At 39.5% G+C, this 129,393-nt stretch overlaps 1 protein-coding gene and 1 non-coding gene across 2 annotated transcripts; one reads left to right on the plus strand and one right to left on the minus strand.

Moving 5' to 3' along the window:
* The first annotated feature begins 39,379 nt into the window (after positions 1 to 39,379).
* On the plus strand, positions 39,380 to 113,748 carry C7 (complement C7). Its single transcript, XM_054489647.1, has 18 exons — positions 39,380 to 40,019; positions 58,950 to 59,005; positions 61,429 to 61,504; positions 64,719 to 64,860; positions 66,732 to 66,879; positions 67,947 to 68,085; positions 75,773 to 75,943; positions 78,369 to 78,612; positions 80,670 to 80,780; positions 86,163 to 86,329; positions 88,811 to 89,039; positions 90,228 to 90,399; positions 92,886 to 92,973; positions 95,558 to 95,690; positions 103,219 to 103,410; positions 107,561 to 107,651; positions 110,536 to 110,720; positions 112,203 to 113,748. The coding sequence occupies exons 1-18, from the start codon at positions 40,014 to 40,016 to the stop codon at positions 112,382 to 112,384; spliced, it is 2,532 nt and encodes an 843-aa protein (XP_054345622.1). The 5' UTR covers positions 39,380 to 40,013; the 3' UTR covers positions 112,385 to 113,748.
* LOC129037690 (U7 small nuclear RNA) lies at positions 41,473 to 41,534 on the minus strand. Its single transcript, XR_008502919.1, has one exon. It is a non-coding gene; the product is annotated as a U7 small nuclear RNA (small nuclear RNA).
* Positions 113,749 to 129,393: the final 15,645 nt, after the last annotated feature.

A 129,393-nucleotide genomic window follows, 5' to 3' on the forward strand; every position in this document is an offset into this window, starting at 1 on the left:
ATATGAAATCCCAAGAGACCTTGTTAAAATGCAGATTAGGATTCATTAGGCAGAGAGGAGTGCAGAGCTGAGATTCAGCTGAATGTTCATGCTGATGCTGGTGGTTCACAGACGACTCTTTGAGGAACAAAGCCCTGGAGCAGTGGTCCTAACCTTGACTGCATTATGGGAATCACCTACAGAGCTTTAAAGAATACTGTTATTTGAGTGCCACTCAGAGATTCTGAGGTCTTTGACATGGGCTGTGGGCTTGGTATCAGAATTTTTTTAAAACCTCCCCAGGTTATGTAATATGTAGCCAATATTAAAAACTTCTCTAGCGGCTGGGTGCAGTGGCTCACGCCTGTAATCCCAGAACTTTGGGAAGCTGAGGTAGGCTGATCACCTGAGGTCAGGAGTTTGAGACCAGCCTAGCCAACATGGGGAAACTCCGTCTCTACTAAAAATACAAAAATTAGCCGGATGTGGTGGCTCATGCCTGTAATCCCAGCTACCCCAGAGGCTGAGGCAGGAGAATCACTTGAACTCAGAAGGCAGAGGTTGCAGTGAGCTGAGTTTGTGTCATTGCACTTCAGCCTGGGCAACAGAATGAGACTCTGTCTCAAAAAAAAAAAAAAAAAAAAAAAAAGCTCCTCCTAGCTACAGGGGCATCCTACATCATATATTTCTACAGTGTTTGAAATTTTTTCCAAATATTATGTTGCTTTGGATTTTAAGAAAAGGAAGATGAATTGGAAGAATGAGAAGGAAAAGGAAATAATTAAAGAAGAAAGGGAATGAGGAAGAAGGGAAAAGAAGAAAGGAAGAAAAACCTTTCCTGGCCCTACAGCCCTTTCCTTCTCAATCAAATTTCATAAATGTCCACTTTCACACTTCCCATTCACACCTCAGCCCTTCTCAGCCTGGCTTCTGTGTCCTTTTCTTCCTTAAATGTACTGACAATGACCACAATGCAAAGAGACACATCTGTTATTACCTTACTGATTTTTCTGACTTATTTGATACAGCTGGCTAATGTTTTTGGAGCCCCTAGGAAGCAAAAGCATTGTCCGTTATTTTTCTCTTTATATGAGAATAATACATTATAAAATGATTATTGTCACCAAGCAAAGAACAGTGTTTAATGATACGTGGGAACATAAAATGCACAATGTATGCACAAAGCTCTAGTTAAAAAAAAAAATCTTCATGTCCACAACTGTGATTGTTTTTTACTGTTCACCATTGCTACTGATAACCCAAATGAGTGACCAAGGCAAGGATCTCAATCAATCGAGGTTTATTAAGCCAGCTTTATTGTGTGCCTGAGAAAAGCACAAGCTACAGACACATCTGTGGCTGTTTTTTCCAAAGAGGTTTTCGGGAAGGTTAGTATTTCTACATTTATACAGGAGGGGAAAGCATCTAGGAAGAGGGACAGGTAGGCAGTAAGGCAAATGGCTACATTCTTGTAAGAATTTAGCTAGTGCCCAGTAAATCTACACTTTATATATGATAAGGTGAATGTCTGAATTAAAAAAAGGGAGCAAGCAAAGAACTGATTACGCAGACCAGTCTGGGTGAGTGGAGGAATGATTGATCTCTTCTTGTCTTTGTTCCACATCTGAAAAGATGGGCTTATAATTGACATTGTCAGCATACAATTGAACAGACTTTAGTTTTAGGAGCTAAACTTAGATGGCAAATCGAAAGTTACAATTGGCGTGTCCTTGTTTATGGGAGACCAGAAAAGAATTTACTTATGAATCATCTGTGGGGGCTGTCATTCCCAGATGCCTGGGGTTTTTACCTTTCTGCAGGAATCTGGCAGATGCATAGTGCTAGTAACAGCTATTCGTTTGGAAGAGGGCGTTGCATGACTCAGCCTCCAGGCTTTACTTTCCCTTTGGCATAAGGAGGTTGAATCTCCTGAGATTTTTTAATTTTCCTTTATACTGCTATTACAGCCTGACAGATTCTTCTTGCCAGCTGCCTGGAAAAAAAAAAAAAAAGCACCGAGAACAGCAGGTTTTTCAGCAAAGAAAGGTTTAATTCTCCCAGGTCCAGCCAAGCTTGAGGATGGGAGAAATTTCTCAAATCCACCTCCCCAATAATTCAGAGGCTGGGGGGTGGGATTTGGGTTTTTTGTCTGTTTTTGAGATAGGGTGTCACTCTGTCTTCCAGGCTGGAGGGCAGTCATGGTGCAATCATGGCTCACTGCAGCCTTGCTCTCTGGGGCTCAAGCTATCCTCCCACCTCAGCCTCCCGAATAGCTGGGGCTATAAGCGTGTGGCACCACACCCAGCTAAGTTTTGTATTTTTGTATACAGGTGGAGTTTCACCTTGTTTCCCAGGCTGGTCTCAAACTCCTGGGCTCAAGCTATCCACCCACCTTGGCCTCCCAAAGTACTGGGGTTACAGGTGTGAGCCACCACACCTGGCAGAGGCTAGGGTGTTTAAGGGTACTTTGGTGGGCGAGGGGCTGGGGAACTGAAACAATTGATTGCTGGGGATGAAATCACAGACAATCTAAATTGTCTTCACGCCACTGATTCAGGTCTTGGGAGGGGGTCTGAAGGCCTGTTGATGTCTTCTTGGTCTGCCAAAATGCTAAATTCGAAAAATATCTCAAAGACCATTTCTTTAGGTTTTATAATAGTGATGTTATCTATAGGAGTAGTGGGGGAAGTTATAAATATTGCAGTCTCTGGTTACATGACTCTGGGGCAGTAAGCAACTTATAGAAGAGCAAGCTAGAGGCCGGGCACAGAGGCTCATGCCTGTAATCCCAGCATTTTGGGAGGCTGAGGTGAGAGAAGAGAGATAGACCCTCTCATATTGTTTTATATTGTTTTATACTCAGAAAAGGAAAGAGAAGCGAAACTAAAGGCAGGTAACCTGGCGCCTAGGAACCAGACCCGAAACCAAGGAACCAGACCCGAAACCAGGCCTGAGCCTGCCTGACCTAAACCTGATAGTTAAAATTCGACCTCTGACCTAGCAACTGATGTTATCTATAAAATCCAGACATTGTATGGAAGGACATTGTGAAACCTCCCGTTCTTTTCTGTTTCACTCTGACCACCGGTGCATGCAGCCCCGTCACGTACCCCTTGCTTGCTCAAATCGATCATGACCCTCTCATGCGGACCCCCTTAAAAGCCCTTAAAAGGAACAGGAATTGCTCACTCAGGGAGCTCGGCTATTGAGAGAGGAGTCCTGCTGATGCTCCCGGCCGAATAAACCTCTTCCTTCTTTAACTCGGTGTCTGAGGAGTTTTGTCTGTGGCTTGTCCTGCTACAGAGGCGGGAGGATCACCTGAGTTCAGGAGTTTGAGACCAGTTTGGCCAACATGGTGAAACCCCGTCTCTACTAAAAATACAAAAATTAGCTGGGCGTGGTGGTGGGTGCCTGCAATCCCAGCTATCACGGAGGCTGAGGCAGGAGAATGGTGTGAACCCAGGAGGTAGAGGCTGCAGTGAGCTGAGATGGTGCTACTGCATTCCAGCCTGGCGACAGAGCGAGACTCTGTCTCAAAAAAAAAAGCAAGCTTGGCAGTGGCAGGTCATTTAACTATGCTTATTCTTTAGCAAAGGTCAGGCCCCTTCCATAATTCTAACCTGAGACCTATTGTTAGTTTTCACAAATATGGTTGCAATTTTTGAAAACGATGGGGATCAGTTCAAAGAAAGGACTGTTATGGCCTCAGCACAAGAATGAGCAAAAGTGGCTGGGCATAGTGGCTCACACCTGTAATCCCAGCACCTTGGGAGGCTGAGACAGGCAGATTGCTTGAGGCCAGGAGTTCGAGACCAGCCTGGGCAACATGGTGAAATCCCGTCTCTACCAAAAAATTAGCCGGACGTGGTGGCACATGCCTGCAATCCCAGCTACTCGCAAGGCTGAGGCATGAGAATCACTTGAATCCTGAGGGTAGAGGTTGCAGTGAGTCAAGATCACCCTACCGCACTCAAGCCTGGGTGACAAAGTCAGTCCCTGTCTCAAACAAAAACGAGAACAAAAACAAAAAAACAAGAAGATAGAATGAAGTCAAATATTTATAGGCTGAAAGGAAGAAGCTAGAAAGGGAGAGGAAGGGAAGTGTAAGACAGAATGTCATAATTGGTACGGCAACATCTCAGAAGAGGTGGGAGGAATCGAATTGACAGCCTGTTGAAAAAAATGAACTTAGAAAAGGAAAGGGAATTTGTCTTCTGATACTGAAAGGAGGAGGAGATGGATGATAGACTTACAAGTGAGTTTGAGGGTTGGGGAGAAGGAAAGTGATGGAGATGCCTCCTGCAGGTCTTTGCTTCCTGTTTTTCTCAGGGAAGTAAGAGGAGAGGTTATTTGCTAAAAATGAATGGGTCAAAGATGAATAATGGCTATAGAACATTTACTATGTGCCACAGAGGGCTTTGCATACAAAATCATGCACAATTCTTTTGATAGCCCTATTACAATTCTGCTATACAGATGGGCACATTGATGCTCCACTGGATTCTCCTGTGCTCAGTCTCTAGCATCTATTCTGAGGTTCCTTCTCTATTTCTCCACTTCTTCAGTGATATCCCTCAGTCGCCTGACTGTAAATATTATCTGCAAGACTCACCTCCAGATCTACATTTCTAGTCCTGACTTGTGCTGCAAATTCCACCCAATAGTTTATCTTGCATTTCCAAAAAAGGCTTGTGATAGGAATTTCAAAACTACCATGGACAAAATAGAACTCTTCCTAACCCTGCACCCCAGCCTCCCCACAACCTGTCAAAATAATGCTAAAAATTCAGAAATTATCTTGAAAGTGCATCTTCCCTTTCCTTTCCAACTACTTCAACCCCATCCCAAATCATCAAGAAGTCTTGTCAATTTGATTTCCCTAGTATTTTGAGACCATCCAATTCTTTAATATCTCCACCACCACCACTAGTCTAGTCCACCAGCTCTTCGTACATGGACCACTGCAACAGTATTCTAACTGCCATCCCTGCTTTCACTATTGCCTCCCTGCAACCCATTCTCTGCATTTCAACCAGAGTGAGATATGTGTGTATATATGGGGAAATTTAAAAACATATACATAATATAAAAAATTAGCCAGAAGTTGTGGCATGTACTTGGGAGGTTGAGGTGGGAGGATTGCTTGAACCTAGGAGTTTGAGGCTGCTGTGAGCTATGATTGCACCACTGCATTCCAGTCAGGGCAACAGTGAGATCCTGTCTTAGAAAAACAAAACAGAGGCTGGGTGAGGTGGCTCACGTCTGTAATCCCAGCACTTTGGGAGGCCAAAGCTGGCAGATCATGAGGTCAAGAGATTGAGACTATCCTGGCTAACATGGTGAAATCCCGTCTCTACTAAAAATACAAAAATTAGCTGGGCATGGTGGCACGTGCCTGTAGTCCCAGCTACTTGGGAGGCTGAGGCAAGAGAATCACTTGAACCAGGGAGGCGGTGGTTGCAGTGAGACGAGATCACGCCACTGCACTCCAGCCTGGTGACAGAGTGAGACTCCGTCTCAAACAAAAAAAAAAAAAAAAAAAAAAAAAAGAAAAACAAAACAGAACAGAACAAAACCAACAACTACCACCACCACTACCACCAACAAAAACACAAAAAACCCCACACACATAAATAGGATAGTATACCACATTTCTTTATCCTACCACAGCAGCTCCAAAAGTTATCAATAATTTCCCCATCTTTATCTATTTTCCCACTAACACATTTTCTTTTTTTTCTTTTAGGTATTTTAAAGCAAATCCAAGATATATCATTTCAACCATAAATGTTTCAGTAGATATCTCCAATAGGTACGAATTTTAAAGAGTAAAACCAGTATGGAATAATTACACCTAAAAATGATCAATTATTTCTCAATATATGCTTTGTTATTTAATTATTATTAAATTAAACACATTGCATTTGGTTGGTATGTCTCTCTAGCTTTTTTTTGTTGTTGTGTTTTGTAAGACTATACTAGTATACCTATTTTATCCATTTGTTTTTGGAAAATAAAATGTTATTTATCCTGTAGAATACTCCACTTTCTGTATCTAGCTAATTGATTCCTTGTAGTGTTGTTAAACATGTTCTTCTAACCTCCAAATTTCCTGTAAACTGGTAGGTAGAGCTTGAGGCTTAATTAGATCTGGGTTCAATTCATTTGGCAAGAATACCTCATAGGTTGTACTGGGCTTTTCCTATTGCATGACATCAGGTGGCACAAGCCATGTTAAGATAGATTAGTATTTTCAAGTCAAAATAATTTCTAAAAAGTTTTAAATCATATCACTTATATCCTTGATTAAAACTATCTAGTGGCAACTAATTGCACTTAGAATGAAATCCAAATTCTATAATTTAATTTGCTAAACATTAAACGGGTTGAGTGCAGTGGCTCATGCCTGTAATCCCAGCACTTTGGGAGACCTGGGACGGTGGACGGCTTGAGCCCAAGAGTTTGAGACAAGCCTTGGCAACGTGGCAAAACCCCATCTCTACAGAAAGTAAAAAAAATTAGCTGGGCATGATGGCATGCACCTGTAGTCCCAGCTACTTGGGAGGCTGAGATGGGAAGATCGCTTGAGCTCAGGAGGTCAAGGCTGCTGTGAGTCATGATTGCACCACTGCACTCCAGCCTGGGTGACAGAGCAAGACCCTGTCTCAAAAAAAAAAAAAAAAAAAAAAAACAAAAAAACAAAACAAAAAACAGCCCCCACCCACCAAACCAAAAACAAAGCCCTACATGACCTGGACTGAATGTGTCTCCGAGCAGCATCTCATACCACTCATCCCTTTATTCATAAAATCTAGCCACATTGCATTCACTGTCTTCCCAAAACAACACTTCCATCTAAAATGTTCTCCCTGCTGGGTGTGGTGGCACATGCCTGTAATTCCAGCACTTTGGGAGGCCAAGGCGGGTGGATCACTTGAGGTCAGGAGTTTGAGACCAGCCTGGCCAACATAGTTAAACCCCATCTCTACTAAAAATACAGAATTAGCTGGGCATGGTGGCACGAGCCTGTAATCCCAGCTACTCGGGAGGCTGAGGCAGGAGAATTGCTTGAACCTGGGAGGCAGAGGTTACAGTGAGCTGAGGTGATGCCACTGCACTCCAGCCTGAACAACAAGAGTGAAACTCCATCTCTGTAATCCCAGCACTTTGGGAGGCGGAGGCACGTGGATCATGAGGTCAGGAGTTTGAGACCAGCCTGACCAACATGGTGAAACCCCGTCTCTACTAAAAATACAAAAATTAGCCAAGTGTGGTGGCATGTGCCTATAATCCCAGCTACTCAGGAGGCTGAGGCAGGAGAATCACTTGAACCTACGAGGCAGAGGTTGCAGTGAGCCAAGAGGGCGCCACTGCACCCCAGCCTGGGCCACAGAGCTTGTTTTGTTTTCAAAAAACAAACAAACAAGCAAAAACTCCATCTCAAAAAAAATAAATAAATAAAAAAAATGCTCTTCTGCTCCTATTTTGGCATGATCTGCTCCTCCTTGTCATTAATATTCAGATAACATATTTCAGATTCATTTTTCTTGTCATTCAGATTTCCCTGACCTCTCCCTTTAGAGTATCTACCCTGTCATTCTCTATTACATCACCTTATGCTACTTCTCTGCATATAAATTTCTACATTTGCCTTTTTTTTTGGTTTATTTATATGCTTGCAGTTTTCTTCTCCCAACATCTCAAATTATAAGTTTCATGGGTCCTTTAGTACCCAACATGAAAACATTTATATCGTGTTTTACTCCATGTTCGTTATTTCAATCAAACCTGAATCTTGTCTCTAGATGAATTGTCACCACATTCAGATTCTTTTATAACTTGTTCAAATGTTTAGGGTCTTTTCATTTATAGTCTCACTACTCAAAATGCGGTTCTCAGATCAGCAGCATTGACGTCACCTGGGAGCTTTTTAGAAACATAGACTCTGTTATAAATAAAGTTTTGGTGCCACAAAATAAATAGCACTCAAATATAAAATTTTCTTTTTTTCTTCTCAGCAAGGCAATTTACTCCTATAGAAGGGTGTGCCCTCACAGATGGAGCAATGGTGAGTGCACAGCTGGACAAGGGAGGGGAAGGAGTTCTTATTCCTGAGGCATGTGGCCCCTGCTGCTGTGTTGTTCCCCTGTTGGCTAGGGTTAGACCGCACTGGCTAAACTAATTCTGATTGGCTAATTTAAAGAGTGACAGGGTGAGTGGTTTGGTGGGAAAAATGGTTATGGCAGAGCCAGAAATAGGAATGAGTCAGGGTGGGGAATGAGTCAGGGCAGAGCAGGTAATCAGAATGAGTCAGGGTGGAGCAGGTAATCAGAATGAATCAGGGTGGAGCAGGTAATCGAAAAATATTGCTTTACGAGGAAATTAAGTTTAAAAGTAGAAGGCAAAGAATTGAACATACTGACATACTGATTCTTTGAAGGGAAATTCAGAACTCATATCTAACAACTCTCAGGCTACATCCCAGATTATGATTTAAATAATAATCTCCATGTGAATGATGCCTGGAGGTAACTTGTTCACCTAAAGTTTGAGAAGCACTGGCATGTAGTCAGTAACTATCAGCCCTAATCTGTGCCTCTCTGTAATGCAACTCTAATTTATCTTATTTACCTAATTTCTTTGTTTTTTTTTTTGAGACGGAGTCTCGCACTGTCGCCTGGGCTGGAGTGCAGTGGCGTGATCTTGGCTCACTGCAATCTCTGCCTTCTGGGTTGGCGCCATTCTCCTGCCTCAGCCTCCCGAGTAGCTGGGACTACAGGCACTCACCACCACGCCCGGCTAATTTTTTGTATTTTTTAGTAGAGACGGGGTTTCACCATGTTAGCCAGGATGGTCTCGATCTCCTGACTTCGTGATCTGCCCGCCTCAGCCTCCCAAAGTGCTGGGATTACAGGTGTGAGCCACCGCACCTGGCCTATTTACCTAATTTCTAGAGAAGTCAAATTATTCACTGATGGCCTTCCAAACACACCCAGAGCTGTACCACTCTTACCTCTGAAATACCTTTTCTCTTCTTCAAATATCAAATTATTTCCTTTTATTTTAGGTGAAGACTTTTCAGACCATCATACCCACTGGAGACCTTTTTTTCTCTTCACTGCCTTGCACTGTTACCTGTTTAGATAATTATTTCCCCACCCCTTGAGGAGGGAGGACATTCTCCTGTGTGTCTTATTACCCCTTTTCAAGATGTAGGCCTTTAACATAATAGGTTTTTATTATATATGTATGAGGCTTTTATTTCATTGTTTCCTAAACAATAATTTTATTCTAAGTCTTGGAGTAGTTCCCTACAGAACTGCATAAAATAATATTGATTGGGCCAGGTGCGGTAGCTAATGCCTGTAATCCTAGCACTTTGGGAAGCTGAGGCACGTGGATTACGGTCCACTGAGGTCGGGAGTTGAGACCAGCCTGGCCAACACTGTGAAAACCCCCTCTCTACTAAAAATACAAAAATTAGCCGGGTGTGGTGGCGCATGCCTGTAATCCCAGCTACTCGGGAAGCTGAGGCAGGAGAATCGCTTGAACCCGGGAGGTGGAGTTTGCAGTGAGCCAAGATTGTGCCACTGTACTGCAGCATGGGCAACAGAGGGAGACGCCGTCTCAAAAAAAAAAAAAAAAATGATTGAATGCTTGTTACATTCTTATGTTCCAGTGTGCTGCATACATTTAAATAATTTATCTCATTTAGTCTTCACAGTGGTCTTGTGGGTGGACATTGCCATATGATTTCACCTACAAGGAAACGTAGACTTCAAGATTAAGGGACTTGCCCAAGGAGCTGAAACTTGTAGCGAGTTCTCTAATTCCCTACCTGAGCACATTCCATCCCCTCACGGTTTCTGTAAGTGTGTGGAGGTTTCCTCCTCTTGTTCCTTAGTGCCTTGCATTTTATGATCATGCATCACTTTAAGAAAAGAGAAAATAAAAGTGGGAACAATCTATATATTTTCAGATAATCTGGGTCCAAAATTTAGGAAAACATTATTATACTGCCACCTTCTGGATCTTTTGAATACTTACACATTAATAAAGGATATCTGAAAGCAGGTCTGTCCAACTCTTTCAGATCTGGTGCTGACATATTACATTTTGTTTATAATTATTTTTCTTTAAAGACAGAGACAGTAAAAATGTTTCTTTAGTGAATTGAGAGAGTTCTTCTCAACTTAATACATATCAAATATGGAGGATAAAATTAAATATATTCAGAGGTTGGTTATTATTTTTGTTTGTAGAGGATGGAGAAAAACGTGTACAGTTAAACTTTACTGGTAATTCAACAGCCCCCTTTTTTTTTTTCGGAGACCAGAGTTTTATTATTACTCAAACCAGTCTCCCTGAGCATTCGGTGAGCAGAGTTTATTTATTTTTATTTATTTTTTTATTTTTCAGACCGAGTCTTTCTCTATCGCTCAGGCTGGAGTGCAATAGTGCTATCTCAGCTCACTGCAACCTTTGCCTCCCAGGTTCAAGCGATTCTCTGCCTCAGCCTCCTGAGTAGCTGGGCTTACAGGAGCCCACCACCACTCCCAGCTAATTTTTGTATTTTTAGTAGAGACGGGGTTTCACCGTGTTGGCCAGGCTGGTCTAGAACTCCTGACCTCAAGTAATCTGCCCGCCTTGGTCTCCCAAAGTGCTGGGATTGCTGGTGTGAGCCATTGCGCCTGGCCCGGAGCAGAGTTTTTAAGGATTACTTGGTGGGTGTGGGGAAGCCAGTGAGCTAGGAGTGCTCATTGTCCGGAGGTGAAATCATAGGGAGTGGAAGTTGTCTTCTTGGGCTGAATCAGTTCCTGGTTGGGTGCCACAAGATCGGTTGAGTCAGTTTATTGATCTGGGTGGTGCCAGCTGATCCATCAAGTGCAGGGTCTGCAAAATATCTCAAGCACTGATCTTAGGAGCAGTTTAGAGAGGGTCAGAATCTTGTAGCCTCCAGCTGCATGACTCCTAAATCATAATTTCTAATCTTGTGGCCAATGTTAGTCCTATAAAGGCAATCTAGTCCCCAGGCAAGAAGGAGGTCTGCTTTGGGAAAGGGCTGTTACCGTCTTTGCTTAAACTATAAACTACAAAATTTCACCTCAAGTTAGTTCAGCCTATGCCAGGAATGATCAAGGACAGCTTGGAGGTTAGAAGCAAGATGGAGTCGGTTAAGTTAGATCTCTTTCACTGTCTCAGTCATAATTTTGCAAAGGAGGTTTCAATCCCTCCCTTTGGGTTTTATAACACCTTAATCTTCAGGTCAACAGCCACCTTTTGGCCATTAGGTTCAACCTCTTCCAATTACAGTTTTTAAGATTAATGTTAATAAAGGTGTGGGTATAAAAGCACATTCACTGCATGTGAGGGTATAAAGTATTATTGGCTTTGGGGAAGGCAATTGTATTTCATTAATAAAAAATAAAAATAAAAGCCAGGCATGGTGGTTCACCCCTGTAATTCCAGCACTTTGGGAGGCTGAGGCAGGTGGATCACTTGAAGTCAGGAGTTTGAGACCAGCCTGGCCAACATGGTGAAACCCCGTCTCTACTAAAAATACAAAAATTAACTGGGTTTGGTGGCTCATGCCTGCAGTCCCAGTTCCTTGGGAGGCTGTGGCAGAAGAATTGCTTGAACCCAGGAGGCAGAGGTTGCAGTGAGCTGAGATCATGCCACTGCACTCCAGCCTGGGCAACAGAACAAGACTTCATCTCAAACAAACAAACAACAAACAAAACCATGGAAATTTTGACCAAGAAAATTTACTTTATGAATTCAACTTACGTATATTCTTTTTAATGTCTGTAAAAATGTATATATGTAAAAGATATAAATTTTACATTGTTTATGAAAGATTAGGAAAACCCAGAATACTTAAGAAAATGATGATACTATGCTTATGCAATGTCATTCTATGCAAGTGATATGGTTTTGCTGTGTCCCCATCCAAATCTCAACTTGAATTATATCTCCCAGAATTCCCATGTGTTGTGGGATTGACCCAGGGGAGGTAATTGAATCATGGGGATTGGTCTTTCCTGTGCTATTCTAGTGATAGCGAATAAGTTTCACAAGATCTGATGGTTTTATCAGGGGTTTCCGCTTTTGCTTTTTCTCATTTTCTCTTGTTGCCACCATGTAAGAAGTGCCTTTTACCTCCTGCCATGTGGAACTGTAAGTCTAATTAAACCTCTTTTTCTTCCCAGTCTCTAGTATGTCTTTATCAGCAGCATGAAAACAGACTAATACAGTAAATTGGTACTAGGAGTGGGGTGTTGCTGAAAAGATATCTGAAAGTGTAGAAGCAACCTTGGAAGTGGGTAACAGGCAGAGATTGGAACAGGTTGGAGGGCTCAGAAGAAGACAGGAAAATATGGGAAAGTTTGGAACTTCCTAGAGACTTGTTGAATGGCTTTGCCCAAAATGCTGACAGTGATATGGACAATAAAATCCAAGCTGAGGTGGTCTCAGATGGAGATGAGGAACTTGTTGGGAACTGGAGCAAAGGTGACTCTTGTTATGTTTTAGCAAAGAGACTGGTGGCATTTTGCCCCTGCCCTAGAGATCAGTGCAACTTTGAACTTGAAAGAGATGATTTAGGCTATCTGGTGGAAGAAATTTCTAAGCAGCAAAGCATTCAAGAGGTGACTTGGGTGTTGTTCAAGACATTCAGTTTTATAAGGGAAGCAGAGCATAAAAATTTGGAAAATTTGCAGGCTTTGTGATAGAAAAGAAAAACCCATTTTCTGGGGAGAAATTCAGGCCAGCTGCAGAAATTTGCATAAGTAACAAGGAGCCTAATGTTAATCCCCAAGACCATGGGGAAAATTTCTCCAGGCCATGTTAGAGATCTTCACAGCAGTCCCTCCCATCACAGGCCTGGAGGCCCAGGAGGAAAAAGTGGTTTTGTGGGCCAGGCCCAGGGTCCCCATGCTGTGTGCAGCCTTGGGACTTGGTGCCCTATGACCCAGCTGCTCCAGCTGTGGCTGAAAGAGGTCAACGTACAGCTTGGGCTGTGGCTTCAGAGGGTGGAAGCCCTAAGCCTAGGCAGCTTCCATGTGGTGTTAAGCCTGTGGGTGCACAGAAGTCAAGAATTGAGGTTTGAGAACCTCTGCCTAGATTTCAGAAGACGTATGGAAATGCCTGGATGCCCAGGAAAAAGTTTTCTGCTGCGGTGGGGCCCTCATGGAGAACCTCTGCTAGGGTAGTGCAGAAGGGAAATGTAGGGTTGGAACCCCCACACAGAGTCCCTACTGGGGCACGGCCTAGTAGAGCTATGAAAAGAGGGCCACCATCCTCCAGACCCCAGAATGTTAGATCCACCAACAGCTTGCACTGTGCACCTGGAAAAGCCACAGACACTCAACGCCAGCCCATGAAAGCAGCTGGGAGGGAGGCTGTATCCTGCAAAACCACAGGGGCAGAGCTGCCCAAGACTATGGGAACCCACCTCTTGCATCAGTGTAAGCTGGATATGAGACCTGGAGTCAAAGGAGATAATTTTGGAGCTTTCAAATTTGACTGCCCCACTGGATTTTGGACTTCCATGGGCCCTGTAACTCCTTTGTTTTGGCCAATTTCTCCCATTTGGAACTGCTGTATTTACCCAATACCTGTACCCCCATTGTATCTTGGAAGTAATTAGCTTGCTTTACAGGCCCCTAGGCAGAAGGGACTTGCTTTGTCTCAGATGAGACTTTGAACTGTGGACTTTTGGGTTAATACTGAAATGAGTTAAGACTTTGGGGAACTGTTGGAAAGGCGTGATTGGATTTGAAACGTGAGGACATGAGATTTGGAGGGCTAGGGGTGGAATGATATGGTTTGGCTCTGTCCACACCCAAATTTCAACTTGAATTGTATCTCCTAGAATTCCCACATGTTGTGGGATTGACCCAGGGGAGGTAATTGAATCATGGGGGTTGGTCTTTCCTGTGCTATTCTTGTGATAGTGAATAAGTCTCACAAGATCTGATGGTTTTATCAGGGGTTTCCACTTTTGCTTTTTCCTCATTTTCTCTTGTTGCTGCCGTGGAAAAAGTGCCTTTCACCTCCTGCCATGTGGAACTGTAAGTCCAGTTAAACCTCTTTTTCTTCCCAGTCTTTGGGGTGTCTTTATCAGCAGCATGAAAACAGATTAATACAACAAGTGACTTAAAAAATGGTATAAGCATGCTGGCAATAATAACTGATATTATAAGAGCTTTGTAATGTGTTTTAAATATTGGCCTGAAACTGGGAAATATTATACAAAATAAGTCCATTTTCATATTTCTTACTAGCAGATATTTATGCAGTAAAAACTGCATTTTGGTTTCTGCTGCTAGAAGAGAGATGCACTCAGATTTTTAAAAATGGAATATGAGGCAGTAAAATATAATCTTAGCTTTATAATCTATGATACAATAAATAAGATAAAAATAATTTGAGTATAAGTTGTACTATGTAGTTTCTACTTAATACAAATATGAACTAACAAAAAGAAAAATTTAGTGCTCCGTGAAACGCATGCCATAAGGCTGAATCTACTGTACAATATCTTTTTACTTATATTCATTTCTCTATGAATAAAATTTTAAATAGTTATGATAATGATGACTGATCTAATTTATTAAGTCTTTTCTACATGCCAAGTGTTGTCCTAAGTGCTTAACAGGTAATGTCACTTGATCCTCTCTATGATTCTGGAAAGACTTGTAAAGGTAATATTCCTATGTAATAAAATTGAGAGTAAGGAAAGTTAAGTGAGTTGCTAAAGATCACACAGCCAGCCAGTGGTCAACTCAGGACTTGAGCCCAAATATTCTGAATTCATATGAAACGTTTTTTCTGTTATACCAAAATGGGTCAAAAGGGAAAAAAATAGTGCAAATACCTGTATTAGAATGTTTGGTAATGTATATGAAGTACTTAACTCACTGTCTGGCATGCAGTAAGTACTGAGTAAATGTTGACTCTTTTTCCTTCTTCCTTCTTCCTTTCTCCTTCTCCTTCTCCTCCTTCTCCTTCTCCTTCTCCTTCTCCTTCATCTTTTTGAGACAGAGTCTTGCTCTGTTGCTCAGGCTGGAATGCAGTGGCATGATCTCAGCTCACTGCAACCTCTGCCTCCTGGGTTCACGCAATTCTCTTGCCTCAGCCTCCCTAGTAGCTCAGGTTACAGGCGCCCACCACCACACCTGGCTAATTCTGTATTTTTAGCAGACGGGGTTTCACCATGTTGCCCAGGCTGATCTCGAACTCCTGACCTCAGATGATCCACCTACCTTGGCCCCCCAAATTGCTGGGATTACAGATGTGAGCCACCATGCCTGGCCCTCTTCTTCTTCTTATGTTGAAAGAGAATAAGGGTAGGTCTTTTTCTAGTAATGTCAACAAGCATCTTTTCCACTCAGCCCTTTCACTGAAAATCCTGAAGGGCATTTTCATGTTTCACACGAATAAACAGTGTAAGCCCCAAGAGAGCAGGAGCTTTGTCTGTTCTGTTCACTGCTATATTCCTGAGGCCTAGACGAGAGCCTTGCTCACATTAGGTGCTCAGTAAACATTTGACAACTAGATTGAGAAACCATAACATTTTCCTGTTTCTTTTTTCATCTTTTTGACTGTGACATTATTGACCTATTCTAGGTCTGCTATCTTGCAAACTTTGTGTGCTTTAGAGTAGTACTTTTCAAGTTGTAGTGGTGAAAGAAATCTCCTCGGCACTTGGATGGAGTACACAATGCCTTATGCCTCTGTTTTAATTATTTCTTTATTACTAAAAAAATTTTTGGCCAGGTGCAGTGGCTCACTCCTGTAATTCCAGCACTCTGGGAGGCTGAGGTGGGTGGATCACTTGAGGCCAGGAGTTCAAGATGAGCCTGGTCAACACGGTGAAACCCCATTTTTACTAAAAATGCAAAGATTAGCCCAGTGTGGTGGTGGGTGCCTGTAATCCCAGCTACTTGGGAGGCTGAGGTGGGAGGATCACTTGGACCCAGGAGATGGAGGCTGCAGTGAGCCGAGATTGCACCACTGCACTCCAACCTGGGTGACAGAGCAAGGCTCTGTCAAAAAATTTTTTTGGGGGTGGTTTTTCTATCAAGTTCTGTTTTTTTTTTTTTGAGATGGAGTTTCACTCTTGTTGCCCAGGCTGGAGTGCAGTGGTGCGATCTCGGCTCACTGCAACTTCTGTCTCCTGGGTTCAAGTGCTTCTCCTGCCTCAGCCTCCTGAGTAGCTGGGATTACAGGTGTATGCCACCATGCCCCGCTAATTCTGTATTTTTAGCAGACGGGGTTTCACCATGTTGTCCAGGCTGATCTTGAACTCCTGACCTCAGGTGATCCACCCACCTTGGCATCTCAAAGTGCTGGGATTACAGGTGTGAGCCACCACACCCAGCCAAGTTTTTAAGTTTTTTTTTGTTTTGTTTTGTTTTTTTGAGACGAAGTCTCGCTTTTATTGCCCAGGATGGGGTGCAATGGCGTGATCTTGGCTCACTGCAGCCTCCGCCCCCCGGGTTCAAGCAATTCTCCTGCCTCAGCCTCCTGAGTAGCTGGGATTACAGGCACCTGCCGCCATGCCTGGCTAATTTTTGTATTTTAAGTAGAGACAGGGTTTCACCACGTTGGCCAGGCTGGTCTTGAACTCCTGACCTCAGTTGATCCCCCTGCCTCGGCCTCCCAAAGTGCTGAGATTACAGGCATGAGCTACCGTGCCTGGCCTTTTTTTTTTTTTTTTTTTTTTTTAAGACAAGGTCTCACTCTGTCACTCAGGCTGGAGTGCAGTGGCATGACGATCAGGGATCACTGCAGCCTCAAACTTCCAGGCTCAAGTCATCCTCCTGCCTAAGCCTTCTATGACTTGGGACCACAGGCACATACCACCATGCCTAGCTAATTTTTTTAAATTTTTTGCAGAGATGGGTTCTCCCTATGTTGTCCAGGCTGGTCTCTAACTCCTGGGCTCAACCAATCCTCCTGCCTCTGCCTCTCAAAGTTTTGAGATTACAAGCATGAGCCACCACACCTGGCGTTGCCTTATGCCTTTGGACAGGAGTCAGCAGCAATCTGTTTGCTCATAGCAATCGGTTGCAAATGACAGAGCAGCTTAACCCATTTGATTGAACCACTGGAGTCTTGGAGATAGCAGTGGTGGTGATGTTGCAGCCAAGAAACCCTTTGCAAAGTAGATGACCAGTTCAGTCATGGCAGCAGAGTGGACTGTAGGAGAAGGTGAGGTCAGAGTGGAAGCTTTGAGAGCCAGAGGTGCTGGCATTACTTGCTTAGCCCTGCCACAGCTGAGACTGAAAGACTGATACACTGCTTAATTGCTTTCCTGTCTTTCCCTTACCCCCTAATATAGTATGGATGTTTGTCCCTTTCAATTCTCAGGTTGAAATGTGATCACCATTGTTGGAGGTGGGGGGCCTAGTAGGGGGTATTTTGGCCATGGGGGCAGATCCCTCATAAATGGCTTGGTGCCCTTCTTGTAGTAATAAGTGAGTTTTCACACTGTCAGTTCACACGAGAACTGGTTGTTAAACAAAAGAGCATGGCACCTCACCTCTCTCTCTTGCTCCCTCTCTTGCCATGTGACATACTGGCTCCCCTTGACTTCCCCCATGAGTAAAAGTTTTCTAAGTCTTCACCAGAAGAGCAGATGCTGGCACCATGCTTCTTGTACAGCTTGCAGAACCATGAGCCAAATAAACCTCTTTTCTTAAATAAATGACTCAGCCTCAGGTATTCCCTTACAGCAACACAAAACAGATGAACACACCCCTCTTTTCTCTTTTCTTCCTCATGATCAGTACTCTTTTCTAGTATAATACTTCTAAGTTGCTCAGACTGGAGATGAATTGTTTGAAGCAAAGAATAAATTGTTAAGGCTATAATGTCAAGCCTCATGAAAGAGAATACTTAGGTCAGGGTTATCTGGAAAATATCCCTGAAAGTGCATGAACATTTACATGGAAGAATTTTTTTGGTTGAAAGAGAAGTAAAAAAAGGGAGGGCAGAGGACAGAGACTGCGTCACAGTTAAGTCTTTTCAATGAACTCGTATTACCGATAACTCATGAGAAACACTGCTTTAATGTATTCCAAAATAATCAGGCTCAATAGCACCTTTCATTGCCTAGGAGCTTAATTCATCAGTGGCATTCCTCCCATGATTTTTTTGAAGGTTTCTCTCAGATAAAATATAAAATGGTTAAGAAACCCAATTTTAGTTATAGGCAGTGTCATATTTTTTATGTTCTTGCTGAAGGGACTTAGGGTGAATAGAGGGTCAATTTTATCTTTTTGCACTAGAAGGGAACACAGGCAATTACTCAGCAGAGTATTTACTAGTTATGAGAGTGAAAAAAGTTCCCTTGGCATAAGGTATGAGGAATTTATTGGATTAGATTATATAATAAGTTTTCTTGGAATGGGTCGCATCAATATACTTTATAGCACTTTACTAGGGTCATTCATCAATAATGGATCAAGCACTAGGTAAAACCTTTCCTAGTTAGAAACTCTCTGGCTGAAGTTGCAGCCCTGAGATCTGGGATTGTGTCTATGAATGTTAGTCAGTGTGCAAAATGCTATGAGCACCTACTATGGGCCCAAAGGCAGAGCATCATCGAGTCTTAAAATGCAGCTTGTTTGGAGGAATGCTTACAAATGTTTGCCAGAAGAAGGGCCACATAATTTCCCTGCCATGCAAAGTGAATTGTAAAGGGAGTAGGGATGCAATCTCATGTGGTGCAGGGTTGTTCCTGAGCAGAGGTTTTAAGATGGATGAAGGCTGGCTTTTCAGGCTCTAATTGTGAGTAGACAAGATGGGATCTGGTATACAAGTGCAGGAATTTGCCTCAGCAAGGAGCATGTGGAGTTCACCTATGGTGACAAAAGGTAAGGCAGAGTATTTTGGGCACAGATGTTGGTGGGTGGATGGATAGACAATAAGAATGTGTGTAAATACTCTTGCAATGGATTCCATTTTATCAATGACATAAGAAAATTATTGGCTAAGAATGAATATGAGACAGTAGATATTGGAGGTGTGAGGGAAAAATGAAGTGTGAAATAGTTATCCACAGTCTTTCAGTGTAAGAATTCTTAGATTCTTTCAGTCTGAGCTATACTCATCAACTTTCCCCATCACACACACTCACCTATCCCTGGCATCCAAATTATCAACATTATATAGAAACCAGTGAAGAAAGATTCACGGTGATGAACAAGAGAAGAATATCACAGGGCACAGACATGCAATGGTTAAGCTCAGTACTGATTCTACCAAGCCCCATGGGGCTGAGAGGTAGCTCTGTTCCTGTCACCTAAAGTCTTGGTAGCATCAACTCACCCATCTTCATGCCCATCCCAGTGCCCCCCAAAGACATCAGCTTGATTACATGGGTAGGAGTAGGGGCAGAGGCATTTTCCTCTCTGGAATGCCTGCACAAGAGTATTCTTTTTTTTGTCGACAGGGTCTCACTCTGTCATCCGGGCTGGAGTGCAGTGGTGCAATCTCAGTTCACTGCAACCTCTGCCTCCCAAGTTCAAGCAATTTTTGTGCCTCAGTTTCCTGAGTAGCTGGGACCACTGGCATGCGCTACCACAGATAGCTAATTTTTGTATTTTTAGTACAGACAGGGTTTCACCTTGTTGGCCAGGCTGGTCTCGAACTCCTGACCTCAAGTGATCTGCCCGCCTTGGCCTCCCGAAATGCTGGGATTACGGCATGAGCCACCGTGTCTGACCCTGCCCAACAGTATTCTTAACCAATTTGCTCTGATAAGTACCCCAGGAATTCTGAAGATGGAAAAGACACAGTTTGAGTCCAGACTTACCTTCCTTCCATTCAGGGCCTCTTGAGGAGAAACATGAAACAGAATTTCTAGCTACTGAGTTAGGAACATAGAGAAGCAATTCACTGTAACAGGAAGAAAGGCAGAGTGTATTGATTCAGTGGGAGCAGGTTTAAGTTTTTTCAGTTTGTTTTGCTCAATGAAGTAGGAAAAAAGATTATTACCAGAAAGTGAGTTTATGGGAATAGGTTTAGAGAAGAAAGTGTGAAATAATCGTAGTGAATTACTTGGTGGACTAGGCAAAGTGGTGTGATTGCCACTTGAAGGTCCACTTGAAGTTCATAATCATGAATTTAAAGTAAGACCAATCACAGAGTATAGTCAGCGAACAGGTGGACTGTATTTAAATAGGGTTGTGATTTTGACATACTACATTTTGACATGTTAGTTAGCATGGTAGAGATAAATGAGGGGGTGGAATGAGGATAATTAACAAGGGTAGGTTAGACTGAAAGAATCCAAGGATGCTTAGACTGAAAAACTTATGGCTATTTCATGATTTTTTTTCTCTTCTCATAACTTCAAACTCTCTGTCTCTCTCTCTCGCTCGCTCTCTCTCTCTCACACACACACACAAACATAAACACATACATACAGGGAGTTTGCGTATACAAATTACGTACATGTAAGAGGAGAAATAAAAGCATATATTTGTATTTTCTTTTCTTTTGTTTTTTTTTGAGATGGAGTTTCACTCTTGTTGCCCAGGCTGGAGTACAATGGCGCAATCTCGGCTCACTGCAACCTCCGTCTCCTGGGTTCAAGTGATTCTCCTGCCTCAGCCTCCCGAGTAACTGGGATTACAGGCATGTACCACCGTGTCTGGCTAATTTTGTATTTTTAGTAGAGACGGGGTTTCACCATATTGGTTGAGCTGGTCGTGAACTCCTGACCTCGTGATCTGCCCTCCTTGTCCTCCCAAAGTGCTGGGATTACAGGCGTGAGCCACTGTGCCTGGCCTTGTATTTTCTTATATTTGTATGAAAAGAACTCTGAAAGGGTGCCCCAAAACTAACACAAGTGGTTACTAATGAGAAGATAGGGAGGAGGATAGAGATGGGCAGAAATGGAGTCCTTCCAATCCTTTGCAAACCCTTCCAAAAAATAGAAGAGGAAAGAACATGTTCCAACTCATTCTACGAGGCCCCATATTACCTTGAAGCCAAAAGCAGAAAAATATATCAGAAGAAAAGAGAACTACAGACCAATATTCCATATTAGTATAGACATAACATGCCTCAAAATACTAGCAAACAGAATCAAACAGTGTATAAAAAAGGATTATACACCATGGCCAAATGAGGATTTATTTTAGGAATGTAATGTTGTTTCAACATGAACACCAATCAATGTAATGCACCATATTGAGAATAAGGGACAAAAAACACATGATCATCTGAATAGATGCATACAAAATTTTGACAAAATCCAACAGCCTTTCATGACACAAACATTCAACAAAATAGAAATAGAAGGGAACTTTTTCAACATTATAAAGGGTGTCTATGAAGAACTCATATCTAAAATTATACTTAATGGCCGGGTGCGGTGGCTCACACCTGTAATCCCAGCACTTTGGGAGGCCGAGGTGGGCGGATCACGAGGTCAGGAGATCGAGACTATCCTGGCTAACATGGTGAAAATCCGTCTCTACTAAAAATACAAACAATTAGCCAGATGTAGTGGCGGGTGCCTGTAGTCCCAGCTACTCAGGAGACTGAGGCAGGAGAATGGCATGAACCTGGGAGGCGGAGCTTGCAGTGAGCCAAGATTGTGCCACTGCACTCCAGCCTGGGTGACAGAGCCAGACTCTGTCACCAAAAAAAAAAAAAAATTATACTTAATGGCGAAGACCTTAAAGCTTTCCTTCTAAGATGAAGACCAAGACAAAGATGTTCTCTTTCAATTTCTGTCTTCTATATAACATTGTACTGTAGTTTCTAAACAAGGTTATTAGGCCAGAGAGAGAGAGAGAGAGAGACATCCAGATTGGAGAGGAAGAAGTAAAATTATTTCTACTTGCAGATAACATAGTTTTAGATACAAAATTATAAGGAACTGACACACAAAATACTATTACATCTAACAAACCAGTTCACCTAGGTTGTGAGATACAATGTCCACATACAAAAATCAACTTTATTTCTATACACTATCAACTAACAATCTGAATTTTTTTTTTTTTTTTTTTTTTTTTTTTGAGATGGAGTCTTGCTCTGTAGCCCATGCTGGAATGCAGTGTTGCAATCTCGGCTTACTGCAACTTCCACCTCCTGGGCTCAAGCAATTCTCATGCCTCGGCCTCCCGAGTAGCTGGGATTACAGGCACCTGCCACCATGCCCAGCTAATTTTTGTTTTTTTAGTAGAGATGGGGTTTCACCATGTTGGCCAGGCTGGTCTCAAACTCCTGAACTCAAGTGATTTGCCCGTCTTGGCCTCTAAAAGTGCTGGGATTACAGGCATGAGCCACTGTGCCTGGCCAGAAAAAAATTTAAATTCCATCTATAATAGCATAAAACAGAATAGAATAAAATGCTTGGGAATAAATTTAGCCAAACATCTCAAAATTTATACATTACAAACTTTAAAACATTGCTGAAAGAAATTAAAGAAGTCTTAAATAAGTAAAAAGTAATATCATGTTCATGGATTGAAAGACTTATTATTGTTACGATGGTAATACTACCCAATGCAACCTAAAGATTCAATGCAATTCCTATCAAAATCAAAATGGTGTTTGTTGTAGAAATGAAATAATTGATCCTAAAATTCACATGGAATTGTAAGTAACCCCAAATAGCTAAAACAAACTTTAAAAAGAATTATGAGTTAGAAGATTCATACTTCTTGATTTCAAACTTTATTACATGGTTGAAGTAATTGAAATACTGTGGTATTAGCATAAGGATAGACATTTAGATAAATGGAATAAAAAGGGTCTAGGAATAAACCCATATACTTATAGTCAATCGATTTTTGATAAAAGTGCCAAGAATATTCGATGGGTAAATAAAAGTCTTTTCAACAGATGGTGCTGGGATAACTGGAGATCCATCTGCAAAAGAATGAAGTTAGACCCCTATCTCACAACCTATGCAAAATAAACTCAAAACGGATGAAAGACCAAAAAAGAGCTATAAAACTCTTTGGAAAAGAAGGATTAAATCTTCATGACTTTTAATTTGTCAATACATTCTTAGATATGACAACAAAAGCATAAGCACCCAAAGACAAATTAGATAAATTGGACTTCATCAAAATTAAAAGCTTTAGTCCATCGAAAGTCTATTAAAACTTTTCTCACCAGAAAGTGAAAAAAGAACCTACAGAATGAGAGAAAATACAAGCATATTTCATTTTATTGTGCTTTGCTTTATTGCGCTTTACAGATATTGCATTTTTTAAAATAAATGGAAGGTTTTTGTGCTAAACTCTGTGTTAAGCAAATCTATCAGTACTGATTTTCCAATGGCACATATTCACTTTAGTAGCATTTTTTATCATTAAAGTATTATTATTATTATTATTATTGAGATGGGGTCTCACTCTGTCACCCAGGCTGGAGTGCAGTGGTATGATCTTGGCTCAGTGCAACCTCTACCTCCTGGGTTCAAGAGATTCCCATATCTCAGCCTCCCAAGTAGCTGGGATTACAGGCGTATGCCAGCATGCCCACCTAATTTTTGTATTTTTAGTAGAGATGGGGTTTTGCCATGTTGCCCAGGGTGGTCTTGAACCCTTGGCCTCAAGTGATCTGCTCACCTCGGCCTCCCAAAGTGCTGGGATTACAGGCATGAGCCACTGTGTGTGGCTGAGAGTTTGATTGTTATATGCTTTGGGATAGTCCTATTTAAGTTGAATCTGTTTGATGTTCTCAGATCTTCTTGTGCCCAGATATTTATATCTTCCTCAAGCTTTGGAAAGTTTTCTGTTATTATTTCTTTGCATAAGATTTCTATCCCTTGTTCTTGTTGAGCTCTGGATTTGTTCTTTTAAGGTAATTCTCTATGTCTTGTAGGTGCTCTTTGTTCCTTTTTGTTCTTTTTTCTTTTTCTTCTCTGACTGTATATTTTCAAATAGCTAGTCTTCAAGCTCATTAATTTTTTTTCCTCTGCTTAATCCATTCAGTTCTTGAAAGTCTGTAATGAGTTCTTCAGTTCAGCAAATGTATTTCTCAGTTCCAAGATTTCTGTTGGATTTTTTTTATTACTTCAATATCTTTGTTAAATTTCTCTGATAAATTTCTGAAGTGCTTTTCTGTATTATTTTGGAGATCACTGAGTTTCCTTAAAAGTGCTGTCGAATTCTTGGTCAGGGAGCTCACAAATTGCCATCTCGTTAGGGTCAATCACTGGATTTTTGCTTTGTCCTTTTGAGGGAGGTTGTCATTCCCTGTTTACTGTTGTTTCTCATCGGTATAAATTTCTGTCTTTGCATTGAAGAATTTATTTATTCCAGTGTTCTCTCTCTGGCTTGTTTTGGTTTTTATTGGATATATTTTCTTAGCAAGTCATTACTGCTAGGTCACTGCCTTTTTTCAGCTTTGGGTGGCACCTTAAGTCCAGGTTCTCCTTGGCTCGACAAAATGACTGCAGTGTTACATATCCCAAAGGAATTATCTTGGCCATGTGGGTAAGCTTACTAGGGGTGTGCACAAGGGGACCTATGAAACATACTTCCTATAGTGTGCTGCTGCTGAATACCCACTCTAATTTGGCATTTCCTTTGGCCAAGTTATAGAGCAGAGTTTCCAGGGCTGGAGATGCTAATCTTGCCTCTACCTTTTGTCGCTGCCCATTCTTAGGTATATTTCTCCCTTCAGACAGCTACAATGCTTCTCATGGGTTAAAGCAAGGACAGGTCTCCTGCCGGAAAATCCAAGATGTTGGAAAAGCTGGTTGGCCACTTCAATCTCAGTTTTTCTAGTATAGAAACGGTGCTTTGGGGGGAGATTTTTTTAATGCACTTGTTGCTGGGCAGAATGGGGTGGGCCTTGCAGATGAAGAAGAATCATCTCCTACGATCTGCTCAGAGTTTTTTTTTTTTCTTTTTTCGTTTCTCTGCGGCCCCAGGATCTGTCTCATTCTCATATTTGAGTTCTCGGTTGTTGCTGGTGAAAATCTTAGTGCCGTATATTTGTTTTAGGTTTTCTGTGGGGAGTAGTGAAGCCAGTTTACTTCTACACCGCTATTTTAAAACCTTCTTCCTGACTTATTCACAAATGAGGTAGCCTCTTCTTCATCCTGCATTGGACTACATGTTTTGAGATTTTTTTTTTTGATAACAAAGCATTATTAACATAATTTGTTTCATCTTTTGATTAATCAAAGTTATAATATATGCAAATGTTAACTGGACCTTCTGATTAATGTGAGCCATACCATCACTATCACAATGCTAGTTGATATAATCTTCAATCCAAAGAAAAGAGTTTTGATACTTTAATAGGCTGCTGCACTCTCATTTTGGATCACGTAAATTTAAAAATAGCCCTAGGTACACATTGACTATCTTCACAAACTCATAAGAATCTAATTTCATATAGTTGGCAATTACCCTGGTAGTAATTACAGTTGGGTTCTTTCTGGACTCCTGGACTGAGTGTTTGTAGGTTGACTTAGTTGCGTATTATGGAAGGCATATCTTTGGATAAACTGTTTTTTTTCAGAGACAAAGTCTTGCTCTGTAAACCAGGCTGGTGTACAGTGGCATGATCATAGCTCACTGCAGCCTCAAACTCCTGGACTCAAGCTATCCTCCCATCACAGTTCCCAAGTAACTAGGACTATAGGCATGCAACACCACCATATCTGGCTTTTTAATTTTTTTTTACTTTTTGTAGAGATGAGGTCTCACTATGCTGTGCAGGCTGGTCTCAAACTCCTGGTCTTAAGCTATCCTCCTGTCTGGGTTTCCCAAAGTGCTGGCATTATAATCATGAGCCACTGTGTTTGACTAATAAACTGTTTTGAGACGGAATGAGTGAAGATGGCTGAATAGGAGCAGCTCCAGTCTGCAGCTCCCAGCATGATCTCTGCATTTCCAATGGAGGTACCTGGTGATTTCTGCATTTCCAACGGAGGTACCTGGTTCATATCACTGGGATTGGTTGGACAGTGGGTGCAGCCCACAGAGGGTGAGCAGAAGCAGGGTGGGGTGTCGCCTCACCTGGGAAGTGCAAGGGGTTGGGGGATTTCCCTTTCCTAGCCAAAGGAAGCCGTGACAGACTACCTGGAAAAATGGGACTCTCCCACCCAAATACTGCACTTTTCCCAAGGTCTTAGCAACTGGCAGACAAGGAGATTCTCTCCCGTGCCTGGCTCAGCCAGTCCCATGCCCACAGATCCTTGCTCACTGCTAGTGCAGCAGTCTGAGATCGAACTGCGAGGTGGCAGCCTGGCTGGGGGAAGGGCGTTCGCCATTGCTGAGGCTTGAGTAGGTAAACAAAGTGGCCGGGAAGCTCAAACTGGGTGGAGCCCACCGCAGCTCAACAAGGCCTACTGCCTCTAGACTCCACCTCTGTGGGCAGGGCATAACTGCACAAAAGGCAGCAGACAACTTCTGCAGACAAATGTCCCTGTCTGACAGCTCTGAAGAGAGCAGTGGTTCTCCCAGCACAGCGTTTGAGCTCTGAGAACGGACAGACTACCTCCTCAAGTGGGTGCCTGACCCCTGTGTAGCCTAACTGGGAAACACCTCCCAGTAGGGGCTGACAGACACCTCATATAGGCAGCTGCCCCTCTGGGACAAAGTTTCCAGAGAAAGGACTGGGCAGCAATATTTGCTGTTCTGCAATATTTGCTGTTCTACAGCCTCTGCTGGTGATACCCAGGCAAACATAGTCTGGCAAACTCCAACAGACCTGCAGCTGAGGGACCCATTAGAAGGAAAACTAACTAACAGAAAGGAATAGCATCTACATCAACAAAAAGATCATCTACACCAAAACCCCATCTGTAGGTCACCAACATCAAAGACAAAAGGTAGATAAAACCACAAAGATGGGGAGAAACCAGAGCAAAAAAGCTGAAAAATTCTAAAAATCAGAATGCCTCTTCTCCTCCAGAGGATCACAGCTCCTCACCAGCAACAGAACAAAGCTGGATGGAGAATGACTTTGATGAGTTGACAGAAGTAGGCTTCAGAAGGTTAGTAATAACAAATTTCTCTGAGCTAAAGGAGGATGTTTGAACCCATTGCAAGGAAGCTAAAAACCTTGAAAAAAGGTTAGACGAATGGGTAACTAGAATAAACAGTGTAGAGAAGACCTTAAATGATGTGATGGAGCTGAAAACCATGGCACGAGAACTTTGTGACACATGCACAAGCTTCAATAGCCGATTCGATCAAGTGGAAGAAAGAGTATCAGTGATTGAAGATCAAATTAATGAAATAAAGTGAGATGACAAGGTTAGAGAAAAAACAGTAAAAAGAAATGAACAAAGCCTCCAAGAAATATGGGACTATTTGAAATGACCAAATCTACATTTGATTGGCATACCTGAAAGTGATGGGGAGAATGCAACCAAGTTGAAAAACACTCTTCAGGATATTATCCAGGAGAACTTCCCCAACCTAGCAAGGGAGGCCAACATTCAAATTCAGGAAATACAGAGAACACCACAAAGATACTCCTCGAGAAGAGGAACCCCAAGACACAATTGTCAGATTCACCAAGGTTGAAATGAAGGAAAAAGCATTAAGGGCAGCCAGAGAGAAAGGTCAAGATACCCACAAAGGGAAGCCCATTAGACTAACAGTGGATCTCTTGGCAGAAACCCAACAAGCCAGAAGAGAGTGGGGGCCAATATTCAACATTCTTCAAGAAAAGAATTTTCAACCCAGAATTTCATAGCCAGCCAAACTAAGCTTCATAAGTGAAGGAGAAATAAAATATCTCACAGACAAGCAAATGCTGAGAGATTTTGTCACCCCCAGGCCTGCCTTACAAGAGCTCCTGAAGGAAGCACTAAACATGGAAAGAAACAACTGGTACCAGCCACTGCGAAAACATGCCAAATTGTAAAGACCATTGATGCTATGAAGAAACTACCTCAATTAACAGGCAAAATAACCAGCTCAAATCATAATGACATGATCAAATTCACACATAACAATATTAACCTTAAATGTAACGGGCTAAATGCCCCAATTAAAAGACACAGACTGGCAAATTGGATAAAGAACCAAGACCCATCAGTGTGCTGTATTCAGGAGACCCATCTCACATGCAGAGACTCACATAGGCTCAAAATAAAGGGATGGAGGAAGATCTACCAAGCAAATGGAAAGCAAAAAAAAAAAAAAACAGGGGTTGCAATCCTAGTCTCTGATAAAACAGACTTTAAACCAACAAAGATCAAAAGAGACAAAGAAGGCCATTACATAATAGTAAAGGGATCAATTCAACAAGAAGAGCTAACTATCCTAAATATATATGCACCCAATACAGGAGCACCCAGATTCATAAAGCAAGTCCTTACAGACCTACAAACTTGGACTCCCACACAATAATAATGGGAGACTTTAACGCCCCACTGTCAATATTAGATCAACGCGACAGAATGTCAACAAGAATATCCAGGACTTGAACTCAGCTCTGCAACAAGCAGACCTAATAGACATCTACAGAACTCTCCACCCCAAATCAACAGAATATACATTCTTCTTAGCACCACATTGCACTTATTCTAAAATTGACCACATAATTGGAAGTAAAGCACTCCTCAGCAAATGTAAAAGAACAGAAATCACAACAAACTGTCTCTCAGACCACAGTGCCATCAAATTAGATCTCAGGATTAAGAAACTCACTCAAATGCAAAAATTGGAAGCATTCCCTTTGAAAACTGGCACAAGACAAGGATGCCCTTTCTCACCACTCCTATTCAACATACTGTTGGAAGTTCTGGCCAGGGCAATCAGGCAAGGGAAAGAAATGAAGAGTATTCAATTAGGAAATGAGGAAGTCAAATTGTCCCTGTTTGTAGATGACATGATTGTAATGGGTGCAGCACACCAACATGGCACATGTATACATATGTAACAAACCTGTATGTTGTGCACATGTACCCTAGAACTTAAAGTGTAATAAAAAAAATTTATATGTATATAAAAAAGAAAACCCCATCACCTCAGCCCAAAATCTCCTTAAGCTGATAAGCAACTTCAACAAAGTCTCAGATACAAAATCAATGGGCAAAAATCACAAGCATTCCTATACACCATTAACAGACAGAGAGCCAAATCATGAGTGAACTCCCATTCACAATTGCTGCACAGAGAACAAAATACCTAGGAATCCAACTTACAAGGGATGTGAAGGATCTCTTCAAGGAGAACTACAAACCACTGCTCAATGAAATAAAAGAGGACACAAACAAATGGAAGAATATGCCATGCTCATGGATAGGAAGAATCAATATCATGAAAGTGGCCATACTGCTCAAAGTAATTTATAGATTCAATGCCATCCCCATCAAGCTACCAATGACTTTCTTTACAGAATTGGAAAAAAATACTTTAAAGTTCATATGGAACCAAAAAAGAGCCCACATTGCCAAGACAATCCTAAGCCAAAAGAACAAAGCTGGAGGCATCACACTACCTGACTTCAAACTATACTACAAGGCTACAGTGACCAAAACAGCATGGTACTGGTACCAAAACAGAGATATAGACCAATGGAACAGAACACAGGCCTCAGAAATAACACCACACATCTACAACTATCTGATCTTTGACAAACCTGACAAAAACAAGAAATGGGGAAAGGATTCCCTATTTAATAAATGATGCTGGGAAAACTGGCTAGCCATATGTAGAAAGCTGAAACTGGATCCCTTCCTTACACCTTATTCAAAAATTAATTCAAGATGGATTAAAGACTGAAATGTTGGACTTAAAACCATAAAAACCCTAGAAGAAAACCTAGGCAATACCATTCAGGACATAGGCATAGGCAAGGACATGATGACTAAAACACCAAAAGCAATGGCAACAAAAGTGAAAATTGACAAATGGGATCTTATTAAACTAAAGAGCTTCTGCACAGCAAAAGAAACTACCATCAGAGTGAACAGGCAACCTACAGAGTGGGAGAAAATTTTTGCTATCTACCCATCTGACAAAGGGCTAATATCCAGAATCTACAAAGAACTCAAACAAATTTACAGGAAAAAAACAAACAACCCCATCAAAAAGCGGGCGAAGGATATGAACAGACACTTCTCAAAAGAAGGTATTTATGCAGCCAACAGACACATGAAAAAATGCTCATCATCACTGGCCATCAGAGAAATGCAAATCAAAACTACAACGTGATACCATCTCACTCCAGTTAGAATGGCAATCATTAAAGTCAGGAAACAACAGATGCTGGAGAGGCTGTGGAGAAATAGGAACACTTTTACACTGTTGGTAACAGTGTAAATTAGTTCAACCATTGTGGAAGACAATGTGGTGATTCCTCAAGGATCTAGAACTAGAATTACCATTTGACCCAGCCATCCCATTACTGGGTAGATACCCAAAGGATTATAAATCATGCTCCTATAAAGACACATGCACACGTATGTTTATTGAGGCACTATTCACAATAGCAAAGACTTGGAACCAACCCAAATGTCCATCAATGATAGACTGGATTAAGAAAATGTGCACATATACACCATGGAATACTAAGCAGCCATAAAAAAGGATGAGTTAGTGTCCTTTGCAGGGACATGGATGAAGCTGGAAACCATCATTCTGAGAAAACTATCACAAGGACAGAAAACAAAACACTGTATGTTCTCTCTAATAGGTGGGCATTGAACAATGAGATCACTTGGACACAGAGCAGGGAACATCCACACACCAGGGCCTGTTGGGGGCTGGGGAGCTGGGGGAGGGATAGCAGTAGGAGAAATATCTAATGTAAATGATGAGTTCATGGGTGCAGCAAACCAACATGGCACATGTTTACCTGTGAAATCAAACCTGAATGTTGTGCACATGTACCCTAGAACTTAAAGTATAATAAGAAAAAAATAAACTGTTTTGATAAAAATTTCTCTTTGGCTCACATTTACTTACGCATATTTAAAAGAAACTCATTTATTGTTCATGAGTGTGAAGCTTATATGTGCTCAGGATGATGTAGTATGTTTTTTATATATCTTGAATCTCATCAATCCTATAAAAAGTTTCATTACCCTTTTTTATGTAAGAAAATTGAGGCCTATGAGGATAATACAGATAGCAGATTGTGAACTCTAAATTTGGGACAAGATTTGTTTGATGCCTTTTTTGGCAAGACACATTTTCTTTCCAGAAACAGGCCCACATCAGTAGAAGATGAAAAGGAGCAAGAAGAGAATGAAACCAATTTTTTTGTGAGTCTGGGTAATTTATTACATTTCATGTATATTTAATTACATAGGAGCAGCGATGTTTACTCATATGCTCACTTTGAAAGCTTGCATTTGGAAACTTGGTCACATAAATATCAAAGAAATAGATTGGTGGTGCACTAAAGTGAAGATCTATGAATCACAATATCTACCTTCCAGACCATCCTTTTGGCCCTGGTGACCATGAAGCATTTTAGTAAGATTGCTGTTTCTTTTAGTGCTGTGTGTATCCCTACAGTATCCCATAATTCATTCAAAGAAACAAATGAACAAACAAGCAAACAAACAAAGAACAAATAATATATTAGGATGCTTATTCTTTTTTTTTTTTTTTTTTGAGGTGGAGTCTCACTTTGTCGCTCAGGCTGGAGTGTAGTGGTGTGATCTTGTCTCACTTCAACCTCCACCTCCTGGGTTTAAGCGATTCTCCTGCGTCAGCCTCCCAAGTCGCTGGGACTAAAAGTGCGCACCACCATGCCTGCCTAATTTTTTTTTTTTTTGTATTTTTAGTGGAAATGGGGTTTCATCATGTCAGCTAGGCTAGTCTCAAACTCCTGACCTCAAGTGATCCACCTGCCTTGGCCTCCCAAAGTGCTGGGTTTACAGGCATGAGCCACCACATCCAGCCAGGATGCTTATTGTTTTGTACTTTGAATTATAAAATAATAAAAGCTAACAAAATAAAATTAAGTAATTATATTTTTAAAAAATCAGAAATACATTCATTAATGTATTAAAACTATAAAGCTAGTGGAAAGTAAAATTCTTAGTCCCACCTTTTTCTATTCATTCTGTTTCCATCTCTTCACCTAGTTTCCTTCCCACATTAATCTTCAGATAAGAATTTTTATTAGTTTCTTTGTGCATCCTATGAGAGTTTTTTCATGCAAATGCAAACAAATAGAATATATACTCTTATTGTCCTCCCTTCTTTTAACCCAAAATGCCATACTCTTCTGCACCTTTTTTTTTCACCTCTAGAGTATATTTTGTAGATCTTTCCATATCAGTGCACAGAGTGTTTCTTCCATTTATTTAGCTGAATAATATTCCATTTAATGTGTGTACATACTGTGGTTGGGCGCAGTGGCTCACGCTTGTAATCCTAGCACTTTGGGAGGCCCAGGCAGGTGGATTGCCTGAGCTCAGGAGTGCAAGACCAGCCTGGGTGACATGGTGAAACCCTGTCTCTCCTAAAAATACAAAAAAAAAATTAGCTGGGCATGGTAGCCCATGCCTGTAGTCCCAAATTACTCAGGAGGCTGAGGCACAAGAATAGCTTGAACCCAGGATGTGGAAGTTACAGTGAGCCAAGATGGCACCACTATACTCCAACCTCGGCAACAAAGCAAGTCTCACACACACAAAAAAATAAAGTGTGTATATGCTATACATTATTTAACCAATCCATCATTGATGACTATTTGGATTGTTTCACTGTTTTTTGTTTGTTTGTTTGTTTTTGAGACGGAGTCTCACTTTGTCGCCCAGGCTGGAGTGCAGTGGTGCAATCTCAGCTCACTGCAACCTCCACCTCCCAGGTTCAAGCGATTCTACTGCCTCAGCCTCTCAAGTAGCTGGAACTATGGTGCATACCACCATGCCTGACTAATATTTGTATTTTTAGTAGAGACAGGGTTTCACTATGTTGGTCAGGCTGGTCTCGAACTCCTGACCTCAGGTGATCCACCAACCTTGGCCTCCCAAAGTGGAGGGATTACCGGTGTGAGTCACTGTGCTCGGCCCAATTTTTTTTTTTTTTTTGAGCCATGTTCTTGCTTTGTTGCCTAGGCTGGAATGCAGTGGCACGATCATGGCTTACTGATGCCTCAATCTCTTGGGCTCATGTGACCCTCCCACCTCAGCCTCCTGAGTAGCTGGGACCAGAGGCATGCACCACCATGCATGGATAATTTTTTAAATTTTCTTGTAGATATGGGGTCTTGCCATGTTGCTCAGGGTGGTCTTGAATTCCTGGCCTCAAGCAATCCTGCTGCCTTGGCCTCCCAAAGTGCTGGGATTATAGGAGCAAGCCACTGTGCCCAGCTGAATTGTTTATGATAATTTGCATACTAGTTCATATTTATTGGAGTAAGCTTACTATATTCTGGGCATGATGCTAATTGTCATATTTGGATTATCTCATTTAATATAATAACCCTAGGGGTTAGACAATATGATTTCCACCTTTCAGACAAGAAAACAGCAAGTTAGAGAGATGAACAAATCTGCCCAAGATTTGAACCCAGATTATCTGTTTTCAGAGCACATATTTGTGTAAATGAAACACAAATTAGAGGCCCACAGCACTTTGGAAGGCCAAGGCAAGAGGTTCACTTGAACTCAGCAGTGTGAGACCAACCTGGGCAACATGATGAAACCTTAGCTCTACAAAACATACAAAAAATAGCTGAACATGGTGGCATGTGCCTGTGGTCCCTGCTACTCAAGAGATGGCTCAGGTGGGAGGATCACCTGAGCTCAGGAGGTTGAGGCTGCAGTGAGCTGTGGTCACACCACTGCACTCCAGCCTGGGTGACAGAGTGAGACCCTGTCTCAAAAAAATAAAAAAACAAACAAAAGAAATACAAATTAGTACTCGTTTTGCTTTTCGAAAAATTTTCCTTCTAAGAAGTTTCTAGTTAGGTATTTGTGACTATTCTTCCCTGGTTACTAAGATTTTTTTTCACAAACATTTTAAGAGGTTGCACAATTCAGGATTTTACTTCTTTGTGTTTTTTTTTTTTTTTTTTTTTTGAGACGGAGTCCCTCTCTGTCACCCAGGCTGGAGTGCGGTGGCACGATTTCAGCTCACTGCAGCCTCTGCCTCCAGGGTTCAAGCAGTTCTCTGGCCTCAGCCTGCTGAGTAGCTGGGACTACAGGCATGTGCCACCACACCTACTTAATTTTTGTATTTTTAGTAGAGATGGGGTTTTGCCATGTTGGCCAGGATGGTCTCGAACTCCTGACCTTGTGATCCACCCACCTAGGATTTTACTTTTTTTAACCACATTGTTTATTCTTTCTTGGCCTGTGGAATATTTAATGATGAGTCTGATATGAAAACATATCTGTTTAAAGATTGTTTAAAGAGTTAAAGCTTAAAATTATGGGGTGGCCTGACATTTTCTGAGTGATTGATTTTTATTTTAGGTCTATTGCATGCTGAGCTCTTGGTATGAAAACAAAAACAACTTTCTGTTTAGGCACCACAAGTTTGAAGTGTAGATCAAATAAATGACCTTGTCCTTTTTTACCCTTCCTCCACAGGACTTTACATAAGGCGGTTACAGAACCACTGAAATCTTTGTATTTTATGTCTTCCTTCTCAGAGCTGTTTGACTTAATTCAAATTTAAACCAAATGAAATGTATCTTGTACTTGCAGGCTACTGCTACAATGTGCATTGCAATAACTGAAAAACCCAGATGCCATTCAGAAACCCAAACAAATCTGGGCCTTCTCCTAAATTTAGCAAATGCCTGTCGCTATTAAAAACCATAACGACAAAACTTCTTATCTCCTCGTGATTGTAATTTGATTCTTGCCATCTGCAGCCATCAGGGTCACCAGGGCAAAGTCTTGTCCAGTGTGGAAAAGTACAATGGCACCTGTCCAGAAGTCTGTCCAGAAGTGAAGTGTGAAACCTTGTATTTCCTAATCTATTTAAACCTTAAACAACTTTCTTATGAAGAACTGGATGGCAACAGAGAGTATTAATCTAGTGGCCTCACTTCAAATTAATGCACAAATCAGAGCATTTAATGCAGTGCTTCCAGCAGAGATGGGCAGCATCTTAAGTGTAATGATAAAGCATTTAATAATCATCATTTTACTGAAATCTTCTTTGAATAAGGCATTGCTTGGCAGCCATTTTTCATTCTCAAACTGTTCACAGTGTGACACTTTAAATGGAAAAAGCAATACCACCTGGAGTACTTATTAGCTTAACAAGCACTTGCCTGGGAGCCTAGGAAGATTGACTGTGTTTCACTCCCTCCTGAGTGGTTTAACTCCAGAGCTTAATGATATTCTTTGACTCTAGGGCCTGGAGCAGTCTGCCACTAGGGGATGCTCTTGCTTCTTCTCTCCAACTCCCGGCCGGTTCAATTCTGACCTTATCAGCCTCAACACAAGAGAGGAGGAAAAAGGAGCTTTTACTCTTCCCCAGTGAGTTTGTTCCTCTGAAACCCCCAGAGTCAGCTAAATCTGTTGGAACAATTCAGAGCAAAATGAAATGACTAGTAAATGAAACAGCTTCGTTAAAATGTTTTCAAATATCTCCCTGTGGTGGACCAGAATTGCTTCCTGATACCATCGGTGGCGTAATAGTTTCATTAGGGTTCGGGGATGTTAACAGTGTTTGAGGAGCTGCCAAGGGAGGTGAGGGCAAATGGAGAAGAGCTGGTGTCACAGGAGATGAGGAGAGGGCTGTGCTCTTATTGACCCTTCCCCAGTCTGGCAGAAATCTGCTTCATCCCTCTACCGATTTAGCTTTGGCTCAGACACCATTTATTTGCCAAAGCATGCCCATATACCAGTTTTGGGGTTTGTTAGAAATAAAAGTCCAGGAGGTCACATGAACTTGAGAAATTCTGGGTTGAAAAAGTTAAAAAAGTTTTACTTGTTACGGAACTTTCAGAACATTTAATTTACAATGCACTAGGCTTTGCAAATCCAAGGCTGGGCATTTGCTGGGAGTAATTGTTGACTGGGTTCTTCATCTTGAAATTCTCCTGAATTGGCTTGATGTTGCATTGTTTTGGTTTTTCTTCTTTTTCTGTAACCTCTCCTTTTTGGGATTTTTTTTCTTCTTACTCCTGAACAGGGGCAGTTCTTGTGGTTTTATGGTTCATTATGTTCAGTCTCTAGAAGATTCATTGAAGTCCATGATTTTAGTTATGTACCTCCATGCTAGCGGCTCCACCCATGTCCCCCTCCAAGAGACATAGGTGAAGCCTGTCTCTTCCCAAAGAGACCTACATTTTCAGTTATATGTTGGATGCTTTCCCCAAAGTAAAAATGTCCCCTTTCCAAAACCATCTCTTCCTTTTTGGCTTCTAATTTTCTTCCTCCTTTAAATTTTTCTTAAATTCTTTCAATTCTCTGAGTCAATCAGACTGGAAACCATATTTAATCACTAAACCCTGTGAATTCTTCTGGCTCTTTTGTCTATCTTTCTTCTTTTTTTTTTTTTTTCTGAGACAGCGTCTCGCTCTGTTGCTCAGGCTGGAGTGCAGCGGCGCCATCTTGGCTCACTGCGACCTCTGCCTCCCAGGTTCAAGTGATTCTCCTACCTCAGCCTCCCAAGTAGCTGGAATTACTGTTGCCCACCACCACGTCTGGCTAATTTTTGTAGTTTTAGTAGAGATGGAGTTGTCACCATGTTGGCCAGGCTGGTCTTGAAATCCTGACCTCCAGTGATTCACCTGTCTCGGCCTCCCAAAGTGCTGAGATTACAGGTGTAAGCCATCGTGCCCAGCCCCTTCTTTTTTTGTTGTTTCTGTTTCTGTTTTTGTTTTTGAGACAAGGCCTTGCTGTGTCACCCAGGCTGGAGTGCAGTGACCTGATCACAGCTCACTGCAGCCTCAACCTTCTGGGCCACCTCAGCTTTCTGAGTAGTTGAGACAATAGGCATGTGCCATCACGCCCAGCTAATTTTTGTGTCTTTTGTAGAGACAGCTGTGTCTATCCCTTTTTAAATGAGGCCATGATCCCCTTGTCTAAACTACTGAAATAAATTCCAAGTCACGCTTCCTACTTCTTTTCCTTACCTATTCTATGTAGGCTGCACACAGCTACTGTTTCAATCTAAAACACTGCTCTGATTCTTTCTTAAAAACTTCCAGTGGGTGAATTCTCAGTGACTCATTGTGTGAATAAAGTCCGTACAACTTATGCCAGCAGTAAAACTTCCCACAGTATTGCTCCCACCTGCATTTAAAGCCTTTGTGCTAATGGTTCCTCCATTAAAATTGCAGACAGAAGAAATGCTCTTGTGATGTTACAGATATGAAGGTAGGAGTGTGCAAGGCAACTGGGAAAAGGAAGTTTCTGTAACCCTTTTAGAATTGAATAATGTATGGGATACCTGAGATGAACAACTCAAGTTCTAAATTACTATAAATATATCCAAATCATCCTCTAGATAAAGGATATTCTGTAAATGGGCTAATATGGTCCTTTATAGCATGTAAAGAATAAAAATAAGGAAGGATATAGCTTAAGGCTTCTACCTGTCAAAGCTGATAGCCTATCATATTACACATTTTAGAAAATATTGATCAAATTCAGAATGAAAAAATTAATACATGCATGTGTATATAAATAAAAAGCTACTGTAGCAGATGCTGTTGGTACCCTACCCATATTCCTTCATCGCTTGCCTCTAAATGACAAAGGTGAACACCTGCAAATATTGCAAATGCTACAATTCCCTGCTTGAAAACCTTTACTTATGGCTGCAGGTGTGTGCTTAGCTTGCCCCCAGGGCAAGCTGGTAGTGCCAGAGAGCCAATGGGTTCAGAAGCTACCTTCATCATCAGCAATGGGTTTCCTTACTCCTTAATAGGACTGACTCTTTTTATTATTATTTTTTTTTGGGACAGGCTCTCGCTCTGTCACCCAGGCTGAAGAGCAGTGGTGCAATCTCACTTCACTGCAGCCTCTGCCTGCTGGGTTCCGGTGATTCTTGTGCCTCAGCCTCCCGAGTAGTTGGGATTACAGGCATGAACCACCATGACCGGCTATTTTTTTTTTTTTTTTTTGTATTTTTAGTAGAGATGGGGCTTCACCATCGTGGCTAGGCTGGTCTTGAACTCCTGACCTCAAGTGATCCACCCACCTTAGCCTCCCAAAGTGCTGGGATCACAGGTGTGAACCACCACACCCGGCTGGACTAACTCTTAATTGCAGAGTTGGTGTGCAATGTCTTTCAGAGTTCCTCATTAGAACTGAACTCAAATTGCCCACTGGAGTCTCTTGCTTGATAAAACACCCTTTATTGACTTTCTTTTCTCCCCAATCTCACTTTTCCACTTTCAGCGGTGCTTTCTAAGATTATCTCTTAAAACAAAAACAGCTTGCAATTGAATTCTTGTCTCTGAATCTACTTCTGGGGGAACCCAAACTAAGAGAGCCACTGAAATGGAATTGCATATTGAGAATTTAAGATGAGTCTATGGCATCTGGAATTTATGCAGTTGGAGCTGAATAAAAAATATTTCTTTCAGGAGTCAGGATCTTTGTCTCTGTGACAAAATTTCTTCCACATAAATCACTAAAGCTTTGAACAAAAGATGAGGAAGCTTTGTCTCTGGAAACCACCATTAATTCATGAGGGGAGGATAGGGGTTGTCTTTATTATTCCAGTGCTTTGGATATAGGAAGAAAAATTCATTAAAGCTAGAAAATCTTCACTAATGGAATGTTTACTTATAAAATTATTCTTAACTCAAATTTTCTTTCCCGCTTAACATTTATTCTACCTCACTCATAATGCACTAGCAGCTAGTGTTAGAATATTTGATCCAACAATACAAATAAAACTGTAGCTCAATTTTTTCTTGTTTTTTTTTTTTTTTTTTTTTTTGAGATGGAATCTCACTCTGTCTCCCAGGCTGGAGTGCAGTGGTGCGATCTCGGCTCACTGCAACCTCTGCCTCCCAGGTTCAAGAGATTATTCTCTCTCAGCCTCCTGAGTAGCTGGGACTACAAGTGCATGCCACCATGCCTGGCTAATTTTTTTGTGTTTTTAGTAGAGACGGGGTTTCACCATATTGGCCAGGCTGGTCTTGAACTCCTGACCTCGTGATCCGCCCGCCTCGGCCTCCCAAAGTGCTGGGATTACAGGCATGAGCCAGCGTGCCTGGCCAACTGTAGCTCAGTTTCAGTAGGAAATCTAAAATCTTGCAAAATAAGCAGCATTTTAGCAAATGTATGAAGGTGATGTTGGGGACTTGCTAGAATCAATGCAAAGCTATGGACAAATGAAGACCTGGTAGAATAAGACAAAATAAAAAGCAAAGGAGAGAAAATGGATGTGGATAATGACCCTGAGAAGAACTTCCCAACACAGTGATCTGATTATCAAAGGATTAAGTGAAGTTCTTGAGAAAATTAGTGATGTCCTCAAATATGTTTGCAAAAATTGATGTTCTTTGTGATTATTCTGTGAAAGTTAAGCATGAAGGGATGACTATTGAGTTGTGTTAGGCTATACTTTGGGGAAAAATTCTACTCGAGAACATTCCATTTACATTTTGAGTGACAGAACTGCATTTAAATATTTTCTTTCACTAAATATTTAATCTCAAAGTCTGGTGTATAACACCTTTTAAGAGAATCACGGAAACATCCACTTAGTTTAGTAGATTGAAACAAGAAGGAGGCTCATCCCTTGCCTTACAGAGTCTCCTTTGGTTGAAAATCACTTAAACATTGAACTGAGAACATTTGCTGTGTTTCCTGATTTATAGATATGTTTCTAAGAAACATATCTATAACTTCCAAACAATACCAGCTGGCTGTAGCTAAGGCTGTGTAATTGATAAGATGCATCTGGTTTCAAGGCACAGATTAAGTACAAGGTCAGGCTCTTGCTGTTGCTGGAGAATCCGGTTGGGGTAGGAGCTAAATCTCAGGACCACTTGCTCTATATATGAGTGCCAAGATAATCTAGAGCAGGGAGAGGCAGAGAGGCAGGCAGCCTGCTGGGCTCTTCCTGCTGTTGAAAACTTACCCGGCCCTTACAGAGAAAATTTTCCTCCTCTCTTCTGCCCTGAATGTTTTCCCAAACATGAAGGTAAGACAATAATTTCATTACTTTTGTAATTTCATTACTATCTTTTCAAATGAATGGGGGTAATATAAATGTAATTTAAATGAAGAGGTGTAATACTTAACTGAAAGACATCAAATAAGTAGAAGGCCAGAGGAAAATACAGAAGAAAAAGACCTGGGGGTGATTTTTAGAAATCCTTATTTAAACGTATTTAACAGTTCAGCCAAAGTGAATTCCTTTTTCTTATCTTGTGGTGAAATTATAGGTCTAGAGGTCTGGGAAGCAGGAATTGGAGACAATGTTTATGGAAGTCCCGATAAAGTCATAAAGAAATACAATAGTACTATTGTTATTTCTTGGGAAAAACTTTCCTCTGGTGTATTTATTTTTTTTTTTTGCTTGTTTGGATTTGGAGCCATGCAATAGGGTCCTGTGATTTATCTAAGAGCTAATAGAAAAGCAAATTTGCAGACTTGGAACTTGAGAATTTGAAATCCTGGATGAAAGAGTCAGCATTGTGAGAATAGAAGATACGAGTAGATGGAATAAAACTAAAGGTCTACCAAGTATACATGTTAGCCCAATGCAAAAAGGCCAAATATTAAAAAACAAAACAAAACACAACCAAAAAACTATTCAACTAAAGATAAGACCAAAGATAGAAATCACTATCATAGACTAAATCTCTGGAATGCAAAAATAAGTTGAGATTGCTATTCAAATTTTATTATTGTAAATTTTGGTATTTAAACTTTAAAAATGTTGCATTGTAAGACTGTAGGAATAATTTCACAGATCTGTCAGTGGCTAGATTGCTTCCATAGTCACTGTATTGTCCACTGGGGCACCGAATCCAAGCTCGCTCATTATTGGGGTTAGCGGAGGAGCAAAATATGGGTCTTGATTAGCCCATGCCTTCTGTGAAATTAAATAATTAAAAATTAAACACAAATAACAAAGTTAATTTGTTTAAAGTTATGATGGGCCGTCATAAAAAAGAATGAAATCATGTCCTTTGCAGCAACATGGATGCAGCTAGACGTCATTGTCCTAAGAAAATTAACACAGGAACAGACAACCAAATACCCCATGTCCTTAACTTTAAGTGGGAGTTGAATATTGGGTACTCATGGACATAAAGATGGCAACACTAGACACTGCACTCCAGCCTGGGCAATAGGGTGAGACTCTGTCTCAAAAAAAAAAAAACAAAAAAAAAACAAGAAAAGAATATGATGCTCTTCTGAAAGTCATCTAGCCAAAATGTTTTTTCCTAATATTTGTGTTAACTATTAATCTTTTACTTTATTTTACAATGAGAACTCTTAATAATTGCTTTGTGCTTAAAAACATGTTTACAATCATTGATTATTATAATATTTTACTGCTGTAATAATAAATATACTTCTATCCTTTAATTAGTTGACAAAATATCAACAAATATAGCAATTAATTTTTTAAAAATTTTACATATAGGGGCTTTCCAGCAAAGATTGGGAAGCCTGATAGGCAAGTTCTAAAACAGCTGTAACACTAAAGCAATTATTTCACTCCAAGTCGCATGTAGAGTTCTTACCTGTATTTGAAAGTGGACATTCATATTTTTACAGTAAACCTGAAGGACATGCTTTGGTGATATGTGACAAAGAAGGGACACTTGTGAAAGCTTTGGGCTATCAAGAAGCTAGAAATGGTTTCTATGTCAGACCTTTTAAGAGGAAGCAATATTTTGGCACCACAGCCCCCATGTGAACTAAATTCAGAGAGACAGTCACAGGATTCCCTTTGGTTCTCTCTGTGTTCTTGGATAGGAAATAACTTGGGTCTGAGGTGTTTGAGAAGGATGTCAGGGCCAAGGGACTTCCCTTGAAGCTGGCTGTGGGCCAGCCATTTGTTCTGTCCATCCAGGACAGAGCTGAGCCTGGAGCCTGTGAACCTAGGGAATGGTCGTCACAGTGCCCAAGCACAGTGATGGTCAAGCACAGTAATGTCTCAAATCAGGATTGTAGCTGGGACATACTGGAAGAAGGAGGTGGAGCTAATGCTCATTCAGTGATGATAAAGAGGAGAAGATAATTCAGGGGAATGTAGTTCCAGCTTAGCTACATTGGCACAGAACAAAAATACCACACAGCTTTTCTTTTCTTTTCTTTTCTTTTGAGACAAAGTCTCACTCTGTCGCCCAGGCTGGAGTGCAGATACGATCTCTGCTCACTCCAACTTCCGCCTCCCGGGTTCAAGCGATTCTCCTGCCTCAGCCTCCTGAGTAGCTGGGACTACAGGCGTGTGCCACCACGCCTGGCTAATTTTTGTATTTTTTTTTTTTTTAAGTAGAAATGGGGTTTCACCATATTGGCCAGGCTGATCTTGAACTCCTGACCTCATGATCCGCCTGCCTCGGCCTCCCAAAGTGCTGGGATTACAGGCGTGAACCACCACGCCCGGGCCCATATACTTTTTCAACCAAGCAATTCTTTTATAGAGTCAGTTCAGATGTATGTCTATCACTGTCATTCATGTGATTTATTTGTGTTTGTTCTATCTCTCTTGTTCATTTATAAGGTATTTTTTCCAAAGGTAATTATCCTAAGGCTAGCAAAATTCCAAAAAATGCTTTTGGTTAGTAGATTCACTTTGTATAACTCATGAACAGAACTGGTCTTGTAATAAGCAGACCTTGATGGGTTATAATGAGTATGTATGAAGAAGGTGATGACAAAGGCATCCATGATGATAAAAAGTATATTTCCTAAAATTTCATTGAAATTCTTTATTTTAAAAAATACTTTTAAATTTGAGACAAGATCTTGCTCTGTTGCCTGGCTGGAGTGTAGTGGTGCAATTATGGCTCACTGCAGCCACTACATCCTGGGCTCAAGTGATCCTCCCACCTTAGTCTTCTGAGTAGCTGGGACTTCAGGTGCCCGCCACCATGCCTGACTAATTTTTTAATTTTTTTTAGAGACGAGGTCTCACTATGTTGCCCAGGCTGGCCTCAAACTCCCGGGCTCAAGTGATCCTACCACCTCATCCTCCCCAAATGCCAGGATTACAGGCATAAGCCACCAAACCTGGCTGAAATTATTTTAAAACACCTGTGACAGAATGTTAGAAATAATTGTTTTCAGTATCCACATTTTGGCTGAGAGTCAAAGGCCAAGAACAAGTACTCAAGATTTTTTGAAATTTTATGGTTTTTTTGGAAATTTTATTCATTTATTTATTTTATTTGTATACATTTAAGGGGTACGAGTGCAATTTCGTTACATGGATATGTTGGGTAGTGTTGAAGTCTGGGCTTTCAGTGTATCTATCTCCAAATAATGTACACTGTACCCATTAAGTAATTTCTCATCACTCTTCCCCTTTCTATCCCCAACTCTTCTGAGTCTCCAATGTCTATTATTCCATACTTTTTGTCCATGTGTACACATTATTTAGCTCCTACTTGTAAGTGAGAATATGAGGTCCTTGATTTGATGTTTCTAAGTTGTTTCACTTAATATAATGGCCTCCAGTTCCATCCATGCTGCTGCAAAAGACATGGTTTCATTCTTTTTTAAAAAATTGAACAGTATTTCATTGTGTATATACTGCATTTTCTTTATCTGATCATCTGTTGATAGACACTTAGGTTGCTTCTATATCTTTGCTATTGTGAATAGTGTTGAGATAAACATACGAGTACAGGTATCTTTCTGATATAATGATTTCTTTTCCTTTGGGTAGATACCCAGTAGTGGGATTAATGGATCTGATGGTAGTTCAATTTTTAGTTCTTTGAGAAATCTCCATACTGTTTTTTATGGAAGTTGTACTAATTTACATTCCCACCAATAGTATATATTGGTGGTAATATATACTATTCCCTATTCTCACTTATCTCTGCATTCCTACAAACATCTGTTATTTTTGACATTTTTAAAGAGAGATGGGGTCTTGCTCTGTTATCCAGGCTGGAGAGTAATGGTGCAATCATAGCTCACTGCACCTTTGAATTCCTGGGCTCAAGTGATCCTCCTGCCTCAGCCTCCTGAGTAGCTGGTACTATTTGGGCATGTGCCACCATGTGCAAATATATATATATATATATATATATATGTATGTATGTATATTTATATATTTTGAGATGGAGTTTTGCTCTGTCACCCAGGCTGGAGTTCAGCGGCGTGATCTCAGCTCACTGTAATCTCCACCTCCTGGGTTCAAGTGATTCTCCTGTCTCAGCCTCCCAAGTAGCTGAGACTACAGGTGTGTGCCAACATGCCTGGTGAATTTTTTGTATTTTTAGTAGAGATGGGGTTTCACCATGTTAGCCAGTATGGTCTTGGTCTCCTGACCTCATAAATTACGTGCCTCAGCCTCCCAAAGTGCTGGGATTACAGGTGTGAGTCACTGCATCTGACCGCCCCAGATAATTTTTTAAGAATTATTTTTTGTAGAGACAGAGTCTTACTATGTTGCCTAGGCTTCTGGCTTCAAGCAATCCTCCTGCCTAGTCGTCTCGAAGTGTTGGGATTACAGGTGTGAGCCATCACATTCAGACCGTTTTTTCACTTTTTAATAGTAGCCATTCTGACTGTGTAAGATGATATCTCCTTGTGGTTTTAATTTAATTCTCTGATGATTAGTGATATTGAGCACATTTTCATAGGCTTGTGAGCCATTTGTGTGTCTTTGAAAAATGTCTATTCATGTCTGTTGCCCACTTTTTAATGTTTTTGTTGTTGTTGTTGTTATCATTGTTTGAGTTTCTTGTAGATTCTGGATATTAGTTCTCTGTCAGATGCATGATTTGCAGATATTTTCTCCCATTTTGTAGGTTGTCTGTTCACGCTGTAGATTATTTCTTTTGTTGTAGAGAAACTTTTAATTTTAATTAAGTTCCATTTGTCTAATCTTGTTTTTGTTGCTTGTGCTTTTGAGGTCTTAGTTATGAATTCTTGGCCTAGACCAATGTCCAGAAGAGTTTTCCCTAGGTTTTCTTCTAGTGTTTTTATAGTTTCAGGTCTTACATTTAAGTTTTCAATCCATGTTGAGTTGATTTTTATATAAGGTGAGAGACAGGAGGACCTTCACATTTTAAAGTGAGATGCTAGACATTCTATGCAATATTACAAAGAGAGTATTCCCAAATCTGCTTGGTAACCCTTAGGCCGTCCCCATTCTCAAGAGAATACAAGATTGTGCATAGGAGATATAGGAAATGCTACCCTTTGCACATTTAAGAAAATGTAAAGGTACAGACCTCCTTTAGCAGAATAAGTAAGCCCAGCAGTATTAGTTACAGCGTGGACATTCAGAGTTTGGCAGGACACGGATGTGTGCAGGGATCCCATGGCCCGCATATGGATGGTTAAAAGGGAGCCAGATTTGGATTGTCTGAGACACTGCCTGAGAGAGTGCTTGACTGCAGGATGAATCAACCCCAAGAAATGGCATCAGTTTGGAAAGGACTCCCAGGAAGCAGGCATGGGTGAGAATCGAAAGTGATTAACAAAGGGATGAATCATTTGTGCCAGAGTACAGTGGCTACAGAGTAGTAGGAAGATGTCCAAAGAACCACAAAAACACTGCGAGAGATAAAGAATCAGCAGTCAAACGTCTAACACATTGATTTGCCATCACCATACTCCAACTGGATCAGTAAAGTAAGATTCTGTTTTACTCTTGTCTCTTTCATTCCTGTTGCTCTGATTTTGGAGAGGAAAGAGGCAGCTTGGGGAGGTGGGGAAGAGGAGTCAGGTGGCGCAATTTTGAAGTGGACCCCACTCCTCCCTCATTACAAGCACCCAGAAACTGAAAGTAAGAGAGAGAGAGATTTAAAATTGGAGGATAAATTGAAGTTTGAATATTATAATAGATTGTTATCTGAAAATGTGACTAGCGGTTAATGCCTAAAAATGACTAGGAAAGCTGTGAGATAGGCTTTCCCAGGGACAAGAAAAAATGAGCTGACACAGCACAGAGGAAAGCCACATTGTTGGAAAAGAAAAAAAACACACCCCACATAGCTTATAATTTAAAACAAAAACATCTTAAAAATTATATGATCCACGTGTTTGTTGAAGTCAGAAAAGTATTCATAATCTCCCCCAAATAACCTCCCCCAACATTGTTCATGGTTTCCCAACTCCTTGGCACCTTTTCACCCTTTCGGATATGCTAATCAGCACAATAGGCTTAAACATTTTTAGAACTCTAACAGCCAGAAGCAGGCAGGCAGAATTTTACAACTGAAAAAAAGATACCTAATAAGAGAATGGGTTATCTAAGAAGGATAGTGGAAAGATCCAGAAAATAATGTTAAGAAGACTTTTCATAGGTACATTGAGAAAAAGAGTTTTGGGGAGTTCAGGAAGAAGAGAGAAAATATTGGACTATTAAAATGTGAGATGATTTTAAAGTCCTTTATCCAGAGTTATAAATTGGATGCATTTGATATTCTTAGAGAATCAGTAAAGATTTGAATTGTATCTTCTCCATCACCTTCAGCTGTCAGTTAAAGTAGGAAAATACATACAGTTAAAGTAGGAAAATATATAATAGCAACTACCTATAATTTGACAACCAGAAATAAACTATTATGCTTTATTATATTTCTTTCTAGATTTTGTTTTTCAATGCACATTTGATTTTTCAAACAAAATGTAATCATATTTTACGTACAATTTTGTAACCTATCAGATCCTCAATATTTCGGCTTGTGCTATCACATAAAGATGATTATAAAAGGCCTCAGGAGTGTTTTAAACACCAAAAGGACCACCCACAGTGCTAAAGAATAAGATGAGAGTCACCGCCCCCTGCCTACTGCTGTGCTTCAACCTTGATTACCAATTTAGGAAGCTTGGTTTCTTTTTAAAATCAGCCATTTGCATTGCTACTTCATTCAGGTTTTCTCTCCTCTTGGTATCCCTCCGGAGTGCTGTAGTCAGAACCGGAGTGGAATAAGGGATTAAAAGATGATGGGACCTTAAGGAAATGCTTGAAACCATTTAAGTCTACTGAGTATTTTCAATTTGTGTGTCCACGGCATCACCCAACCCTTACTTATCTTTACAGAATTCAACGGTAGGAGATAGGGTTTGACAGGATTGTACCAAATTTTAATTTTTTAAAAAAAGCATTTATTTATCTTTGTAATTTCTTTTAACTGACAAATAAAAATTGTATCTATTTATTGTGCACAACATGATGTTATAAAATATGTATATATTGTAGAATGGCTCAGTTGAGCTAATTAGCCATATGCATTACCTCCCATATTTTTGTAAGGAGAATACTTAAAACCTACTCACTTAGGAGTTTTTCAGAATATAATACATTGTTCTAGAGCAGCCTGGCCAACATAATGAAACCCCATCTCTACTAAAAATTCAAAAATTAGCCAGGCATGGTGGTGCTCACCTGTAATCCCAGCTACTTGGGAGGCTGAGGCAAGAGAATCACTTGAATCTGGGAGGCAGAGGTTGCAGTGAGCCGAGACTGCGCCAATGCACTCCAGCCTGAGTGACAGAGCGAGACTCCATCTCAAAAAAAAAAAAAAAGAAAAAGAATATAATATATTGGTATTAAGTAAGTCACCGTTTTGTATGATAGATCTCTTGAACTTATTCCTTCTATGTAACTGAAGTTTTGTATCCTTTGACCAACATCTTCTTCAACAATCCCCACCCTGCCTCCACGGCATTTGGTAACCATTTTACTCTTTACTTATTAGACTTCAACATTTTTAGATTCCAAATATAAGTATTTTTCTGGAAAGAAAAATACTGAATGTTTTATTTCTGCGTGTTTTATTTCACTTAACATAATGTTATCTGGGTTAATCCATGTTGTCACAAATGACAGAATTTTCTTCTTTTTTTAAGGCCAAGTACTATTTCATTGTGTCTCTTTACCACATTTTCTTTATCCCCTTATCCTCTGATGGACACTTAGGTTGGTTCTGTATCTTGGCTATTGTGAATAATGCAGCAATGAACATGGGAGTGCACATTTCTCTTTGATATGATGATTTCATTTACTTTGGCTATATACCTTGTAGGGGATTGCTGAATCATATGCTAGTTCTATTTTTAATTTTTTGAAGATCCTTCAAACTTCTATTTAAAATAGAAACTTAAAAAGATAAGCAGACTCACTTAGCCTTTTCCATGGTTCTTTCACTTTTTATACTGCCAAGTCACAAATCTTGACTTGTACAAATGTAATAGTTTTCAAATCGTTTAAGAAATGTAAGCTAAAACTATTAATGACAACTACAGTAGCACTAAAATAACTTATCAAAGGATACACATGATGTAAATTCTGACATCAAAAAAATATAAACTGTTTGACGGGAGAGTAAAAATGTAGAGTTGTGTGCAAAGTTAAGTTGTAATCACCTTGAAATAGTCTGTTGTGATTATAAGATGTTCTCTGGAAGCCTCATAATAAGCACAAAGCAAAAATCTTTAGTAGAAGCACAAAACAGAAATAGTATTCAAAGAATACCACTGTTGAAAACCGTGAAACCACAAAGACAGCAAGACAGAAAGAAAGAAAAATGTATCTTCCAGCCTGGGCAACATAGTGTGGCCCTATCTCTACAATAACTTAAAAAAAATTAGCTGGATGTGGTGGCACGTGCCTGTGGTCCCAGCTACTCACAAAGGCTGAGGTGGGAGCATCGTTTGAGCCTGGGAGGTCGAGGGTGCAGTGAGCTGTGATCACACTACTGCACTCCAGCCTGGGCAACAAAGGCCCTATCTCCAAAAAAAAAGTATCTACAATACAACAACAACAACAACAACAAGAACAACAACAACAACATAACAAAATGGCAGTAGTAAGTCCTTATCTATCAATAATTACCTTGAATGTAAATGAATTAAGTTCTCCAATAAAAAGATATAGAGTAAGTGAATGAATAAAAAAACAAGACCCAACTATATGTTACCTGCAGGAAACTCACCTCACTTTTAAGGGCACACAGATTGAAAATTAGGCAGTGGAAGAAAGATATTCTACATCAATAGAAACCAAAAGAAAGCAGGGATAAATATATAAGACAAAATAGACTTAAAGTCAAAAACTGTAAAAAAAAAAAATAAGGACATTATATGATGATAAAGGAGTCAACTCATCAAGAGGGTATAATAATTGTAAATATATATGCACCCAACTTCAGAGAACCTAAATATATAAAATAAATATTAAGGATATGATGGAAGAGACAGATTGCAATACAATTATAGTAGGGTATTTCAGTATCCCACTTTCAACAATGAAAGATAATCCAGAAAATTAGTAAGAAAACATTGGAATTGAATATCACTTTAGACCTAATGAATCTAACAGACACACACACACACACACACAGAACATTCCAACCAACAGCAACAAAATACACATTCTTCTCAAGTGCACACAGAACTTTCTCCAGGACAGATAACATGTTAGGGGAAAAAGCAAGCTTCAGCAAATTTAAGAAGATTGAAATTATATCAAGTATCTTTTTTTTTTTTTTTGAGTTGGAGTCTTGCTCTGTCACCCAGGCTGTAGTGCAGTGGTCTGATCTCAGCTCACTACAACCTCCGCCTCCCAGGCTCAAGTGATTCTCCCACCTCATCCCTCCCCAGTAGCTGGGACTACAGGCGTGCACCACCACATCCAGTTAATTTTTGTATTTTTAGTAGAGACGGGGTTTCGCCATGTTGGCCAGTCTGGACTCAAACTCCTGACCTCAAGTGATCTGCCCACCTTGGCCTCCCAAAGTGCTGGGATTACAGGTGTGAGCCACCACACCTGGCCTCAAGTATCTTTTCTGACCACAGTGATATGACACTAGAAATCAATTATGGGAGGAAGCTAGGTGTCATGTTATGTGCCTGTAGTCCCAGATAATTGGAAAGCTGAGGTGGGAGGATTGCATAAGTCCAGGAGTTCAAGGCTGCAGTAGCTATGACTGTGCCAGTGCACTCCAGCCTGGGTGACAGAAAAAGACCCTGTCTCTAAAAATAAATAAATAAAAATAAATGAATGAATATAGGGGGAATTTTGAAGAATCCACAAATATATGGAAATTAGCATGCTCCTCAACAACCAATAGGTCAATGAAATTAAAAGGGAAATTAAAAATTTTTAGATAACAAGATTTTTATCTTGTTATCTTGTTATCTTAAGATAAACAAAAATGGAAACACAACATAGGAAACATATGGGATACAGCAAAAACAGTTCAAAGAGGAACGTTTATAACAGTAAATGCCTACATCAAAGAGAAGGAAGATTTAAAATAAATAAGCTAATGTCATACCTCAAGGAAACAAAAAGAAGAATAAACTAAGCCAAAGTTAGCATAAGACAGAAAATAATAAAAATCAGAGCAGAAATAAATGAAATAGGGACTAGAAAAACAATACAAAAGATAGACAAAATAAGTTCTTTTTTGAAAAGATGAACAAATTTGACAAACTAGATTAATTTAAAAAAAAGAGAAGATTCATAATACCACAAAAATACAAAAGATCATCAGGGACTATCATCAACAATTATACACCAACAAATTGGATAACTAAGAAGAAGTGGTTAAATTCTTCTGTCCATTTAGGTCCTGAAAAGTGTTTCTGTAAAGTGTTGTTCAAGTTTAATGTTTTCTTATTAATTTTCTGTCTGGATGATCTTCCAGCATTGAAAGTGAGGTATGGAAGTTTTCTACTGTTATATTGCAATCCATCAGATCCCATGGATCTGAAGAAAGAGATGGGTTGCAATACAATATTTACATATTGTATAAATATAAATATCTGTTTTATATGTTTAGGTGCTCCAAAGCATACAACATACAAAGACTGAATCATAAAGAAATAGAAAATCTGAACAGACCAATAATGAGTAAAAAGATTGAATCTGTAATAAAATGAGTAAAAAGATTGAATCTGTAATAAAAGTTCTCCCATTAAAAAAAAAAAAAGCAGAGGACTTGATGGCTTCATGGCTGAATTCTACCAAACATTTATTTTTTATTTTTCCTCACTGTCACCATTTTTATTCAACATAATACTGAAAGTCCTAACCATAGCAATTAGGCAAGACAACAAAATAAATGGCATTCAAATTTAAAGGGAAGAGGTCAAGTTATTCTTGCTTTTAAGCAACAGGAACTTATATTTAGAAAAAAACGTAGGCTGGGCATGGTGGCTCATGCCCATAATCCCAGCACTTTGGGAGGCCAAGGTGGGTGGATCACCTGAGGTTAGGAGTTTGAGACCAGCCTGTCCAACATGGGGAAACGCCGTCTCTACTGAAAATACAAAACTTCACTGGAGGTGGTGGTGCACGCCTATAATCTCAGCTACTCAGGAGGCTGAGGCAGGAGAATTGCTTGAGCTTGGGAGGCCGAGGTTGCAGTGAGCCAAAATCATGCCACTGCACTCCAGCCTGGGCGACAGAGCAAGACTCTGTCTCCAAAAAAAAAAAAAAAAAAGGTAAAGACTACACTAAATAAATCTTAGCAGTGATGAATGAATTCAGTAAATTTGCAGGCTACCAAATCAACATGCAAAAATGAGCAGCATTTCTACATGCTAACAGAGATGATTCTGAAAAGAAAATCAAAAAATAAATTCCATTTATAAAAGCTATAAAATAAAATACCAAGGAATAAATTTAATCAAAGAAGTTAAAGATTCTACAAAAAATACTATAAAACACTGATGAAAGTAATTTAAGAGAACACAAAAAAGGAAAGATATCCCATGCTCATGGATTGGAAAAATTAATACCATTAAAATATCTATACTCCCCAAAGTGATCTACAGATTCAATGTAATCTCTATCAAGATACCAATGAAATTATTCACAGACATAGGAAAAATTCTAAAAATTTATGAAACAGCAAAAGACTCCAAGTAGCTAAAGAAATTCTGAATAATAACAGTGCTGGAGGCATCACACTACCTGCTTTTAAATTATACTACAAAGCTACAACAAAAGTAGTTTATTAAAAAAAAACAAAAATAGTTTATACAAAAAAAAAGTAGTATGCTAACAAAAATAGCATACTACTGTCCTAAAAACAGACACATAGATGTCTGAACAGGATAGAGAACCAAGAAATAAATTCATGTATTTACAGCCAACTCATTTCTGACAAAAGCAGTAAGAACATACATTGGGCTGGGCATGGTGGCTTATGCCTGTAATCCCAGCACTTTGGAAGGCCGAGGTGGGCGGATCACGAGGTTAGGAGTTCGAGACCAGCCTGACCAACATGGTGAAACCCCGTCTCTACTAAAAAAAATACAAAAATCAGCCAGGCATTGTGGTGCGCACCTGTAATCCCAGCTACTCAGGAGACTGAGGCAGGAGAATGGCTTGAACCTGTGAGGTGGAAGTTGCAGTGAGCTGAGGACATGCCATTGCACTACAGCCTGGGTGACAGAGCAAGACTCTGTCTCAAAAACAAACAAACAAAAACAAAACAAAAAAAATACATTGGAGTCCACGCGCCTGGCTCATTCCTGTAATCCCAGCACTTTGGGAGGCCGAGGTGGGTAGATCACAAGGTCAGGAGTTCAAGACCAGCCTGGCCAACATAGTGAAACCCCATCTCTACTAAAAATACGAAAATTAGCCAGGTATGGTGGCACATGCCTTTATTCCCATCTACTTGGGAGGCTGAGGCAGGAGAATTGCTTGAACCCAGGAGGTGGAGGTTGCAGTGAGCTGAGACCGTACCACTGCACTACAGCCTGGGCAACAGAGTGAGACTCTGTCTCAAAAAAAAAAAAAAAAGGAAGAACATACACTCGGGGCTGGGCGCAGTGGCTCAGAGCTGTAATCCCCGCACTTTGGGAGGCTGAGGTGGGCGGATCATGAAGTTAGGAGTTTGAGACCAGCCTGACCAACATGATGAAACCCCGTCTCTACTAAAAATACAGAAGTTTTGCTGGGCGTGGTGGCATGTGCCTGTAATTTCAGCTACTCAGGAGGCTGAGGCCGGAGAATCGCTTGAACCCAGGAAGTGGAGGTTGCAGTGAGCCGAGATTGCACTACTGCACTCCAGCCTGGGTGACAGAGTGATACTCTGTCAAAAAAAGGAAAAAAAAAAAAAAAAGAAGAACATACATTGGGGAAAGGACAATCTCTTTAAGAAATGGTTTTGGGAAAACTGGGCATCCATATTTATAAGAATAAAACTAGATTCCTATCTTCTGCCATATACAAAAATAACTCAAAATGAATTAGACTTAAATGTAAAATGTGAAATTATGAGACAACTAGAAGAAAACATAGGGAAACAGCATAGCTCAATGGTCTAGGCAACTTTTTTTGGGGTAAGATCTCAAAAACACAGAAAACAAAAGTAAAAATGGGCAAATGGGATTATATCAAGCTAAAATGCTTCTACAAAGCAAACAATCAAAAGAGTAAAGAGAGACAACCTATGGAATTAGAGAAAATATTTGCAAGCTGTTCATCTGACAAGGGATTAAGAATCAAAATATATAGGGAAGTAACTCAGTAACATATATTAATAATAATATTAATCTGATTAACAATGGGCAAATGCTCTGAATAGACATTTTTCAAAAGAAGACGTACAAATGGCTAACAGGTATATGAAAAAATGCTCAATATCACTAATTGTATTAGGCCATTATTTGTGTTGCTATAAAGAAATATCTGAGACTGGGTAATTTATAAATAAAAGAGGTTTAATTGCCTCGTGGTTCTGCAGGCTGCATAAACATGGCATCAACATCAGCTCAGCTTCTGGTGACGCCTTCAGGGAGATTTTACTCATGGTGGAAGGTGAAGCAAGAGCAGACATGTCACATGGCAATAGTGAGAACAAGAATGAGTGAGGGGGCCAGGTGTGGTGGCTCACGCCTGTAATCCCGACATTTTGGGAGGCTAAGGCAGGCAGATCACCTGAGGTCAGGAGTTAAAGACCAGCCTGGCCAACATGGTGAAACCCTGTCTCTACTAAAAATACAAAATTTAGCCAGGCATGGTAGCAGGTGCCTGTAATCATAGCTACTCAGAAGGCTGAGGCAGGAGAATCACTTGAACCCAGGGGGTGGGGTTGCAGTGAGCCGAGATTGTGCCATTGCACCCCAGCTTGGGTGATAGAGCGAGACTCTGTCTGGAAAAAAAAAAAAAAAAGAATGAGAGAGGGGGAAAATGTCATGCACTTTAATGAGACTCACTATTGCAAGGATGACACTGAGGGGATGGTGCTAAACAATTTATGAGAAATCCACCCCTTCCAACAGGCCCCCACCACCAACATGGGGATTACGTTTCAACATGAGATTTGAAAGGGACATCTAAACTATACCATTCCACCCCTGGCCCCCTGAATCTCATGGTCTTCTCACACTATAAAAGACAATGATACCTGCCCAATAGTCACCCAAAGTCTTAACTCATTCCAGCATTAACTGAAAAGTCTCAAGTCTCAAGGACAAGGTCCAATCTGGAGATAAGTTTCTTCTACATATGAGTTTGTAAAATCAAAACAAATTACTTACTTCCAAGATAGAATTGGGGTACAGGCATTGGGTAAACTCTCCTTTCCCAAAGAAGAGAAATCAGCTAATAGAAGGAGGCTACAGGCCCCATGGAAGTCTGAAACACAGCAGGGCAGTCATTAAATCCTAAAGCTTCAAAATAATCTCCTTTGGCTCCAGGTTCCACATCCAGGACACACTGCTGCGAGGGGTGGGCTCCACTCCACCTCTTGGGCAGCTTTACTTCTTTGGCTTTGCAGGGTTCAGCCACCACAGTTGCTCTCATGGGTTGGAGTTGAGTGCCTAAAGCTTTTCCAAGCTCAATATGCAAGCTACTGGTGGATCTGCCATTCTGGAGTCTGAAGGACAGTGATCCCCTTTCCACTAATTCACTAGGTAGTACTTCAGTGGGGAATGTGTGGGGGGGTTCCAACCCTGCATTTCCCCTCTTTACTGCCCTTGTAGAGGTTCCCTGTGAGGGCTCCACCTCTACAGCCGGCTTCTGCCTGGGCAACCAGGCTTTCTCATACATCCTCTGAAATCTAGGTGGAGGCTGCCAAGCCTCCTTCACTCTTGCACTATGTGTGCCTATGAGCTTAACACCACATGGAAGCTGCCAAGGCTTACAGTTTGCACTCGCTGAAGCAGCAGCCCAAGCTGTATCTGGGGCTCACTGAGCCAAGGCTGGAGCTGGAGAGTGGCCTGCATGCAGGGAGCAGTGTCTTAAGGCTGTGCAGGGCAGCAAGACCCTGGGCCTGGCCCGTGAAACCATTCTTTCCTCCCAAACCTCCTGAACTGTGATGGGAGGGGCTGCCTCAAAGATCTCTAAAGTGCCTTCAAGGCCTTTTCTCCATTGTCTTGGCTATTAACACTTGGCTTCCTTTTAGTCATGCAAATCTCTCTAGCAAGTGGTTGCTCCACAGCCCTCCTTGAATTCTTCTCCTGATGATGCTTTTTCTTTCTCTGCTGTGTGGCCAGGCTGCAGATTTTTCAAACTTTTATACTCTGCTTCCCTTTCATGTATAAATTCCAACTTTAAGTCTTTTCTTTGCTCCTAAATCTGAGTGTAGGCTGTTAGAAGCAGCCAGACCGCATCTTGAAATTTGCTGCTTAGAAGTTTGTTCTACTAGATACCCTAAGTTATCACTCTTAAGTTCAAACTTCTACAGATCCTTAGGGCATAAACAATGCAGCCAAGTTCTTTGCTAAGACAAAACCAAGTGACTTTTGCTCTAATTCCCAATAAGTTTCTCATTTCCAGCTGAGACTTCATCAGCCTGGACTTCACTGTGCCTATCACTATCAGCATTTTGGTCACAATCATTTAACCAGTCTGTAAGAAATTTCAAGCTTTCTTTCATTTTTCTGTCTTCTTTGGGGCCCTCCAAACTCTTCAAACCTCTGCTCATTAACCAGTTCCAAAGCTGCTTTCACACTGTTAGGTATCTTTATAGCAATGCCCCAATTCTCAATTTTCTGTGTTAGCCTGTTCTTTGTGTTGCTATAGAGAAATATCTGAGGCTGGGTAATTTATAAAGGAAAGAGGTTTAATTGGGTCATGGTTCTGTAGGCTGTACAAGCATGGCATCAACATTTGCTCAGTTTCTGGTGAAGCCTGCAGGGAGATTTTACTCACGACAGAAGGCAAAGTGGGAACAGGCATGTCACATGGCAATGGTGGGTGCAAGAGGTAACCAAAACATTTAAAGTAGAGCTAATACTACTCATTCTCAAACCCTTCCAAAAAATTGAAAAGGAGGGAATACTTTCAAATTTTTTTATAAGGCCAGTGTTATCCTGATATCAAAGCCAAAGAAGCACATTACAAAAAAAGAAAACTACATGCCAACATTCTTGATGAACATAGTGAACATAGATACAAAAATCTCAACAAAATAGTTGCAAACTGAACAACACATTAAAAGTATCATCTACCATTATCAAATGGGATTTATTCCTGAAATGCAAGGATGGTTCAACACAAATCAATAAATATGTTGTATGAGATTAACAGAATGAATGACAAAAACTATATGATCATCTTGTTAGATGCAGAAAAACATTTGACAAAGTTTGACAACATTTCAAGATAAAGACTCTCACCAAGTTAGGTACAGGAGAAAAGTACCTTGACACAATAAATGCCACATATGAGAAGCCCACAGCTAACATTATACCCACCAGTGAAAAATTGAAAGCCTTTTATTTAAGCTCTGGATCAAGACAAAAATGCCCACTTTTGCCACTTTTATCCAACATAGTATTGGAAATTCTTGCCAGAGCAATTAGGCAAGAAAAAGAAATGAAAGGCATCAAAATAGAAAGGGAAGAAGTGAAAATGCCTATGTTTGCTGGTGACACAATCTTATATGTAGAAAACCCTACAGAATCCACCAGAAAACTGTTAGAACTAATAAATGAATACAGTAAAATTGTAGAATATAAAATAAACACTAAAAAGTACATTTCTATAAATTAACAACAAACTATATGAGAAAGACATTAAGAAAACAATCCCATTTTCAATAACTACAAAAATATTTAGGAATAAATTTAACCAAGAAAGTTAAAGACCTGTACATTGCAAATTATGAAACATTGATGAGAAATTGAAGAAGACATAAACAAATGGAAAGATATCCCTTGTTCATGGATTGGAAGAAAATATTGCTAAAATGTCCATACTACCACAGTGATCTAGAGTTTTAATGCAATCTTTATCAAAATTCTAACATCATTTTTCAAAGAAATAGAAAAAAATCTTAAAGTTCATATGGAATCACAAAAAACCCCAAATGGCTAAGGCAATCATGGGCAAAAAGAACAAAGCTGGAGGTGTTACTCTGCCTGATTTTAAACTATACTACAAAGCTATAGTAATTAAAACATCATGATCCTGGCAAAACAATAGAGCCATCAACCAGTGGAACAGAATAGAGATCCCAGAAATGCACCCCACATATATGGTCGATTGATTGTTTTTGCAAAGGTGCCAAGAATACACAATGGGGAAAGGATAGCCTCTTTAATAAATAGTATTGGGAAAACTGGATATCCACATGCAAAAGAATTAAATTGTACCCTTATCTAGCATTGTATATAAAAATCTACTCAGAATGGGATAAAGCCTTAAGCAGAAGACCAGAAACTGAAAAATTACTTGAAAAAAATCTAAGGGAAAAACTATATTGTTCTAGGTAGGGATTTTTTGGATCTGACTCCAAAAGTACAGGCAACTAATGCAAAAATAGACAAATAGGATTACAACAAACTAAAAAGTTTCTGCATGGCAAAGGAGACAATTATCAGTTTTCAGAGATGACCTACAGATTGGGAGAAAATATTTATAAGTCATACATTCAAGAAGATGCTAATATCAAAAATATATATGGAGCTCAAACAACTCAATAGCAAGAAGACAAAAAACCCAATAAAAAATTGGCAAAATACCAGGGAAGGGAGATGGAAGGAAAATAAAAATAAAAAATGGGCAAGAGACCTGAGTAAACATTTCTGAAGAGAAGACATGCAAATGGCCAACAGATACATAAAAAAAGTGCTCAACGTTGCTAATCATTAGAGAAATGCAAATTAAAATCACATTGAGTTATCGTCTCACACCTGTCAGAATGGCTATTATCAAAAAGACAAAAGGTAACAAGCGTTGGTATGGATGTGGAGAAAAGGGAATCCCTGTACACTTGTACACTTGGTAGGAATGTAAATTAGTACAGCTCTTATGGAAAACTGCATGGAGGTTTCTCATAAAACTTAAAAAAAATTATCATATGATCTAGCAATCCTACTTTTGGGTATTTACAAAAGTAAATGTTCATTGCAGCACTATTCACAATAGCCAAGTTATAGAATCAACCTAAGTGTCCCTCAACAGATGAATGGATAAAGAAAATGTGGTGTGTGTACACAATGGAATAGTATTTAGCCTTAAAAAGGAAGAAATTCTGTCATTTATGACAACATAGATGGAATTGGAAAACATTATGTTAAGTTAAATAAGCCAGGCACAGGAAGACAAATAGCACGTGTTCTCACTTATATGATGTAAAACAATGGAACTCGTAGAAGCAAAGTAGAATGGTGGTTACAGAGACTGGGGTAATAGGGAAATAAAGGTCAAAGGGTACACAATCTCAGTTAGCAGAAATATATTTTGAATTCTGTTGTACAGTGTGGTGAATATAGTTAAATTGGGGTATCATACATTCCAAAATTGCCAAGAGTAAATTTCAAATTTCTTTGCCACAAAAAATGTTAAATATTTTAGGTGATAGATATGTTAGCTAGCTTGATTAAATTATTTCACGTTGTATTGAGAAATCATAACATCACTTTGTACCCCATAAATTTATACAATTATAAATTGTCAATTTATAGTTATAAAAAGAAATACAAGCTAAAATAATACTTTATTGTTTTTCTTCTCCAGGTGATAAGCTTATTCATTTTGGTGGGATTTATAGGAGAGTCCCAAATTTTTTCAAGGTGAGGACTTTTTGGGTTGTGTGTAAAAATCATTAAATTTAAAAAATGTTTTAGAAATTCTTTAGTCTAATTTTGACATTGCACTTTGAATCTGTGTATCCCTCCAACATATTTTCTCTTTCCATATTTTTATAAAAGACAATGATAATAAAAGTGTGTGTTTTTAATTATTCTTCTTTTACTTAAAGAAGAATAATTCTCTTGTAAAATTATTTTTAAAAATTGAAGACTAAAAGTATAAGTTTTTTGTCTCAGTGCTGTGGTTTTATCTATAATGCAGATAATCACAGTGGACTTATATATCTTAGAGCAATATTTGGTCTTTAAATGTAATCCTTGCAAAGCATCCTCTGGATTTTAAAGGTTGAGAGTTTTTTAAGAAAATAGTCTTACCAGTTCTTGAGGCCTGGAAAAAAGCCAGCATCGTTTATCCAAGGCTTTGTTATGCTCTCACTGTGTCAGATTGACGAGACAGAGATGGGTCAGTTCATTTTATGGAACTATCAGAAAATGTGTCAGGGGCTGTGCTAGGTACTGGGGATACCACAAGGAGCAAGAAGGCACTGGGAGCATGCTGGGTGATTCATATCTTGAGCCAGTTCATTGCAATATGATGTGTTAAGGGCTCTGAGAGAAGCCTGCTCAGGGTGATGTGGAAGCACAGTAGGAAGGTCAAGCAAACTTCCTCTCCTAAGCTTCCATGTTTGGGGAAGCCCTCTGCACTTCCCCAGGACAGAGGCTAGAAAAATAACAGTAAGTTCAGATTGTTCAAGGGTCAAAAGTATTCAGGTATTTTGATCATTGGTACCATACGAAAACCACAGGTTGGCAAGATTGGCCCTGTAAAAGCAGCCGAGGCACACACTACAGAATGAGAGTCATTACTTTCAGAGTAACCTGACCCTCTTAAGACATGGAAGAATCATCTTGACTCAAGATATCGCCCAGCCGAGGAATGTGCTGGGAATCCAGAAATCAGGAATACTAGTTCTTTTATCCTTCATAGAGCATCATTTTATGCAAGGCTTCCTTAGTCTCTTAAAGCTGACTCAGGTAGTCTTTTCCATATGACACGGCCAGAATGTGAGCATTGTATGGGAGTCAACTCTCCATTTTCACATGTACTTTATTTTAGTGGAGCTGTTTAAGCTCAGATTGCCCTCCTTGGTTGTGTGCTTGAAAAGTGGCCTAAATGAACAGGGGATGCATTTAAATAAATTCCTGTCCATTCAGCCTCTGCCAATTTTTAGTTTTCCACTTCTCATGGGGACTTTTTATAGTTTCTTGTCTCTCAGTTAAGTGTTTCTGGATAACTTTTCAACTCATCATTCAGAATCCCTTCAAAGGCCATAAAACCTTCCTCCTTTCAAAGGCCGTAAAACATATTCATATATGTTTTCACCTACCCTCTTAAGTGAAACTCTCCCTTATCTATATTCCCATAACACATTATATTGAATGCATTTCTGTTCTGAAATTCATCAAATGAGATATATTGTACTATGATTATTTGTTTATACATCTGTGTCTCTGTCCTTCCTTCTATCAATAGTCAATGACTTACCTCTTTTTTATTTTTTTGAGATGGAGTCGCCCTCTGTTACCCAGGCTGGAGTGCAGTGGTGCAATCTCAGCTCACTGCAACCTCTGCCTCCCGGGTTCAAGCAATTCTTCTGTCTCAGCCTCCCAAGTAGCCAGGATTATAGGCATGCACCACCATGCCTGGCTAATTTTTGTATTTTTAGTAGAGACGGGGTTTCACCATGATGGCCCTGTTGGTCTTGAACTTCTGACCTCAAGTGATCTGCACGCCTCGGCCTCCCAAAGTGCTGGGATTACAGGCATAAGCAACCATGCCCGGCCAATGACCTACCTCTTTTATTATTTCTACAATTCTAGTGTCTTTAGAACCTGGTACGTAATAGATTTTTTTTTTTTTTTGAGACGGAGCCTCCCTCTGTCGCCCAGGCTAGAGTGCAGTGGTGCAATCTCCAGTAACTGCAGCCTCCATCTCCTGGGTTCCAGTGATTCTCCTGCCTCAGCCTCCCGGGTAGCTGATATTACAGGCACGCACCACCCTGCCTGGCTAATTTTTTTGTATTTTTAGTACAGACGGGGTTTCACCATGCAGGCCAGCCTAGTCTTGAACTCCTGACCTCAGGTGATCTGCCTGCCTCAGCCTCCCAAAGTGCTACGATTATAGGGTTGAGCCACTATGCCAGCATAAGAGATGTTTATTAAGTGTTAATCTCTAAGAAAGTGGGGCTCCCTCCATTTTTATATATTTTAGGATACTTTTAGTGTCTCTTAGGAAAAAATATTTGAGGCAACATTGAACTATTTTTGACTGTTTTCACTGTTCTTTGTGTTCCCTTGCATATCTTTCTACCTGCTTTATGATGGACAATTTGACACTGTGGCAGTGCCTCCTCTCCAGTCAACTGCCAGTGGGACTCCTATACCCCTTGGTCAGAATGCAACGGCTGTACCAAGACTCAGGTAGGACCATGCAAAATTTAGTATTTGATTATTTATTGCAGAAATACTTAGGCATGGCCAAAATGGTATTAACTTTTGAATGTTCATAAATAGTGTCAATGTTTTTTGAAAACTATGTTAGTAATTTTGAGGGGAGAAAAGTATGACTTGTTTAATAATTAATATTGTAATAAAGTAACTTGTAATATTGTAATAAAGTAACTTGAATGTTCATTTTTCTGGATCTTATCTTGGAGCTAGAGATGTATATAGGCTAAAAGTTCAAGGCAATTTACTAACTCTTTAACTATGAGAGAAATAGGAATAACATAGAATGAAATTTTTAGATAATTTAAAATGTTTTATATTCACTGAGTTCAACTTTTCTTCTCATCTCAAACAAATAGCAAAATGGCTGCTTGATTTTATTTCACAAATAGCGAACAACCATGAAAAAAAAATGTTTCAAAATGTCTTAAAGTTTAATTGCTAAGTAATACAAAAACAATGTTGGACTTAATCTGGATATTATAAAAAGCTTCTAAAAATGTTTGTATTCCTTATTATAAAATGTTCATTGGAGAAAATACAGAAAGTTATAAAGAAATAAAGCATTATTCACAATTCTGCCTTTTTCTTTTTTTTTGAGTCGGAGTCTCCCTCTGTCGCCAGGCTGGAGTGCAGTGGCACGATCTCGGCTCACTGTAACCTCCGCCTCCCTGGTTCAAGTGATTCTCCTGCCTCAGCCTCCCAAGTAGCTGGGACTACAGGCATGTGCCACTACACCCAGCATGTGCCACTACACCCAGCTAATTTTTTGTATTTTTAGTAGAGATGGGGTTTCACCATCTTGGCCAGGATGGTCTCAATCTCTTGACCTCGTGATCTGCCCACTTCGGCCTCCCAAAGTGCTGGGAGTACAGGTGTGAGCCACTGCACCTGGCCAATTCTACTATTTAGAAGAAACAAATTGTATAACAGCATTTGGTATTTATTCCCTCAGCTCTGTCTACTTTTTCTCTGTGTGTGCTTATAATTTAAAAAAATGAGATTATCATAGTTTTGTATTCTATTTTAATCTAACATTATACTATCAGCAAAATAATTTATAACAGCAGTATTATATTCCATGATATGAATATAGCCTTCTTGTTTTTCCACTTTTTTATTGTTTGATATTTAAGTTGTTTCCATTTCTGTTATAAAGAAAACTTTAATAAACATTTTTGAATGCAGATATCTGTCCTATTTTCCCATAATTTTCTGAGGATAATCCTAGAAATAAAATGTTTGTCTTAAAGTTTCTGAACATTTCAAGAGTTAAATATTCTAGAAATAGCCCAGTTTGGGTAAAAATATATATTTAAAAATCACTTTTAATTATTAAAATAACAGAATCATACCATAGAAGATAATTATTATTTTGAAGCATCATCATTAAGATCAGGTATTTATTTAGTACCTACATGAGTAGTATTTTCAAAACAAATTACACAAATAGAGAATTTGGTTCTAGCAAGTATAATAAATAACAGCTCTGATTACAGGCAAACAGGTACATGAATAACAAGCAAAGGTCAAAGAAACATCAAACACGTTAAATATTTTTATCATTTAAAAAGAAGAAAGAACACTAAATAGAAGCAGAGAGATAGAGGGTGTTTTTTATACAAGCAATTTTTTTCTTTGAGTGAAGGTCATTATGCAATGGATACATCCTAGATTATAAAAACAAAATTTTCATTCAGAAAGAGACAAGTGAAAATGAGAAAGGGGTTGTAGGGTCAGACTTTGACAAGTGAGAATGAGACCGTGGAGAATGGCTGCCATCAAGGGCTCCCTGGTAATATGGAGAAGAAAAACACTTTCTTATGCAAACAACACCATCTGGGCTCTGGAACTTCACAAAAGGACACTGTTAAGTCACACATGAGCGGCATCTTCATCACTTACAAAGGGACTAAAAATGGTATCAAGAAACCTTACCGAGTTCCATTCCCCGCTCGTATTCCTCTGTGGCTCCTTTGCTTAAACACAATGAAAGGCACCAGAGCCATGCTCGGGCTGGTACGTACCTGCTCAGAGTTCAAATTAAGCTACTGTGACCCCTCATGCCAAGGAATTCCCACTTCTAACCCAATTTAGGATGGATGAATAAGTTCGACATTGATATGTACAGCAACTCTTCCCTGTTGATCTTCACTCAAGGTTTAAATCCTCAGGACGCTCAGTTTTGGTTCCGTTTTGTTTTGTTTTGTTTTTTAATGGAGAAGAGGTGAGTACAGGAAGAGGCCTGGAAGATGCTCACTGATTGCCAGGGGTAGATCTTTGTGTTTAAATTTTCGATACATGTCTTCGTAGTGAATGAGGATTAAATAAAGTTTAGTATGAATTAGTTGTAAGTTTCTCATTTAGTTTGATAATTTCTTCAGTTTTCCTGTATTATTTTCCCTCAAGAAGTTTGTATTTTACATATTCCTTTGTAGATGTAGCTTCACCTTTGGATTACTTAGGCTTCTGTTTTGTAAATTTGACTTCCGTATTCATGTATTTCTCTGTGAATTGTTTTTGCTTGCCTTTCTTCCTGAAGAAGGCTTACAGTTTAGCTGAAAGTAATCGCCATCACTCTTCTGAAGGTTTCCCTAACTCTGCTTCATCTTAACCCCTTTCCCAGTACCTTATCCTCTCTTCAGAAAAAGTCATTTCACTTTCTCTAATGAGCTCTTGGAACACAGATTTGGTAAATATATTAATCATTCTATGCTCTAATCTATTTGCTTATGTGTCTACCCTCTAAGCTTTACTCAGGTTACTTTTTTTTATCTTTCCTTTTCTTTTCTTTTTTTTTTTTTTTGAGACAGTGTCTCACTTTATTGCCCAGGCTGGAGTGCAGTGGCATGATCTCAGCTCACTGCAATCAGGTTACTTTCTTAAAGATTCACTAACATCTGTTGTTTTTTTTTTTTTTTTTTTGCATTTAATCCTGAAAGTCAATATATGCCTGGGATCTCTCTATAAATAATAGCCGAAATGTTGCTTAACTCAAGGACAAGTAGGTCTGTGGATTCATTGATTTTGAGGTTTTATTTCTGTAGAACACCAGAACAATTTTCCAGATGTTGTTTTTCTAATTGTATTACTTTCTCTCAGATTTTATTACTCAGATAAAGGAAACTAGAGATTTCTTTGAAAACAAACAACTAAACAAACAAACCACTGCCTGCTTTGTGTTTAGACTCGCAGGCGGTCAGTTGCTGTGTATGGGCAGTATGGGGGCCAACCTTGTGTTGGAAATGCTTTTGAAACACAGTCCTGTGAACCTACAAGAGGATGTCCAACAGAGGAGGGATGTGGAGAGCGTTTCAGGTGCTTTTCAGGTAATTTGTTTTCCATAGGCTCAGCATGCAGATTGTAAATTCAAATGTTATTTGGTGAACTTGCTCATTATATATTTGTTAAATTTTACTGAATTTATATTGGCCTAAAGTTAATTCCACCAAATATCATCGGGATTTTTGTTGGTATGTTAATCACACACTCAGCTATCATTTTTTTCAAATGCAAGGGGATGCATCTGGTAATAAACATAGGAATGCTCTTTGTCCCTTTGAATGGAACTCTGGTTACTGACAGACCCAAATAGTTCTTGACAGTGTATTTTGAGTAAAGATGCAGAGTGAGTCTTGTACATATATTGAGATTAGACGAAAGCAATGTTACTGCCTAAATTATTATATCTACAAGAAAAGCAACCCTAATGAGCTGATTAAGGAGCAATACAGTTCTCTCCTATGCATGGGGTGATTGAAACATAGTTTTGGCATTGAGTATTATTTGACCAATACTCTATGTGGCATTTATGCAGTCAGATTAATGTAACAACATTTAGTAAACACTTATGATTCTTGTTTCAAATAGTGTTGAAAATTGTATACACAAGTGAAACACATGCCTCTTCTCTCACAAATATTAAAGTTTTATGGGCAGAATAGTACATAAATAATCCCTGTGTTAGAAGTGCTCCTCAGTGATACTTGTCGAATGCTTATTTTACTTTCAAAATCCAAATTAGATAACAACTCCTTCAGGAAGCCTGCCCTAAATCCCCAACTGATAGAAGTAGTTAACCAATCACTTCCATATGTTCCTTATGCATATTGTACCATCTGTCATTTGGATTATTCGTTGGCCTGAACGTCTCTCTTGGTGAACTGTGAACTCCTTGAAGACATGAATTATATTTCTTACATGTTGGCTTCTGGAGTCCCTGGTACATAATACGTTCTCAACAAATGTTTGCTGCATTGGATTGAGTGGCAGTATAGCAGGGTACATGTCCTATAAGGACAGCTGTGCACCAAACATCCTATGAGGACATAGAGGAAGAACATGCATCAGAGCCTGTGAGGCAGCGATGGCTTTCAAGAGGAGATAATGTTTAATTTGATTCTTGAAGGACAAGTAAGAGATAGGTAAAGAAAACCCTTCTAGGCAGAGATAACTAACTAAGTGCAAGATCATTGGAGATGACAGAAGGCTTGGCCTTTTATTCATGCAGGTAGTCTGGTATGACTAGGGTATAAGAAGCTAGTAGGAGAATGGCTGGAGATGATGCTGGGGAGATAGGCAGGAACCAGATCATCTGGTACTCTCCAGTGCTTCGTTGGTACTCTAGATTTATGGCTATCATAACAATTATGATCTATGTCTTTGTAGTATTTCCTATTAGATTGTAAAGTATATGAAAAGCTGGCAAAGGCCATTTTTATTCATATTTGTATCCCAGCCCCTATTGTGCTACAGAAATGTTGAATTTTAACCTTTTGATAAAATTGTCCAGCTCTTAAAGCTTACAAATTTAAATTACCAAAAAAAAGCTCAACTTTGTCATCTTAGAATGACAGAAAAAAGTGAAAGTTGAAGGGCAGGAAGTCAGTCTATTTTCCCAGTAGTTGGAATTATATAATTTAGACAAGTTGCTTGATGATTATGGGTGAGATCCTGAAATTCTGAATTCAGATCCTATTTTCAGTTTTGTGTCTAATTGAGTTAAGAAGCATTTCCATGTGCCACAAAATGGAGACAAAATACTCACTAGTCCTTTTGCAGACACTCTGAGGATTTATCTCCCATTTACATCGGCGTATCAGTGCAGTGTCGCAGGTGGCAGGAAAACCCTTTTTGGTCCTGGGTAGTGTTTCCCCTCTTCCCTCTTTTACATTTGCACGTGGATTTTTCTTGTGTTCAGGTCAATGCATTAGCAAATCGTTGGTTTGCAATGGGGATTCTGACTGTGATGAAGACAGTGCTGATGAAGACAGATGTGAGGACTCAGAAAGGAGACCTTCCTGTGATATTGATAAACCTCCTCCTAACATAGAACTTACTGGAAATGGGTAAGGTGCTGGGTAGCCTCCTAAGTACATCAGTGAATTGTAGTTTTAAATTTTATTTTATTTTATGGTTTGGTAAGTCTAAGAACAAGTCTCGTAATAGGCAAGAATCTTCATTGGCTCAGAGCTCTTTGCCACATCCTGAGACAGTATTTTTGTTCACACATGTATACCTGTAACACATGTGGTGAGATGCAGAGTGACCCCTTGTCCTGGGATGGTCCTAGTTTTAGCACTGAAATTCTAATTCCAAGAAACCCCTCAGGCCCAGGGAAACCTGGACAGTTGGTCACTTCATGGGGGTTGGAAGGGAGGGAGAGGGAGAGAAAAAAGACTAATTCAATAATGTGGGGCTATTCAAGAGAACGAAGAGACAACAGAATGAGAACAGGATGAGAAGAGAGACAGAAGCAAGTGTGTTGTAATATCCAGGCTGAACAGCAATTGTCTAAACTAGCCAAGAAACTTCGTTTCCAAGTGAAGGTTGGAAAATACTGTGTTTACCTTATCAAAGAGAATTCTGAAGAATTTTTAAGGGTCATATGACTTGTTAAGGTTTCAAGACCTAAAAATAACCTATTTTAGAGTGAAAGAAGTAATTTTTCTGAAATATTTTAAAATTTATTAACAGAGAAATAGGGTAAAATTATTTGAAAGAGTACACCATTCAGCATGCTAAGAGGCAATTAGTTAAAATTTATTATAGAGAGCTCTCTTTCCTCAAGAGTAACCTTAATTGTATTGGTTTTATCTACAGATTCAATTCAAAACCAGCTGTTGCCATAGATACAAAAGAGCCATGTGTTTCCCAAATATGTTCTTAGACGGAAAGAATGTTGGATTTTCCAAGCCATTAGTTTTAGCGATTATACCAAGCAGGGGAAGCTGGATAATGTATGGTGTGCATTAGGATGCTGTGCTCTTCATTTGAGCTCTCTCAAAGAAATGTTTAACTGTAATGCATTTTAAGAATTTCTAGAGTTCTCTAATAAATTTTTTTCCCACCAAGTGCTATTTCTGGTTTTTAATGGCTTTTTATTTCCTCCTTCTCTTCCTCCTCCTTTTAACAGTTACAATGAACTCACTGGCCAGTTTAGGAACAGAGTCATCAATACCAAAAGTTTTGGTGGTCAATGTAGAAAGGTGTTTAGTGGGGATGGAAAACGTTTCTACAGGCTGAGTGGAAATGTCCTCTCCTATACATTCCAGGTACTTACGATGTTATTGATTTCTAATCTGGAATTGTCAGACAGCATTATTTATATGATATTGACTTTTAGGTATTTGTTGAGAATTTACTTATGGCCTAACGTGTGGTCAATTTTTATAAATGTTTTATGTTGACTTAAAAAGTATACACAGTGTTTTTGCTTTGGGGTACAGGGCAATGATACTTTTAACATGTGTCATTCAAGCTGACATATCCTTATACCTCATTTGCAACTTCATGTTCTATATGGGCCCAAGACCTTATTGTCTGTGCCAGTACAGGCATTAAAACTTAAGGCCCTGTCCATGACTGATAATGATAGTCTCCTGACACTGCTACAGTGTCAGCTCACTTAAAATGCTTTTATTTTAAAATAGTGAACTATTTCATATATACAAAAGAGTGTGGATAACATGTATGTGTAATTTGAAGAAAACTGCCCTTATATGCTCACCATATGCCTTAAGAAATAGAATATCGCCAGTGACTTAAAGGCTCCTCTATGCCCCTCTCTGATCACATCCCTCACACTCCTCAGGCAACCACTATCTTATATTTTGTATTAATTATCCTTGTTTTTTCTATAAATGCTTGTTCTTTATATGTCTTTGTCCCTAAATATAAATTTGTGATTTAATTTTGCCTATTTTTCCATTTGTATAAATAGAATCATATCTACTCTTCTGTTACTTTTTTCACTAAAAGTTATGGATTTGAGATTTACTCATGCTGCGGCAGGTGGCATTTTTATTGGTGTTTCCAATTTTTTCTTATGAAAATGCCTTGAACATTCTTGTGCCTGAGTCCCATACAAATGAACTAGAGCTTCTCCAGGGCATACACCTGGAACTCAAATTGCTACCTCACAGGATATGTATGTACTAAATTTTACTAGGTAAAGTATCCAAAATGGCTTGATCATTTCATACCCCAGCAGTGGGGATGAGTGGCCTCCACTTCACATTCTTGCCAACATTCATATTGCTTAACTTTTTAATTTTGCTTATGATCTCAGATTTCCTCTGGCTCCAGGCTTCTGTTTCTCAAAAGCTATTTCTGTCATGCACACCTAAACTCACCTATGAGTAGGTTTTGATCAATGCAAAACGTACTCATGCAAAACAGTTACGGCTTTAGGAAACTTTATGGAAGATTTAGAAGGAAGATAGAGGAGAGATTTTCTGTTGCAGTAATGCAAACATGTTGAAGCAATAGCAGTTGGCATCTTCTATCTTAAAACATTCTTCCACAGCCTCAACACAATGAAATTTCTGGTCTCATCAGGTGTTAGCTTCTTTCTTGATCTTGTCTTTCAAGATCCCCTCTCTCACTCCTTTTCCTCCCTTTGTCCCCAAACTCCAAAAATGTCTAATTCAGCTTTTAATATTGATTACTTCTAAATTTGTAAACCCAAACTACTGAAATGTTCAGACAAAGGGGCCTTTTGCTTACCTGAATTAACCTTCTCCAGAAAGCAGCTTTGATTACAAATAGCAAACATACCATCTTCCAATTTACCATAGAATAAGTTAGTTGCATTTAAGAGTTATTGAGTAATATAAATGAGAAGTAAAACAGATCTGAAAAATAATTGTAGCTACCAGTTTTTGAATACCTACTGTGGCATCTACACTATTTTAGGTGATTAGCATAGGTTTAATTCTCACAGCAGCTTTGGAAAGTAAGCAATATTTTACTATTTTATATATGTAGAAATTGAGGCTCAAGAGGACTTCAGCTGACATACTCAAAGTCACCAAATTAAAAAGTAGTAGAGCTTAGATCTGGTCTGTGAGATTTCACAGCCTTTTATTTTTCCATTATATTTTACTCTCCCCATGTGTTTCATTTAATTTGTTTTTCAATTCTAAATTCAACATGGCGAATAACATGTATTACAATTTAACCTTTGGCCAGAAAGGAGAATGTAAGATAGGCATATACAGATAATTTTTTTCTCTCTCTATACCTTAGAGAATGTGTTTCTAATTCTTTCATAATTATAATGTGGAGACTTACATGTATATTTTTGAAAGGGTCAAATTTAGAAAGTTACAGAGCAGAGAAAATAATAAGAAAGAGCGTTTCTGACTTCGTTGGAAGGTAGACAGGCAGGAAGTCTGCATTTCTGAAGAAGAGGGATAATTTATTAACAACGTGATCCTGACATTCATTTTCCACAGCAGGGCTTGGTCTTTAGATTGACATCTGAAATGCCTTCCCCATCACCGAATGTGAAGGTGTTTGTCAGAGTAGAGGGAAATTATAGCCTGCTATAGAATGAGGAACAGAGATGTTTTGAGGAGCCAGTCTGAGGGAAGTGAAGTGGAAGCAACAGGCAGTGAGTCAGCCATGCAAATGCTAAACCCAGGTGTGGACGCAGAGGTGGTGAATGTCCTCCATGGTTCAAATAAATTCATCTCGGGCCCACTGGGTATTCAGCTTTCTTTGAAGTGGAAAGTGACTTTTGGCTTATTGGAACATAAATATTAGTAATAAACATAAAACAGAATTGGCCAGTCTCTCTTATAATCCCTGTTTCGGTTTCTAGCATCATGGTTTATCCAGGGCAAACCCAATTTCTTGTCGAGTAAGCTACTTAACTTTGATGCTGTGCACAGTCTCTGTCTACTTATACTTTTTATACGACAAGGAAGGCATTTGTGGCTTGGGAAGGTGCCCCTCTGCCTTGTTCAGCCTGAGAGATGGCAGAGGACTATTGTGTTTATTCTCAGTGTGTGATGAATTGCAGAAGGGAATGAATTATGATCAAGGTGGAAAAACTTCATGGCTTCTTCTGTGTTTGGTCTTGAATATACTTCATTATATATTTTGAAGAGAAATCCTAAATGCATATCAAATGAAAAACAAAAACAAATTCTAAAGGCAATTTTAATGAATGCTACATTATCTAAGCCTTTGCTTCCTCTGTTGGTATGAGGACTAGATACCTGAGATTTCTAAATCTACCTTGTTAGCTAGGAATAATTTAAATGATGGTTAAAAATATCTCACATATAAGAACCCTTTATATACTAAGCACTGTTCCAAGAGCTTTACATGGATCTATTTTCCTTATAATAACCTAAGGAGGTAGGTACTGGCATCTCATTTTACAAATGAGAAAACAGAGGCAAAAAAGCTAAATAGCTTATCCACAGCATAGAAGATGACAAAGGTGGGATTTGAACTTTAGAAGTCTGGCTCCAAACCCCGTCGTAGCAGACACTATACTTACAAGCATTTTATATAGTATATATGTATGTATATACAGTGAATATCTCTATATCCATATGTATATCGTGTCTCATTCTATATGTGGGTGGGAGTGGGAAAGAGAGAGAAAATGGAAAAACAAGAGTGCAAGAGGAACACTTCTTTTTTTTTTTTTTTTTTTTGAGAGGGAGTCTCATTCACCCATTTGCCCAGGCTGGAGTGCAGTCGTGTGATCTTGGCTCACTGCAACCTCTGCCTCTTGTGTTCAAGTGATTCTCATGCCTCAGCCTTCCGAGTAGCTGGGACTACAGGCGTGTACCACCATGCCTGGCTAATTTTTGTATTTTTAGTAGATACAGGGTTTCACCACGTCGGTCAGGCTGGTCTCGAACTCCTGTCCTCAAGTGATCCACCCGTCTCGGCCTCCCAAAGTGCTGGGATTACAAGCGTGAGCCACTGACCCTGGCCTGAGGAGCACTTTTGAATAACTGAATGAAGTTCAAGCTGGCTGGATTATAGAGTGAAGTGTGAACAGTTGTAAGAAATGAGGTTATGAGTGATTGGGAAAGTAAATAAAAAAGACTTTTTTTCTGGTTAGTTAAGGAGTTTGGATTATAAAAAGAGTCGTTAGAGAGTTTAAGAAGGGTTGCTACTCTTATGAACGGTGGAGAATAGATTGGAGGGTGGCCAACTGGGGGAAAGAATCTTGGTTAGAAAACTGTTGTAATAATCCCTGAGGGACGTAATAGTGGCCTGAGAAAACTTGGTGAGCGGCTGAATGCGGGGTATGATGGAGAGCAAGCAGTCTGGGATATGAATGGGTTTCTGACTTGGACCATTGGCCAGATGAAAATACAACCCTCTGAGATGGGCAAAGACCCATTTGCAGGGAGAAGACAAATCCAGTTTAGGTATCTGAAGTATGTCCAAGTGCTCAGGAGAAAGTGTTTGAGCTGGAAATATACATTTGGTGATTATTAGTATAGGAATGGTAATTGAAGCCACAGAGTAGAGAACACTGTTCCTCTTGGAATTAGCATAAAGGAGTAATAGAAGGAGATGCGTAAAGGAGTCTTAGAAGGAACAGCCAGAGAGAAAAAAAGAAAACTAGAAAGCCAAGAGAAGAGAATATTTCCAGTAGGAGAGAGTGGTCAACAGTGCCGAATGATGTTGAGAGAAGTGTTCACTGTCTGGTGAAATAAGGAAGGTGCCGGCAGCATTGCTGGAAGTCAGACCATTGTAGGCGGAAGAGTGAAAAGGAGGTGAGGAATTTAAGATAATTAATTATAGTCGACTCATTTAAGATGGTGAGATGGGAAAGTAGGAAAGAAGGAATATATAGTAACAGGTAAAGCCTTTCTTATTTTAGTTGGTTGTGTTAGAACATGTATGTTTTGATAGAAAGGAGCCAGTAGAGCAAGAAAAATGGAAGCTGTAGGAGAGGGAACAATCAATCCATCTAATCCACCCTTTGAAGAGGTCAGAGAGAACGCAACACAGAGAAGAGAGAGAAAATTTGTCCTAAGACAAGGGGAGGGACACCTATGGAGAAAAAGAAGGAAAGAAAAGTTAATAAGTTTGTAGATTTGTTAGCTAGCAGTTTAAGAAGTCTCTGAAGATGGGAGTTTTTGTAAAGAAAGAGGTAAGATCATCTTCTGAGAGTGAAGGAAGTGGCTGTAGAATCGAGGAATTGAATTTTGAAAAATTTTCAAAACTTTGCAGAATTTAAAAATAGGTACTGTAGAGAATGGGAGAAGGAGAGAACTGACTAGAGAAATAAAGTATTGTTGGATGGCTTTGAGGATTCTACTGAAGTTGAAAAGCACGAATGGATTTGTAGTGGCATCAGTCTGTACAGTTGTGCGATTTTCTTTCTTTCTTTTTTTTTTTTTTTGAGACAGAGTCTTGCTATGTCACCAGGCTGAAGTGCAGTGGTGCGATCTCGGCTCCCTGCAACCTCTGCCTCCTGGGTTCAAGCGATTCTCCTGCTTCAGCCTCCCGAGTAGCTGGGATTACAGGCACGTACCACCATGCCCAGCTAATTTTTGTATTTTTAGTAGAGATGGGGTTTCATCATATTGGCCAGGATGGTTTGCATCTCCTGACCTTGTGACCCGCCCGCCTCGGCCTCCCAAAGTGCTGGGATTACAGGCATGAGCCGCTGCGCCCAGCCAGTTGTGCGATTTTCTGGAGTAGTGCTAAGCGGCCTGGCCTAGCAAGCCCGGGCTGGGTTTTTTGCCAGGAAAACATGATAGCAGGTCACCTAGGCAAGGAAGTTAAATCCGTTGGCAAGAGAATGGTTGAAGTCATGAGCCAAGAAGCCTCAACTGAAACAGGAAGGAAGTGAAAAAACTGAAAGTATTGATAGGGAGAAAGAGGGAGAATAAGTGGAAGAACATGTTTCTGTAATGTTAAATAATAGATGTGGCAATAATAAAATGAGAGTTAAAAGAATAAGAGATGTTAGAATATAGGATGGTTGAATTTGGGATTTCAGAGGAAGAATCAGTCTTGGAGAATCCAGGATCTAAGCTGGAAGAAGGAAGGTATTAATTAAAGAAAATTTAATAAGACCACACCACTTTGAGAAAGATATTCCTGCAGCTATGTGTAGGTAGATAGGAGTGAGAAGATGCTGAACTAAAGCAGCTGAGAGGCTTATTTGTATTTGAATTGTGGATATAAAGACAGGGGGAAATAGGCTAATTTTTTTTTTTTGCATTGAAAGGGATGTGTATAACTTTTCTTTCTCCAAAGAGATAATAAACTAAATATTTTTTAAATCAATAATATATATGTATGTGTATATATGTATATACATATGTGTGTGTGTGTATATATATACACATATGTATATATATGTATATATGTATATATACGTATATGTATATATACATATATACATATATATACATATATACTATATATACATATATACATATACACACACACACACACACACACACACATATATATTGTCCCAACCCAAGCTGAATTTTTGCATCTGACTTTTAAACAAACCAATTTCATAATGTAATGGAAATAATGCTCTAATAAAAGATTTGCTTAAATCCATCTTCTTATTTTTCTTATCTTTTTAGCATGCATATCTAATACTCAATGGGGATAGTGATAACAGTCATATTGTATTTTCTGGCATTTTGGTATATTTCTTTCTTGTATTTTTTGACTGGGCATATACTTGCATGATTGTAGTTAATAGCATTTTCACACTTATACCTGTCTTCTTATTTAATGTGACAACATGAATATTTTGCTTTCACAAGCATCATTTAGTATGACTGTGTAATATTGTCATTTTCTTTCCTTTTAGTTTTCAAAAAAGTATATGATTTCCATCAGTTCAATTTTCTCTGTCCTTATGCTTGGATCTCAAACGCAGATGTGTATGTATATATAATAAAAACACAAATGCTTGTGGAAGGAGAATTCCCAATTTGAATATTTATATAGAACAAACACAGTGAGAGGGAGTCTTCTTGCCTGATTTGTTTTATTCCCACAGGGACTGACATTTTTAGCAAATTAGTTGTCTATAATTTTAACAAATCAAGAGGTTTTTACATGAAGAGTCAGATTTATCCCTTGGAAAAAATCAGACAATTTGTCAATACCAGAACCTGTAGTTATATCTAGTGACTGTCTAGTGGATTTGAGTGTTGTGTGTCCCTTTTAGACAGGGTATGTGTTCACTTTTTCATCACCATGCTGTCCACTGGAGGTTTCCAACATTGATATTACTTGCCAGTTCCCTGTGGGCATTTCATTTTGACACTTGATCTAAAGTAAAATAAAGGATAAATGAATGATTGTCTCTTCAATAAAAGCTGAAGCTGCCACTCCTCATTTAGCTACATGTGACTAACCTATTGTCTACTTTAAAATTCTTTTGGGGTGACCCTTTCTTCTATCTAGCAAAGAAAAAAATGCAATTTTAGCATTTATCCAAGTGAAACAGAATTAGAAAATTCAATCCACTATTGGATCACATAGAACATTCCAAAAGAAAGTCCAAAAGAGCTAATTGTTTCATATCACCTATTTGCATCTCTGTTCCCCTTTATTAGATGAAAAATCAAGAACCAAGTTCTTTCTAGTTCTCTGTCAGTGTAGCTTTTGTTAATTTGCTCACTTCTGGGCCAAATGCTGACATTAAAGGAACATAGAAGTTGTTTGTACCTAAATGCATTTTGTGAATCACTTGGGATTGCCATTGTTGGTACCATGTGTCCTGCTTAATAAAAAATAATCATAGAATGAACTCTTTCCTTATAATCATACAGGCCTGGTCTTAATGAGAGTCACAGTTGCTTTGTGCCAATGAAGAGCTTTTCTCTTTGGGAAGATTGCATGAAGAAAGTATGCATGATAAAAGATCCATGACAAAAGTATCTTGGGTATCTCCAAGCATTAATTTAGTCATAGCAAAATTTTTCATTTTCTTTGTAGGTGAAAATAAATAATGATTTTAATTATGAATTTTACAATAGTACTTGGTCTTATGTAAAACATACGTCAACAGAACATACATCATCTAGTCGGAAGCGCTCCTTTTTTAGATCTTCATCATCTTCTTCACGCAGTTATACTTCACATACCAATGAAATCCATAAAGGAAAGGTTAGTATAAAATATCAGTTAACTTTTCCATGTTTTACTCTTTTTAAGTATTGCTCATATTAATAAACTTGTATTTATCAAAAGGATCAGCTTTCATATTAAAATTAGTAATAGTAATAGTATTTCCTTTAAGAGTCAATGCAATGTCTTTCTCTAAAAGGTACAATATTGTCTCATTAAATCTCTTTGATAATATATTTATTTATAGCGGCCAGGCACAGTGGTTCAAGCCTATAATCCCAGGACTTTGGGAGGCCAAGGTGAGTGGATTTCTTGAGCTTGAGCTCAGGAATTTGGGACCAGCTTGGGCAACATAGCAAGACCCTGTCTCTATAAAAATACAAAAATTAGCTGAGCATGGTTGTGCATGCCTGTAGTCCCAGCTACTTAGGAGGCTGAGGTGGAAGGATCACTTGAGCCTTGGAAGGAGGGGATGCAGTGAGCCATTATCACGTCACTGCACTTCAGCCTGGGCAACAGAGACCCTGTCTCAAAAAAAAATACATATATATATATGTATATTTAGTTATAGTTTTAAACTTCTCATTAAAAATATTTGCTTTTATTTGAAGATGTTTACAAAGCCCTTATAACCTTGAAATCTTCTATTTTAAATGATTTTAAATTTCTTGAATTTGTGATTACTGGTGATACTATTTTAAGTGTCATATACAATTTTAAAAAATCTAATTAATGCTTATATATGCTTCTTAAATGCAAATGCTAGAGGCTTTTTAGAAGGTGCATGAAGAAAAAATACTTTAAAAACACTTTATTACTTTTGAGATACCAACATTTTTATCTAAGGAAGTTAAAAGATTTATTTTTAAATACTTCATTGTTTTGAAATACGAAAACTTTCCTCTTGAGAAACCTGAACAGTAGAGATGGATTGTACTAATTGATATACAGTTATGGCTGAATAATTTTTTTAGGCTAATTATTATTCACAATCTGCACATTTTATCACATTCTTAAAGTTAGTAACTTGATTAATAAATCACTTAGGAAAATATAAGGAATATTGATTTTATTTGTTTTATGACTAACAAACTGACTATGGAGATATGAGTTGTAAAAACATTTATTGTCTCCACATTATATATATATATATATTTTTGGTGGATTTTTATTTATTGTTGTTGTAATTTTATTGACTAAAATCCATGCTAAGAGTTCCCATTTTACAGTTTTTCCTAGTTTGTGTCCTTATGCAGAGAAATTTTTTTTTTGTTTTTTGTTTTTTAACTAATTAATTAATTAATTTATTATTATTATACTTTAGGTTTTATGGTACATGTGCGCAATGGTCTCCACATTATATTGTTCACATAGTGGGGATTTGGCAAAGGTAGACCTGTGTTCTGTCTTGGATGTCATTAGAAGATGCTTAGGAAGTGTTTAAAAGACCTCATTATAAAGTAGCTTCACCTACAAATACCCTAGCATGGGAGATAAATGATACCTACAAGTCATTGTCAAGATATGGACCATAGGGACACATTATTTTATATACTTATATTTATCAGTTGATGGATTAATTCTCTTTTTCTAGTTGAAGATGGCATAGCAACTTGGTCTTGGGGTTTTGGAGTTTATATAAGAAATTATCATATAATTTCTTCACCTGTAATCTCAGCACTTTGGGAGGCTGAGGCAAGCAGACCACTTGAGGTCAGAAGTTCAAGACCAGCCTGGCCAACATAATGTAACCCTACCTCTACTAAAAATACAAAAATTATGCGGGCATGGTGGCGCATGCCTGTAATCCCAGCTACTCAAGTGGCTGAGGCAGGACAAAGCTGAATTTTCCTGAATTAATCCTGAACCCTGAATTAATGCTTTGTTGATTTCATATTGAGAGAAGGGTCCTCACTATCTGTCCAGATGTGGGAGGGGATGGTGGCTTAACATAGCATTACTCAGATTTTTTTTTTTTTTTGATATGGGTTCTCACTCTGTTACCCAGGCTGGAGTGCAGTGGTGTGATCACGGCTCACTTCAATCACTGCCTCCTGGGTTCAAGTGATTCTTCTACCTCAGCCACTTGAGTAGCTGGGATTACAGGCATGTACCACCATGGCAGGATAATTTTTGTATTTTTAGTAGAGACAGGGTTTCATCATGTTGGCCAGGCTGGTCTCAAGTGCTCTGCCTGCCTCAGCCTCCCAAAGTGCTGAGATTATAGGAGTGAGCCACTTTGCCTGGCCATTACTCAGGTATTATTACTATTTGAGACTTCAAATATTCCTGATTGCATCCAGTAAGTGGGCCCATAGGAGTGCTCATCATACGTCTAAAATAAAAATTCATGTAGTCTTGGTTGATTGGAGATGAGAATTGATGAAGGTATTGAACAGAGAACTATTTCCATTGCCTTTTTATCTTCCACCGAAAATCCTTGTACTCTTTCTTCTTTCCATAGAGTTACCAACTGCTAGTTGTTGAGAACACTGTTGAAGTGGCTCAGTTCATTAATAACAATCCAGAATTTTTACAACTTGCTGAGCCATTCTGGAAGGAGCTTTCCCACCTCCCCTCTCTGTATGACTACAGTGCCTACCGAAGATTAATCGACCAGTACGGGACACATTATCTGCAATCTGGGTCGTTAGGAGGAGAATACAGAGTTCTATTTTATGTGGACTCAGAAAAATTAAAACAAAATGGTACAGTATTAAAAAATTTGCTATCTAAAAGCATTTCTGGGATTTTAATGGGGAAATAACATGTAGTTAATGTAAGATTTTGAGCTTTAAAATTTGACAAACAGGGATTTAAATTGCAAAGGAATCCAAAATTGCAAGAATTTATTATTCTCTACTTAAAATCTTATATGGTTTAAGAAAAGCCTATCTACTCTTTTGCATAGTACCTTGAGCTAAGTCATTATCATTATTGGCTATCTCTAGAAGGTATTGGCTGGGTTTTTAGAATGCTTTTTAAACTTTCCACTTTCTCAAGAAACACTAAACAGCATTTCTCAAGAAAAACTAAATGAGGAATTTAGTAATATTTCAGAAATCAAAATGTTTAAATAAGTATTTCATTTACCTTTGTTTTTTACCCTCACATTCTTTTAAAAAAAATCCGCTCTGAATATCATAAGTTTGTGTACTACTTAATACTTGTAACAATAGCTTCAATTGATAGGATACCTTCCTCATGACAAGTGAGTTACATGTATTAGTAATAATCCTTACTACTACCCAATGAGATGGGCATTATAATCTCTGTCCCACAGTGAGAAATAGAGACTCAGTGCTATTATGAGACTTACTCAAGGCCATGAAGATTGCAAGGAGGGTATTTAAGGCTGGGTCTAACTGGCCTCAAAGTCAGTTTAGCTTATTCCTTATGCTATGTCACTGCTAAAATTGCCTGATTTTGGTTAGAATCAGGACATGCCCCTGAATTAATGCTTTGTTGATTTCATATTGAGAGAAGGATCCTCACTATCTGTCTAGATATGGGCAGGGATGGTGGTGGCTTAACATCCACTCCTCCTCTTCAGAGACTAGCCTTGGCTTACTAATGTTCCAAGTCAAACCTTTTTTTTTCCTAACTTTGTCTTTTAGCTGATGCCCACATTTCCGTCTTTATTCCAAATCCCCTCTTCAAGGTCTTTCTCTTCAGAAAAGATTCTGTTACAACCTTGGAGAAGAATAAGATATCTTACATAAGATTCAGAGGAAGTCTTTTAGCTTTTTAAATGGGTAAACTATAATATTTTTTCATTTCCATTGAGCTATTTTTTTTGAAGATCTCTACCACATAAAATTTAACTAGAATTTGATCTTTTCAAATCTTATAGGTTGGAAATGAGTGCACAAGTACAGGTTTTTGTAGCAAAGACAAGGACACTATTTCTTTGGAGAATTAATCCAGCAAGTAGTTTGATCTAAATTCAGTTTTACTTCTTTTTATTGCACTTAAAAGAAATGGAGAGGATTAAAAAAATTCCAAGCTGGTAAAATTATATTTTTCGGTAAAAATTTTACTCTTGAGCAGTTTATGTTTTTCCTAAAATTTTTATTTAAATATAATCATAACCTCTGGGATATAGTGTATGCCCCAAATAATTGTTCTTTAAGAAACATTAAGGTTATTGTAATATAGTTAGTAAAATGAGAAAATATATTTGCACATTTTAGTATTTTCTATCCTACTTTCAAAAAATGCATTGGCAAAAAAAAAAAAAAAACCTCCCCTTGATAATGAGTAGAAATGATCACATTCTAAGGGTATAAGTCATGGGAAGGAGATGTTGGAAGTCACAGATGTTAAAGATGGAGAGATTGAACCAGCACAACTTGAATTTTAGGAGTTAATTCCTGTGGAAACAGAAGCCAGCTTTGGGAGCCTTAAGTAGATTTGCTGGAAGAAGCTGTCATGCTCCTACTTTTATTGATTTATCTTATGCCTAAGAAGCTGACCGTAAATGGGTGAAAGATATCACTTTTTGGGGTGTTCAGTTTCTACTCCCTGCACCTTTTTATGTAGAAATCCCTTCTGCCTCCCCTCTGAAGCTGATAGAAGGAAAATAACAAAAGTCAATTTTTTCTGATCTTTGACTCTTCTAGAGCACTTGAAAATGTTCATATCATGTCACTCTTGATTAGATGGCCATAGTAGCAGCAAACAACCTCTTATCCCTACTCTCATATCTGAAGATCTTCAAGGAATGCAGAAATTAAACATGTCTCTTTTACATTTTTTCCCCCAGGTTTTACTTCAGTCGAAGAAAAGAAATGTAAATCCTCAGGTTGGCATTTTGTCGTTAAATTTTCAAGTCATGGATGCAAGGAACTGGAAAACGCTTTAAAAGCTGCTTCAGGTAAATGAAAAAAGAGCAATTTGCATTGCAAGCTTAACTTCTTTTTTTTTTTGACTTTTAAGTTCAGGGGTACACGTGAAGTTATGTAGGTAAACTTGTGTCATGGGGCTTTGTTGTACAGATTATTTTATCACCCAGATATTAAGCCTAGTACCCACTAGTTATTTTTTCCTGGTCTTCTCCCTCCTCCCACTCTCCACTCTCCAAAAGGCCCCAGTGTGTGTTGTTCCCCTGTCTATTTCCATGTATTCTCATCATTTAGCTCCTGCATATATGTGAAAACACTCAATGTTTAGTTTTCTTTTCTTGCTTTAGTTTGCTAAGAATAATGGCTTCCAGCTCCTTCCATGTCCCTGCAAAGGACGTGACCTTATTCTTTTTTTATGGCTCCATAGTATTCTATGGTGTATATGCACCACACTTTCTTTATCCAGTCTATCATTGATGGGCATTTAGGCTGATTCCATGTCTTCGCTATTGTGAATAATTACAAGCCTAACCTCTACTCCATTCTTCTATTGTTAATTCTTGATCTCCAAAGGCTTTTGAGGCTTTATCAGGTGTTCTACTTTGTGTTTTAAAAAATCTATTTGGTAATTTTTGTCTCTGCTCTCTCTTTCATGTGTCATGGTAGTGAGACATCACACAGGATAGGGAGTTCACCAGGTTATCTCCTCTGTATTATAAATATGTTATCAGTGTGCAGCACTTTTCTCCCTTATGATGATTGGCAAACAAGCCTAGACAAGTGGCAATATCAAGAGATGGTTCAGTTTCACTTGCTGACATGGCTACTCCGTGGAGGTCAGGTTTTTGGTGCATGCTGGTTGGCAGTGGAGATGGGGGGAAGGTGGTATGCTAGTCTTTGGGTGATTGAAGAAGGACTGAAAGGGTAAACTGATCTAGACTATGAAGGTACCATGTTAAGGAGTTTGGATTTCATTCTGATGGCTATTGGTTTCCATTAAAAGATTTAATACATGGAGTGATGAGATAAAAGATTAACTAAGTAAAGTTGTAGAGAATAAAGAAGAATGGAGAAGGAAACATTTGGCAGAATTAAAAAACAAGAGATGGAAAGTAAAGGAGGAGTGAGGTCAACAGAGTGAAGATAAGGACCAAAAAATGTTCACTGGATTTGGTGATTAAGACTTAGTTGCTGCTTTTGAGAAGTGTCTGTTCATGTCTTTTGTCCATTTTTAATGGGGTTATTTATTTTTTACTTAAGTTGTTTAAGTTCCTTATAGATTCTGAATATTAGACTTTTATCAGATGCATAGTTTGCAAATATTTTTTCCCATTTTGTGGGTTGTCTGTTACACATTGATAGTTTCCTTTGTTGTGCAGAAGCAGGAACAGGAAACCTAATACTGCATGTTCTTACTTTTAAGTGGGAGTTAAACATTGGGTACTTACGGACATAAAAATGGCAACAATAGTCACTGGGGACTGCTAGAGAGGGGAGGAAGGGAGGAATCAAGGGTTGAAAAACTGACTATTGGGTACTTACGCTCACTACCTGGGTGTTGGGATCAATCATACTCCAAAACTCAGTATCACATAATCCACCCAGGTAACAAACCTGAACATATACCCCATGAATCTAGAATAAAGGTTGAAGAGAAAGTTGCTTTTAAAGGAAGAGATTCCATAGTATGGCAGGGATGGAAGTGAGACTGCAATGCATTGTGTGAGGCCATAGACTGAGCAGTATCAGAGCTTAAATCCTCTTGGGGTAATGGCAAAGGTGGACACTGACCCATGTGTCATGGTTCTCAGTGAAGAAGCAGGGATTCCTGGGATATTGGTAGATGAGTGCAAGAAGGAGGAAGATGAGTAGTAAAACCAGGTTTATGTACTCATTCACTTGCTTCATTCATCAACTATTTATGGAGTCTGTGGTATGTGGCAGGAATTGTTTTAGACACTCAAAATATAGCCATGAATATGCCAGAGAAAGTGCTTGTCTTTGTGAAGTTGACATGTCAGAGGAGGAAAAGTTTTTGAATGAAGTGGAAAAAGAATGATCTGAACATAGAAATGGAAGTGAGAGCTTTGAGAAGATGTTGACATCAGTCCTCAGCTGGGCTGGCAGTTGGAAGCTGCTTACCAATTTTATTTTATTTCACATTTAACAAACACAGGGCACCTACTATGTGCCAGCACAATTTTAAGTGATGTGTAAAAATTAACCAGTGTACTCCTCCTACCTACGTGTTAAGTATTATTCATATTCACATTTTAAAGACAGGGACACTGAGGCCCAGAAATGTTGCCCAAGATTATAGTTAATAAGAATTAGATATGAAATGCAAATGCATAAAATCTGGCTTAACAGTCTGGGGTCTTGACTGTTGCATTGGGCTGCCTTTTCTAGGGGAAAAGAGTTAGCTGGAACAGAGAGCTCACTGGGGTATGGAAAGGGAGGCTAAAGCCTTAAAAAAACATCATAATGGTAGAATCTGTAATTCTTTTTATATATTTATTATTATTATTATTTTTATTATACTTTAAGTTCTAGGGTACATGTGCACAATGTGCAGGTTTGTTACATATGTATACTTGTGCCATGGTGGTGTGCTGCACCCATTAACTCGTCATTTACATTAGATATGTCTCCTAATGCTATCCCTCCCCCCTCTCCCCACCCCACTACAGGCCCCAGTGTGTGATGTTCCCCTTCCTGTGTCCAAGTGTTCTCATTGTTCAATTCCCACCTATGAGTGAGAACATGCGGTGTTTGGTTTTTTGTCCTTGCGAACTGGATTAAGAAAATGTGGCACATATACACCATGGAATACTATGCAGCCATAAAAAATGATGAGCTCATGCCCTTTGTAGGGACATGGATGAAGCTGGAAACCATCATTCTTAGCAAAGAATCTGTAATTCTTAAATAGGTGTGCTGGCTAAGGCAGTGATTCTCAAACTTTAGTATGCATGATGCTTACCTGGGGGATTCTCTTAAAATGCTGATTCCAAAGGTTATTCATTCTCTCAGATATTCTCCTGTAGGTCTTTGTGGGGACTAAAAATCTGCAGTTCCCTCGGATGATTGTGATTCAGTAATACAGGGATGGGATGTGATTCACTGCATTAAAAAGGGCAACTGTATATATTGAAAACACAGCTAACAATGAAGATGAGGAAGCATCAGGTGATTTGTTAAAACTATTAAGATTTATAGTCACAGAAAGTAAAATATTTCACGTTCTCATATGTGAGAGCTAAAAAAATTGATCTCATGGAGATAAGAGTAGAATGATAATTATCAGAAGCTGGGGAGGAGGAGGGGTCAATGAAGAGAGGTTGCTTAATGGGTATAAACCTGTAGTTAGGTAAAAGGAATAAATTTGACTAGGTGTAGTGGCTCAGGCCTGTAATCCCAGCACTTTGGCAGGCTAAGGCGGGTGGATCATGAGGTCAAGAGCTCAAGACCATCCTGGCCAACAAGGTGAAACCCTGTCTCTACTATAAATACAAAAATTAGCTGGGTGTGGTGGTGCACGCCTGTAGTCCCAGCTACTCGGGAGGCTGAGGCAGGAGAATTGCTTGAACCTGAGAGGCAGAGGTTGCAGTGAGCTGAGATAGTGCCACTGCACTGCAGCCTAGTGACAGAGTGAGACTCTGTCTCAAAAAAAAAAAAAAAAAAGGAATAAATTCTAGTGTTTGATAGCACAGTCAGGTGGCTATAGTTAACAATAATTTATTGTATATTTTAAAATAGCTAGAAGACAAGATTTGAAATGTTCCCAACACAAACAAATGTTAAGGTGATGGATATCCTAAATATCCTGATTTGATCATTACACATTCTATGCATGTATCAAAATATCACATGCACCCCATAAATATGTACCATTATTTTGTATAAATAAAAAACAAAAAAGCAAAAAAAAAACTGTCAGGCTTTAATGATTTCTGAATATGAGTACAATATGCTTATTTTATGAAATTGCAAAATTTGGACAGTTACAAGGAAATGAAAACCACTCAAAATCCGATCTGCAAGGTTGGAAATTTCTTGTCATGACCATTACAAATGGAGATAAAGTATTTCCAAAATTATGAGGCACATAAATGGAAAAGAAGCTTCCATTAGCATTTCACACTTTTCAGAACACTTTTCATGTGTTAAGTAATAGATTTCTGTTAATTAATAGCTTATTTTATTCATTGTTAGTATACCAGATGCAATAAACTGTTTTCCTTCCAATATTTTATAATGAAAATTTTAAAACATATAGACAAGAATGTTGTAATAAATACCCATATACCCATTTCCTATATACAGTTAGTATTTTGTAATTTTACTACATATATGTACATATAATATTTATAATATTGACTGATTCTTTGAAATATATATTATGTATTTAAAGTGTTTATAATATTTGCTGAACTATTTGGAAGTAAGTTTCAGATATCATAATACTTCATCACTAAATATATGCATGTATCATCTAAGAAGAACATTCTCTTGCAAAATGTGACACTCACACTAAAAACATAAAGAACATGAACAATAATTCCCTAATATCATCTACTCTCGGGCAAGAGTTGTTTTTCTTTTTTAAAAAATATACCTTAGTTTTGACTAGGTGCAGTGGCTCACGCCTGTAATCCCAACACTTTGGGAAGCTGAGGCAGGCAGATGACTTGAGGCCAGGAGATTGAGACCAGTCTGGCCAACATGGTGAAACCCCATCTCTACTAAAAATACAAAAATTAGCCAGGTGTGGTGGCATACACCTGTAGGCCCAGCTACTCAGGAGGCTGAGGCATGAGAATTGCTTGAACCCGGGGGGACAGAGGTTGCAATGAGTATGCCACTGCACTCCAGCCTGGGCTACAGAGTCAGACTCTGTCTCAAAAAAAAAAAAAAAAAAAAAAGAAAAAGAAAACCACCAAAAATAAAATAAATATAGCTTAGTTTTTAGAGCAGTTTTAGGTTCACAGCACAATTGAGTGCAAAATACAAAGAGTTCCTGTATATCCCCTGCTCCCACACAGGCAAAGCCTTCCCCACTATCAACATCTCCTATCAGAGTGGAACATTTGTTACAATGGATGAACCTACATTGACACATTGTCATCCAAAGTCCATAATTTACATTAGGGTTCACTCTTGATGTTGAGCATTTAATGACTTTTGACAAATGTATAATGACATGTGCCCACCATTGTAGTATTATACAGAACAGTGTCACTGCCCTAAATATCCTTTGTGCTCTGCCTATTCATCCCTCCCTTCTTTCTGACCACAATTTATCTTTTGACTGTTTCCATAGTTTGGCTTTTTCCAGGATGTTATACAGTTTGATAGATTTTTTTTTAATACTTGATAGACTTTTCACTTTTCATTTGCTTTCTTCTGTATAGGAACCCAGAACAATGTGTTGCGAGGAAACCCGTTCATCAGAGGGGGAGGTGCAGGCTTCATATCCAGCCTTAGTTACCTAGAGCTGGACAATCCTGCTGGAAACAAAAGGCGATATTCTGCCTGGGCAAAATCTGTGACTGATCTTCCTGAAGTCATAAAACAAAAGGTATGTCATGCTTTGTTTAAAGCAATAGGAAGCAGTCATGTTTATTTGCATGAGGAAAATGAAGGTGGTTAAATCAAGACGGTTAAACATACATGGCTGTAATTAGCATTTTCTGTATCCCAATTATATTTTGTAGAGTAAAATGAATGCACACATAATAATAAGAAACAGAAGGTGTGTTATATTCATATTTTATTTGCAAATGTTAAATGTCTTGCAATTACCAAGAGAAATTAATGACAACATTCGCATTTTTAACTTTTGATCTAAGTTTGATTATGTCTTCCTTGGTCCCTAATTCAGAGGAGTTATAGATTCTAGCAAGGGGAAGGCATGTAGGTTCGCCTTCTGTTATGTTCGTATCACCTTTCTTTGTGTGGCCATGGCTCATGGGCTCCTGAAGTCATACAAATTAGGATAGTAACAAGTTGGCTGGCAGAATTTTAAGATGTTTTATTGTTGTCATCAATTCTTTTATAATGCAACATATGTGTTTCTAAAAATCATTGAGCTATGCAAAATTGCACAATAAAGGGCTTATGGAAAAAAAATCAGGTTAGAGATGCAGCACTCAAATTTATCATCTGTGACACTCGTATGAAAAAGATAGGTGCCAATAAAAATAGTTGCATGGTTTTATACATGTTAAATTATTAAAAACGTATCTATACTACAATAAGTGTGGTGCATTACCTAGAAAAAGACCTGAAGCTTTCTGGGTGCTGGAAGGGTTATGGCTTGTGAGTTACCGTGAAGTGGTAGAAGGACAGCAGTCAGAAACCCGACAGACATTTGTAACAGCAGATGTGAACAGTGTAGTTTATAATGCAGGAAATGAACTGACATAGATGTTGAGGCGCGTGTGAGTGTGTGTGTGTGTGCATGCACATACGTATGCATGAGTTTTGAATATTCCTATGTGGCTTGTTTCAGCTGTGTGAAGCATTTTATGTTCACCCTGTGTTTCATGTGGACATAGTTGTACATCAGAAAATCTCAAATCTGTGCTATACTCAAAATTTTCAGTATATCAGTCTCAATGGAACAAATTCACCTTATCAAAACAAACACTATAGCAGAACTGATTCTATGATCTATTCCCTGCATGAAAGTCAATGTCCCAGGCAAAGCCTGATTTTCAGAGACACATTTTATAAACTCAAAAATTGCAATAGGTCCTCAAGTTCCCTCCTAACACCCATGAAGTGCCCATTGGCTTCCAAATACGGGTGAGGGAGGGAGGGTGAAGTTTTCCTAGAAAGTCTTATCTTAAAGGACCATCTGTTAATATTCAAAATGGCCTGTATTCATTGTCAGCATCCCATACAAATCTTTAGAAACCCTTGATTAGATTAAATTATTGATTAGAGAAAGACACATGTTCTTTAACAGTCTCCATGTATTTTTCCACATAGGACTATAAATTATCATATTTGTGCTAACTTTTTAGCAGGGCAAAAAAGGAACACGGAAAGAAAAGGCGCTATGAAGGTACAGGTATACGACTATGCAAAGCCATTGTGTTCGCAAGAGCTTGGGCTCTCAGGAACCGATGGTGCATATCTCTTCCCAGTTCAGGCATCATGGTGGCAGCCTGAAATTGGCTATGGTGAGAGTAGCTACAATGCAGAAACTGGCAAATGCTACAAAGCTGAGATGTTTCTGTTCCTGGGAGAGCAGATGGTTAAAGTTGAGTCAGCACATCTGTGATTTCAAAGTTGCTTTTTCTTCTGAAATAGCCAACGCAGAGTAATAATGTTTACCTGTTTTAAATTTCTCCATGAGGAAAGAATCCATGAGTTCCACTAAGAGATATGTTAAATCTCTCAGTCAGGAAATTTAATTCTAAATTTGATTTCACTTGCTTCTTTGCTGTAACTAGAGAATGAATGTCCTGTTTTATTTTATTTTATTTTATATTTTATTTTGAGATGGAGTTTCACTCTTGTTGCTCAGGCTGGAGTGCAATGGCATGATCTCAGCTCACTGCAACCTCCGCCTCCTGGGTTCAAGTGATTCTCCTGTCTCAGCCTCCTGAGTAGCTGGGATTACAGGCATGCGCCACCACACCCGGCTAATTTTGTATTTTTAGTAGAGACGGGGTTTCTCCATGGTCAGGCTGGTCTCGAACTCCCGACCTCAGGTGATACCCCCTGCCGCAGCCTCCCAAAGTGCTGGCATTACAGGTGTGAGTCATCGCACCTGGCCTGTTTTTTTTTTTTTTTTTTTTTAAATCTTATGCATGCACAAAAGATATATAAAAAATTCCTCCCCCATCTGACCCTAATTTTCCCTAAGTTTGTCTTGATTTTGTTGCAAAGAGAGTGCACTGTTTTCTTTTGTATTTGCATAAGAAACAATTATAACAAACTTACCAGTGGCTTTTGATTTTGTTTTAATGAGAGTCATGCCTAAACATGAAAAGCAAAATATTCTTGCCTAAATCCCAGATTACTGACTATGATGTCTTTATCTCTATAGCTGACACCTTTATATGAGCTGGTAAAGGAAGTACCTTGTGCCTCTGTGAAAAAATTATACCTGAAACGGGCTCTTGAAGAGTATCTGGATGAATTTGACCCCTGTCATTGCCGACCTTGTCAAAATGGTGGTTTGGCTACTGTTGAGGGGACCCATTGTCTGTGCCATTGCAAACCATACACATTTGGTGCGGCGTGTGAGCAAGGAGTCCTCGTAGGGAATCAAGCAGGTCAGTGGGGTGAATTTTCTCTAGTCACCCTGTACACATTGAAAGGGAATTACCCTGTTTCTCTGCTCCTTGAGATGCTTCTTTGTGTATGAAGAGATGAAGTCTCAGATGAATTTAGAATCCTCCTTCCCTTTCCTTCTTCCAGATTATAGCTACTGTGGTTAAGGCTCTTTGCTGTTATCTCTATTTATCCAACTGAATTAACAGCCCTACTGTACCCTCCACTTCCCATTCTCTATTAGAATAGAGTTATGATTAAAACACCTTTATCGTCTGTAATTATCTCAATAAAGTTTTGCTGTAGCAAAGGTCTGTGGAGCTTGTATATTTGCATTGCCTAATCTTTCTGATGGCATGCTCTTTGAAACATTTCTATTTCTATTCTGTATGATGTACTATCAATCACTCACAAATATTTGTTGAACATCTGCTGTGTGCTCTACAGTGTATATGGTGCTTCAAGCGCTTAGTACAGGGCTATGTGAAATTGACTTTATGAGTAGTCAAAGTATGACTACAATCTATATACTTTTGTTTCTATATTTATTTACATGTCTGTCTCTTCTAGAACGCTCATTACTTAAGGTCAGGGCTGTTTGATTCCTCTCTTTATTCCCAGAGCTTGACAAAAGGCTTGATTCATGGAAGTCACTAAATGAACAATAAACGAATAAATATAAGACTAAACTATAGAGGCTTATATACAAGCATTACAAAGGCATCCTTTTCCCCAAATGTCTCTCCAAGTGGCTTGTTCTGGTAATTAAAATTCTATGACTGTGATTCATTCCTTTGTGGCTTGGATTTCCCCTTATCTGTTAAAATGGAAGCACCCTCTCCTGCTGTCTAATTAAATAGAATGGTAACATTTCCTGCCCACCTCCATTCACTGTTGTGAGAAGTAAATAAATGATACAATGTACGTAAAAGTGCTTTGAAACAGTTGTAAAATAATCAACAAATTAAGGATATTATTGCAAGAGGTTCACTAATGCAACCTTAATATGGACATTCCTAGTCTGCATGCAGAACCATTCTGAACATTGTAGAAAAACCTCAATGAAGAGTGAAGGTAATCAATATCCAGAATGATCTCTTCCTCCAATTAACTTGTTAGCAGGAAGCATAGCACTAAGTTCCCAAGCCCTCTTTAAGAACTTATTGATCAACCTCTTTCTCATCTTGCAGGAGGGGTTGATGGAGGTTGGAGTTGCTGGTCCTCTTGGAGCTCCTGTGTCCAAGGGAAGAAAACAAGGAGCCGAGAATGCAATAACCCACCTCCCAGTGGGGGTGGGAGATCCTGCATTGGAGAAACAACAGAAAGCACACAATGCGAAGATGAGGAGCTGGAGCACTTGAGGTAATGGAGACCCGACCCCCTGGCAGTCGCGTAGAACACAGTGCCCTCTGCAGTTAGCGTGGAACACATGATCACTGCTGTAGAGATTTAGAAGTTAAATGGCTATTTTTACCAGGGACTGCTTTGTCCCTTAGCACTAGGGTGAGTTGAAGGAGCTTGCTCTGTGTGCTTCAGGTTTTCCTGAAACAAGTGTTACAAAAGACTGGGTAATTGGGAGTAGTCCTGCTGAGTGGATACGATCATTTTCATTTGTTTTGGCCACCTACTTGCTATGTGACCTTGGGCAAGTTACTGGCCACATCTCTAAAATTAGCATGATAATAGCAGGAAAACTGATACTAAGATTATCTGTTTATTGTTATTGTCAGAATTAAATGAGATTAAGCACCCAAAGTGATTACTAAGCATTCATTAAAGTTTGTATTACTTTTCAGATATACCATTCTTACTCATTTATTTTTTGGATTAAGCATAGAGCCAGTTGCCTGAGATGGAGAATATCTTGGTGGGTGAACCCAGTAGCCTGGCACTAACTTCCTATTTGTCAGGACTCTGCAAAAGCCGTCTCAAAAATGCTCAGTTGATGAATCATAGCCCTGGGTCAGAATTCTTTATGCCACACTACTGTTTTACATTGTCCTTAGAAATTTTTGCTGACTGGACTTGGCAAAATGTTCTAGTAAGATAATTTGAAGGTCATGTGACTTGAAGAAAGAGATGAGGTGCTTGGGTATCTGGTAGAAGCATAGGATGAATAAAGGAAAAAGAATAAGGTGGGAAGCCTTATTCCTAAATCTTTGGTGCCTTGTAATCTGGCATTAATCAGTATCTCTTGACTGAGGAAGCTGGCAAGCATGTGAATTATGGTGGGAAGAGGATGCTGGCTGCTGTGCACATGTTTCTGGGAGGATGAGGGTCTGGGAGGAGATCTCTGAGAGGTTGCATTTTTCCTGCTTTTTGACATAAAGCTAGGAGGAGAGGTACATCCTAAGAAAGGCATTGAAGAGGTTTTTCACTCTTGGTGCTCAGGGGAGGGGAAGTATCATCTTTCTCAGTACGAATAGGAAAATTAAACTTGCCACAGTTTCCTCAAAGTATGGCAAGGTTATAAGGAACTCAGATGAGAAGGAGGCCACACTCCCAGGCTATTTGTACTGCTTTCTCTCAGATTTTGTGTCTCTGGAGTGGAGATAATATTAGTGTTATTTTGACCTTAGAGGCAGTCTTGAAAACCATTGTTTAATGACGGATGTCATCATTATCATTATCTTTATTACGGGCTCCCCCAGGAGATGCTCATAGTAATGGTAAAGTGTCAGGATTGGCACTTGTGGGATGATATTAGGACTTCTGTTCTCTCATCTTCCTTTTAGGTTTAAGATTCTTACTCCAAGCCTTACTTAAACTTGCTTTCACCAAATAATGTGCTTTCAGTTATACACGTTCAGAAAAAAATGTAGACACTAAGATTTCCTATTTCTCTATTGCCTTGTGAGAGGTAGAAGGTGCACAATTGTAGGAGCCTGACTGACTAGATGTAAATCCAGCTCTGGTATTTATTAGTTCATAATCTTGGACAAGTTATTTGAACTTTCTGTGCCATTGTTTTTTCCATGTATCTCATGGTGTTGCTGTATGAATTGAGATAATGCACATATGCAGAGCAACTGCCATGGTGCCTGACACATAGTAAATGCTTAGTAAAAGGTAGTTATAATTTTGTGTTACCTCTCTTTTGGGGTCACTAACCTAATTACCTTCTTTTTTTTTTTTTTTTTTTTTTTTTTGAGATGGAGTCTCACTCTGTCACCCAGGCGGGAGTACACTGGTGGGATCTCAGCTCACTGCAATCTCCGCCTCCCAAGCTCAGGAGATTCTCCTGCCTCAGCCTCCTAAGTAGCTGGGATTACAGATGTGCACCACTGTGCCCAGCTAATTTTTGTAGTTTTAGTAGAGATGGAGTTTCACCTTGTTGGCCAGGCTGGTCTGGGAACTCCCGACCTCAGGCTATCTGCCTGCCCTGTCCTCCCAAAGTGCTGGGATTACAGGTGTGAGCTGTCACGTCTTGCCCAATACAGAATTATTTTCAATACAGAATTTTTTCAATACAGAATTAATTCTGTATTAAATGAATTTCAGAACCAAATGGCAAGAGGAAAAGTAGGTTTTGAAACAGGTGACCTCTAGAAAGCACAAAGTAGTATGTTGGCCAAAGACTTTCTTTTTCTTTTCATTCTGTTTGTTTTTCATACTACTGACCTAGAAGCTATTTAAATCACTGTCTTTTGTTAGCTTGAGTTTATGTTTGAGTTTTCTACCACAGGATGTAAGCAGATATTTGGTTCTAAGAAAGACAAAAATATTACACCAATGTACTTAAATGAATGGAGTTCCTTCTGATACAAAGGAGAAATCCAGTGTAATGCAAAATAATTATTATACTGTGCAAATCAATCACATTAATTACATTTTTTTTTTCCTTCCAGGTTGCTTGAACCACATTGCTTTCCTTTGTCTTTGGTTCCAACAGAATTCTGTCCATCACCTCCTGCCTTGAAAGATGGATTTGTTCAAGTTGGTTATAAAAGATATTTTTTTCCTTTATAATGCTCTAACTTCTCTCTCTCTGCTGAGCCCATAACCTATTTTCTTCCTCCATGGTGAAGCCATGCCAAAAATATTTTATATGTGCATTTTAGTTTTAGCGGTGAGGGTTTTAGTGTGTGACTTTTTTTCTTTGGCCCAAGGTGATTTGAATTCTGCAGAAGGCAGTGTATCTTCTATGGTGTGGGAAATCAATACTGCCACCCAGTGAATCAAAAATGTCATCATGCCAGAGGGCTACTAAACATTGCCACCCTAAACACTGCCACCCTAAACACCAAACTCAAATCTACAAGCTTGCTCTTTAACTCACAGAACTTCTCTTATTTTTGCCACTGACTTTTTTTTTTCCCCTCATAACTGTAGGCCCTGGGATGAAGTATTAGGTTTATTCCAGGAGTCAATAAGATAGTTAGCTAGTGTCTAGTGAGATATGGATCATTCTACTTGGAGCAATTGAACTTTCCTGTTCAGGAAAGAAGAGTAGTCATCTGCCATTTGTCATTCTAGGGACTTTTGTTGTTCTTGGCTTTTGGGGCATTTTAGTTAATGCTGCTCTCAGTCTTTATGACGAGGCTTTGGCCTGAAGCCCCAGTGGTGCCTCTTCATGGCTCACACAGGATGTTGTTCATGAGGACTCTCTCCATGTTACCAGCGCTGCTTTCCTCACAAGGGATTTTACTTTTCAAACCCCAGGCCCTTGAACATGCATTCACTGAAAATTTACTGAGGTTTCCCCAAACGTAGGCACTCTTGGGAGATGAAAGTTGTGTGTTCACGCACGTGTGTGTGTGTTTGTGGAGAGAGAGAGAAAAAAAAAATCAACCTAGCATCTCTACCACCCATTCTGTCCTACCACAGTCACCATAATTCATGGAGTTCCTGAATGGAACATATGCTCAGAGAATAGGCCAAGCAAACTCATGCATGTTAGCAAAGCATGAGGCTGCTGTCCCCAACTGCAGTGCGTGTGGTGTTGTTTTAGGGGCCAGGAGTCCCAAATATTGCTCTATGGACTGGCTGCATTCGAATTACTCAGGGAACTTACAACTAGAGATGGCTCTTTCTCCCTTGTCCTCCACGTTTTCTGATTTGATAGGTTGGGAGTACAGCCTAAGAGTCTAGTTTGTAATTTCTACAAGTGATTATGATATACAGCCGCGTTTGTGCACTGTTGAATCAGACTTCCTCATATGAAAGTTTTTGTTTTGTTTTGTTTTTGCAAGGTGGAGGAAGGAATAGGATCATGAGTCGAAACAGAACATGTGCTCCTCCCCATTTCCCTCAAACCTCAGCATCAGCCTGGCCCATTCTGTTTCCTACTAACTTCCATGATAGAGCCAGAGTGGGCCAGGAAGCACATACTGACAATGGGAAGGAGATACCAGGAAATCTTGTTCTAATCCCTAGAGCAGAGCTGGTCAAGGCCTGAACTCCAAGCCCTCTCCCAGGCTTGAGTTTTTCACCATCCCCTTGGGTGGAAGAGAATGAGAAGGGTAAGGAAAGAGAGACCCTGAGTGAGTGTGATTACCCTTCATCCACCCCCAGGCTCAGACTTCAAATTCCTCCTTGCTTCACCATGAAAGCTCGCTTCCTGCCATTATAGGTTAGTGAAATGTTCTTGAATCTGACCCAGCCCCAGCAGCATTCCATACATATGGTGTGGAGTAGGGGGTAAGATGGGAGAAGATCAACATTATGCTTCCCCTAAAAGTTATCAGCAAGAAACTTAAACTTTCATGAACATACTAATAGGATTGGAAAATTTCTGGGTGTTCATGCTGACATTTTGTAGGCAGTATGGCAGTATTGCCAATGAACAGCTCATAATACCTTTTTTTTTTTTTTTTTTTTTTTTTTTTTTTTTTTTTAGAGAGAGAGAGACAGAGTCTTGCTCTGTCACACAGGCTGGCATGCAGTGGCACTATCTCGCCTCACTGCAACCTCCGTCCCCCAGGTTCAAGTGATTCTCATGTCTCAGCCTCCTGAGTAGCTGGGACTACAGGCATGTACCACCATGCCCTGCTAATTTTTGTATTTTTATTAGATACAGGGTTTCACTATGTTGGCCAGGCTGGTCTGGAACTCCTGACCTCAGCTGATCCACCTGCCTTGGCCTCCCAAAGGGCTAGAATTACAGGCGTGAGACACCATGCCCGGCCTGGTAATACCTTAATATGAAGAGTTGACTGACAAAGATGTTCTCCAAATCTAATAAAGAACTGATTTTTCCTAAAAGTTAAAGGAAAAGAAATTATTTGGACAGAGTCTAAATAATTTTAATAGAATGTAATTTTAGTAGAATGCTTAGTATAGTCCTTGGTATTTTGGGAGCAATCAATACATTATAGACAGTGGTATAAATAGTTTTATTTCAATTATAGTGTTATTGACTATATAGGGGAAAATGTTTTTATAGATACTTTTCTGAATCAGTTAATTAAATGTAGCTTGCCTGATGATTATGATTTATAGACCAAATATATGTAAAGAAACCTTTTGTTAATGCAAAATAGACAAACTCTTTCCTTTTCCATCTTTTGCTTTTGTTTAGGATGAAGGTACAATGTTTCCTGTGGGGAAAAATGTAGTGTACACTTGCAATGAAGGATACTCTCTTATTGGAAACCCAGTGGCCAGATGTGGAGAAGATTTACAGTGGCTTGTTGGGGAAATGCATTGTCAGAGTGAGTGGCGTCAGTTGTATACAATTTAAGATAAGAAAATTACGTGGAAGAGAATGAATCAAGATAAATGACACTCACCATATGGCCCATGTGTTGGCCTTCCTTTCCTGTAAGACTGATATGATCCTGTTCAAGTTTTAGGAGCGACTTGAATAAGCCCTCCACCTTCTCTAGTTGGTAATGTTCCCATTCAGTGAGGTCAATTTCATTGCAATTTAAAACTGTCTGGTGCAAATTAGAATAGGCCAGGGAATTCTCTTTAGATGAAGACCATTAGGATATTCTTTAGAGTTCAGTTACTTAGGATGTACCACAATCAATCAACTTTTTTAAATGCTTTGCATCCTATTCTGTTCGGATAGAGGCATCTGAATAATAGCTTCTGCATGCCGCACCACCCTGAAACTACTCTGGCTTCCATCTCTCTTGCAATATAAGTTTGTTCAGCAAATGAATAGGCCGAGCTGCAGGGATACATTTTTCCTAAATCAGTTGCTCTGTGCTATATGAGGAAAGTCCTAGTGTACACACACACACACACACACACACACACACACACACACACACACACATATATATTTCTCCCTTTGGGAATATACCTATTGTGAAATTTCTGAGTAATTGGGTATTCATACTTTGGGTATACATACATTTAGATTTGGTGGAGGCTGCCAGCCTTCCAAGTGGTTGTACTGATTTACACCTCTAGCATATCTGATAAGTCAAGATTGCTTTATGTCCTTACTAACACTTGATAGCATCAGACATAGTGGTGAGCGTATAGTGATATATATACATATATATTTTTGGAGACAGAGTCTCACTCTGTTGCCCAGGCTGGAGTGCAGTGGTGCCATCTTGGCTCACTGCAACCTCCACATCCCAGGTTCATGTGATTCTTGTGCCTCAGCCTCCTGAGTAGATGGGACTACAGGTGTGTGCCAACACACCCTGCTAATTTTTTGTATTTTTAGTAGAGACAGGGTTTCACCATGTTGGCCAGGCTGGTCTCGAAGTCCTGAACTCAGGCAGTCCACCCATCTTGGCCTCCCAGAGTGCTAGGATTATAGGTGCGAGCCACTGTGCCCGGCCTATTTTTATATTTTTTCTAATGACTAATAATGTTAAGCTTGTTTTCATATGTTTGTTGGCCATTGGTTATATTCTTTGGAGAAACGGCTGTCCATGTCTTTTGTCCATTAAAAATAATTGGGTTGTCTGTCTTTTTCTTATTTTTTAATTTAATTTAATTTTTTATTTTAATTTTTTTTAATTTCCATAGGTTTTTGGGGAACAGATGGTGTTTGGTTACAGAGTAAGTTCTTTAGTGGTGATTGTGAGATTTTGGTACACCCATCACTCAAGCAGTATACACTGCACCCAATTTGTAGTCTTTTATCCCTTACCCCCTTCCCACCCTTTCTCTCTGAGTCCCCAAAGTCCATTGCATCAGTCTTATGCCTTTGCATCCTCATAGCTTAGCTCCCACTTGTGAGTGAGAACATGCAATGTTTGGTTTTCTTTCTTTCTTTTTTTGTTTTTTGAGATGGAGTCTCTCTCTGTTGCCCAAGCTGGAGTGCAGTGGCACGATCTCAGCTCACTGCAACCTCTGCCTCCTGGGTTCAAGCATTCAAGCAATTCTCCTGCCTCAGCCTCCTGAGTAGCTGGGACTACAGGTGCACACCGCCACGACCGGCTAACTTTTGTATTTTTAGTAGAGATGGGGTTTCATTATGTTGGCCAGGATGATCTTGAACTCCTGACCTCATGATCTGCCTGCCTCGGCCTCCCAAAGTGCTGGGATTACAGGTATGAGCTACCGCGCCTGGCACAATATTTGGTTTTCAATTCCTGAGTTACTTCACTTAGAATAATAGTCTCCAGTCTCATCCAGGTTGCTGAGAATGCCATTAATTAATTCCTTTTTATGGCTGAGTAGTAATCTGTCGTATATATATACCACAGTTTCTTTATCCACTTGTTCATTGACTGATGGGCATTGTCTTTTACTTATTAATCTCTCTCTCTCTTTTTCTCTTGGAATCCTTAAGCAGAAACAAATGAAATAGAATATGACTATGAATATTTGCTAGATGGGAGTAATAAAGCCAAAAGTTTGTTCTTTGAAAAGATTAATAAGAAACTTCTACTTGAAGGACTTCTTTTCCTTTATTGTGAATCTACTGATGAAATGTCTGTCTTTTACCTTGACTTTTCAAACAATTTTTTTTTTTTTTTGAGACAGAGTCTTGCTTATCGCCAGGCTGGAGTGCAGTGGCGTGATCTCGCCTCACTACAACCTCCGCCTCTTGGGTTCAAGCGATTCTCCTGCCTCAGCCTCCTGAGTAGCTGGGTCAACAGGCGTGCACCACCATGCCCAGCTAATTTTTGTATTTTTAGTAGAGACGGGGTTTCACCATGTTGGCCAGGATGGTCTCCATCTCTTGACTTTGTGATCTGTCCGCCTTGGCCTCCCAAAGTGTTGAGATTACAGGCATGAACCACCGCACCTGGCCAGGATATTTTTATTAGGTAACATATTCTAAGCTAGCAATTATTTTTTATTTTATTTATTTATTTATTTATTTGAGACGGAGTTTCATTCTTGTCTCCCAGGCTGGATTGCAATGGCACGATCTTGGCTCCAATCTTCACACCGTATTTTGGCAGTTCATGTGCATACACTGCACAGACTATCACGTTCCCTTCTATACAGGGCTAAGTAATCTGACAAATGATAACTCTGTTTGTTACACAAAGTATCATCCTGTATTTGGGTGTGCTGTATTTATTTTTATCGTGTATCACCAAGCATTTCCAAACATAGTGATCAGTTTTACCCTCATGTCATCTTCTAAATTTCACTTAGTATCTTTTAAAATAGGCCTTCTTATTAACAACTTTAACAAACCCCATCCTGTGGAACAGAGACCTGCGTTTGTGGCTTGACAGCGACCTGCAGGCCCAGTAGTGCTGGGGTGGGAAAAGGGTATTATTAATTATTTTTTGCTTCTGGTTTTCTCCGGCAACTTTACTCTGATGTCTAGGTATAATTTTCTTTACATTTTTCTGGGCTTTTATTGAACCTGTGCTTTAAGTCTTTTGTCAGTTTTAGACCATTTCTTGACCATTATGTCCTAAAACATTGCTTCTGTCCCATTCTTGCTCACTTGTCCTTATGGGACACAAATTATACATTTTTTTGGACCATTATATTTTTTAACATCCTTTTTTTGTTTGTTTGTTTTCCATCTTTTCCCCCTCTGTTTCATTCTAAATATTTTCGTTTTCTTTTTATTTTTCTTTTTCTTTTTTTTTATTTGAGATGGTTTGTTGTCCAGGCTGGAGTGCAGTGGTGTGATCTTGGCTCACTGCAACCTCCGCTTCCCAGGTTCAAACAATTCTCCTGGCTCAGCCTCCTGAGTAGCTAGAACTACAGGCATGCAGCACTGCATCTGGCTAATTTTTGTATTTTTAGTAAAGATGGGGTTTTGCCATGTTGTCCAGGCTGGTCTTGAACTCCTGACCTCAAGTGATCTGCCTGCCTGGGCCTCCCAAAGTGCTGGGACTACAGGCATGAGCCACCGCACCTGGCCTCATTCTAAATATTTTCAATTGACCTATCTTCCAATTTATTAATTATCTGTATATTTCTGTATAATCTCCTTTTAAGAACTCTATTATAGAGTTTTAAATTTTATCAAATTTATTTTTAAACTTAAAACAATTCTATATATATTTTATATATATATATTTTTTTTTGAGACAGGTTTTACTCCTGTCACCCATGCTGAAGGCAGTGGTGCGATCTTGGCTCACTGTAATCTCTGCCTCCTGGGCTCAAGCAATTCTCCTGTCTCAGCCTCCTGAGTAGCTGGGATTATAGACGCTTGCCACAGTGCCCAGCTAATTTTTGTACTTTTTAGTAGAGACGGGGTTTCACCGTGTTGCCCCGGCTGTTCTCAAACTCCTGAGCTCAAGTGATCCGCCTGCCTCAGTCTCCCAAAGTGCTGGGATTATAGGTGTGAGCCATAGTGCCTGGCTATTTTTCAACTTTAGAGGTTTCACTTGTCTACTTTTTTACGGCATAGTGAATTTTTAAATTAATAACTTCATTTTTAGAGCAGTTTTATACAAAAAACTGAGTAGAAAGTACAGAGAGCTCCCATCTACTTCCTTACTTCCCGCCCAGTTTCCCCATTAAGTATTAACATCTTCCGTTAATGTGGTATGTTTATTATAATGAATGAGCCTATATTCTTACATTATTATATTTAAAAATATTAAAAATTTTTATTTAAAAATATAGTTGTTAAGTGATATTTTGATATGTGTAAACAGTGTGTAATAAGCAAATCAGAGTAAATAACATCAATTACTTCAAACATTTGTGTTTACTGTTTTATATTTTCTAATTCTCTGTTGTAATTCTCCATCTTGTCATTTAAAAAAATATTAATTTCAGTTGTTTCAGGGCCTGTATCTCTTAATTTCATTCTTTAGATAAGTCTGTTACTGTATGTTTCCATTGTTTTTTTTTGGTTGGAATTTGGTCAATTCTTGTCTTATTGAATGTTAAATTAGTTTTAATTGAATATCAGACTTTACGTATGAAAATTTAAAAATTGGATGATACTATCTTCCTCTAGAGAAGACTAACTTTTGTTTATGGCAACCAGTGAGGCTGGCTTATGTCTGGGTTATCTCTATTCCAAGGATGTGGCCATTAAGGGATTCCAACTGAAGGTATGGGCTTTCTATCTGGCCCCTTCTTTTTGACAGGACTAGACTCTAGTTTTTAAAACCCTGGTCCTGTGAGACTGCTAAAAGCTGTTTATCTTTTTAGCTTCTGAGCTACAGTTTTCTCCTCAGTTTAGCAGCCTTTCAGCATATTTTCTTTTCTTTTTTTTATTTACAAATACCTCAAGGAAAAATGTGTTACCAAATGTAAATGTAATCACCACATTAGACTTCCCTTCTCTCTGAAATCTTGGACTTTCAAACTTGCACTACCTTGTTAGTGCTCTGATTCTTTCAGAAATAGTTTTCCTTCTAATTTTGTACAGTCTTTCTATTTTTCTGTCTTGGTAGGAGATTTATTGTCAAAACAGCAAACTCATTAGAAACAAGCAAATTTAATACTAGATTATGAAGTTTTGGAAGGCATAAGATGTGACTTGTACCTTGCTGTGTCCCAAGCAGTACACAACATATTTGGCAAAATACAGGCACTCAAAAAATGCTGTGGATTTTTGTATGTATTCATGGAGTATTAGCTCAATTTTGCTACACTGATATATCTCATTGTGGTGAAGTCAAAGCCTTCAGTGCATCCATCAAATGCTGTTTTTGAATGAATAAATGAATGAATGGATTTTCTGATGACAATGCTGTAAAGATACAGCAATAGTTTGTAGAATATTGTCCAAAGTCCATTAGGGATATTAGCAAGATTTTTTTTTAATCATGAATTCTGACTTGCTGTTTATACGATGCGTGTTTTTTCTTTTTCTCTGTTCTTCTTTGAAGTAAGCTATTTGAGCTAATGAATATAACTGAGTAAGAAAGAATACAGATGAAAAGTCAGGGAACACTGAACACTTTTATGTCTGCAAGTTTAAAGGTGGTGCTTTAGCTGGGTGTAGTGGCATGTGCCTGCGATCCCAATTACTCAGGAGGTTGAGTCAGGAGGATTGCTTGAGCCTAGGAGTTTTTAATTTTTTTTTAAATTTTACTTTAAGTTCTAGGATACATGTGCTGAATATGCAGGTTTGTTACATAGGTATACATGTGCTATGGTAGTTTGCGGCATCTATCAGCCCAACTTCTAGGTTTTAAGCCCAGCATGCATTAGGTATTTTTCCTAATGCTTTCCCTCCCGTTGCCCCCCATCCCCCGACAGGCCCCAGTGTATGATGTTCCACTCCCTGTGTCCATGTGTTCTCATTGTTCAGCTCCCACTTATGAGTGAGAACATGCATTTTCTGTTCCTGTGTTAGTTTGCTGAGGATGATGGTTTCCAGCTTCATCCATGTCTCTGCAAAGGACATTAACCCATTATAGCATTCCATGGTGTATATGTGCCATATTTTCTTTATCCAGTCTATCATTGATGGGCATTTGGGTTGGTTCCAAGTCTTTGCTATTGTAAGTAGTGCTGCAAGAAACATACATGTGCATGTGTCTTTACAGTAGAATGATTTATAATCCTTTGGGTATATACCCAGTAATGGGATTGCTGGGTCAAATGGTATTTCTGGTTCTAGATCCTTGAGGAATTGCCATACCGTCTTCCACAATGATTGAACTAGTTTACACTCCCACCAACAGTGTAAAAGCGTTCCTATTTCTCCACATCCTTGCCAGCATCTGTTCTTTCCAGACTTTTTAATGATCACCATTCTAACTGGCGTGAGATGGTATCTCATTGTGGTTTTGATTTGCATTTCTCTGGTGACCAGTGATGATGAGCATTTTTTCATGTGTTTGCTGGCTGCATAAATGTCTTCTTTTGAGAAATGTCTGTTCATATCCTTTGCCCACTTTTTGATGGGGTTGCTTGTTTTTTTCTTGTAAATTTGTTTAAGTTCCCTGTAGATTCTGGATATTAGCCCTTTGTCAGATAAATAGATTACAAACATCTTCTCCCATTCTGTAGGTTGCCTGTTTACTCTGATGATAGTTTCTTTTGCTGAGCAGAAGCTCTTTAGTTTAATTAGATCTCATTTGTCAATTTTGGCTTTTGTTGCAATTGCTTTTGGTGTTTTAGTCATGAAGTCTTTGCCCATGCCTATGTCCTGAATGGTATCGCATAGGTTTTCTTCTAGGATTTTTATGGTTTTAGGTTTTACATTTAAGTCTTTAATCCATCTTGAGTTAATTTTTGTATAAGGTATAAGGAAGGGGTCCAGTTTCTGTTTTCTGCGTATGGCTTGCCAGTTTTCCCAGCACCATTTATTAAATAGGAAATCCTTTACCCATTGCTTGTTTGAGCCCAGGAATTTGAAGCTGTAGTAGACACTGACTAGACCTATGAATAGTCACTGCTCTCCAGCCTGGGCAACAAGAGAGACCCCTGTCCCTAAAAAATAAAAATAAATAAATAAATAAAAGTGGTGTTTTAATAATTTCAGATGGCAAAATATCTAACTGGATGAAAGTTAATGAAACTCTCCTGGTGGAACATCACTAGAGCACATAAATAAGTGACAGTTGTGAAAAGTTTCGTTTCAACAGTAGGCTGGGCATTAGGACTCTATTGGGGTTGTTCATTTTAAGTTGTCACATCGTTTTGAGGGGAGGGGTGGGAGAGGGGGAGCTGTTTTGGTTTTTAGTTATTCATGGGTCAATTACATGCCAGGCTCTGTGTGACATGTCTTTCAGTCCACACTAACAGTGAACTCATGTCTTCCTCCTTGTCCTCTAATATGAAAAAGCAGAACAAGTGTATCCGCATCACATAAGACTGTTTTAAAAAGATGGTTTAGGAGAGCAATGACCCTTATATTTTGCTCTCTTTTATCTTTAGAAATTGCCTGTGTTCTACCTGTACTGATGGATGGCATACAGAGTCACCCCCAAAAACCTTTCTACACAGTTGGTGAGAAGGTGACTGTTTCCTGTTCAGGTGGCATGTCCTTAGAAGGTCCTTCAGCATTTCTCTGTGGCTCCAGCCTTAAGTGGAGTCCTGAGATGAAGAATGCCCGCTGTGTACAAAAAGGTGAGTGGCTCCCATGTCTATCCAAGGACACTTGTACCCAGGGAAGTGAGAGTCCTTGTGGCGACCTTCATGGTACTGCATCACCATAGCTGTGAGTCATTCCCTCCATTCTTGCTCCCTAAGATGGGGTCAGTTTGTAGACTGAGTAACAGATTTTCTTCACATGGCACAGAAAGACTCATGAAAGCAAGGAAAGGCAAGGATAGCCTGGTGATTCTGAAACTTTTAACTTAAATCCTCCTTGTGAAAGATTAGCTTTATATCTGTTACGGTGCCAAGACAATAAAGGATTTTTAAAACCTGTTTTTTTTTGTTTGTTTGTTTCCTCTTGATTTTTTCCCCTGCATTTTTCCTAAGTACAGAGTTGAGATCATAATTTATTTAAAGTTCTGTATGTTTCATTTTTGGGCTTTCAAAGAGTTTATCAGTATTTCTGAAATTGAAAATTTAGAAAGCATTTTCATTTAACACTTTAAAGCAGACATTATTGAAGGAAAAGTGTTGTGATTTATGAAATTGTTCTTAATGTGGAAACCCAAAAATCCAGTATTTTAACACCAAGAAAATTAAAATGGTCTTTTAAGAACCTAAGGTAGAAAGGATTTAGAAAGCCAAATTATTTCTTTTTAGAGGTAATTTTAGATGAGATAGATTTGTTTGAAAATAACCTCTTATTTATTCTTTGTTTACATTTTTCAAATAAATGGAAAATATTGTATTTGTAACAAAAATAAGAATGAAGAAAAACTCACTTGCATACTATTTTATGTGGTATTATCTCTCTAGTATGTGATTTTTAATTAAACGCTGAAATTTATTTTTAATAGTGAGGATGAGGTACCAGATTTCATAGGTGATGGTGTGAGGTAAATTAGATGTTTCTAACTAAGTTCTCCATGCAACAGTATGGAGCACTCAGATACTGATGGTAGATATGGGCTGTGATGTTAAGTGGATGAGAGGCAGAACAATGAGCAAGACGCATGTCCTTGGAGTGCCCTCCCTGCCTGTCCTGATGTGCTCTTAAGTTATCAAAGCTCCATCTCAGAGGACAGTTGTTTTGTGTTCTGTAAACACTGAAGTATAAACATGAGTTTGCTTGGAATATTTAAAGTAATGGACCGGTACTTATAATTCTAAAAATGAAAGAGAACAATATACAGTTGGTGAGGTTGCACTTTTGTTCCAAATGAGATTGTAGACTAGTCTGTCTAAAATGCTACTTCAGCTATTTTACAGCACAGTTTGGTATGAAGTTTCATTTACCCAGTAGAAAATTCTATTAAAGTGGGTTTTAATTAAGGATGTTTTTCAGATCTGTGTGTTTTTCTGAAGATGTGAATAACAGTAACTACTCCTAAGCTTATAACAAACAAAAAAATCCAAGACTTACCAGCTTCCAAAGTTGATGTTTTAAAATGTTGGCTGTTCTAGTATTTAGTCTTTTTTTTATTGTAGTAAAACATACATAACATAACACTTACCATTTTATCCATTTTTAAATGTATGGTTCAGTGGCATTAAGTAATTCTCATTGTTGTGCAACCATCACCACATTTTTTTTCATCTTTCCAAACTGAAGCTCTATATCCATTAAACATTAATTCCTCACTTTCCCCTACTGTCCCTGTAGTTAGTCTTGATGGGAATAAATTTGCTTTTAAAATAGCAAAAGCACATACTTTCGGTGGGCCTTAAGAGTGTGTTTATTGGGTTAACCAAGCTGTAAAGGCAACAAAGCTACGTTTTTCCTAAATGCAAAAATTCGTTGGGCTAGTTAATTCTATCTTTTTTTTTTTTCACAAAGACATTATAATAATTTTTTTTTTTTTTTTTTTTTTGAGACGGAGTCGCGTTCTGTCGCCCAGGCTGGAGTGCAGTGGCACAATCTCGGTTCACTGCAAGTTCTGCCTCCTGGGTTCACACCATTCTCCTGCCTCAGCCTCCTGAGTAGCTGGGACTACAGGCGCTCGCCACCATGCCCAACTAATTTTTTTTGTATTTTTAGTAGAGACGGGGTTTCACCATGTTAGTCAGGATGGTCTCGATCTCCTGACCTCGTGATTGCCCGCCTCGGCCTCCCAAAGTGCTGGGATTACAGGCATGAGCCACTGCGCCCGGCTTGACATTATAATAATTTAAGCAAACTTTTAAAATCTAAAATTTCAGGGTTTGTCCTAAAGTAAATTTTTAACCACAGTGCAGAACTAATTTACATGGCTTGATCATTGACCTTAAGTTTTGGTACATCTAGATTAAGGCTTCTCAACCTCAACTCTATTGGAATTTTACGTCTGATAATTCTTTGCTATGGGAGCCTCTTCTGTGCATTGCAGGGTGTTTAGCAGCATCCCTGGTCTCTACCCAACAGTAGCATCCTCCTATGCTAATAACATTCTGCAGCTGTAAAAACCAAAGATGTCTCTAGTGATTTCCAGATGTCTCCTGGGGGACAAAACTGCCCCGGTTAAGAAGCACTGATGTAGATAATACCATTTTTTAAAAATTTCATTTTGGAATAATTTTAGATTTCAGCAAAGTCACAGATATAATTTCTACACACCCTTCAACCATCTTCCTTAATATTAACATCTTACATAACACAACTTGGTTAAAACTAAAAAATTAATATTAGTACAATGCTATTGACTAAACTATACACTTTATTCAAATATCTCCTGTTTTACCACTAATGTCTCTTTTATGTTCTAGGGTCCAGTTCAGGGTACTACGTTGCATTTAGGATAATACCATTTTAAAGAGAAGTGTTTTTTTTTTTCTTTTTGAGACAAGGTCTCGCTTGCCCAGGCTGGCTGGAGTGCAACGGCGCAATCTTGGTTCACTGCAACGTCCACCTCCTGGGCTCAAGCGATTCTCCTGCCTCAGCCTCCTGAGTAGCTGAGATTACAGGCACGTGCCACCACGCCCGGCTAATTTTTGTATTTTTAGTAGAGACAGGGCTTCACCATGTTGGCCAGGCTTGTCGCGAACTCCTGACCTCAAGTGATCCGCCTGCCTCGGCCTCCCAAAGTGCTGAGATTACAGGCGTGAGCCACCGCGCCCAGTCAAGAGAAGTGTTTTAATAATGAATCTTGTTATTGAGACTGCTGACCATGGCAGGCATACTTCACATTGCTACCATTTTTACAGGTTTATGAATGTTCACAAGATTGTAATGTCATGTCCAAGGTTCTTGAATTTTCCAAAGTAAGGAAGTATTCCATAGTTTGTGTATTCGTAAAAACATACTCTTCAGATAAACTACCTTTATAGATGTAGTAAATGACTATCTAGTTTTATGATGCAAAAGTGTATGGCAATGAAGTTCATTGTAATAAAGCTGTTAGGAGGTGAAAAAAGTCAGGATGTTTTTAGATCATTCCCATTACAATCAGGGATAGCTGAGGGGATGGCAGTCACATTATGCTCTTGTAAGCTGGACCACGGTGTTTACCTGACAAAATCGAAATGATGACTGAATTGTCAGTTTTTGTAAAACACAAAGTTATAGAAAGAATTTTATTAATGTAAGGACCTCCAGACATTTATTCACTGTTGAGGGAGACCACTTAGACATTCATATGTAAGATGTTATTGTAGATCTAGGCATACCAGGGAGTTCGCCATGTATAAGTCAAGTGATGTTGCTGCTTTCTGCCTCATTATGGGCACAGCAGGCAGAATGCAGTTCAAACAACAAACAGTTTATAAGCACCAGCTTCTTGAAAGGGAGCCACTTTATTGTCCTTGGATTCAGACCAATGTAGAATTAAATGCTGCCTGGGCCAGTTTGTTAAATGTATGAAGCAGCACCAACTTCCTAACTTTTTTTACTCTTAATTTTCTGATTTCTTAGGTGGGCATTTGTTAGGGAGGCATAAATATCACAATGTATAAAAAGTGCATGACAAATATAAATGTTCACGAGATGGTAGCTATTACTACCAATGCAGTTATTTGTAATGTGGCTCTAGAAACTCTCTATAGCTTGTAAAATGTATCACAGCTTGATTATTATTCCTATTGTTACTGTGCAAACGCATTGCAGTTTGAGAATACTACAATTCTGGTCCAGCAATTCAAATAATACCTTGTTTACTATGAAGAAGCTTTTCTCCTAACGACCACATCTCCCTTATCCTTTTTTTAGAAAATCCATTAACACAGGCAGTGCCTAAATGTCAGCGCTGGGAGAAACTGCAGAATTCAAGATGTGTTTGTAAAATGCCCTACGAATGTGGGTAAGTGCCGCCTTTGCTCACTTCTCCGTTTTATTTTATTAATGATATGCGATAATTTCTTAGATGCTAGTGTCTGTTGGATGGAAGGTGTAGCTTACCAAGAGTTAAGGGTCTTTGTCTGCATTTTGATGTGGTCCATCTGCTGCCTGTTATTTGCCTGGGTCACTAGGGCTGACAGCCATGGCATTGAGCAGTGTTCTAATCTGGCTAGTGGAGAAGGCTGCAGGACTACTCGAGCTCTGCTTGTTTTATATATAAAATGGAGCAAAATGGCAAAACTGTCAGCTGAGGATTTAGAACTTTAGAGGATTAGAGGATTAAAACTGAATTCCTTTGGCACATAAACTCTTAAAGCAATACTGATGGGGAAACAGCAGCTGCTTTTGATTCTTGAAGCATCTCCTCTAGATTTGCATGGTTAAGAATGCCACCAACTTGAAATCATTCCATTGTAGAAGGAGATCTCTGAAGTAGTTAATAGATGTCTGTGTCATGGTCCTAGTAGGATAGAGATGGCACAACTAAATTAGGACAAGAAAAGTTTTATTAGTAGGAATATTTACAAAAATGTGAACAGAGGAAAGGAAACTACAAGTCCCATGGCAGTATTCCTAGACTGCTAACAGCTTGACCAATATAGCCATACCCAGGTCCAAGGAGTAAGGAGAGGGGCATTCAGGAAAAACTGGAGACAGAGAGGGCTGTGTGGAGATGGCCCTGAGGAGGAGCTGACACTCTCATTTTAGGGACCTCAGAGATCCCACAGGCGTGAGCCGGGGGCATAAACACCTCAACTGCACTCTCTTTTCTGCCTTGAGTCTCCTGCTAGTCAGTGCTCACCATTGATCAAACCAACTGAAGCTAGAGGCCGAGGAAGTCCACGATGTGGCCCATACATGTCAGCCTCCCAGGCAGGTGGAGAAGAGTGGAAAGTGGATCTGGGGAGGAAATAAGAAATATCCAGCCCCTAGACTTAGTGGCCATTTTTTAAATTAAGAACCAACACATGACCCGGTGCAGTGGCTCACGCCTGCACTCCCAGCACTTTGGGAGGCCAAGGTGGGCCAATTGCTTGAGCTCAGGAGTTCAAGACCAGCCTGGGCAACATGGTGAAACCCCTTCTGTACAAAAAATACAAAAATTAGCTGGGTGTGGTGGCGCACTCCTGCAGTCCCAGCTACTCAGGAGACTGAGGTGGGAGGATTGCTTGAGGCCAGGGAGGTTGAGGCTTCAGTGAGCCATACTCATGCCACTGCACTCCAGCTTGGGTGACAGAGCCAGACCCTATCTCAAAAAGAAAAAAAAAAAAGAACCAAAACATTAATTACTTGGTTTTCAATGATTTTGGTTATCAAAACCGATATCCAACTTCTTGAAGCTACAATGGGTAATTGTTATTGTATATAGTAATTTCTGGTGTGAAGAAGAATATAAATAACTAAATGGCATGATGGAAATGGTGGTCAGTCTAGATACGTTCTGATTCTAATATTCTGACTTTGCTGCTAATCTTTAATAATTATTGTTTATTTTGAGTCATTTTCATCCTCTTTCCAACTTCCCCACTTCATTTAGTTTATCTGCAGCTCGTTGTTAATAGTTACGGTATAAATTTCCATGTCATTCCATGGTCTCAGATACTGGCAACAAAGTGGTATTGTAAGGTCTTTACCCTTTCAGCTGTTCTAAGTAGTTCTATTTAAAGTTTCAATAAACAGATGAAAAGATAGATTCAAAACAACAGGATTTGTTTCTGTTTTATAAATAACTCCAAGTAAATTTAGCTTTTGGTAGAAAAGAAAATATTAGAACTAAATAAAGTGTGTGAATATAGACTCTTTCTGACTCCATCTGGTATACAAAAATTCTCTGTTGTCTAAGGTTTCAGTGACAGTATTGCCCTCCTTGTCTATCAGCGTTCAGAAATGTGGAGTTTTTTGACAGTGACATTTCTAAATAGCTATTTTTTTCCCACTATTTTAGCACCAATGCTTATGAAAAAGGTAACACATTTTATGGAAATATTTCTTTTTTTTTTTTGGGACACAGTTTCATTCAGTCATCCAGGCTGGAGTGCAGTAGTGCAGTCTCGGCTCACTGCAACCTCTGCCTCCTGGGTTCAAGTGATTCTCGTGCTTCAGCCTCCGGAGTAGCTGGGATTACAGGTGTGTGCCACCACGCCAACTAATTTTTATATGCTTAGTAGAGATGGGGTTTCGCCATGTTGGCCATCCTGGTCTTGAACTCCTGACCTCAAATGATACACCTGTGTCAGCCTCCCAAAGCACTGGGATTACAGGCGCCCAATCTTATGGAAATATTTTAAAACTATTTTGTAAACATAGATACTTTTAAAAGTAGCATTGAAAAATACAGTTTCATCTTCCCGTGATGATTTAGGGTCATCCATTTTTGGACGATGCAGTTTTATGGACATGAACTCTTGGCTGTTGGGCTGGCTGGGATGAGCTCATTTCTCCTGCAGTTAATGGTCCCATTTGACTATGATCACATTGAATGCTTGGTCTCCACCGGCTTTCTGTCTCCTTCTTTGTCAGCTGTTGTTAGCAGACCTTGCCTTCTCATCTAATTTGCTGTACCTGATCTGTTCTAGATGGAACTAGATCAACACTAGATATCTACACTTAGAAAAATTGTGAGCAAATAAAAAGTAAATACAAATATGTTCATTTTGAAGACCTAAGTGAGTTGGACCTAGGAATGAAGGGGATTTGAGTTTCCATCTTTTTTTTTTTTTTTTTTTTTTTTTGCTGTGGGTGATAACATCTGGGGGCACTAAGCTCAGAGCATCTCTTTTCATTTCTCCTTCTCAGCTTTTACGAACAAAAATCTTGTAAATAATGTCATTAAAAATTCTTTTCAGACCTTCCTTGGATGTATGCGCTCGAGATGAGAGAAGCAAAAGGATACTGCCTCTGACAGTTTGCAAGATGCATGTTCTCCACTGTCAGGGTAGAAATTACACCCTTACTGGTAGGGACAGCTGCACTCTGCCTGCCTCAGCTGAGAAAGCTTGTGGTGCCTGCCCACTGTGGGGAAAATGTGATGGTAAGGGGCCTTTCATATTTGTAAGTATAAGAATGCTAAAGTCACAGTACTGAGGATTTTAAAAATGTGGTTTCTAGTTTAGCAGTAGGCTGAAGCAGACGCTTGAGGATATTAAAGACTCAGACTGATTTGACAGTGCACTGACCTCTCCTATACCCCTCACTGGAGAGGGGCACAGATCACAGACCTCAGAGGATAAGATTCCCACATTCCTGATGTGGAAATGTTCTCCTAAACAGGGGTGATTCCATGCCACCTTCATGAGTTTTACTCTGTCCTTGTATTATCCGTATTGTGTACTCGTTTTTTAAAAGTCTGACATAAAAATAAGTTTAAAATGAAAACTTTATATCATGTCCTTAAAAGGAGGTATCACTTGCCATAAAAACTAGGTAACTATAAAAGTTCTATGTAATGGAACTAAATAAAGTTGTGGACTCTAGCCAGATAGGGTCCAACATTGACTATGCTGTTTCTCTGTGAGTTTAGCAAGTGTTAGAGGGGTGTTAAAAACATACTGTCACCAAGCTGACACTTTCTTCTAGAAGTAATCAGACGGATTTGAAGAGAATAGAAGAAGAAGTTACTTTCTCACGTTGTGATTCAATATTTGCTAACACCATGTTTAAGTAGCACTTACAGTGATCTTGAACTCCCCCAAGAGCACGGCAAACCTCCCATGATTTGGGCAGTACTATGAAAGGGGAATGGCTGGGTCTCCAGAGCCAAGTCATTGTCTGGGCTTCCCTATCTGTAAATTTGGGAGCTGGACTCTATGACTTGTAAGGTCTCTGTTGGCTCTTCACTCTCTGCCCTCTTGGCCTGTACCTGCTGGCACCTGTCCCCTTACTCCCTCAAGGTTTGCAGCACAGACTGATGACATACATATGTGACTCTAGCCATGTCTGGGTCACTTTTGGTTAGGCAGTCACCACTGTCTGCTGGCTGACCTTGTTACTCATCTTTGGAAGACTCCTGGCTGGTGTATTCCAACCATGGACTTTCCATGCACAGACTCCTTGCCTCCCTAACTCATTTCTGGTTTGTTTTTTGGGATTTGTAGCCTTTTGCATGTCATGCTCTCTCTCAAAGCAAGTTAAGTTCTCTTTTTTCTCTCTCTCTTTGTTTGAGTCTTGACTTGGTTCTTTGTTGAGGGCTTCTTATTTGACCTCAATTGCTGGCTCATATGGACAGCAGCATGTATGTAGGAGATAGTTGAAGAGCTCTTGACTTGGATAAAACCACCCCATGTGGGTCTAACCAATATAAAGCCTGCTACCAACCTCAAAACCTATTTCTTTGGAGTGGAGCAAAATGCCCCAACTTCCTGGTCCTACTGCTTTTCCAGGGGATAATTTATTATATCATTCCAGGCAGGAGCTTCTGTAGCTCTTATCCCCACATTATTACTTTGGAGGTGATGTGCTTTGACTCCCCCACCTCCACAATGTACCATTAAGCCTCTTTCACTTACTTTTCCAGCTGAGAGCAGCAAATGTGTCTGCCGAGAAGCATCGGAGTGCGAGGAAGAAGGATTTAGCATTTGTGTGGAAGTGAACGGCAAGGAGCAGACGATGTCTGAGTGTGAGGCGGGCTCTCTGAGATGCAGAGGGCAGAGCATCTCCGTCACCAGCATAAGGCCTTGTGCTGCGGAAACCCAGTAGGCTCCTGGAGGCCCTGGTCGGCTTGCTTGGAATCCAGCAGGCAGCTGGGGCTGAGTGAAAACATCTGCACAACTGGGCACTGGACAGCTTTTCCTTCTCCTCCAGTGTCTACCTTCCTCCTCAACTCCCAGTCATCTGTATAAACACAATCTTTTGTTCTCCCAAATCTGAATCGAATTAGTCTTTTGCCTCCTTTTTAATGTCAGTAAGGATATGAACTTTTGCACAGGCTGGCTGCGTGTTCTTGAAATACGTGTTACCTTCTCTGGGCCTTGGTTTTTTAAAATCTGTAAAATTAGAGGATTGCGCTAGAGAAACCTGAATGCTTCATTCAGGCCTATCATTTATTAAGTATGATTGACACAGCCCATAGGCCAGAACACACTCTACAAAATGACTAGGATAACAGGAAGAATGTGATCTCCTGATTAGAGAGGTTGGTTTTCCTCAGTGGAACCAAATACAAAGAGGACTTGAACAAAAATGACAGATACAAACTATTTCTATCCTGAGTAGTAATCTCACACTTCATCCTGTAGAGTCAACCACTACAGATAGGAATTCCTTATTCTTCTTTTTCTTTTTTTTAAGACAGAGTCTCACTTTGTTGCCCAGGCTGGAGCGCAGTTGTGCGATCTCATCTCTCTGCAACCTCCGCTTCCTGGGTTCAAGCAATTCTTGTGCTTCAGCCTCCCAAGTAGCTGGGATTACAGGTGCCCGCCACCACGCCCAGCTAATTTTTGCATTTTTAGTAGATATGGGGTTTCACCACGTTGGCCACGCTTGTCTCCAACTCCTGACCTCAGGTAATCCGCCCGCCTTGGCCTCCCAAAGTTCTGGGATTACAGACGTGAACCACCACGCCTGGCTGGAATACTTACTCTTGTCAGGAGATTGAACCACTAAAATGTCAGAGCAGAATTCATTATGCTGTGGTCACAGGGGCGTCTTGTCTGAGAACAAATACAATTCAGTCTTCTCTTTGGGGTTTTAGTATGTGTCAAGCATAGGACTGGAAGTTTGCCCCTCTTCTTTTTTCTTTTGAAAGAACATCAGTTCATGCCTGAGGCATGAGTGATTGTGCATTTGAGAATAGTTTTCCCTAATGTGGATACAGTCCCAGAGTTTTCAGGGAGTACACAGGTAGATTAGTTTGAAGCATTGACCTTTTATTTATTCCTTATTTCTCTTTCATCAAAACAAAACAGCAGCTGTGGGAGGAGAAATGAGAGGGCTTAAATGAAATTTAAAATATGCTTTATTATACAAATACTATTTCTGTATTGTTCTGGCCCTGGTAAATATATTTCAAAACTTCAGATGGCAAGGATTAGAAAACTCATTAAAGATGCTATTCTTCAGAATTGTTTCATTTGTATGATGTTTCATTTTAGAGAAGATTTTCATGATGAATGGTTGATGTGTTCTTGCCTGAAGTTTTATGTCTGATCCAGATCTAGCTTTTTGTGTCAAAGTGTGCCCTAAGGGAAGATGCAGATATAATATATTGAAGTTACAAGGAGGCAGGTTTCAATTGGTTAAAAACAATGACATTCAGACATTGCAACTGCATTTGTTAGAGGTTATTACAGAGTTAATTTCTACCCTGGATGGGAGGACACATTTGAACATGCTAGGCCTGGATGCAGACCCTGAGACAAAAGGTTGAACAAGTAATTCATTTGGAAGGAAATACCTCAGTATCCTTCCAATAATTTCTCCTCTTAGCTTAAGCTAGTATGGAGTTAGATTCCTACCGCTTATGTTATCAGCATGCCCCCTTCCTAAATAATACAGAGGATATGGTCAGCATTATCAAATATCATCAGAGATTGAGGTCTGAAAAAAAGGAAATGAGTAGATGTAACTAAGAGGTTTGAGAAAGGAATTTCAGCAGAGTTATTGAAGGAGAAATCAAGGAGAGGAGAAGGAGAGGAGCAGTGAATGTTGTCGTGAAGAGGTGTTGTCTTGAAATACTGTAGTTTTTTCCTCCTTTTCTTTTCTGAACATTCTTGTGCTGACCTTTCCTCTAGTCCAACAGAGGCATTCACAATTGCCTGTGGAGAATTAGGATTGTCACAGCAGGTCAGCAAGGAGAAAGTCATTTTTAAGATTAAATTTTAAAAAATGTTTTGAAACTTCCAAAATAAGTTCTTGAACACCTATGGAGAGGCTTTGAGGAAAGCTAAGGGAATGATTTTATACCACAAAAATAAATGGAAAAAGAATAAAGAGTGTGAGAATTCCATCTTCCTGCCCTTCCCTGTGCCTCAGATCAGGTGAGGGTCATCTGGGTTAGAAGGTGATAGAGCCTTGGAGGAGGCAGAGGGCAGAAAGCATTGCTGAGATTAGAGTCATTTGGCCCTCAGAAGGAACAGACAGAGAGAAGGAAATTGGCTGGTGCGTTAATTATCACTAGCTTCAGGGAGCTATGTGGAGGCCAAGGCACATTCTACAGATCATCGCTTACCACTCATGAGGACGCTACAAGTTACCTGGGCAGAGAAGGTGCCTGAGAATGTTTCCTAATCATTTTGAGAAGTGCCTTCCTGTGACATGTTATGTATTTCCTAATTGATCAAAAGTAATGCTACTTCTTTAAGCCCTGAGATTTAATGAGCCCCATTCAAACTGTTATTAATGTAACCTTCCTTCCCAGTGCAGGATGACTTGTAATCACCTTGAAAGAGAAGGAAGTTTCTTGGTATTCATGTAGGCCATGGTAGGGATGTGGAGTGCGAAGCAGGAAATCTGACAAGTGATCCCCGGAACTTTGGATTACCTAGCAACTAGCCAGGTAACTGGCTAATCTGATTGAGGATTGCCCTCTTTGCTGGGAAGATCATGGCTAATCTCAGCTTCACATGAGTCTTGTGAATCATCTAGTTGTTTTGTAACTGCTAAGAGCTGCAAGTGCTGAGCAGCTGGTTTATACAGCATTCCCTGAAACAGCCTAGTATGTGTCCATTTATGTGCCTGGCTTATTATGTGTCCACTTATGTGTCCAATTATTAATCACGTTTTCTTTTGGTCAAGGTATGTGTATTAATCAATATTTTTTGAACCCGTCCTGTCTCAGTCTGTTTTATGCTGTTATAACGGAATATCACCAACTGGGTAATTTATAATGAGCATAAATTTATTTGGCTGCTGGTTCTGAAGGCTGAGAAGTCCACGAGCATGGTGCTGGCATCTGGCAGGGCCTTCATGCTGCATCATCCTATGGCAAAACGTGGAAGGGCAAGAGAGAGCAAGAGGGAGCAGGGGCTGAACTCGTTTTTATAACAAAAGCACCCTTGTGATAACTAACCCATTCCTGTATAACAACACAATCCATTCATAGCAGCAGAGCCCTCATGTCCTAATCACTTCTTCTTTTTTTTTTTTTTTAAGAGTAAATGTCAGTTTTATTTAGAATCACTTCTTATGAAGCCTTGCCTCCCAACACATGCATTGGAGGTTAAGTTTCCAACACATGAACTTTGGGAAACACATGCGAACCATGGCACCATGGTTTATCATTTCTCTATATTTTCTTTATGTTCCTATTCACATTTCTTATACACACATACTCACCCACCACAGGCATTTGGATTATTTGGAGATAATACACACATACTCACACATAATACACACAAACTTACTCACTTATACACACATACTCACCCACCACAGGCATTTGGATTATTTTCACAGAATAATAGCTAGTGGAAGTGGTCATCATCATAAACTCGAAGATAAGCTAAGATATTGCACTTATGTGTCCAATTATTAATCACGTTTTCTTTTGGTCAAGCTAAGATGAAGTGGGTGTTCAGGGGTATCCAATACTTCTCTTTCTCTTCTCTGAAGTAGAGCGGATAGACAAAGAAGAGAAGAGAAAAGAAAAGGGGAGGCAGGAGAGATAGAAAGAGAGAGATAAATTGGGCCATTCTTAGTATGGGATTGGCAGAACTGAGTAGCCATACCAGTCCACTGAGATTTTTCTTCCCTGATGGACTAGTTAAAGCGTACTCAATACTTGTGTTAGAAACAGAATGGCCTGTTTCTTTCTCAGAACACTAAGCCAGAAAAGCGACCTCAGTAGGAGGCAATTTCCGTTAATGTCTGAGAAAACAGGTTTATGCCTGCCTTTCAATTACCTTGGACTTTCAGGCCATTCACACATTTGTGGATGAGAAAGCTGATGCCATGATAGGAGCCCCTGCTGTGACAACCAAAGCACCTACAATTTGTCTTTTTATTTATTCCTGTCAGGCTGTGAAGGCAAAGCTCTAGATTTACATTCAAGATATCAATCACATAGGAAAATTTGCTTCCTCAGCCAAGGGTTAACAAGACCAGATGGAAAGACTGCCGTTGTTTGAGAAGGGGTGGGCTGGAGGTGAGAAGGTGGGCAAAAGAAGAAAATGTGAAAATGTTCTTTTCGATTCATAGGCTGAGGACAATTTCCTGTGAAAAGACAAACATAGGAACTGCTGTGTTATCACTGTTATTTCCATGCATCTCTAGGACAGGAGACTTGCACCGAATTCCGGGGAAGGGGACTTAGGTATATGGCAGATCAATGATGTCCAAGACAAAGAAACATTGACTGAAAAACGAAGCACATGCGGTGTCGGCTTGAGGGTCTATTACAAAATAATCAGCTGCCCAAGTCAACTGGGAACACAGAGAGGTCAAGGAATTTTCAGGGACAGTAAAATATAATTTTCTTATTAAAGAAAAAGTTTTGCCTGGCATCCCTAAGAGAAAATGGATTAACATGAAAGGCTCAGGATTGGTGTATCATTAGGCCATATACAACCCACATGTGCATTATGACAATATTTAATAAGGGGCCACAACTGAACTCTTAAGTCCAGAAACTCTTTTTTGCATAGATAGCACCAAGAGCAACTCCTGAAGTCAGGCATTATATAAAGCTGTATTCAAGCCCACTGACTGGACCGCCTTGTGACCCTATAGGATTAAGCAGCTTTGGTATGCTGATAATGAGCCTTCCAAAGTATCTTGAGTCTCTTAATAACGTAATGATTGGCCGTTTAGCATGGACATGGGCACAGATTCATTAAATGTGGCAGAGAAGGGCACTTTTGAGGAAATCTGGCTCCCAAATCCTCTATAGCTTGGTGAAAATAGTGACTTACCCTCATTGCTCAGTACACTGGCTGTATATGCTCAATAAAATGTCCATTTTACAGTCACTTTCCACAGTCTCACAGCTAATTAGCAGAAAGTCTAGTCTTAAAAAAGCTCTTTATCTCCCAGAGTAGAGCTCATCCTGTTTCACTCTAGCGTTGGCCCCTTTACTGTCTTGTAGACTTTGTAGATATTATATGCTAGTTGTGTCTTGCCAGACAGCAGCATAGTTAATGAGTCGTGTAAGGGTGGTTTCTTGCTATAGCTAGAGTGCTAGTATTATGAAATGCCAGCATAGACTTAAATAGGCAAGACTTTTCTTTTGTTCCATGGGTAGTATGATCCCCCTAATTATCTTCTTTCCTTGTTTTGAATGTAGATGGAGGTTTCCTGTAACCTTCCCTGTGGAGCATTGATTGAGGGTAGGGAAGTTGAAAATTGTGGTAGACAAAGAGCCAGAAGGCTTAAGGAGGAAGCTTAGCAATTACTGAGATCTAAACAATGTTGACAAATAGGCCTATGTTTTGGAAAAGTTGATCTTGGGACTTTGGCTTATGAAGAGACTGCTGGTCCTGCTTCTAACAGTGGAGGTGACTGGAGCCAACAGTTCTTTTGGGTGTATACTGGGAATTATGATCCTGCAATAAACATTCTTTCCCATTTAGATGGGAGAAAGGAGGGGACTGTCTTAGTTGGTTCAGGTCTCTGTAACAGAATACCACAGACTGGGTGGCTTAAACAACATTTATTTTTCACAGTTCTGGAGGCCGGAAAGTCCAAGATGACAAATTTAGTGTCTATCAAGGGCCTGCTTCCTAGTTTGCAGATGGCCACCTTTTCTCTGTGTCCTCACATGGTGCACAGAGAGGTAGCTCTGGTCTCTTGCTCTCCTTATCAGGGCACTAACATCATCAAAAGGGCCCCACCCTCATGACCTCATCTATACCTAATATCCCCCAAAGAATCTACCTCTAAATACCATTGCACTGGGGATTAAAGCTTTAACATACGAATGGGTGGGGGGACACAAATATTCAGTCTGTAGTAGAGACTGTGAACTGGTGTGATTTTTTGGGTGAAACTGTTGCTTCATTCAGTGGGTTTCTGAAGAATTTTGCTTCAAAAGCTTGGCCTTTGGTAATCCTGGCAAGTAATGCAAAGAGATCAAACTAAATTTATAAATCAGATATACTGTGTCTGCAGATGCTGGGGAGACAGTTTTCTCTCATATTGAAATGGCAGTGCCTCAAAGACCTAATACAGGTGCTCAGCAACGTAGGCTGGAATTACCATCTCTTCTGAGACAGAACACTAGTCCTCAATCTTCAGATGTGTAACGCAAAGACTTGAATACCAGAAAAGAGCAATGTTAACATGTAAAGCTAAAACTTCAGTAGTGCTTAACATGTGCCAGTAAATGCTGCTAGTTGCCTAGTTCCTTGCTTCTTATAAGTGGTTGATCAGAAATATCCAATGCAGATATTTCGTGTATCTCTATTACCAGTTCATGCCATGGTGTATAAGTGCTCTCTTTACTACTGGAAATAGAGTCATTAGCATCTTTAAACTCAGATCCAAACCAGAAAACTTGTCCTTGAAATTCTGTTTCTCTAGAACCACTCTCAGTACATAAATCTTTATTAGGGTTCTTCAGAGAAACAGAACCAGTCAGATAGATATAGATACGTGATATCATATGTATCCTAAAGGATATATATATAAAATATATATTTATATAATTTATTAATTTTTAAATGTCTTCTATTTTTGTCCTCATCGTCTTGAGCATATGGAGCACATTTTTTTTAGTAATCTTTTTTTATTTTTATTTATTTTTATTTTATTTATTATTATACTTTAAGTTTTAGGGTACATGTGCACAATGTGCAGGTTTGTGACATATGTATACATGTGCCATGTTGGTGTGCTGCACCCATTAACTCGTCATTTAACATTAGGTATATCTCCTAATGCTATCCCTCCCCCTACCCCCACCCCACAACCGTCCCCAGAGTGTGATGTTCCCCTTCCTGTGTCCATGTGTTCTCAATGTTCAATTCCCACCTATGAGTGAGAACATGCGGTGTTTGGTTTTTTATCCTCGCGATAGTTTGCTGAGAATGATGGTTTCCAGTTTCATCCATGTCCCTACAAAGGACATGAACTCATCATTTTTTTATGGCTGCATAGTATTCCATGGTGTATATGTGCCACATTTTCTTAATCCAGTCTATCGTTGTTGGACATTTGGGTTGGTTCCAAGTCTTTGCTATTGTGAATAATGCCACAATAAACATACGTGTGCATGTGTCTTTATAGCAGCATGATTTATAATCCTTTGGGTATATACCCAGTAATGGGATGGCTGGGTCAAATGGTATTTCTAGTTCTAGATCCCTGAGGAATTGCCACACTGACTTCCGCAATGGTTGAACTAGTTTACAGTCCCACCAACAGTGTAAAAGATGGAGCATATTTTTAATAGCATTAAAAGTTTTAATATATTAATTCAATCAATTTTGGCATTTATGGGTCCCTTTCAATTATTTTTAAAAAGTTTCTTCTGGTTAATATTATTTCTTTTTTGAATGACTTATAATTTTTTGACAAATTTTACATTGTTTCATGCTAGATTTGATCCTAATGCACAGCTAACTTATTTAGAATAGGTTAGATCTTTTAGTGCAACCAAAAGCTACCATTAGTCTAGAGTTTATATTACGTCCTTCCATTCTGGTTGGTACAAAATGATCCCTCCTTGTGTGAATTTTAGGAATTGTTAGACTTGCTGGTTTCTGGTGCTTCTCTCCCTCACTTGTACACAGCTCAGCTTCCAGTAAGCACTCAGCATAGATCAGCAAGGGTCCCACTCTGCTAAGCTCCAGAGCTCTCATTCCTCCTTGTGCAGCTCCTTTGTCTCAGGCAATTTACTCTGTAGATTCTAATGCCTTGACTCCCCAAACTGAGGTTTTAGTTCTTCAATTCAGTGAAGCCAATGGACACTGTTTGAAATCCACCTACCTGTGCAGTGGCCTGGAAATCGCCACCTGGAAGTAAGCCGTGGCAAGTCTAAGTCTCACCTCATTTGTTTACCTTCTCTTGGGGATCATAACCCTTCAATGACTCTTGTCAAATGTTTAAAAACCATTGACTTTCATTTTTTTCTAGTTGATTAAGGTGGAAGAGGAAATCTGATTCCTGTCACTCCATAATGGTCAAAAGCAGAAATTTCTTAAATATAATAGCATTTAAAATAAGCCTCTCATTCAAGTCCAAACATGAACTGCATGGTGGTCTGCTTCACAAAAGTGGAATGCAACATCACTGAGGGTATTTTTTTTATTTGTTTATTTTTGAGACAGAGTTTTGCTCTGTCACCCAGGTTGGAGTGCAGTGGTGTCATCATGGCTCACTGCATCCTCGACCTCCTGGGCTCCAGTGATTTTCCCACCTCAGCCTCCTGAGTAGCTGGGACTACGTGTACGTGCCACCATGGCCAGCTAACTTTTTAAATTTTTGGTGGAGATGGGGTCTCATTATGTTGTCTAGGTTGGCCTTGAACTCCTGGGCTCTAGCAGTCCTCCCGTCTTGGCCTCCCAAAAGGCTAGGATTATAGGTGTGAGCCACCGCCCCTGCCCTCTGAGGGTATTTTCTTATTTCCTTGCTGTGCAGTTTTGGGAACAAGCACCTATCTTGGGAAAGAAGCAGCTTCATTTTATTATCCTAGTCATTTAGCTTAAATTCTCAGTTTTCTTTGATTTACCCCTTTAAATCTTCCAAGCAAAATTATCTCTGTCATTTCTTTTTTATTTTTCCTTTTTTTTTTTTTTAGATGGAATTTTGCTCTTGTTGCCCAGGCTGGAGTGCAATGGTGCAATCTTGGCTCACTGCAACCTGCGCCTCCCTGGTTCAAGTGATTCTCCTGCCTCAGCCTCCTGAGTAGCTGGGATTACAGGCATGTGCCACCATGCCTGGCTAATTTTGTATTTTTAGTAGACATGGGGTTTCTCCATGTTGGCCAGGCTGGTCTCAAACTCCTGACCTCAGGTGATCTGCCTGCCTCGGTCTCCCAAAGTGCTGGGATTACAGGCATGTGCCACCATGCCTGGCTAATTTTGTATTTTTAGTAGACATAGGGTTTCTCCATGTTGGCCAGGCTGGTCTCAAACTCACGACCTCAGGTGATCTGCCTGCCTCGGTCTCCCAAAGTGCTGGGATTACAGGCTTGAGCCACTGTGCCTGGCCACCTCTGTCATTTCTTTATATATTTCCTTAGTCTAAAAACCTATCAACCAGTGTCTGATTTACCAGTTTATCTACTCTGTTAATCATGTCCTACAGTGCTGATTTTATCATTTTACTATATTGATCAAGAACCCCTTTTGGTTGCCCACTGTCTTCCGAATAAAGATTAACTCGATTTGTCGTTCAACGTTTGGTCCCTTTGCTATTTAAGAGATAAAACTTTTCTGCTATTGTTGAAAGGGCTTCATTCTGTCCTCTGTTGAATGTAACAGTTCAGGAAACTGCCACCATCAAGCCCTGCCCACAGGCCTATCTGCCCCATCCACAGGGCAGGCACATTCCCACTGTCTCAACCCTGAGCACAGCCTCTGAGGATTGGATAATGAATGGTTTTCTTATGATTCCACTGGAAGCAGAGTAAAGGTAGATTCAAACACCCCTATTCTCTTTGAAAAACTGAAAAAGTCCTAGTTAACCTGTACTGCAGGCTAATAAGCAGTTTCCCAGGCTCTCCATCTCCAAGATAGAGCCTCTTTTGACCACTGTGCAATTAACATTCTAGGGTATTGACTATTTTCATCCTCAGACCCAGAATATTTGGAAGTAGTGATAGGTAATGTAAGAGAAGGGATTTCTTATCTTGTGTTTTTCAGTGGCTCCCAAATTGAAAAAGAAGCTATGAGTCACATATATTTGGAAAGTTATATTCCCCAAATTTATCTTGCCTTTAGGATAACCACATAACTCAATAAATAAAATCCAGGACAGTTTGTCCAGAGGGAATACAAATAAGTAAGGATGTTTTTGTTGGGTAAAGAAAGTCTGACAAAGTAGAAGTAGAAAGCAAATGTCCTTTTTTCAGGTCATGACTTGTTGATTTTATACACACACAGACACACACATGTACATACACACACACATACACACACATATATTTTTGTAATGAATTCCACTGTCCCTCCCTCATGTTCCTCGACTCTGTCACATTTTCTGCTTGTCATGGTTTAAGGGATACCAGCAATGCATAAGAAAGAGAAATCTGAAGAAATGATAATTCCCAGGCTGCAGCTACATAAAACTGTTTATCAGAAAGTTTTTCTCTGCCAGGGCTCCTGATTAGCTCACAGGTTACTAGCCCTTCTAGTTGACTATGCATTCTCTACTTCTACACTCAGGAAATCTGAAGGATGATGGTGGGGTTGGAGACTAGCTCAAGTAAGAGTAAAACACCATTAGAAAACTTTGCTCTAATTTTAGAGCCTGGTGAGTGCTTCAGAAGTGTCTCTTTCTGTACTTTATCCTTTGAAACAGTGGCAGTAACTGGGACAACTCCAGTTGAGCAATTTCTCTGGCTTCTTTCCCTGGAAGCCTATTTATTTCTTCCTGTCTGTGATCTTTGTTCTTTTTTTCTGGTAAAACTGCCTTCATGGCAGGGTCAGCCAAACTAAACAGGCCTGATTTACCAGCAGAACACTGGCTTCCACTGTTGGGTTAAAGGGCAGAGTTCTGAGTAGCAAAATAACATGATTCAGAGTTCTTCAAAGCAGTGCTCAGCCATTAGGCAGTCCATGAACATTACAAAATCTCCATCCTAAAGTAAACATAAATTGAAAAATGATTATATGTGCAACTAATAGAAAAACAACAGGAGTGAGACTAAAAGAAATCTATAATTTCTTCAAGAATACTTGAACATGCTTTTCCTCTGCAACTCTATTTCCCTGAGACCCTCAAGTAGACTGTATTAGTCCCTTCTCACACTGCTATGAAGAAATACCCAAGACTGGGTAATTTATAAAGGAAAGAGGTTTAATTGGCTCACAATTCTGCATGGCTGGGAAGGATTCAGAAAACTTACAATCCTGGTGGAAGGGGAAGAAAACACATCCTTCTTCACATGGCAGCAGGAGAAAGAAGTGCTGAGAAAAGGGGGAAAAGCCCCTCATAAAACCATCACATCTCATAAGAATTCACTCACTATCATGAGAACAGTATGAGGGTCATTACCTCCATAAGAACTCACTCGCTATCATGAGAACAGCATGAGGGTCATTGCCCCCATCATTCATTTAGCTCCCATCAGGTCCCTCCCATGACATGAGGATTATGGGAACTACAATTCAAGATGAGATTTGGGTGAGGACACAGCCAAGCCATATTATTCTACCCCTGACCTGTCCCAAATCTCATGTCCTCACATAAAACACAATCATACCTTTCCAACAGTCCTATCAAATCTTAACTAATTCCAGCATTAGCTCAAAAGTCCAAGTCCAAAGTCTCATCTGAGACAAGGCAAGTCCCTTCTGCCTATGAGCCTGTAAAATCAAAAGCAATTTAGTTACTTTGTAGATACAATGGAGGTACAGGCATTGGGTAAATACACCCATTCCAAATGAGAGAAATTGGCCAAAACAAAGAGGCTACAGGCCCCATGCAAATCTGAAATCCAATAGGGCAGTCATTAAACCTTAAGGTTTCAAAATGATCTTCTTTGACTCCGTGTCTCACATTCAGGGCATGCTGATGCAAGAGGTGGGCTCCCATGGCCTTAGGCAGCTCTGCCCCTGTGGCTTTGTGGGGTACAGCCCCCCTTCCTGGCTGCTTTTGTGGGCTGACATTGAGTGTCTGCAGCTTTTCCAGGTGCATGGTGCAAGATGTTAGTGGATCTACCATTCTGGGGTTTGGAGGACAGTGTCCCTCTTTTCACAGCTCCACTAGGCAGTACCCCAGTGGGGACTCTGTGTGGGGGCTCTGACCTCGCATTTCCCTTCTGCACTGCCCTAGCACAGATTCTTCATGAGAGCTTTGCCCCCGAAACAAACTTCTGCCTGGACATCCAGGTATTTCCATACATCCTCTGAAATCTAGGCAGAGGTTCCCAAACCTTAATTCTTGACATCTGTGGACCTGCAAGCCCAACACCACATGTAAGCCACCAAGGCTTGGGGCTTGCACCCTCTGAAGCAACGACCTGAGCTATACATTGGTCCCTTTTAGCCATGGTTGGAGCTGAAGCAGCTAGGATGCAGGGAACCCTGTCTCGAGGCTGCACAGAGTGGGGTGGCCCTGGCCCTGCCCATGAAACCATTTTTCCCTCCTATGCCTCCAGGCCTGTGATGGAAGGGTCTGCCATGAAGATCTCTGATATGTCCTGGAGACATATTCCCCATTGTCTTGGTGGTTAAAATTCAGCTCCTTGTTACTTATGCAAATCTCTGCAGCCAGCTTGAATTTCTTCCCAGAAAATAGGATTTTCTTTTCTATCGCATCATCAGGCTGCAAATTTCCCAAACTTTATGTTCTGCTTTTTATTGAATGCTTTGCCACTTAGAAATTTCTTCCTCCAGATACCGTAAATAATCTCTCTCAAGTTCAAAGTTTCACAGATCTCTAGGTCAGGGGCAAAATGCTGCCAGTATTTGCATAGCAAGAGTCACCTTTCCTCCAGTTCTCAACAAGTTCCTCATCTCCATCTAAGACCACCTCAGCCTGGACTTCATTACCCATATCACTTGTCAGCATTTTAGTCAAAGCCATTTAACAAGTCTCTAGGAAGTTCCAAACTTTCCCACATTTTCCTGTCTTCTTCTGAGCCCTCTAAACTGTTCTAATCTCTGCCTTTTACCCAGTTCCAAAGTCGTTTTCCCATTTTTAGGTATCTTTACAACAGCAACCCACTTTCTGCAGTACAAATTTACTGTATTAGTCCCTTCACATGCTGCTGTGAAGAAATACCCAAGACCAGGTAATTTATAAAGGAAAAAGGTTTAATTGACTCACAGTTCTGCATGGCTGAAAAGGCCTCGGGAAACTTACAATCATCACGGGAGGGGAAGCAAACACGTCCTTCTTCACAAGGCAGCAGGAGAGAGAAGTGCTGAGCAAAGGGAGAAAAGCCCTTTATAAAACCATAAGATCTTGTGAGAACTCACTCACTGTCACAAGAACAGCATAAGGGTAACTGCCCCATCATTCAATTACTTTCTACTGGGTCCCTCCCATGACATGTGGGGATTATGGGAACTATAATTCAAGATGATATTTGTGGGAGGACACAGCCAAACCATATCAGGGACTTTCTCACTCGAGTAACCTGCCTGTGTTTGAACTATAGAAATGAACCACAGAGGGCACTGGGGGACTGACTGGGAAGAGAAGTATCAAGGAGGACTAGTGACAACTCTCTAACGGGGAATGGTAGGAATATTTGTTGGGGATGAAAAAGAGATCTAAATGTGTCTCCTGTTACAAAGCCTGACTGTGGTGTACTGTATGTTAGGAGAGCAAGTAAGAAGACTTTGATGGGGTCTGGCAAGAGAAACAACTATGAAGCAGGCAGAGCAGGAGCACTAGATGCTGAGCTGAGATCTCCTGAATTAGAGGGGCCACCTCATCTTCAGTCTCCTATGAAGGGCAGCAATATTCACAGGGCCAGGAATATGGCCACATGGGGCTGAGATCATCAGCTGGGTTTATATACCAACCATTGAGTTTATGCTAATATTTGTGATTATAATGATAAATTTGCTAATATCATAATATTTATATTGCATAGTTAACAATATAAATATTGATTAAACAATGATTCTGTGCTGGGCTTCTAAATGCTTTACTTGTGCTATAGTATGAATGTTTGTGTTTCTCCCTAATTCATTTGCTGAAACCTAGTGCCCAAGGTGATGGTATTAAGAGGTGGAGCCTTTGGAAGTTGATTAGGTTCCACCCTCATGAATGGTATTAGTGCCCTTATAATAGAGGCTTGAGGAAGTTTGTCTGCCTCTTCCACCATGTGAGGACAGAGCGAGAAGGAACACAGAAAGAAGGAACATATGAAGAACGAGCCCTCACCAACACCAAATCTACTGGCACCTTGATCTTGGACTTCTCAGTCCCAGAACTGTAAGCATAAATTCTGTGGCTTGCAGATTACTAAGATATTTTGTCTCAGCATCCTGAATGGACTAACATATTTAGTCAGATAATAATAATCAAATTATTATCCTGATTTTACAGTTGTGGAAATTGAAGTACAGAGAGGTTAAGTGGTTTTTCAAAGTCAAATGGCTAGTAAGTGGTGGAACCAGGACTTGTGAGAAAGAGAGTCTTAGAACAAGGTGAATCTAAGATGAGGGTTTAGACAGTTGAAGGTTTTAGAGGCAATGTGTGTTTTGTGTGGCCATTCTACCTACTTTCGATCAATCAATCTATGAGAAAGGCCCTATGCTGCATGCCAGGAAGGGGGCTGTGGTGGAGATATATAAATACCCAACAAATTCCTATGTGAGTGAATTTACACTCCTGTCGAGGATGTCCTACAGTTCTGGGGTGGCTCAACCCAAATTCTATTAATACTTTTTTCCCTACATTCTGAAACTGTCCTGTGAAATACCATAATTACTAGCTATACATGACTATTTAAATTTCTGTTAATTAAAATTAATTAAATATTAGGTTTGATTTTTAAAAATTGATAATAAAATAAGTAAAATTAGATAAAATTAAATATTGAATTCCTCAACTACCTACATTTCAAATGCTTAGTTGATACACACGGCTAGTGACTACCAGGTTGGTCACTAAAGAAAGAAAAAATGATTTCCATCATTGCAGAAGTTGTATTGGATAGCGCTATTTCACAACGTCATTTGACTTAAAATAATCTGCCAAAAGAGGTCAACCAAACCCATGTCTTTTGCCTTCTTTTTTTTTGCTCTGTTTCACATATGTTGTGCTTGGTAATAGCTTCTGACTCCATTAAGAAGTTAATGAAAGCCATTACCCAGAAAATGCCCCTATGCGATTCTATACAGAAATTCGTATACAACTTTGGTGGGATTATGGACTCTCTGTGTAACAGTTACCTACTGATGCCTAGCAAATTACCTCAAAACCTAGTGGCTTAAAACACCAAAGTTTTATTATCTCACACGGTTTCATGGTTCAGGAATATGGGAATAGCTTGGTTAATGATTCTGGTTAAAGATTCTCATTAGATTTTGCTTGAATTGCTAGATTTTGCTAATAAAAATACAAGATGCTCAGCTAAATTTGAATTCATGATAAACAAGAAATAATTTTTTAGTGTAATATATAACTAGGATATATTTTTACCAAAAAAATTCAACATTTATCTGAAATTCAAATTTAATTGGGCAGGTGTATTTTATCTCACATTCCTAGGTTTCAGTCAATGTGTGAGTGAGCTGGGGTTTCCAGTCATCTGTAGATTAACAGGCTCTTGGGTCCATTCCGGAGGTGATTCACTTACATGCCTTGCAGCTCAGTGCTCATTGTTTGCAGGAGTTTTTTGCTACCTGGACCTCTCCGCAGGGCTGCTTGAGTGTCCTTACGACACATCAGCTAGCTTCTTCCAGAAAGAATGAATCAAGAGAATACACTATCACTTATGACCTTGTCTTGCAAGTCATATTCCGTCATTTCTGAAATATTGTATTGGTTGCACAGGTCAGTTTTATTAATTGTAGGAGGGGAATTCCCAGGGGCATGAATACCAGGAAGCAGGAATCACTGGGGTTATCTGGGAGGCTGGCTGCATTTCTTGGAATTTATACACAGATTTTATACAATATGAGCACCCTAAAGGCACAATTTTTCTATTTTCCCTCCCTGTTGTGGTTCCAGTGGCTTTAACAAAAATGCCTTATAAAACTGTAGGCATTCAATAAATATTTGTTAAATGAATAAAGAAATGGACTCCTAGTCCATGATCTCTTACCCAAAAGATTCTACTTCTCCCTAGGTTTTGTAGAAACAAAGATGTTTCCCCAAAGAGCTTGGAGATGAAGATATTAGAATATAAGTAATAAAAATTTGCAGGGACATTCTAAAGTAATATATTAATAATGGTGCTAATAAATGATCATGATGGTGCTTTTAAATGAGTGCCAGTATCTGTGTTAGAAACTTCTATTTAGGGCTGGGGGCAGTGGCTTATACCTGTAATCTCAGAACTTTGGGAGGCCAAGGCAGATGGATCACCTGAGGTCAGGAGTTCAAGACCAGCCTGACCAACATGGTGAAACTCTGTCTCTACTAAAAGATACAAAAATTAGCTAGGCGTGGTGGTGGGCACCTGTAATCCCAGCTACTCAGGTGGCTGAGGCAGGAGAATCACTTGAACCTGGGAGGTGGAGGTTGCAGTAAGCCGAGATTGCACCATTGCACTCCAGCCTGGGTGACAGAGAGAGACTCTGTCTCAAAAAAAAAAAAAAAAAAAAAGAAACTTCTTTTTAAGCATGTAATTTCAAGTATGTAACCTTTCACTTATGCATTGTGAAAAACAAGAAAGAATAATAATCCAGACACTATGAAGAAATGAACGCACTCACACACACACATACATGTGCTTGTGTGTGTGCATATGCACTGTTGCTCTGGGATAAAAGTAGAAAGGAAATGATGATATTTAATAGAATGCCAGACAGGGTCTTTTGTAGAAAAGTACCTGGCATAGTCTTGACACATAAATTACAACTTGGGAGAGAATAGGCAGGTTAAAGTTTATCATAAGACTGATTTTCAAAAGAGGAGTGTGGGTAGTAATTCAAAGCTGACAAAGATCTGAGAGGAAAGGGCTACATGCGGAAAATAACAGTGGA

The sequence above is a fragment of the Pongo pygmaeus genome, chromosome 4, assembly GCF_028885625.2.
Source record: "Pongo pygmaeus isolate AG05252 chromosome 4, NHGRI_mPonPyg2-v2.0_pri, whole genome shotgun sequence".
NCBI lineage: Eukaryota > Metazoa > Chordata > Mammalia > Primates > Hominidae > Pongo > Pongo pygmaeus.

Excerpts from the sequence above, each read along its gene's own strand:
- C7 (XM_054489647.1), top strand. Across the intron at positions 103,411-107,560 it reads TGCCCGCTGTGTACAAAAAG|AAAATCCATTAACACAGGCA; the intron begins GTGAGTGGCTCC and ends TCCTTTTTTTAG. Across the intron at positions 107,652-110,535 it reads AAAATGCCCTACGAATGTGG|ACCTTCCTTGGATGTATGCG; the intron begins GTAAGTGCCGCC and ends AATTCTTTTCAG.